The 121896-nt window shown below is 41.5% G+C and overlaps 7 protein-coding genes and 2 long non-coding RNA genes across 23 annotated transcripts; 5 read left to right on the top strand and 4 right to left on the bottom strand.

Moving 5' to 3' along the window:
- Positions 1-488: 488 nt before the first annotated feature.
- Positions 489-39353, top strand: adarb1a (adenosine deaminase RNA specific B1a). Of its 4 annotated transcripts, NM_001032752.1 has the most exon segments (11): positions 489-663; positions 25191-25235; positions 25716-25793; positions 30026-30960; positions 32890-33004; positions 33533-33701; positions 34208-34362; positions 34589-34757; positions 35623-35804; positions 36000-36178; positions 37282-37557. In NM_001032752.1, coding segments are annotated over 9 exon segments (2085 nt in total). In that variant the 5' UTR covers positions 489-663; positions 25191-25235; positions 25716-25789; the 3' UTR covers positions 37459-37557.
- On the bottom strand, positions 39150-44010 carry LOC115250702 (uncharacterized). The gene is made up of 3 exons (XR_003889274.1): positions 43887-44010; positions 39875-40099; positions 39150-39286 (listed from the first exon to the last, which is right to left on the bottom strand). It is a non-coding gene; the product is annotated as an uncharacterized lncRNA (long non-coding RNA).
- Positions 42887-49210, top strand: cep70 (centrosomal protein 70). 2 transcript variants are annotated; one of them, XM_003966404.3, is made up of 16 exons: positions 42887-43381; positions 43982-44081; positions 44223-44346; positions 45113-45293; positions 45381-45556; positions 45936-45995; positions 46498-46588; positions 46671-46759; positions 46844-46921; positions 47235-47313; positions 47420-47572; positions 47638-47790; positions 47907-48075; positions 48158-48266; positions 48369-48448; positions 49073-49210. In XM_003966404.3, the coding sequence occupies exons 1-16, from the start codon at positions 43355-43357 to the stop codon at positions 49144-49146; spliced, it is 1743 nt and encodes a 580-aa protein (XP_003966453.3). In that variant the 5' UTR covers positions 42887-43354; the 3' UTR covers positions 49147-49210. The 2 variants fall into 2 exon arrangements, with proteins under 2 accessions (XP_003966453.3, XP_029696287.1); XM_029840427.1 differs by lacking the exon at positions 42887-43381 and having other exon boundaries at positions 43973-44081.
- A 1239-nt stretch (positions 49211-50449) lies between these two features.
- sowahcb (sosondowah ankyrin repeat domain family Cb) lies at positions 50450-53325 on the top strand. Of its 2 annotated transcripts, none has more exons than XM_011606041.2 (2): positions 50450-50957; positions 51607-53325. In XM_011606041.2, the coding sequence occupies exons 1-2, from the start codon at positions 50607-50609 to the stop codon at positions 52486-52488; spliced, it is 1233 nt and encodes a 410-aa protein (XP_011604343.1). In that variant the 5' UTR covers positions 50450-50606; the 3' UTR covers positions 52489-53325. The 2 variants fall into 2 exon arrangements, with proteins under 2 accessions (XP_011604343.1, XP_011604344.2); XM_011606042.2 differs by lacking the exon at positions 50450-50957 and adding an exon at positions 50964-51241.
- Positions 53326-53985: 660 nt separating this feature from the next.
- On the bottom strand, positions 53986-62736 carry dhrsx (dehydrogenase/reductase (SDR family) X-linked). 4 transcript variants are annotated; one of them, XM_003966398.3, is made up of 7 exons: positions 62589-62736; positions 56996-57103; positions 56624-56692; positions 56131-56232; positions 55854-56061; positions 55551-55758; positions 53986-55122 (listed from the first exon to the last, which is right to left on the bottom strand). In XM_003966398.3, exons 1-7 carry the CDS (start codon positions 62686-62688, stop codon positions 54946-54948), a joined length of 972 nt encoding a protein of 323 aa, XP_003966447.1. In that variant the 5' UTR covers positions 62689-62736; the 3' UTR covers positions 53986-54945. The 4 variants fall into 4 exon arrangements, 2 of the variants coding, with proteins under 2 accessions (XP_003966447.1, XP_029696877.1); XM_029841017.1 differs by lacking the exon at positions 62589-62736 and adding an exon at positions 59436-59599; XR_003889396.1 differs by lacking the exons at positions 53986-55122; positions 55551-55758; positions 55854-56061 and adding an exon at positions 59436-61475 and having other exon boundaries at positions 56152-56232; positions 62589-62718.
- Positions 62737-69004: 6268 nt separating this feature from the next.
- Positions 69005-70177, bottom strand: LOC115250817 (uncharacterized). Its single transcript, XR_003889395.1, has 2 exons — positions 70072-70177; positions 69005-69115 (listed from the first exon to the last, which is right to left on the bottom strand). It is a non-coding gene; the product is annotated as an uncharacterized lncRNA (long non-coding RNA).
- Positions 70178-70604: 427 nt separating this feature from the next.
- Positions 70605-79741, top strand: cd99 (CD99 molecule). Of its 3 annotated transcripts, XM_003966403.3 has the most exons (13): positions 70613-70853; positions 71835-71867; positions 72203-72247; positions 72517-72558; positions 72662-72709; positions 73404-73442; positions 73546-73593; positions 74652-74717; positions 75353-75394; positions 75592-75612; positions 77970-78086; positions 78167-78217; positions 78436-79741. In XM_003966403.3, exons 1-13 carry the CDS (start codon positions 70793-70795, stop codon positions 78462-78464), a joined length of 642 nt encoding a protein of 213 aa, XP_003966452.2. In that variant the 5' UTR covers positions 70613-70792; the 3' UTR covers positions 78465-79741. The 3 variants fall into 3 exon arrangements, with proteins under 3 accessions (XP_011604340.2, XP_029696875.1, XP_003966452.2); XM_011606038.2 differs by lacking the exons at positions 77970-78086; positions 78167-78217; positions 78436-79741 and adding an exon at positions 75926-76758 and having other exon boundaries at positions 70605-70853; XM_029841015.1 differs by lacking the exons at positions 73404-73442; positions 73546-73593 and having other exon boundaries at positions 70612-70853.
- Positions 79742-80360: 619 nt separating this feature from the next.
- gyg2 (glycogenin 2) lies at positions 80361-86412 on the top strand. Of its 4 annotated transcripts, none has more exons than XM_011606035.2 (9): positions 80361-80613; positions 81531-81669; positions 81739-81913; positions 82463-82625; positions 83141-83267; positions 83770-83962; positions 84539-84655; positions 85300-85446; positions 85523-86342. In XM_011606035.2, exons 1-9 carry the CDS (start codon positions 80607-80609, stop codon positions 85649-85651), a joined length of 1197 nt encoding a protein of 398 aa, XP_011604337.2. In that variant the 5' UTR covers positions 80361-80606; the 3' UTR covers positions 85652-86342. The 4 variants fall into 4 exon arrangements, with proteins under 4 accessions (XP_011604337.2, XP_029696874.1, XP_029696873.1 ...); XM_029841014.1 differs by lacking the exon at positions 80361-80613 and adding an exon at positions 80629-81397 and having other exon boundaries at positions 81495-81669; positions 85526-86412; XM_029841013.1 differs by lacking the exon at positions 80361-80613 and adding an exon at positions 80631-81397 and having other exon boundaries at positions 81498-81669; positions 85523-86412.
- Positions 86413-92700: 6288 nt separating this feature from the next.
- On the bottom strand, positions 92701-109096 carry mxra5a (matrix-remodelling associated 5a). Of its 2 annotated transcripts, XM_029840451.1 has the most exons (9): positions 108621-109096; positions 107786-107992; positions 107516-107645; positions 106924-107314; positions 102361-106032; positions 100688-101606; positions 100140-100466; positions 99809-99929; positions 92701-93680 (listed from the first exon to the last, which is right to left on the bottom strand). In XM_029840451.1, the coding sequence occupies exons 2-9, from the start codon at positions 107956-107958 to the stop codon at positions 93621-93623; spliced, it is 5793 nt and encodes a 1930-aa protein (XP_029696311.1). In that variant the 5' UTR covers positions 107959-107992; positions 108621-109096; the 3' UTR covers positions 92701-93620. The 2 variants fall into 2 exon arrangements, with proteins under 2 accessions (XP_029696311.1, XP_011604336.2); XM_011606034.2 differs by lacking the exon at positions 92701-93680 and having other exon boundaries at positions 97136-99929.
- Positions 109097-121896: the final 12800 nt, after the last annotated feature.

Genomic DNA, 121896 nt, shown 5'->3' with positions numbered 1-121896 from the left:
ACTTCATTGTCTAATCTGCTTCCAGAAAAGAGCAGGGAAGATAAATGCATAAGAGTTTACTGGACAAAATGACGTATTTGATGTATGTATTTCATTATACAAATAAAAAAACAGTTCCCTGAAACAAACAAAATGATATGTTAGGGGGCAAAAAACACACACACAAACATATTAATATACAGGCAAACGAAACTTACTTTTTGGCAACTTAACAACAGGTATGATGATATGAAACCCGAGTGACGTACATATCTGGCGCCTAAAAATACCCGCACGCAGAACCCTTTTACCAGTCAGACCGTAAAAATCCCACACCGTAATAAACCCGTCTTTATGTCAATATACATTATATGCGGCGCGTCCAATCACTGTGCCTGGCGGTGCGTAAATACGCCAATATGGCCTCATTTTCCTGCGCCCACCTCTTTGCTGCTGTCCAATAAGAAAAGCCTGTTTTTGGAGCAGCCAGGAAAGACCTTGCCTGGTTGATTTTGCACAGTGTGTGGTGTGCGCGCGTGCACGCGCGCGTGTTGTAGAGTATCCCCCCCCCCACCTCCCTCAGCCAGCAGAGCTACTCCTGTATTTTAGCGTGTCCTCCTGTGCGCCGTGGAGTTCGGACGCTGCAGCATCACCTGCGCCGCAGAGGAGACAGAGAGGACCGCTGTGAGTTTCTGATCACACACACACACGCACACGCACACGCACTTTCATGAATTACCAACACATGTCTTCCGGCCTCATTTCTCTTGGTGAGAACAGCTTTTCAAAAACAAACGCGCGGCTGCGTGTCGCCTGCGCTCGGCGTCAAAGTCGCGGGACAGCGCGAAAACGCGCAGGCGACATGTGTGCCTGGAAGCAGGAAAGCAGCTGTTGTTGAGGCTTTTTTCCCCCCCACGACTGTCACGCCGGCGCCGCTCGCCAGCGCGGTCCCGGAGATTCTGGCTGAAGAGGTTCGACGACAACAGGCGGAGCGGACGCGTTTCGGAGTCTCCGCTGCCGAATTAGAGGTGGAATAAGAGGGATGAATTAGAAAGGCTCCTCAACTTAATCCACGAATTCAATTAGAAAGTTGTTCACTGACGTTTGGGCTTCCACTTAATGCACAGAAACGCAAAGAAAACACACGAATAATAGAGTTGGACGCATATTAAAACTTAATTTTTCAAAGACTATTAGAGTGGAAGTTTATATTAATGACTAATCATATTAATGACACTTGCATTTAAAATATCCTTGTTGTTGTTATTGTTAATATTATTCCAAACAGAAACCAATAATGCTCTTTATAGTTTAGGGTGAAGATCCTTGTACATCCTAGTTATTGAACTGCGGCTCTCTTCTGCATCAAATACCAAACACACATCAGATGATACCAGCAAAATCTTTGTGGATTTTCAGCTTAGCTATTGGCGATGAACCTTCTGGTGCTTTTCCTGAGCAAAAATAGTGCATTTCCATCAATAATATACATAAAATATACTGAATTTGGTTCAGTGTGGGATAACTGTGAGTCGGGGCTTCATTTCTTAGTGGCTTGTGGTTCAAATGTTTGTTGTTTTTCTTCCTGACTTTCTGTAGAAATGCTCTTTTATTCCTGGTATAAATTGAAACGCACTTTGCGAGTGTCGGCCCGGCGTCACACCGAACAGACACTGAGTGTTGGATTCGCCCTCAGAAACAATAAATCTACAGTATCTGCAGTAATTTGTGGATTTATGTGTCCTGAGTGCTTTTCAGAAAGCTGTTGCCAAAGGAAAGACATTTAATTTAGTTTTAACTGTCCCACAAAGTGATATAATATGTAGAAGAAGGTTGATTATGGGCTTGACTTTAAGAAAGGCCTGATTATATAGAAAAGCCAAAGAAGTTTCCAGTTTAAAGCAGATATGCACGTTGTGAGAAACGTTGCCGTGGGCTATAGCAGGATGCCCGTTTGGCAGGCTCATTTGTGCTGCCTTACATGTGGCCTCTGCTTGGCTTTCCTCGACTCGCTGCAGGCTTTTTCTTTTCTTTTTTTCATTGCTTCTGTCTTCCACTTAGCCTACATGCGCCAAAATAGAAGGCCGATGACAGCGTGCATGTTCACTGCCATGCATGTGGCTTAGGTGTGACTCAGTGGACATCATTAGCAACGCTGGACTCATTCTGTTGTGTTGACTGAGCATCATTTGGGCAGAGACGCATGAGTGAAGAGGATTTGACGTTTGTGGTTTCTACAGCGTCAGGATGGCGATAGAATTGTGAGATGTATTTTCTTTTTTACGTTTCATATTGAGTTTTTTACACACTAAATGTTAAACCTTATAGAACAAAAAAAAATTGCTAACATTAGTGATATTTCCACTGCTGTACTAGAATATTTCAACCTGAAGAAGAACCCTTCTTTAGTGGTCATTCACCAGCTTGTGCTACCAGCACGCGTATTTCTTGTGTGCTGATGTTTTAGTTTCAAAAACACAGAAATTGACAAGACTGGTTTACTAAACCCAGACTCAAAATCAGAATCTCAAGGCACAGAAATGTATCACTTTCTAAGAACACAAAAAAAACACTAGGTGCAAACTATAATACTTAATACTAATACTAATGCTATAATACCAATACTTAATTTTACATTTAAACTATACTTTGAATAAAGAGTTTGAATTACTGGTATGCTAATTTGTAGCAAGACAAGGCAACCTGCCACAAGACCAGGGAAGACATTGATTAGTTAAAGACTAGGTAGGGCTACACAAGTAGAGCTAATCAGGAGTGAGTTGGACAGTCACCACGGATACACACCAGGGCAGGACCTAAAGGTGTCTGAAATGGGAGGAGAGGTTTGTTTTCAAAATAAAGCAGGAAGTGATATACGAGACACAAGTGCTGTAAGCTAAACCCCAAGGTGCACCAGTAAGGGAAACACAACCTGTCCTAACTAACTCAGGCCTGGACTAACAGCTATGATGAGGAATAACAGACATGTTTTTTGTTCTTCTTCCATTTTCTATTCATTGAAACTGAAAGACATTGCAATAAAGGAATTTCCCCTGCAGTGATTAGAGGTGGCACCTAGAAGTGGTAAATGATACCGTCTCCTGATCCACACAGGGAAACATCAAACATACAGGTTGACAGATTCCTGGATGGTCTAAGCTATTTTTATTGTTGTCCATATAGACTTAATATACAATCTATGGCTAGCTCACACAGACATACCCATTAGCGTAGCTACACAGTTACCTCCTCAACCCTTCCTTTGTACGTTTTAAGCAAGCTGGAGACTAGGCTGGTGAAGGTGCACATTGTGTCATGGAGCCGGTTGCAGATCGGCTAATTATATGTGTACAACCGGAATACTGGAAGAGCTGTGAAAACGGTCGCACAGAAACTGTTTGACACTTTTGTTTGAATCATGACCCGTCCAGAGCTTAGAGAAGAATGTAAGACACCCAAGAATATCCACCCCCTAAATCCCCTCGAGATATAAAAGGTGTAGATTTTTCCCCCCCCGAACTCATCCACTTTCACATATCCTAGACCTACTTAGTCGTAGTGGCTCTGGTATCTTGGACTAATTCCCAGACGAAGTGGCGGGATGCTGCGAGGCTCCACTCTGGGATTAGCGTGGCAGAGTGGGTGGCCGGACAGTTCTGTAGTCTGCTCAATCCTCTTTAGGACAATTTATGTGTCTTCGGCTTAACCCTGCGTCATATTTGCTGATGTCAGGGGGTTTTTTTTCATTCACATTCCGACAGTTGTGTAACTGTATTTATGGATGGAGTTTGTTTTTATAGACAATTTCAAGTCATGCAGTGTTAACTGATAGTTCCCAAATGGTAACCTGCAGAACAAATTTGGCCCGGAGACGTATTTCTTTAGGCATCACGCACATGATTGTCAATCTAAAAGAAAAAAAACATCCAAAAAGTGCACGTGACATTGAGCTGGGTCTTCGCTAACCGTGGTGAAAGTGACGGCTTTTAAAGACATTGTGCCTGCAGGGTTCTTTTTTCATTCCATTTTCTCATTTCGTCTTCAATTTTTCAGCAAGTGATGAGCTGAATAAGGTGTGGTGACGCGGTTATTTCGACCTGCCATTGATCACGCCGGCAGCAGGATTGCTTTCTCCTCTAATGTCTCCAACAGCTCTGCCGTCCTGAATCCGGACTATCTCTTTCCCCGCTGGAACAACCGCACCTTTGGAAATTGACACTGCGGAAGACTGAGGTGCTCGGAGAGCTCTTATCCTATCGCTAGAGGCTTGTTCGGGGACGGAGGGTAAACACAGAGGACGTGTTCGTACCTCGGAGAGCAGCAGATACGAGAGGCTGATCAGATCAGCCTTTGATCCCTACGGAGTTACAAGATCAAAGTGCGGCGAGGTCGCTGTGTTCAGCGTGATGAAAGGAAAGAGGAATAATGGTTGCGTTCGCTTGTCTTTCACTCTCAACCTCCGCCTCCGTCAGTCTAGACATTATTTTGTCTGACCGTAAATGAATATGAGTCAATCTTAATCACGGATCTTAGTCAGTCAGCGGAAGCCGCTCTCTGATGGAGCAGATACCTAAACCAGGCTTTAAAAATCACAGGTGGGAACATTCTCAGCAGTGTTGATTCAGAGTGAGGTGATACATCGCCAGCACCGTAGCAGATGCTCGTGTGATGTAAGCACGGGCGATGGGGCGTGCGTTTTTCTTTTATTTTACAATCTGTTCGACTTGTAAACGTGTTGCCTTTATAGCCACCTTGATTAATCCAGGCTGTAGGAATTTTCACTTTAACTTTAACAGACCAACAAGCACAAGTTGCTATAAAGTACAAAGTGAATCCAGAAAAGGCCTGGGCCTTTTCGCAATGCTTGTTAAACGACATGAGTCGCTAGGCGCCCTTCCAAGTCTCGGCCAGCAGCATCAGCAGCAACACTGGAAAGAATGTACTTCCAAGCAAGGACAAGCAAGTATGAACTCCAAAAGTTCAGGAGTCAGTGGTGATGCGTAGACAGTTTAGAAGCAGGCTAGCTGGAATACATCGGCAGTGACAGCACAAAATTAAATCCACTATTTACCTAAATAAATGGCCAGCAAATGACTTCAAACGAGCGACAAGCTTATAAGCAGTAATGTGTAGTCCAGTAGATAGAAACATATAGTTGTGCAACAACAGCTTTGGCATGTTTGTATGTACATAATATGTACAAAAATAAACGTGATCATGAATGCTAATGATTCTGAGTAACTTGCCAGTCAAAACCATAATTCATATTTGCACTTACAGGAGAAAAAAAAAGAGGTCAATACAATACTGTCTTGCGCAGTTTCTGGACCCACCTCCTCTCAAGTGCTGCCAGAACCAAATCCTCCAATCAGGAAGTCGGATTCGACTCTTGGAATTCAAACAAATCTAATATTTGTCTGGGATGCGAAAATATCTGCAGGAGTCCAAAAAAACCCCAAAACCACAGGATCTTCTGCTGGCTGGGGCTGACAGCGGAGAGAAAGTGAGGAAAGTCTGTGACCACAAATATTTGATGGTCTCACAAAACCCTTCACCGGGGAGTCCCGAACCACTCCAAACAGCATTGTTTATTCCTCTTTAAAGGGACCCTCAAAACATTAAATTTCCTCTTTCCCTTTTCTCCTCATTAAACAGATAATAAAGGAAGAACATGTGATTTTTATATAAATGCGTCATGTTGCCAAAGTGGCGGTAGTTGGGTCTGTAGGGGACTGGGCTGAGACTGGGCTTCTCAGTTCAGGTGCCAGGACACTTTCAGAAACACTGCCGCAGTGCCCTTGAGCAAGCTACCGAACGCACGAATGCTCATTCAGGGGTGTAACCTGCCTTCACCCATATGCAGCTGGGATAGGCTCCAACACCTTTCCCGTGACTCTGAGCGGGGTAAAGTGGTCAAGATTAAGGGGAACGCTGATCTTCTCAGGTGATACATACATAATGTACGATGGTATTCTTGTACGGTGACAATGAGGAAACATTTAATTATAAAGAAATTAAGACTGCCTCCGCTCCCATCTTGATTTACATCAGTTGTATAATGAATAACACGAGTAATGATGTTTTTATGGCAGGTCTCGCCCAGCCCTGCACAGCTGGGATGCCATCAACCTGACTTTAATATTTCATCCACCGTCACTTTGATGAAGCGGAGCGAACTCTGTCCCTCATTAATGGGAGTCATGCTATCAGTACTTAGATGCCAGAGGTGCTAAATCATTTATCATTTGGATTTTTTTTCACCCACCTCACCTTCTCTTTGATGTATTAAATCTTGCTGCAGGAGTACTGAAAAAGTTGCACCTTGTGGAAGGATCATATATGGATCCATATGTTTTGGCATATGGGTGTGTGCATGAGGGTTCACAAACACTTGCATGGAACGGCCAACTGTGAAATAGTAAATATAATAAAACTCCGAAACCCTAATTTGTACCACAAATAGACTGTAAACCAAACTAGGCCTCTTACGGAGTGTAAGTTTAGAACATTTACGGACAAAACCATATACGTTAGAACTTAAAACCCAGAAAGCACCACTCATAATAGCAGGTTTTGATTAAAAAAGGTTAATTGGATGTAAGTCTGTTTTTTAAATTACCGGTACTTCAACCCTCCGTTCAGTACGTAGGGATCTACTTTGGGTTAATCGCTTTTCTCACCCCCCTTCCCGACTCCTGCTATTTGTTTCTATATCTTGACTCTTACTTGCAAAATGGTTCCTCGTTGCTTCATTGTGACATTGAATTAATTTGTTCTGACATATCGGAAGCCGCTTTTGATTCCCTGGACTGAGAGGAAGTGATGATCATACAAGTAAATGGTAAACTTCACTTTCATTGGTAGAGCAAAGGTTACCAGGACTGGGCCCACTCACTACCAACATCAGCTTCCGTCTCAAAAAGAGGCAAATCAAGACAGAAATCTGAGATATGTAATTGTATATACAAAGACCATGTGGGCATTTTAATGTTCACTGATCAAAGTGGCTCTGGACTAATTGAAAGAGTGATTTAGAATGACTTATTTACCTAAAAGTGCACACATTTAATCCAAGGTTTAATCAAGGCTATGACACTACAGGGACAGTCCATAGCAGCGTTAGCATCTCTAATGCTGTGGGCCACCAGGGGCCTTCATGGTCATTAGCATGGAGACATGAGAGCTCAAGATAAATTAAGCCATTATGTGTTTATCACCTTCTGGTGGGGTTTTGCCTTTCGGTGTTTCTTCGGTTCGGGCAGCACAGCGATTTGTATCAATCATCTCTCACAACCTCGGATGCTGTTAAGAGCCCGGTGGGTTTTGACCTTGTTCTCCAGGTGGCTGCTTATGTATTTTCATGTTTACTCGAGGCTGTGGGACGTCAAACTGGGGGGGAGGGACGGCAGAGTTAACTTTGATTGCTTACTTGCTCCAGTTTTTTTGAACACGTGGCGGGTGTTTTAGCCTGGAGAGCGATGTTTTGGGGCAGCACGTGCTGGATTTGAAAACAGCAGCAAAGTCAAGGTTAATCCGGGACACGACCACACGGCGCTTGCACAAACAACTGCAGTGTGAATCCAGGTTTTTGTTACTGAAAAGACCAAAAATACGCATGCTTTGGGAATCTTGAATGACGTACATTGAGGGATCCATTGAAGTGTGGTGAGCATTTGGGATTAGAGCAACTGGCTCTTCAAGGATTACCGAAACACATTGATTCATAGTTGTGGTGCTGGTTACCCATTTAAAAGGCAGATTCAGGGTGGGGTTTTATAACGGATTTGACAGAGGAACTGGACTGGGTTTACTGGATTGTCATTTTCTGAGCTAGCCCCAAAACAAAGGCGGTTTTCTGCGTCGATGTAACCTCAGATACAAGAAGTTTTACTAAATTAGATTTGCACTGACAACAAGGAATCTAAAATCTCATTATGCGTCCTATTTCTATGGAACCGTGTCAGGCAGGATCATGTCAGAGCAGCTGATGCAGGGCTGTCGCTTGTTCTCGGGGGACAGGGACAAATGGTGGCGTGTTCTGTTTCAGGACATCAGATAGGGGCCGGCAGGGGCCACGCTGTGGAGAGGAGCAAGGGTGTGGGCCCCCCTGTGGCTCCTACCGCTGCAGCAGTCAAGGTGACTTTATCTTTACAATGCAGAAAAACATAATGGCTCATTTGGAAATCATTTCGTCACACCTATGCCCCATTAAAGAAATGTTTAAGTAGGCAAATGCACACAAAAAAATGGAACTATGGAACTGTAACACTTTGGAGGCCAATGCCATCTTCAGACTTGTCTTAAAGCCTTAATACTGGGTGTGTCTGTCACCATGCAACATGTTTGGCTGATACCCGGACAAGCTGTGGCTGCTTCTTCCCTCCTCCTCCTCTTCCTCCTCCTCCTCCTCCTCCTCCTCCTCCTTATGCAGATGACATGATCATTCAGACACCAAGCAGATATGCCAGCGACCACATCTATTCTGTCTACAGCCAGAAGCAGAAGGGCAGCATGTGATGGCTGCAAGGCCTGGTATTGAAGCTACTGTATGTGTGCTGTCTATGGATTTTAGATAAGATTTCAGAATCATGTCATAAAAAGTTACCAAAAAATCGCCGATATTTTCCGATATTGATCTTTAGACGCTCACATGCAGATAACACATCCTGGATAAACAACAGTACAGAGACTCTCTGAGACTCGGCCGGACATTGTTGAATGTCATGTCCATCCATCCAAGGTTTAATGTGAAAACAATAGACCACCGCACACTTCAGCGCTGCAGAACTTGACTTTTTGCAGTAGCGTCCTCAAATTCTTTGGGCAGAAGGGAGTAATGGGGTTCAAGGAACGCTGTAGAAGGAGACTGTGTGCAGAGAGACTTTTTTGGAGAGGGAGACACCTGAGGCAGACACTTGGACAGCTGTTTCAAGGTTGACACGGGCAAGACGTGCCTTCTTTGGGGCTCGGCCTCACGCACTAACTAATGAGCTCACAGTTTTTTCAATGGAGTTAAGAAGAAGTAAGGACTGAGTAAAACATGGAGGGTGTTTTCAGTCACTTAAATGGGACTCCTAAGGTTATCTGCTGTGTAGTTAATAGTTTGCACTGCTAGAAGCAACATCGTTCATGATTCCTTTGCGCTAATCGCCCCAGACAGCTCTCTTCAAGAGGTTTGTCGCAGCCAAACGGTGATATCTTCAGATGATAAAGTCTTGCAAGAGTGTGATTGCAGGGAAGCCACAGAAAGAGAGAGGAAAGACTTCTTCTTCTTCTTTTAAAGTCAGTCTGATTCCTGATGTGCTGCTAATTAGATGAACAAAGCTGCAATAATGCAGATCTTGACTGGATTCACATATTGGGTTACATGTGTAAGACAGGACAGGAAACGCTGATACAAGCTTGTACGGTTTTGCTGTGGAGCTTAAGGTCATAGGTGTGTGACCCTGTGCTGTGTTCCCCGAGGCGCCGCGTGCATATCTTCTTATCTCAGTGGACAGTAACTGGACATGCAGCCCTCGGCTGCTCGTGGCTGTGTGTGCGTGTGTGTTTCCACTGCTTCCATCAAGACAGACATTTTACACTACAGCAAGAGACAGCCAATCGAACGGCCTCTGTAATTCAACAACACTCAGGGGACTCATTGAGCAAAGTGGCTGAATAGATAAAAGCTCCCTACACGAAGAAGAGATAAATCAGAGGAGGGGCTCCGTAGCGATACCTTTAAATTATAATAAATAATGGCTGCCAGTCAAAGCTGGAGATAATTAAAATACAAGCTTTATTTATTACCAGGAAATCCAAAGTTCGATAGTGCTAAATTGTTCATTATTTGTATATTTATAATGTTAAGTAAATACATATGCCATTTTATCTGGCTTAGCAACACAAGCCTCACGTTTAAGTTGAGGCTTTTAATTACCATTCATCCATCCATAATCCATCCATCCATCCATCCATCCATCCATCCATCCCTCCATCCATCCATCCATCCATCCATCCATCCATCCATCCATCCATCCATCCATCCATCCATCCATCCATCCATTCAGCCTGTAATGATTGTCCATTTATCTGATACTATGGTTATATAAGGAAGTAAATGTGTTTCAGTTTCAGTCAGATTATTTTACCTGCACCTGCAAGTTGTGATGAGTTCAAGGTGCATCAATACACGTCTAACTTGTGCAGAAAACTGCTGCTCTATTGAGGAAACCGTAACAGAGGGTGAGATTCAAATTTTGGGTGCATGTAAGGCAAGGTGCTTTTCGAAGGCAGAAGCCTGAAATCTCCATAAAAACCCCAAAAAACTAGCCATCCAAACACTTGATTGCTGTCAAAACAGACAACAGTGCCACTGGGACGAGATCAAATCAGCTCTTCCTGGTGTAAAAATAATGCGGCTGACAGCTTTGCCTCACAACTCAGGAGGGGGAACTGGGGGATTCTCTGGGGCTACGTAAGGAAGAGATGACTCATGGTGGAATTGATCGTTTTAGTTGACTGTTGCTAACTTCAAGGACAAATCTCAAGTTGAGTTTTGCGCTTAGTTCTCTAGTTTCAGAGCGAACATTTGAATTTGCAGCATCGTAATTGCCTTTGTAAATGAGATGAGACGTGATGAGACCTGTCATTTTGTGGGAATTTAGACTGGGGATGTGAAGTGCTGCTGAGATGCTGCTCATTATTTGTTGTGCTGTCATTTCTAGTCTCCCTCCGTTCCACAAGTCCCGTCTTTGCAGTGAAAAAACGCCGAGTGTCTCTTTCACTAAGGTTAAACACCGACTTTCCATTGTGGCGGAAAAGGTTATAAAGTTACAGAGGTGATGCTGGAATGCCGAAGCAGGAACATGCACTACTGCAAGGTCTGAATAACAATAAGTTCCAAGACCTTCAAGATTTCGACAACGTGTGTGTGTGTGTGTGTGTGTGTGGGGGGGGGGGGGTTGGTGTGTATTTCTGTGGACATATCTCCCATAAACATCAGATTAGATGCAGGATGCAGGCCCCGCCCCCTGCAGCTCCTTCTGTTTGAAAGATGGATGGGCTTCATTGTCCTCCTGATCAATGGATATTTCGCTGAAATCCAAATGCTGTTCGCAATACTGGCAGTCCAAATATTTAAAATAGTAATAATAATTATTATTCTGTCATTGTCAAAATGCTGATTTTAGCACCACTGTCATGTTCTTGCCAGGTCCCATCCCCCCCTCCATCCCATCACCCTCTCTGAAACTGCTTCTTTCCCTCTCTGAAAATATGCAAATGCGCGAAAGTAGGCTACAGCCATCCCCCGTGCGCGCTCTTCAGTCTTCTGTGCTGCAGGATTCAGGGGGGAAAAGGAAGCAGGATGCATCCCTCTCCAGCCCTTTGACTCGCTGCGCAAGAGACGTGCGTTGCAGCGTTTTCTATTTTCAGCGCTTGTTGAGGACAGTCACCGTCACCGTCGTTCCAGGCAGTGCTGGGATGCGTGACATTTGCACCTCACTTGACGCTGCAAAGTGCCATTCTCCAGTTAGCATTGTTGTAATGACTGCAGAAAAGGACACTTACAAGGTGAAGTGAGTGAGATAGCTTCAGTCTAATGTGCAGGGAAAATGACGGAGGTATGATACCTCATTTCAGAAGGTTACCGGCTCGTTATTACTCTGCCCAGATGTGTCATTATGATGGAAGATACAGCCAACTTGACTCTGATGGATGAATCAAGTTTGCCTATGAAGCAAAATAATCTCACAAGTCATTTATTTATCTTTCTAAGATAAATTGCTTTATATAATATCTTTTCATTCATTATGATACCAAGAATCACTGCAAAGATCATACAATAATTGTCCACTATGTGTATATTTGTAGATATAAAACTGCAAGTTTGCCACAAGACAACAGGGGGCGCTGCTTGATTTTGTGTGTTTCTGTTTTAGTGCAAGCAACAAACACGTGCAGCAAGAAGAAAGCTTATGCAAAGTGGGAAATATATGGATCCCTAAGCCGAGGTCTTATTTTTACAGGCCATCTGCTGGTTGGCTTCAATAAACAGCCGCTTCACTTTGACAAATAGTTTGTTTCTACATTTCCAAGCAGTTTCCAACTAAGGAAAATTCAAGTGGAGGAATGTGGGATGTCTGTTTGGTGCCTCAGACCTGGATAAACACAAGAACTTATAGCCTGGGAAATGGAGGAATCTACTGATAAATTTGTTTCAGAGACGACTCGCTGTCATCCTTAATCCAAACTACAGAAATTATCCCTAACTTTCAAAAATGTAAATATGCCACACGTACAGAGAACATCAGCATTAAGATCAGCAATAGCATAGTATACATAGTGTCATATACATTGGACTTTTAACCCAGTACCATAATATATAGAAAAAGGAAATAAATGTAAAAAATAATTACATGCAACTAAGAGGATGTTTTTTTTTAAACGTACTAACTACATTATTTTGATTTGTGTCATTTTTTAATAAAGAATTCTACTCCTATTTCACATATAGAGCCTTGTATTTTAATTGCCAAAAACGTACACGTTGGTGATGAAAGATTCATATTCACATGCATGTTTCTTTTGTGATGTTTGGAGTAGTGATTAAGCTCATTTTGTCTCACCCCAGAGACCACAATCAGGAGTTGGGAGCTAATATAGAGCATTAAGGCTAGCTTTGGCTGACAAGTTAAGGGAAAACAAACCATTCTTCCGGACATTTGTAGTTATTTAGTGAGCTAGTTGTTTACCTTCAACTGTCAACATGTTGAGTAGCGTTTGTGAAGTGGAGGCATTTGGTGTTTCGTGACGGTGGTGGTCAGTCCGGTGTGGACAGCTCCTGGTACTGAAATTAAACACAGTGTTTGATATATAAAGGAAGAGAAGAGGCTGAGCTTTCTGATTGAAGCACAGACAGAGACTTTCCCTTTGCAAAGTGCGACCTTAGCTCCTGCCGCTGTCCTCCATCTTCCCGTTCAAGCAGATATCGGCTCACTGGAGATGTTTTCTCTGATTAAAATTGAAGTCTTGCCTTAATCACAAGCCCTGACGGTGATTGTTATCTTTAATTTAAGCAACTCCGATTATATTGCCATGCAGTGCCGCGTGCAGGTCAGCTGCGGTTAGACTTGGATACAGCTGGGGTTGTGTTTTTGCAGGTTGTGTACAGAGAAGCCGTCCAATCGTCCAAAGCAGTGTTTCTTTTTAAAACCCTGCTGTGTGGGTTTATGATCAGGGTCTGCTATCAGGGCAGCTAAAGATGATTTAATACAGGCCCTGAGAGGAATAGAGAGAGAAAAACAAACAAAATGATAAAAATAGATTCATACAATCCAACAGAGAATTCATGTGCATATAATGTGCAGATCATCTTTGAATATGCTAAATAATTTAGATATGAACTGCTGCTACTGATATTTTTATTGATTTATTTTATGTCTGTTTCTTTTGTTAACTGGTATGACCTTGCAGAAGTATTTTCCATTGATTTAGACAGAAAACATGATAAATTTGGGTAAAACTTTGGCTGTTGGATGATGCATGCAGCAGTTATCGGTGAGGATTTTTGGTGACCTGGTTTTTAACACTTTTGCATTCCCATTTTGAGATTTTTAAAGCTTCTTTGTCATACATGAATGTGCCAAGAGGAGCGGGAGGGCGGGCAACAGTGCGGGGTTATCACATGGGGCTCAGGATGGTTTTGCAGCCTGGAGATGTGAAGCACGGCGGCGCCGCCTACAGGCGAACTACCGCAAATTCAAAGCCCATTATATACTAAATATTTAAGGCTGTTGTATCTACTGCTGCTGGAACGTCTGCATTAGATCCATGATAGACATCGTGGATAGAAACAATGTTATTATATATTATTGTAAAAATAATATCAATATGTCTCTTCTTACACCCTTAATTATTAGTGTAACATGAGTGTTTTATTTTTTCCTTCGTTTAAACACATGGAGTTAGTGACGTCCTTGAACATACAAAGCACGTTGGTCTGCTGTTCCTAGTTTTGAGGAATAGTAGACGACACAGTCATGACAAACATAAACATTTGGGACATGGATTCAAATCACTGCATAAAATGCCATTTTTTAATTTATTAATGTATGTATTTATTTATTTATTTTGATTGGATGATCTCCATGACTGCAGATCTTTTCCATGCCATGAAAGCTCAGGTGTGACTAATGACATTAATTATGAGTGTTGTGCACGGTACACAGATTAAGTAAATGCTGCCGCTATTAATGTCATTAGTTCCACTTGTGCCGCGGTTCCAAACGTGTGCTCTAGGGATGTTCTGCTCCTTCAAGAGGATCATTATAGTTTAATTTGAATTTCTAGAGTCATAATTATCAACCTAACAAGTGGTTGGAAGTGTTGTTTGGTCGTGTTGTGTTGTTGCAGATTGGGACACTAGGGGGCAGCGTTGGGTCTTCACTCAAAGCGGAATGTGCGTTTTCTCTGGAACGATGTTCTGTGGACTGGAGAAGGTCGAGTGGATGTCTGCTTATTGTGCTAGCATTTTATTTTGCAGTCTAGTCTAGATTATAAGGTTTCCAGTTGTGTCATGACATGTCTGTTTGTGCAAAGATTGCAACGAGAGAGAAGAACCAAAATAATGGAGCATTCCTTTTACTGTCTTTTTTTGTGTTGTAGCTTGAACCTTTGATCCAGTTAAGGATTCTTAAAACTGCTTTTGTGATATACATTTTTGATGACATTTCTATGGAGGTTCCTCTTTGTGTTTAGTTCATTTTGATAAATGACGAAATATTTTACTTGCTGGTAGAGAGCATGTGCTGGGTCCAGATGTAACCTTTAAGACACACAGAGCTCCTGGAGTAGACTGTAAGTGGATAAGTCTCAGGTAACTGGGCTGTTTGCAGGTTTTATTCTAATCAGATTTTAACTCAGTTCTATGTAAAACTTGTTCAACAATTTTGAAGTGGTGCATGATCATTAGGGTGGATAACAAAGGTTTAATAAAAAAAGTCTGAATCCTTAACCACTGGCTCATTAACACCCCCCCACCACCACCGTGCACACACACACACACACAGACACACAAACATTTTTCTGTTGACTTGAGGGGCAAAATACACAAACGTTAATGTTACCATGATGATGATGGTGGTGGTAGTGGTTGTGTTAGGAGGAATCTGCTGAAACCAGCATGGAATCTGCTCCCATGTTCCGTCCCAGTGAGTTTACGAGGTGATTGGAATTTAAATCGAAAGGTTCTTCACATCATATGTCACAAATGAGTGCTCGGATTTGACATCTTTGGCATGCAGCCAGTCACCACAGCCAGTCAGTGTGCCAGCCGCTCCTCGTGGCCGACCGATTGCTCCTCCTCCTGCCTCCCCCTCCTCTGCTGCCTCCCCCTCCTCTCCTGCCTAAAGTTGTGCAGACTCTCTCAGTGTCTGTTCCTGGCTTTGGGAACACGGTGGAGCCTGCAGGGTAACTGAGGGGGCCGGAAAGCTCGGTGTTGCTAAGCCGGGGTCATGGCTCTGCTGCTGGGCAGCTGCAACGATGCAGGAGCCTACTACTGCCTGCTCCGCCGCCGGGTCAGGAGGAGGAGGAAGAAACGCTCCGAGCGCAAAGGTGAATCCTCAACCGTGCGGGAAGAGGATGGTTTTTCCAGACGCTCTTTGCCGAACTGATTGGTCTGTTTCCTGAGCTGCTTGTTTTGACTCTGTAACAGGTTGGAAAAGCTGCTCTGCAGGAGTTCGTCTTGCCTTGTGTGCTCCGCTTTTGCTTTTTTGTGAACTTTAATCATGTTTTAGTTGCAAAATATGCTGCTGTTTTCTTCAGCTGCATGCTGGCGTGGACGGAATAAGATTTAAGTGCTAGAATTCTCATTTTTAGTTGGTTTCTTTTGTCTAAGATGCAGGGGGTTTTCTGCACAACAGAGTAGATTTGATGTTATTTTGTAAAGTTGATGCATGCTTTCTGGTCTGAAATGAATAAAAATAGACACAACAATAATAATAATTGTAAGTAATTGAAAGAAGTAGTAATAGCTTTGTGTAGCTTTGGTTGTGAAACTAAACATGTTCAGGTTTTTAGGTTGAGTTTAACTTTAAACCACCCTTAAATGTCATTAATTAGAATTTTTAGAACAAGAATAATTAATAATTAATAGAATAATTAATTTATCTTGATTTAGATTGATTAGAAACAGTGCTGAAGCAGTTGCTGTCCTACTGGAAAACAAAGTTGCATCCGCAGCAGAAGCTTCAGTCACTGTTCCAGGATCGAGTGGCAGCCATATTATTATTATTTTCAATATCCTTTGCTGGTAGGCTGCAGTAGTCATAACCCTTCCTCATAGACAGGTGTATTCTGGGTTTTCTGTATGAACACAAGTGTCTTTTTGCCTGATAGCCTTTGTCACTTAGCAGATTTAATGTCATTTCTTTCCTGCAGCCTGAATAGAATAAAAAAACATGATAAATTTGGGTAAAACTTTTGGCTGTTGGATGATGCAAAAATCTAATTGCATCAAAATAAAGAATTGTATTTGTTCTCAATCTACAGATGCTGTAATATGCATCATATATGGGTGCACCATCGCCAAGTAGATTAATAATGAGTGAACTCATACTGTCTGCAAAGTTGTGGTCTAAAAACTTTTCAGGAAATAACTCTAATTTAAACCTCTAGAACTAAGTTAAACTTCATTTGCACATTCCTCTCTTTATTCCTCTTTATTCACTTTGGCCAGATGGATCAATAAGGTTTGATGAAGACACACACTTACATTAACAGGAAACTCCGTCAGACTGAAGAGTGCACATTTACATGACATGCCAGCATCTCCGGATGTGTCCCTGATAGATGTGAGCCTCTTCTGTCAGGCTCTCTTCCATTAGAAAAGCACTCCACTAGTAGAATGAAACTGGGTCAATTGTTGAGTGTGGATCTTTTGGGTTGGCTGCCTCGGCTGCTGTCATCCAGATTGTTTTTTGTCCGATCTCTCATTGTGATATTCATGCGCTCACGGGACCAGTGGTCATAGTAAACGTCGGACACATGCAGTATGGTCCCATTGTTGCCGCGTCCCTCCTCCAGGGCGACTCATTTTCTGTTCAATCCTGCTCCATTGACTCATTTATGATTGCAAATGCCTGCTAATATTTTCACCGGCTGCTAACCTCAAGTGCACTCGGTCCTCACATTAATTCAGATTCGAAGCTACTGTCTCGACGGGCCCGGGCAGCAGATGTGCTGTGATTTTTCATCTTTTTATCCTCCTCAGGAATCATCACTTTAGCCTAACAGTTATTCATGAAGAGTGCGGTAAACGGTATTAATGCGCACGCCCCAAAAAAGCACTACTATTGTACGTTACTTTGCATGCAGGGCGCGTGAGGAGCCCATCATTTCCGTGTCTCTGCTTAGCGGGGTGTTGTGAGATGAACTGAAGTGTGAGTTTAATCTACTGGGAGCAAAAGTGAATTTCAGACGAGGTATAAGCCGATGTGCTCCGTGAGGCGTGTACGCCACGCTGCCGCTGAGGGATGTGTTGGTCGGCCCGCAGCCACAGATCTCTGTCTGGCAACCAGCCACAGCTCTGTGATGTGGAGGCATTGATACACATTCCCTTTGCCCCCACCCCACCTGGCCCTAACATCGCTCCTCGCTCTGCCTGCAGCTGGTGCTTTGCCTGAAGCTCCGCTGATAACCTCGACTCTCCTCTGCAACCATCCCCACCGCCCTGACTGTCCATCAAATGCTAACATCAGACAGATAGAGCAGGAGGCAGCAGCCTACATTAAGGCTGGCCCCGGGTCTCAGGTGTGCCAATATTGGCTTTTAATTAAATCCAGATTTAAGACAAGGTTTGTGTTGAAGATACACTCTTCTTTTTGACCAATGTTCACTAATCCACCACTAATAGAGACAAGCCCTGTTTGCCCAACTTTGATACTCCTGTCAGCTGTCACATGTCAGATCAGTTGAAAAGATCAGAGGGTGATAAGAGGCTATACGGGTAAATAAAGTAGTGTAACGCTCCAGCTTTAATTAAACATTCATTGTTGGCTGATAGAGGATGTGATAATACATCTGCTGTCACATATGGGGGAGACAAACTGAAAAACTGCTCTATTCCTTTAGCCTAAGCTAAGTCTTGATGATAAATAGAAGCTAATAGAAATGTGTTTACCCACAGGCAATTTGACCACTGAAGTTTAGCAAGATCTCACCTTCATATCAAATCATATGATAACATCTCATCGTACATCAGTTCATGGGGCAGCAGATTAGACAATAACACCAACTGGTTAGCAAACTAGTTCTGGATGCAGAGGAATACTTTAAATCACAGCGAATGTCTGCACTGTCTAAAAAAGTTGACGCAGGTTGTTACAATACGAATCAAAGCAGGGAAAAGTTTAAAAAGAAGAAATAAAGGGAAGCCCCTTGCATGGGGAATGAATCAAACCTAATTACTATTACTTCCAAAAATAAATTTTCTTAAATACTGCACAGAATGCATGCTATTGCTGCTCTATGTGATCATGCAACCAAAGTGTTCTGTGCAAATCAAACTGTGTTTGCTTTACCTATGTGTGACGTTATTAAAATATGACCTGTCACTGAAACGACCTTAAACTAATTACGCTAACCTTCCTCGTCGTTATAGCTGACTGGGCTAAACTGGCTGTCTGACAGGATGATCAGTGCCCTCGCTTCTTTAGTTAATTTGATTCATGGGGACATTTCTGACTGGAAACCCCTCCTGGGGCAGGTCCGCTTGTGAAAGTGCAATTATAGACTAATCCACAATTTGATAAAAGCTTAAAAACACAATCAAACCTCTCTGCTACTGCACTGTTGTGCACTTAAATGCCTCATTTTAACCTTTACAATAATAAACAGCACCTACACTTCATGTTTGATGAGGCTACTGATCTATTCCTACAGTGTTTATGAGTAAGCTAAATAAAGGGCAGCTTCAGTGCAGCGTGTAGGGAAAGTGCAAAAAAGCAAACTGTCTTCCATCAAGTGAGATGTACTATAAGACTCAAGTCTTTTGGGTTTCTTTATCCTTAGATCCTTAGAAGTAAGTGGATTTGCCTGAAGCCTGTTGCTGAGTCACAAAGAAAGTGACAAACAAGAAATTCAATTGCACAAACGTTTCCATGGCATGTTTTTGAATACGAATATTTCAGACGCTCCGTGATTACAGATCAGATGAGCCAAACGTCGACTTGAACAGCTGCTAGTGCAGGCAAAAGGAGTTCATCCAACATGCTGTCAAAGTTGAACCAGGCTGAAAGCCTGGACGGTAAACATACGGAACCATTTCCTGCTTGTTAGGCATCAGTAGACAGCATCCCCCCCCCCCCCCCCCCCCCCCCCACCTGCTGTCCATCAGCTCCAGGGCTCGCTAATCCTGAGGCCGTGGGCTGTGAAATTTAACATCAGCCCAAGCAGTCTGTCCTTCCGCCCATCCTCTATTGCCCCCTCTTCCTTTCGGTCTCTTTGGGGAGAGAGCGGAGAAGCTGGGACATGGAGGAGAACAGCGATAGCCATCTGTTGTGCTGGGTTGGACCAGTGATGCAGACAGGATGAGTCCGGGAGAAGCTCACTTTGGTGCAAACTGCAAAGCAGGAAGTCCAATTCAGTTTGATTTGGAGTAATACTCTTTCAATATGATGCAAATAGAACAAGGTTGACATTATTATAACAATACATTATCAAATGGATTTCCCAACTCTTAACAGATCTTTAATGTGTTGTAATTTGTTGTTTTCTAGTAAATGCTAGCAGTCCGAATGACCTGGTACGCTGGTGATCCATGATGAAGATAATTCAGCAGTGCCAGTAGCCTGGGACGATTTAGATTTTAGCTTATCACGTTTGCTGTATACTCAGTTGCCTACAGGCTTCCTCTCCTCAGAAATAGGGAAAACCAGCCCCTCTGGCGATTCTGTGCTGAAGCGGATTCATCTTGTTCATGTCCCCTGCTCTAGCTGTCTGATATTATTGCGCAATCTACGGCGTTGGAGTGTGTAGGGTGGTTAAATATCTAATTCTTTGTCTTGGTTGACTAAAACTAAAGCAATCATTTTTACAGACATATTTTTGTTGATTGGCTGATAATTCACTCCAACACAATAACTTTGTGTATGTAATTTACTGGTATTATCTCAGTGAAAACATCTTGGACTCACAGTTATCTGCTTATTGATTCATTTCGGATGTTAATTCTATCTATAAAGAGTCAAACAAATCCCTGCAAGAGTCACACAATCAGGAGAAAAGGAAGTACTTTAACGATAAAATAAAACTGCTTTTAATGGGTTCACGTAAATAACAACGATCTTTGATATTTTCCCAAAAGCAGTAGAACACCCAAAGACAAAAACCTTTTTTTTTATACTTTTCAAACTTAGAACCATGGTCGTAAAACTCACCGGGTTCTTGAGAATGTATTCTTCTGGGAAAACATTCTCGCGCTGTTGGCCCCCGCGCATGAATATTTCAGCGCCCAGTTTGTCGCCACAAACAGCTTTCACCAGCAAAAGTCAGCAGCAATTGTGAGCTACCTGTGTCGGTTTTAAATGGAAAAGCGAGCGTGCGTGCTCCAAGCTCTGTGGGTGGGGGGGTGAGGGCGTAATCTGACAAATATAGACAACAGGGATTCACAGTTTATCTCCAGCTGCTATATAAAGTTTATTGACCATAGCATGTAAACACTTAAGACAAATGCAGAGTGTAAATCTACTTTACATTGATTTTATTTCCCTGAATCTTGTTTTGTGTGAGGGGCTTTTAGGTCATCAGTAAGGCTCCGTTATGGTTTTATCATTACCTTTATGCATTAAGTGAACTTATATAAGAAAATAGACCCAATTATGGTAACTAACAAATGAGGCTTCGCAGCTATGTTCTTAATAGTTCTCTACAACTCAGCAAAAAGAGGGTGAGAATATTTAACATGTTCCATAATCACATTTTAAGAAACTGAATGGTTTTTCTCTCCATTGAAGACAGCCGTGCTGTGTTTCCATGGGTGGTGTTGCTGCCAGAAGCCAATCAGAACTCTTCCTGGAGTGCTTATCAATGTTTTTTTCATCAATTTCATCAGTTAATGAAGCTGTGGTCCTTAACAGTGCACGTCTCATTAAGCGCTGATCCTGAGAGTTGATATCAGAGGAAGCCCAGTTATAAAATGATGGATATTATATGTTAGAATTTTGCTTGCTTCAGGTGACCTTGAGTTGAGCACACCAGGTGACTCCTGCCGTTCGTTTGGCTTCAGGCTTCATTTCCAGTGTGCTATCCAAGCTTCCCCTCTGTCTGGAAGTGGATAATCCACTTAAATGCCTCACCTTTGGGAAGGCTGCCACTTGCCCACGGCCTCTTGTGGAGAGGCCACAGCAGAGGATCTGAAGAGTCTGCTGTCAGCAGCACGATTGTATGGAGGAGAAAGCTGTGTGTGCGTGTGTGTGTGTGTGTGTGTGTGTGTGTGTGTGTGTGGAAGCCCTGTCGGTCACATGGGCGTGTGGAATTGATACAGCCTTCGCCGCGGGCCCGCCGGGCTCCTGCCGGGGCTGCAAAACAAATTAAAAGCACCATGAAGATTTCACGGAGTCGCCGTGAAAATGGTAGAAAGATGGTTGATCGCCTGTGGGTGTCCCTGAGGACTGTTTCTGTAGTTTGTAATGCGAGGATTGTAGAAAAAAATAAACAGCAAATGATCGAAAGCCCTGTTTGCAGAAGATTAGTATAACTTTTAAAATTCCCATGATTTTAATAAATATAGTTTAAGGACATATTTTCTGGATTATCTGCCTCTACTGCTTCGGTGTGGAGTTTCCATGTTCTTCCCATATTTGAAATCTCGATGGAAGTTGACTTCTATAATCTCTCCTCCTCTGGTAATGGCCCAGTGAAATTGTTTATAGGCATAAATGATGACAAATTGGCAGAGAAGTAGTGTAAATTGGCAATTTATAATACTTTTAGCATGGTGGATAGTCTGATGGTTCTCAAATTCCCCGTTAGGATGTTCCTCCCAATAACTGCACACCTTCCATTTACGTCTAAAATGACTTGAGGAGTTGTTATTTCCTTGTGGTAGTCTTCAGGCACACCGCTCCCTGACATTTTTCAGACCATTGTTTTGCTTCTACAGTTATATTTTGTGTATGTGCGTGCGTGTGTGAACGAACATGACAGCTCTCCTCTCACATTAGACAGATTCTGTTGTTCCCTGCCTCGCCGGCAATCTGCTGCAAATGTCACATTTCCATCCAGATCCAGAAGCCTGTGAAAAGTTAAGTGAATTTAAAACAGAAACTTCCACAGCGGTGTAGGTTAATAAGCTTCCTGTTAAGCTGAAAAGGTCAGGCATTTATCTCCATTTAAGCTACAAAGCGTATTAAAATGTCCTTGATTCTTTAAAATATTTTGTTTTGTCTCATTCACTGTTACTTTACAATGAATACAAGTTATGCTTCATGCAGATGCTGTTAAATGATAATCTCCACACCATAATCTCAGACGTGGAGCGGTGTTTTAACCTGAGATTAAATTAAGTACATTTTCTCGACCAGATACAATGTTTCCATTACTTCTGCCAAACCTATCAATGTTTCACACCCAGATTTGCCAGCGTCCAATTTAAGCACGTCCCAAAATGTCATTTCACGGGGAGGAAAGTTTGTGTGTTAGAAAATCACACCGCTGCCGGCGATGTCGAAGGAAGTTTTTTTTCCCCCCCTGTCCGCGTCACATGTTCTTCCTCTCTTTGCTGTCTGCTCCTCGTCACCCTCGATCCATCTGCATTAGGCCACTGAAAGAGTTCTGTGAGGGCTGTTTGCTGTTGTTTTCTCTTTGGGGCCCTGATTGTAGGGAGCCCCAAGCAGCAGAAAAAGACTCCAGAAGCCATTTATCACTGTCAGCTCGGTTGCTGGTTCCTGATGATGGCTGCTTTTTGCTGATGGGGTTTCCTGTTGGCTGATGTAGGGTAATGATCCCAGATACCATGTGTCCGACACGTCTGTATATATGTATGGTGCATCATTAATGTCAGTGAACAAGCCATGAGATAAACACAAGCAAATATTGATCTGTCTGTCTGTCTGTCTGTCTGTCTGTCTGTCTGTCTGTCTGTCTGTCTGTCTGTCTGCCTGCCTGCCTGCCTGCCTGCCTGCCTGTCTGTCTGTCTGTCTGTCTGTCTGTCATCCATCCATCTGGAACCTCCCTTGTTCTCTGGATATTTGTAAGCTATTCCCTAGATTCCAGGATATGCACTCGTTCACTACTCTAATCACTGCGTAGACCCATTTATGAAGAAAGATGGATGTGCCTATCGTGGCAACAGAAGTATGGCACCTCGTGGAGGCTTGTCAGTTGGCGCCTGTACATTTTCTTTTTTTTTTACAGTGGCTTTATTTAATGTACACAAACACAGAAGGCATAAAATCAGGACTGTGCCGGTCCAGCAACATTTCCCCTTGTTTATTAGCCACTCTGCTGTTTATCAAAATTAACTGCATTAATTTAGTGTCTCAGCTTTGCAAGGTTTTCTGATTATTTTGATCCTGCTTCCTCTTCTGTTTTAACAGTGGGGGGTACACTGGGGGCAGCACTTCCATTGCCACAATGTGCATGCAGCTTTTTGACGATGTAGGCTGTAAATGACTCTATAGGGAGCAGGGTGGAGGGGACTTCTTGGTAAACTCACTGATACACTAAAATTTAGCTTTTGGAGACTAGACCGTCATGCATTAACAACATTTTGTCATATAGCGAATATGTACCAGATGGTTAAGTAATTTTAATATAACATGCTTAGTGGTTGAATTTCTAGCTTAGGAAGCAGTAGTTAGTTGTGCACTACTTTTCAGAATGTATCCTGGGATTCATTGAGTGCACTAAATAGGCTACAGCGATCCTTAATTAGCATGGATGGCTCTACAAAAAAGACTGGACAGAGTCCAAGTTAAGGTAATCTTTTGTTGTTTAGTTAAGTATTAACTCTTCTTATTTCCAATACTTTAAAGCTATAGTGCAATCATTACTCTACTTGAGTACCTGAGCTACATGAACAAATTATGTATATACTAAAATAATTCTTTTTAAAAAATATATCTGTTTTTACTTAAAGGGTCACTAATTTCAGTGTATTCTCTCTCTCTCATCTCATTTTCTGCTAACCTTATTTATACATGCACAGCGCCCCCTTCTCTGTTCAGTCATTATGGTTATTGCGCATAGAAGAAGAAAGCAGCATAGAAAGCATAAAATATTTTATTTATTTGTCTGATCAACAGATTCTCTTCACGACATGGATGAGAGGCCACGGGCTCTTTCTATATACGTGCCACTTTCCATTTCTGCTGGCTGTTTATCGCCCACAATCTCATTTTCTTTCCAATTTGTAAATGGCGTTTTGTATTACAGCAAATCCATTCTTGGGGATGTATTTGTGAATCTAGAAGGCACTCGGCAACAGATGAACTGGGTCCCATAGCTATTGGTAACCATGACCCTAACTTTTATGGCGTCCACTGTTCTATAATGAAGTAAGCAAGGTTTCTCCTCTTAACATAGTACAGTTTTCAAAGTCAGAGAAGTTACTGTTTCCCTGACAACCCTCTTTGATAGCAACATCTGTTGACATTTTTCATCCTGAGTTAATTTTCTACTCACATTATCTTGAGAAAAGCAACCTAAGCCTGTTGTCCTTCCACTCGCTTCACACACACACACAAAAAAAGGCCAGAGGAGCCTGATAACATTGTCATTTCTTATGTTCGGAGCCACATGGCTGAGCGGCAGCAGGGCACGAGGCCATATCTGCTGACAGAGGAGCGATTAGACACAACCGAGTGTGGAGCCTTTCCTGTCAATCCCGTCGGCTTTGAGTTTTGGTCTGTTCTCCTCCCAGAGCAAAGCTGATTAGCCGTTTTGTCTAATTGAGGTCTTCACACTTGTAGCTGAGGATAGCAACATTTATGAAGCAACAAATTCTCTTATTGGATTTCCTCCTGAGACAAAGAACTACCTGTGGACAGAAAGAAATGTGATGATATTTTGAAGAAATCATTTACAAAAAAAGATAGAATAACAAAATTAATATTGAGATTTGAAGACTTCGTGGACATAACAGGTTTCTAAATATCATGCAGTATTTATAATGGGGCGGTCAAAATTAAATGTTGCTTTTTTTAATGTAGCACTTGTTTATCCCTCAGAACCATTGTTGCAGCTGATAAGCATTTGAGCATGGAGAGGATTAGGTAATTGGATACATTGGTCATTTTATAAAAAATACCAATGCTTATATATTTATACATGTATCATTTATTCAGAGTTCTTCTGTTTTTATTTTTATACTGTATTTATATTTATACTTTTGTAAATATTGTATGTAACATTATTGGCTATTGTCATTATTACTGTTTGCACTGAGACATTGCATCGTAATTTCATTTTGATGCAAATCTTAATGACAAATAAAGTCTGTCTATGTCTAGTTCTCTAATTCCTGGTACTGAAAAAAATAGAGCAATCAAATATATGAAAATGTGTAAATGTGTAATTTTCACGGTGGAGAGGGGATGCAGGTTAATGAGAAGCAAGGTTTACAATTACTGGTCTGCTCGAGTGCTTCAGGTTTTTTTTCTAGTAATTTTCATTTGTTTTCACAAACAGGCTATTATTTAACTTAACATATAAATAATAACCTTTTTCTCCACCACATTTTCTCTTTCCACCAGGTCGCGTGAGAGCTCGGCTACTTCGAACCCAGCAACAGAGGCAGCCGACTACAGAGGCTGACGAAGTGGAAAGCATGAGTGAGTCCAAGTCAACCGAGCAATGCTTCTCAGTCTATAACCAACAACAGCAAAAAAATGTGCCCTTCTCTGATGCTTGCATATGTCAAGTAATTAAGAGGTAGTAGTAGGCTGTCATATCTACTATGTAGGCCACCAGAAAAGAAAATAAAAGAAGTACAAATCTGAAGTTATACACCTGCCATATCAATTTAGACTAGCAATTCCAAAATAGACAATTTATACAAATAAGATCTTAGTTCTGAGCTCACAAAGCAGATCAATCAATCAATCAATCAATCAATCAATCAATCTGGACCCCGACAGCCTATAGGCCTATAGCAGCATAACTAAGATGTTAACCTAATAATTAGACAACCCCCTAAGTATGATAATTATGTCTAGGATAGTAACTGGAACTATGGAATTAGTGATGATAAGCTTTTTCAAAGAGGAAGGTTTTAAGTCGAATCTTAAAAGTACAGATGTAGTCAGCCTCCCGTACCTGGACAGGGAGCTGGTTCCATAGCAGGGGGGGCTGGTAGCTAAATGCTCGGCCCCCCATTCTACTCCTAGAGACTCTGGGGACCACAAATAGACCAGCATTCTGAGAGTGGAGTGGTCTATTGGGATGATGAGGTGTCTCTAGCTCCTCCAGGTAGGATGGAGCTAGGCCTCTGAGGACCTTGTAGGTCAGAAGAAGAATTTTAAAAATTATTCTAAATTTAACGGGCAGCCAATGAAGAGACACCAGTACAGGAGTTATGTGATCTCTTTTGTCAATACCTGTCAGAACTCTGTCTGCAGCATTTTGGATCAGCTGGAGGCTTCTTAAAGAGTTGTTTGGACACCCTGATAATAAAGAATTACAGTAGTCCAGCCTGGAAGTAACAAAAACATGAATGAACTTTTCAGCATCATGCCGTGTCAGTAGCTTCCTGATCTTTGTGATGTTCCTCAGATGAAAAAAAGCACTTCTAGAGACTATTTTAATGTGTGAGTTAACGGACATATTTTGGTCAAAAGTTACTCCTAGATTCCTCACAGAGAGACTAGATGTTAATGAGATACCATCTAGAGTGATCATATGATCTAATCTATCCCTGAGAGGTTCACCATGACCTCAGTTTTTCCTGGGTTAAGGAGGAGGAAATTTGAAGACATCCAGGACTTTATGTCTTTAAGACAGGTCTGAAGCTTCACTAACTTCTCTGCCTCCTCTGGTTTCATGGATAAATAGAGCTGAGTGTCATCAGCATAACAATGAAAATTTATCCCATGCTGCCGAATAATGTTCCCTAAGGGAAGCATGTACAATATGAAGAGGATTGGTCCAAGTACAGAACCTTGTGGAACTCCATGGCTAACCCTACTGTATGAGGAGGGAACACCATGGACATGAGCAAACTGGTATCTCTCTGATAAATATGAGATTCCATTAATGGAAGTCCCACTTACATTACCATTTACTCTTTGACCATCTTCTGCTTCCATTCAGATGTTTTGTTTTGTTTTTTGCCATCTCTGATTGTTTTCTTGGTTAGAAATATTTTAGAACCTTAATTTGTTACTTTACACTCTGGGAAGTGGTTTCCTTGTGTTCATATTGGCAACTATTTACAGCCCCTGTACGCCCGACCACCTTTACAATGTTAAGTGATAATGTTGCAGTCATATCTTTAGGTTTTAGTGTAATATAGATGTGTATCAATGATTGTGGGCCCAAATTATGTTACAAATATTCAATTATAAAGGCAAGGAATCAATGTAATCCTGAGTTCATTCCTCAATGCAGGTTTGACTTTTAATTTTTCCTAAATAGCCCTTGAAAAGGTTTTGACAATTCCATAATGGGGTAGTATCAGAGATTAATTTTAAGGACAACTTATATCTACAGAAAGAGTTCAGTCCAGTCTGATGGTGGATTCTAAGCCCTAAACTAATAAGCTACAGAGAGGCATATGGATTTGGAATTTAGGCCGACTCCAATGCTACAACTCACAATAAGACCATGGATGATTTATGAGAAAAGAGTACAGTAAGTTTAGAGTGAATTTAATATAAAGTGAAGTTCAACAAGCTTTACTGTGGATTGTCCCTGTGCTTCTGAAATGGTGTATACTCAAGGAAAGGAGGTTGGCTCGAAGAAGGCAATTTATCAGAAAAAATATATATAAACCATCAACTTTCAGGCTGCCGTGGCGTTCCACTTTAAAGAGTTAGCAAATCTTTCTGCCACTGAAGACTGGAATGAGAAAGAGTGCTCGAAAAGGCAAACCAGGTAGAGAATTTTACCCTATGAATATGCTGACTGACGCCGTGCCTCCATCCTAACTGATGTGGCCACTTTAAATACTTTTTTCATTTGTGCTCTTGCAGACGCCAGTAATCCTGTCCCTGTTCCGAGCAAGTCAAAGCAAAACCATTTGGGAAAACATTCGAATTATGCCAGACATTTTAGACTCAAGCTGATGGTTGAGGTGGCGAAGGTTGTTCAAGGGCTTTTTGTTGACATTACATCTCAGACAGGCAAGCATATAAAATAGTTACAAAACACTTGTAATGCAGCAATTCACGTTTCCACCATTGGATTTGTGACCTTGCAGAATGCCCCAAATATGTAAATAATGACACTTTCTGTCCCGAATGAGGCAAAGCGCCAACTGTAACAATCACAACACTTTGCCTCTTCCCCTGCAGACCTATAATCACAACACTGTCTTGTTGCTCAGGGCTTTAGCTGCCATTGGCTCCTCTCTGTATGCTTCTGCCTGCTCATTTTCACTAGCCAGCTGTAGTCAACTGGCATGAAGTGAGCAAGCAAATAAGAGTATATGAGGCAAAATTCACAAACATCAGTCAGGTAAAATGCCTGCTAACATATTTACTCTTTAATTTGTAGGTCTTCACTTTATTTTTTCCATGTTAATCCACTTTAGATTTGTTTAAATGTTGACATTTTTATTTCATTGTCAAATCATATTTGCAGCACAAAGACAGTTAAAGTAAGTTTTTAATGACTCAATAATGTTGTGCATTCCTCTGATCAATGATCTAATGTCATCATGTACTATCCTAGGCATTTTTATCATTAGTATCAACCATTCAGCAAGGTTTAATCTACATTATCCCACAAAGCATCAGGATCAATTTATTTAACTTGTTTAAATGTTTCAGTGTATTTATCTATTTACACGGTTAACTGACTGTCACCACAGCGAACAAACATGCTCAGAATTTTGGCCTCTCATTGGCATCCTTGGTTCTTTTGAGGACCCAGGAAAAAAATGCAGATTAAATATTTCAGATGGAGCATTTATTTTTCAGTTAAATGAACAACACATTATAACCAAAAATTCAAAATGGCATCTTGATTCATTTGGTTTATGAAAGCACTATGCGAACCGTACTAGGTGTGAACAGTTTAACCTTTGGTCTCAGGATCTGGCTAATGCAGATATTCAGATTTTAGCTAAATGTCACAGCAATCAAGCAAATGTTTTTTTCATTGTAGGGGGATCTTGATCATTGATTGACTTTTCAAAACCTGCTAGAAGGAGTAGTACTGAGATGTAAAAGAGAAACAAAAGGGAGAATTTTAATTATCAGCTATTTGCTAAACTAATCCCGACTATACAGCCAGTCATTGTGGTGATTCTTGCAGTAATCTACTAATTACTTCTGTTTCTGTGCTCAATCATGCTGGTTTGTGTCTAAAAGTGAAAATGTTCAATCTGTTCTGGTATTTTTCTTCAGGCTAAGAATTTGCTCAGGATAAGTCGATCCCCCTTGTTTGCGCTCATCTCTCTCTCTTTCTCTAAACCTGCATATTACTGGATTGATTTCTGTCCTGAGCACCGAAAGGAGTAACCTATCGAGCTTTTGCTGGAGGATGTTATAAATGAAAATTTACTTTAAGTTCAATCAGCTTTGTTAACAGGGCAGGGTGGTTTGTGTTCCTAAACCCAGAAGCTAAAAGGACTGAAGAAAAATTTCTTTATTTTGCATTATTTCAGTTTTGGTCTTAAAACCCCAAATTTTCTTTGGTTGCGGTCTGGCTGATAGCTAATAAAGCAATATGTGTGTCGACAATATAATTTGCTACCAATATTTTCACATATTGTCACCACAAATGTATTGAGGAGCACACATCACTTGTTCAGTTGCAAAGTGAGATTAAGGAATCTCTAAATTTTGCATTTACAAGATCCTGCAACGAAGGCATTGTAAGTTACTCTTTCTGGGCACCGCAGGTTCATGCAGCACAGATGTTAAGGAAAATCGGAACTTCGACAACCTCTTCTCCAAAGAGGGGATTGCAGCCGAGGCTGCTCAACTCCCCAATGGGAGTGCTGGGGGTGGGAGGAAACGTCCCTTAGAGGAGGGCAATAATGGGCACACACATTCCAAGTACAAGCCCAAGAAGCGGAAGAAAATTCCTGGGCCCATTTTGCCCAAAAATGCTCTCATGCAGCTGAACGAGATCAAGCCTGGCCTGCAGTACAAGCTGCTCTCTCAGACCGGGCCTGTCCACGCCCCGGTATTTGTCATGAGCGTAGAGGTCAACGGGCAGCTCTTCGAGGGTTCAGGTCCCACAAAGAAGAAAGCCAAACTGAATGCAGCAGAGAAGGCCTTGCGGTCCTTTGTCCAGTTTCCCAATGCATCTGAGGCCCATATGGCGATGGGTCGGACACTGTCGGTTCACACGGACTTCACCTCAGACCAGGCCGACTTTCCAGACATGCTCTTTAACGCCTTTGAAACGTCTACTCCTGTCGATGACTCATTTTACCTCGCATCCAACAGCAACGGTTCCTTTTGCTCGCTGGGGATCGAGTATCCGTTGCTCCCCTCCCCTGTCCCAAACTTTGTCCAAGCGCCATTACCTCCAGCCCCCTCCACCTACATCTCCCCCACGAGCGGAAAGAATCCAGTCATGATCCTCAATGAGTTACGGCCTGGACTGAAGTACGACTTTGTGTCGGAAAGCGGGGAGAGCCACGCCAAAAACTTTGTCATGTCAGTGATGGTAGATGCTCAGAATTTCCAGGGTTCCGGACGAAACAAGAAACTGGCCAAGGCCCGGGCTGCCCAAGCGGCTCTGTCGGCTCTCTTTAACATGCAGCTGGATCAGGCTCCGTCAAGACAACCCATACCCAGGGAGGGACTGCAGCTTCACCTGCCACAGGTAAGATGTAATTAGCATGCCGCTGCATTTTAATTGTTTTTGCACCCCACGGTGAAAATGCAACCCAGTTCCATTAAGGTGTACTGTTATTATCAATAGAACAGAAGTGCCCTGCTCAGTGGGAATGGAGTTTTAATATTCTGCTCAAGTTACTGCAAGGTCATCAAATACTGCATTTTGATTAGTTGTTGGTGATCCTCCAGTGTCAATATCTGATAAGGTGCTGAAAGCGCTTTTCACCAGTTATTTCCTAATTGTATTTATTTATTTGTCACCTCTGATCTTTGTCTAATTAAACATCACCCTCTGGCCACACTGTGTGTCAGTCCTGGCAGCCTTTAAAGTGCTTTTGCTCTTACATTAGATTAAAGGAATTGCATGGTGTCATATTGCTTTTCAGTTTTCTTCAAGCAATCCAGATAATGTGGCTTTTACAGCTGTATTCCAACAGTGTGCTATGAGAAACTGGACAACTGATGTCCCAATTTAATTTAAATGCACTTTTATGAATGCTTTGGAAATATATACCAGGAATGTGCACCTGCATAAACTGTGATGGATTGAAGTTGAGTTGGTTTTGGATACATTATGACCACAAACTGTATACAAAAGATGGAATTAATCTTCTGCTCTGAAAAGTGAAATCAAAGAGGACATTTCTTTTAATGCAATGGCACAGAGATCCACTGGAGGCTAGCTCCAAAACTCCAGGCTCCAATCCACTCGCATTTATCATAAAATACTCTTTAAATAAAAGCCACAAGTCATAACAGCTAAATTTCATCATCCTAAAATATGATGTGGTGGTCCATCTGAAACTATTTCCTGGATTTATTAGATTTTAATCCCTTAAAACTGGGGTGTGTCTATTTGATTGACGTGACTAACATACAATACAGTCTGTGGGAGAGCTGCATAGACCGAGCTCAAAAGTTACAGCCGTCCATTCTTCCTCCTGCAACCCCACCTGCTTATCCAAATGTAGTCACTCCCGTCTCCAAGAACTCAAGATGCCGAGTGCTACTGCCAAGTGTAAAAAGGAAGTCGTAAAAGATGAGCAAGTTAATTCCAAATCAGCAACTTCATGTGGGCGACTAAGAAAGGCTTCATTTTTTGACCCTTTGTAACATAAGCAACTTGAATGAGATTCAGCTGCTGCACAGAATCATCACTCTTTCAATGAATTTTTCGACTAAAAAGTGTACCTGAAATGGCTACAATAAACAAAGTTCTCTTGCTAACTTGGTTTAGCAGATCAAACAAAGGGTTAGCAGTAAGGCAGCATATCCTGTGCTGTATTTCACATCTCCAAATTCAACGTGAAGAGGCAGCACACCTCTGTTATTCCACGCAGGGTCCATCAAATTACAAAGCCTCAGCTGGAAACCAAACTGTAGAATACACCTCCTTGTTAGATCTCCCTTGTGTATCGAAAAGACTCGTCCACAAATGTCACTGCTTGTGACTAATCTGACAAAGTCTGATTGAAGATGGAGACACATTCAGGCGAGTTCAATAGACCAGGAATTTGTTTACACATAAACTAATCCCTGTCTGTAATCCCTGCACACCGATAACAAAGCTGCTATCTTAATTAGCATCGCTCTCTGAGTGCTATTCAAACACCCCTGCTCATTACAGCAACCTTTCCAGTCACTCTTTTACTCAGCCAGCAGTCACTGAAGCAAACGATCCAACTGTTTAAGCTACTAAGATCTGTGCCATTCACACTGCACAATTGAAATATTCCAGAGAAGATAAGACAAGTTTGCTTTTCATCACGCTTTGAAATTGTTATGTCAGTGTTAACGGGGGGGATTTGCAAATTTCCTGTAAGATCTGATGTCCTCATCCCCAAGGCCTGTGTTGTCTGTCTTGCCTCGTTCGGTAAGAACTGCTGAAGAACCGTGTTTGCTTTCCTTTCCACAGGTCCTGGCAGATGCCGTGTCTCATCTGGTGGTCGATAAGTTCAGCGAACTGACAGACAACTTCACATCTCCGCACGCTCGGAGAAAAGTTTTGGCCGGCGTTGTCATGACGACAGGTGATTTTGTTGGTTTGTTCTTGGGCTCCAGTGAAAATACTTGATTTGGAATTTTTGCTGGATGTTCGTGAAAAAATCTTATTGTTATGTATTTCTACCTTTCCTTCAACATTGCAGGTTTTTGTTGCTGGATCATGATTACACATTTGAGCATTTTATTTGGAGTGAAATTGTTATTTTGCATGTATTTCCCCAATTATTTTGCCTGACTTATTAGCAAAGTTAACAACAACAGATACAATAGAATAAGGGGTCATGATAAGACATCAACAATGGGAATTTGAATTTGTTGCAGTATGTTTACATTGTAAGCTTGTTGATTTAGGATTTACAGCTAATTCATAGTTCTTAAGGTGTCTTCCATGAATTTTCGACACAGGAATCTTTAGTATATGTATAAAAATATATATTTAGAACATCCTAGTTAGCTTCTACTTCCCACACATGACCATTTTTTTCTTCCCTTTCTCTCTTTTTGAGAAATCTCCAAATAAAGGCATATATTTCATTCATATTCCTTTTGTACAGGCACTGATGTGAAGGAGGCTGAGGTCATCTGCGTGTCATCAGGGACAAAGTGCATTAATGGGGAATACATGAGTGATAGAGGCTTGGCCCTTAACGACTGCCATGCCGAAATTGTAGCTCGTCGCTCGCTCATCAGGTACCTTTACTCCCAGCTGGAGCACTTTCTCAGGTGAGTCAGGTGACGCCCCACGTTTTGCTAATGGACACAGAAATGTAAGAACAATGTAGAATTTTGACAGGGCTATGCCCTGTATTGAGGACTATCTTATTTCTAATTCAGAATAACCCTTAAATCATAAATCAGGAGACATTCAAGGGAAATTCCAGAGATTTTTGGAGAACTACTGCAAGATTTTAAACATATCAATACTTAGAGACTAGTAAACATTTTAAAATTGAATGATTATTCAAACAACTGCCACAGCTTTTGCAACAAATTATAGATGACCTTTCAGGATAGAGCAAACGCAGGAGCATTAATATAGTGCAGCCGTGGCAGCTGAAGCTAATCTACTACTGTTCTGCCCTTTCTACATGTGCTTCAGAAATGAGTTGGATGTATCGAAGCTGTGTCATCTGTATTGAGACAATCATATTGTTTTTTTCGAAGCAGTTTTCTTCCTTCTGCATGTCAACCTAGCAAATTGATTGCTAAAGCATACATTTGTGTTGCAGCAACCACGAAGAGGAGCACCACAAATCCATCTTCACCAGGTGTGAAAAGAAACAAGGTTTCAGACTGAAGGAGAACGTCCAGTTCCACCTGTACATTAGCACCTCACCCTGCGGAGATGCTCGCATCTTCTCTCCTCACGAGGCTGGAGTGGAAGGTGAGTGGATGAGTGATGACTTTAGCCTTATTTAATTTATATAGAAGCTTTCATACAAGGAATGTAACACAAAGTGCTTTAGAGGTTAAACGTTAAAATTGCCGACCCCCCTGGCCCACTCACCCACCTATCCATCCATCCACACAAACACACAACTACAAGCATAATAGCACAATGATGCACGTAGTCCTCAAAACAACTCCGTGCTTGTTTTCTGTCCTCTCAGATCAGGGAGACAGGCACCCTAACAGGAAAGCTCGTGGGCAGCTCCGCACCAAAATCGAGTCTGGGGAAGGCACCATCCCAGTTCGCTCCAGTAACACCATCCAGACTTGGGATGGGGTTCTTCAGGGTGAAAGGCTGCTCACCATGTCCTGCAGTGACAAAATCGCCAGGTACAATATATTTCAGAATGAATTTTGTATAATTTTTTATCAATATGGAGGATGGTAGCACCCAAGGTTATGACTTCTATTCACACTGATCACCAAATCAGAGCATGAATGATTAAGCTTGTTGGTCATGATACAGATTAGCATGCTAACAGAGCAGCAGCTTTAACCATATAGAGGAAGTGTTCATAGACAGTAAAGGTCAACATTTTGAGGTCAATCTAAATCACGGTAGCATCTGAGATATAGATTTGCTCTTCCTATCTTATGATAGCGATGCTATAGCTGAGGAAGGTTGTTTTGCTGTAACAGGGTTACAGCAAAAATCAAACTCCTGGAACTATTGACCAATTATGTTAAATATTAGACTTCTTTAGAACTCTTTCTTCAACCAAACATCTTTACACAATCACGACATGAGTGACTGAAACAGCTATTATTATAATTTCTTTCCCTAATATTCCTTTGCAATATTAACCCATCTGTAGAGCATCTTAAAGTGTTTTTTTTTTAAATCCCAGCAGCAGCAGGAATCCTGATGATTATGCGCATATGTAAAAAAGGCGAATTATAGCATCTTGGTGTCATGCTGCAATCACTCGAACTCCACAGTCTGTCAGTGACACTTTGATTAGGCTTCTTGACGAATCCCCAGGAGGTGACTCTGGAGTCTGCTGAGGCAGAATCAGAATCCAGAAAATTAGTGCCATCAACAGTGCTGAATTTCCTCTTTTATCACCGAGTTCGACATCTTCCACGGCCTTGGCTTCGATACTTCTCTTAACTATTGTGACCATTGTCTATAGATTTAGAGAGAATTTTACGGTTGTCTTCCTGAGTAAAACTATTTGTTTTTTCCCCACTTCAGGTGGAATGTGGTTGGATTCCAGGGCTCCCTGATGAGCTATTTCACAGAGCCCATCTACTTCTCCAGCGTCATCTTGGGCAGTCTGTACCACGCCGACCACCTCTCCAGAGCCATGTACCAGAGAATCACTGACATCGAGGACCTGCCACAGTCCTTCAGTTTGAACCGACCGCTGCTCAGCGGTGAGGATTAGAGGGCTCTTGAATAGGTTCCACTCAGCTGTCACATTTGCTGCATTTAAGCTGCAAATGTGACAGTTGAGTTTCAAGCATTCTTTTGGGCCTAAAGGGGGTGGGGTGGGGGTCAAAAATCATTAATCTGAAAATGACCTTCTGTTCTCTCTATAGTTGTATAAAACATGGTTTGCATTTTTACAGGAATAAGTAATGCAGAAGCTCGCCAGCCAGGAAAAGCACCCAACTTCAGTGTGAACTGGACGGTAGGAGACCAAGGCCTAGAGGTGATCAATGCCACCACAGGGAAAGACGACCTTGGCCGGCCATCGAGACTCTGTAAGCACGCTCTTTACGGCCGGTGGATGCGCCTGCACAGCAAGGTAATATGAATTAAAAGGAAGTACCAAGTATTTTGTTTCAGGAAAGAGAATATAGTGGTAGAATGTATGAGAATTGTTTTGTAACAACCTTTTTCCTTGCCACTATTGCTCGTTGGGGTTCCGACTCTGGGTGTCACTTTGGACACAGTTCTGATCAAAAAATGTTGCCTTTTTAATTGAAAGGGGACACTCAACATATTATGCTGGATTAAATCATATCAAAGAAGCAGTCTGAGCCAACAAAAGACACATTCTAGTGTGGGCTGGACAGCAATAAAGAACCAATAATGAGTTTCCATCCCTTCTCTCTAACTCAATGGGACATCAAGACAAACTACTCTGATATACACATCAGACTTAATAAATATGTAATAATTTACCTCCATTTCATTGTATACCGTGTAAAATTGTAACCTGAATTGCTAATGTTAACACAAACATTGTTTTTGCACTATAGCCGTGTCTTAAACTTTCTTTTTTGCTTCTGCAAAATAGCAAATTACACCATTGTGGCACAAATAAAGCATGTTCCTGTCTTGCTTTCTAAATTTATGGCCATTGCTGGCCATTGTCATACTGCCTTCTGCCTTTCAAAGTAGAAGTCAGAATAAAAGGCTCTGTAAAAGTTGTTTGCTTGTTAACATCAAAAACATTTTTAAACTCTTTTGTTTGTGGGGTGACTCGAGATATAATAGTGTGCAACAACTGTTGCCAGTTCCAGTCTCTGAGGTATATTGTGCAGCACAAAAACAACCAATTACAGAGTCCAGCAGAGTTGTGGTTGGTAGAATAAATAGTCTGAACTGGAAAATGAGCAGAACATATCTTTGCATTTAAAACATAACAACTATAAAAGAAGTTTAGTTCTTACAGAGAGTGTTTTTTGAAAAAAGGATACAGACATAGTTTAAAAAATGTCAAAACAAATTGTACAACAGAGTATCATCTGCATAGAAGTTCATAAATTTTTTAAAAATTCATTCTTATAACCTCACAACAGACCAAAAGACAAAGCTCTGCCCACCCCCATGTTTTGCTGTGTCACTACGGAGTTTTATCTTTTTATGGCCTTTGTAAGACACACTGTCGTTTGTCTCCAAAAGTTGTCGCCGTCCCTGCGGATCCGCACTGTAAGGCCCAGCAGTTACCATGAGGCGAAGCAAGCAGCGGTGGACTACCACAGCGCCAAGCAGACACTTTTCAAGGCCTTCCAGAAATCTGGTCTGGGGGCCTGGGTGAAGAAACCTATAGAGCAGGACCAGTTTTCTGTCACCACCTGAGTCAGCACCAGTGACCACATTCAACTTTATTTTGAGCAGTTGAAAAAATAATTCCCTTCTTGATTTTGGGGGGAAAGTGGATGTCAGGAACTGTGGATTTAACATTCCTCCATTGTTTTATAGCCTCGTGCTTGCCCCTTCAGCCAGCGTGAGACAATAAAATCATTGAGTTAGTTATGCAACTTTATATAGAGGTCTAATGTAAAGCCGGACACTGTAAACAGCAGAATTAAACATGGCACTTGTTTATATAACAGTAGTGAGATGTTCCATTTGCATGTATGACCAAGTTTGTAGAAGTCCACAGTATTTCATGTTGAGTGTTGTGATCTTTGATATCTGTGTGTAAAAACTTGAGAATGTCCTCTTGCCTTTGGTAAAACCGTCCACTCTTATTTAAGGGAACAAGAATATATTTTTTATTTTTGAATATATACAGTATTTCAATGATCTGAATTTCATCTTTACATCTCATTTCAAAGCTATTGGTGAAGTACTTTTTCCAGTAAAACAAAATTCCAAGACTTCCAACCAGAAAATTCCAACCTTCTGATATGGTGCTGTTTGAATCCCAGTTTTGGTTTTCCTTTATTTAAAATTTCAGACAATATATATCTCCTATAAGAGGACATATTGAATTAAATTGGACTTTAAGTGTTTTAAAAATACAAAGTACATTTTATTTATTAATCATAAATTTTATCTGAATTTCAACACATTAGAGCATCTTTGTTATATATTTTTGCAATCCTTAGGTGGAAAAATCTGTTGTTCATTCAAGTATTTAGAATAATTGTTCAGATTTCAGGATATATTATATTTTGTGAGGTGAACATTTAGTACTCCTGTCATTCTTAAATTTAAGCTTGTTAAATGAAAATACTGACCGTGGATTCAGATTAATGTAAGAATATCAAAGCAGTGTCAGAAAAAAGGAGATTGGAATGAATGATGTTAATCGAGAAAATAATCAAAATGCTGAAACTAATCTGAGTAAAATTCTGAGCAATTAAATGTAGAATTCAGGCTTCACTTTGGAAAAAAGTTACTCTTCTGCTTTTTTTTGGGTCACGATTGGACATTTTCATGAATCATTCACTAAAATGTCAGAGATTTTCAATTGAAAGCAACAACCTCACATTTTAATTCAGTCATGGCTGATCACTTGATTGGAGTACACATTTTTGTTCATATTTAAGCACACAAATACTGGATAAGCTGAGCCTGTTTGCGGGATGTCTTATGCAATGAAACTGTTCAAACACTGCGAGTCACATGCCATATGCATCATAGACAAAAAAAAAAACCCAGATCATTGAAAACTCACCAAAGATAACATCGGTCAAATGTTTAAAAACTGTTCTTTTCCTATTAGTTCCCACAGATTAGCATCTCATTCAAATACAACTTTAAGCTGGAAACATTCCTGTGTTTTATGTCTTTCAAACCAAAAAACAGAAACAATGCTAACTGTCCAGTATCATCAACAGCAAGTATATATTATTTTTTATTTTCAGATAGGTTTTTAGGTTTTTACACTGTGTCAAACACAAGACATGTTTATATATTTGAATGTATTTCTTCTCTTGATCAGATGGTGGTGTGGTGTGTGCGTGTGTGTGTGTGTGTGTATGTGTGTGTTCGTGTGTGAACGTCACTCCAGGCTCAGACCCTCAGGGTTTTTTTTAGCAGCCACAGCTAATTATGTTTTTTCCAGGAAAACCACTTTTCCACAGAGGTCGGGGTGTGATCAGTCAACCATGCACTACATTCTTGATTTACACCATGGATGATAGCAAGATTGGGGCTTCTTTTGCATGAGCTCTACCTGTAAAGCATGAGAACTATAAAATATCCTGTCATGTCACTGATTTAATAAAATGATATTACATGTAGGTTTGGTAATCTTTGCTCCCAACATTCACCATTTCATACACACTTTGTGGATGTGACGGATACCAAAACCAAAAGCCAGCCTTTCTGTTCTTGCTGTGAGGCCACAGTGCAACCCACTCCACCACCTTGATGCAGTTTATCAAAATAATTCCATTAATTTTCCTTTTTTACTGTAATTTCTTCTGATTTCTGGCCATTAATTCCAAAAGTGTGGGTTAAATTCTGGTCTGACTTGGATGGTAAATAATACATGTACAGAAAAATGCAGCCTTTTCTTTTTCTTAAATGTGACAGTGAAGGCTAAGTGAAGGTTACCCACCATTCCCCCAAAATCAATGCACACTTAATAAACTGAAATACATTTTTTTCATTTACAAATGTTGATGGTGGCATCATGCTTTCAGTCCTGCAAATCCAATTTATTTACTTTACAATAACATAGACTGTGGCAAACATTTCAGTTTCTTACTGCGAATTAATGTCTCTAAGTGTAACATTAAATGGACAGGAAATAACATACCAATTTCTTTTGTTGTTGGAGTGATAGTCCAAAAATAAAGCTTCTTTTGGTGGTGATGGTGTGATGCAAATATATGTGCCATCACTGAAAGTGGCTGAATTACTTCTGTTGTTGCTGACATCTCACTTGGCAGGTGCTATTTATCAGCCGCCATCTAAAGCCTCCCCGTCTTCCATTGCCACGTGTTGGAGGCCTATTACTGCGTGTCATATCAGCCAGCAGCACCTGCAAAACATGAGACAGCCCGATTATCTACCTGTCCGCTCTGCAGAGGGACAGCCGCAGTTCTTAAAGAAGCAGAACTTCCGGCAGGGGGATTGAAGCCGATAGTGGCTGGAAAAGGGAGGAAAGTCACACAGTGCCAAGGTGAGGTGGGATTAGTGGAAATAGCTCTTAACCTTCTTTAATTTATCTGCAAATTATTCTGCCCAGTTGAGGCTGCGACAAGCTATGCGAGGCAGGCAGGCCTCTCGTAAGTCTTCCCCTAAACCACTCATGGATAGTCATTTCTCAGCCATTTTGTATTTTATCCCATGGATAAGGATTACAACCGCTGCCAGTTCTCTGCTTCTTCATGAATTGCAAAAATTAAAATTAAAGCAGTGCCGAAGACATGGCCCATTTTAATGAACAGTTGGAAGTTGGAAAGGTTCTTGACAAGGATGGCATGATATGATTTATCTTTTTTTTTTCTGATGTAGTGATGATGTACTGTAGCTACCTGTCTACCAATGAAGATGTATTAGTTAATTATTTTCTTATTTTATTGTAAACAAAGTAGAAAAATGCCTTTATTTTAACAGATGAGGAAAAAAATACTGCTGACAATGCAGATTTAAAGTATCTTGACAGCCTCTCATCGGGCCTTCCTGCTCTGTGTCCTCCCTTAGCACTCATTTAATGAAATTAATGTAGTATATATAGTATAGCAGCAATAGGCAGATTGTCCAAACAGTGCCAGAGTTTATTCTTTCTCCAAACTGTTAAGTCAGATAAATTGTGGATATAATGCTTTAGGCTAACTCCAGCTTTCATTCCAGGACTTCCTGGACCTTTTACCAGGGCAAAAATATTATAGATTTGCATTGCTTTTCATCCACTGTGGCGATATTGACACAAATCCAATAAAGATCCTGGATTTAAGTTTATGTTGTGCATGCAGTAAATTAAAAGTCCATAAAAATGGTAAATTACATGTTGGAGTGTAGGAGTGATATTGAATATTATGAGTCAGAGCTCAGTGGTTCAGGTACCACTGAAGTGATATAAATCACACAGCACAGGTCAATGGGACCCTGGACTCTGTTCAAGGCTTAAATTTCCATTTTAATTTTCTGCTCACTGGAGCTGTGAGGGGACACAGTGAGTAAGTAGGCTCTTCACTCTTCCTCTTAATAAATGGTGACCTTTACTTTCTGGACCCATGAAGACCTTATTATTGCACAGGAAGGTGGAAAAGGGAGGCAAGAGTAATACAGATCAGACAGCAAGAAACACAAGCCTCTACAAGAGCCTGTTTATGGCATTTACCCTTTCTCAGGCTTATTGGAAGCACAACTCTGGTCTCTTATGAATTATTGACCAGGATTTTACTTTCATATGCATTGTCACTTGAGAATTTTTATACATGACAAAATATATTGAAAGAGAGCTATTTTCTAGTCCAGATATACTCCAAACCAGTCTTTATGTTGAAAACAAATAATAATAAGTTAAAAAAATCTGTAAATGTGCATTTTTGACCTTTGCACTGAAGCATTATTGTATCAGAGCTGCATGACAAAGTCATATGCTAATGGAATATTTAGTGTAGCCTGCAGTGTCCTGCTGGAGCTGATGTACTGTGGAGGTGCGACATTATGCAGAAATTAGGAGCGAAGCACCTTTTTTAAGGACATGTTCTCATTTTGATTTATATATCTGTGTAAGATTCTAGTCTAAATTCTAAAATACAACATCAAGAGTTTATGTCTTAAGAAAATTAATTAAATATTTGGAGTGGCTTGGTTCACTTGGTGTTGATGCCAAGTCAAAGATGTGGCACATACTTATGAAATTTTATGCAGCCTTCAGCTTCATGAGACAACTTTTTCTTTATAAATTTACCGCAGTATATGTGAATGCTGAGGGGAATATTTCCGTAAAACATGAATTGAAATATGAATTAAAGTCTAAACCTCTACTATAGACTATCACTGAGAGCTGTTGTGTAGAATAAACCAGCTGTTGTGGCCTACCATAATATTTAAAATTAAAATTTCTCTATTTCGCTTTAGTAATTTGGTTTTAGGTCAAGTTAGTTGTCAATGTTAAATGAACATGATCCGCAATTAATCAATCACTGGGTAAATACCAATTATTATACTCTAAAATTAGTCTTGTGATGTGTTTGGTATTGTGTAAGTGCATTAACACCAGGCTTATTCTTTCTAATTGTAAATTGCACAGTTTCATCTCTACAAAAGAGCAATAACAGAAAGATATTTGTGTATTTTAAAGATATCAACTTGAAAGGAGGATGGTAGTTTGCACAATAGTCTTTTGGCACAGAAAAAGTGGAAGCAAGCACATGAGACAACAAAAGTGAATTTCATTTACTCCAGAATCTAATCCATGAATTGTTATGATTATGCCGTTGCAGAGCCTCGGCATAGACAACGGACAACGGACCATGTTGTCCATGAAAGAAGACAAAAAGAATATCGTGATGACTGTCGATGTTGAGGGCAGGGACACTGGTCGGGAGAACTCGTGGGATTATTTTTCTCCATTACCGCCATCTTGCGGTTGGTAAACTGCGGTGCAGCTACGCAACTTCCGATGGGGTCCATGGTGACGTTCATGTAGTTCAATACATATTCGATATTTTATTGTTGACATTCCTGTAATAAACTACCATATATTCAATTTTCATAGAGTAATATGTGCGAGCTGAACAATTTAAAATAAGTTGATAAAAAATAAAAGACACACAAACCGATTCTATTAGTGTACCGTGATTACGTCACGGCGCACTTGTTTGAAACACCGGAAGAAGACGCGATCGTATCCGTCTGTTGTCAGAAGGCTTTGTACAGTAGTTTTAAGAGAAATTACAACGAAAACGGCAACAAATTAAAGAACTTAAAGGTCAAATACATCTCGCTTTACGAGCTAATGTAAAGTTTTCTGAAGGGTACACGGAAATGCTAAGCCTTGCGTTGTAAGTCGTACATTGGATAACTGACTCTAAAGTCAGAATAGTCGGGAATATAGGGTATAAATAGCATCTTTTTAGTAGTATACCACCATTTATAGAGAAGCTCTGGCGACTCGAATAAGCTAGTTTTTTTTTTTTTATGTAAATTTTGAAAGACACTTGAAACTATCAGTGCAGCAGTAGTGGTTATTTAAAAACGTTGGGTTAAATCATTTGTGTAGGATTTCCACTTGGGGTTATTGCCGTTAAATAGGGACTTTTGGACGGTGTGTGGATATTAAATGCGCAACTTCGGCCCGATGGAAGAGGTAGGTTATTATGGACAGAATCAGACCCAAAGAATACAGGCTGTTCACCAAACTACCCAATAAACTTTAAATTTCCCTTCTTGTAGAGTTTATATAAAGAGCGAAGCTATCACTAATTTTAAAATAAAAAATGGTTTTGTTTTGTAGATCAGTTCGATTACGATCAAACTGGGAATGAAATTGACCATAAATGTGTTTGTTTTTTCCCAAATGATTTTATCAATATGTGGTATTTACAAGCAGCAAACCAAGAGTCAGCATTTTTAAGGTTACTTTTCCCTTTATTGCTTAATCAGAAAGTGACTCCAGTGTCATCTTACAGCATTGTGCCAAATGGTAGCTGAAGAAACCTGATCACTTTTTGACTGAAAAAGCTCAGGCATTCCCATCCTGAAGCCATCAGAGTGATCTTCCTGCTCTGCTGGGCTCAGGGATGGACGCCAACAGCAGGCCAGGAAATAATTTCCCCTCCAGAAATGAGACTTATGTTTATTTGTGGACTTACAAGCAGTTCCAGGTGCAGCTTGGATGTCTTGACCTGGTTCGTGTTACTCAAAGGTATTTGGTTTGGACTCCAGTTGACGTGTGTCTATGTTGCAGGAAGAACAGGTCGACTGGGACGAGGTGAACAAACTCTTGCAGCATCATGGCTTTAAACCAGTGAAGTTTGCAGACCCAGTAGAGAACAAAAACCTTTCAGGTACAGGACAATGATGTGCACATATATATGCATATCAGCATGCTAATTAATGAAACTTTCCGAGTTCCCTACAGTTGTGTCTTCTTTGTTTAAAAAGGTTGAGATTTTTTTGGGCTGTTGAGGTAATATCTATGTTCCTAGATTTGGTTCTGCTCGACAAGAAGTCAGCTGCTGAAATAAGAATGACCCTCAAGACAATGCTGATGGACTCCGAAAGGAGACAGGCTCTCATCCAGGAGATCATCAAGACTAACAACCACCTCAAGTGAGCCACATGATGGAGCATTCTTTCGTTCATATTTGATCTAGATATTTTCCTAATCTAGTTCTTATCCACAGATTTTTGACACAATGTTGATCTGAAAATTTTAAATATGTAAAAAAAAAAAATTTTTCCTCTTTTTACAAAATGTGTTAATGTTTGGGTTATTTCATTGGCCACATGGTTTACTCTCTTCATCTGAGTAGTTACAAAATGCAGTTCTGACTTTGTTATTGCTTATTTTAGATTACAGTATAACTGGCCACGCTTGACACAATTGAAACTTTTGCCAGGGAATTTCCAGCGACCTAGATAATTTTTCAGGGACTACATCATGTTTGGGGGAAAGTATTTTAGAGAAAAATGAGAGAAAAATAGAGACTCACATTGTTTGTGTGTAGTAGACTCGAGGACTCCTTCAGTGAATCATCAGAGTTGGAGTTTTTTTTTTTTTTTAATTGCATCTTTACCTGCTGTCTGTACACTGATGGTTGTAATTGTATCTGTTCAATTATGTATGTGCTATGTGTTGACCACCTGCCATCTTATAAGCATCAGATTACTGTCTACATACTGTCATAGATGCGCCCTCTACATCCTGGAGATTCTATAGAAGAAAGTGTTAGTTCACTTCTCATTTCATTTTAAACCATAGCAGCATCAATAGATGTCGGCCATTAAAGTGGGCAGAATGGAAATATGTGTGTGTTTGTGTGTGTGTGTATATATAACACCAGGAATATTGAACCTTTCCCATCCTGGTCTGCAGAGAGGAGGTTCGTGAGCACATGAGTCGAGCTGCTCAGCACTCACAGAGGGCTACAGAGCTTGAGGGCCTTCTTGCCACTGTGAAGACCAGAGTACAGGACCTGGAAGACTGCTGTCTCGGCAAGGCTGTCCAACAGCTCAGCCACACTCACCAACTGCAGCAGGAAAACCGAGATGCGCGGGTAGGTAAACTCGGAATTATTTCTGTGATGTTTCTTAACTTGTAGCGCTTAACATGTTGATCACAATCAGTGCAAATGGTTTCACAGATACGGTGTCAGGCTCTGGAGCAGAAGCTGTCAAAACAGATGGAAGAAGCAGCGCAGCTTCAGAAGAAACTATATTTCTCCGTTAAAGAAGAAGAGCTGCGAGTATCTCGGCAAAGACGGGCTTTTCAGGACATCTGCAACAAAGTCTGCCAGCAGAATTCCCCCACAGACCAGCAGTAATCTTCCTTTTGTTCTAAAATAACCATGAGTCTGCTTTGTCTCTTCCCGCTCTTGGCCTGAGCAGGTTTAGCATTAACTAGGCTTAGCATTGATGATGCCTTTCTAAAATATTGTGGCACAATGTATAACTTTAACTTTGTCCTTGAGATGTGCAAGAAGTTTTGACATTTTGTCTTTTTTTATTCGGTCTTGTTCCAGTGATTAGATATGAGGTGCATGACTTTCCAAAGACAACATTGTTTTCTTTGATTATTTGATGCAGCTCAAGGTCCACTTGTCTGCATGTTGCCAAGCTTTCTGTTGCATCTTGTGACCTCTCTGGAACAGGAAAAGCAATGTGAAGAGTTGACTCTTTGGTGTCTCATGACTCTGCAGGGTGCTGGAAGTGATTGATTTCTATGAAACTGAAATGTCCCAGATGCTGGATAAACTCAGGTAACACAAACCTCTACAGTTTGGACCTAAATTATGACTGTACAATGGGCAATTACACCATCTGACTTCGTACTTGAATCACGTACATGTTCATAACATGTTCATGTGGTGTAAAATGTATCATCTGTTGTATACGGAGGCTTAACGCATAGAGGATAAAGGCAGAATCAGGATATTTTAAGTTAATCTATGATATGGATAAAGGTTGTGTCCCTCAGTCGTTATTTTACAGATCCTGGACTGAAACTGTAACTGTTGAGACAAAACCTCAACAAATCACGATGAATTTCAGTGAAAGATTTAAAACTCAAGTCCATGCAGAGTTTTACCATGTGCATGCAAGTATCTAATTATTTCTATAGGGGCAGGAATCACTTATTTATAAAAGTACTAGGAATATATGATTTTATTTTTTATACAATAGCCAAATCCTAAAGACCTTGCATGTACTGTTTAATTTACAGTCAGTTGCCTTTTCTACTATATATTTAATTTTTCTCAGATCAGTCAAAGGACAACCAGAAACAGCTCATTGGGAAAAAACCAAGAAGGAAACCAGAAATGTGACTCCATCTTTGAAGACACTCCTTAAGGTAGGCAAATAAATAAATGAGTTTTCTGAAAGTGATTTTTTTTTTTCTTGAAGAAAAAAAATTTGTTTTATTTTTAATTTAGGCATACCAGGAGCAGCAACAGGAAAGCAAAGTTCAAATAGAGGAGTTGAAGAAGGAGGTTAAAGAGCTGAAGCAAGAGGTGGAAACAAGGTGTGTAATTGTGTTTGTATGTGTAGTTGTGTATACATACATCATTGCAGGTTTTGTATTACGGTATTTCTTTCCTCTGTGTAGGCCAACAGTCAAGGAAGTGAAGTTCTACAAGCACAAGCTCCGTCGATTGGAGGCTCTAGATAAACACAGTAACATAAGGTAGGAACTCATGATTGGTGCTGTGTGCCTCAGAAGCCTCTAAAAGGACCGTAAAATTGTACAAATGTAAAGTAAATGGTATAGACATCATACACTACAATTCAGAAATAAGACCAATATATTAATGCAAAACCTTAACACTTAATTCCATTGCTGTCTGTAGAGAAGCAAAGTTTAAATAAAATACAGGGCAAATGTTATAAACATTAACTTTGAAAAAGGAAGACTGTATTCCTGATTACCCTGTCTTTTATGAGCAATCAACAGGCCAGATTGTTGATCTCTTAACACGCAGTTCCAACTGGTTTTACAGATTGCCACAAGATGTGGAGATGACCGAGAACGCGAATGATGGGACTGTCAAGGCTGATCTCTGTGACTATTATCATAATGTGAGTCTTTCTTTTGTTTAGCCTCAGGTCTGGTCATTTAAAAACGTTTTTTTTTCTTTAAAGCTTTTTCACTACTTTCTAAAATTACAACTCTGCTGTCTCCCAGCTGTTAAAGGAGATCAGCTCTATTGCGTCGGATCACAAAGCTCCTTTACGACTATATAGGCAAAACCCGTCTTCAGTTGATGCGAGGCGGGAAGAGTTCCAAACCCTGCTTCCTACCCTTGAGGCATGGGCCCAGCAACTTCACCTGCTGAAGGTAAACACAATTCACCCATATGGGTGGGTGTTATCGGATTTGTCTTCACCTGATGTGCTTGGCAGGACCTGCAGAAGGGCTTAAACAAATTGTGTGGCAGACTGATGCCCTGTCTGACAACTGATGATGGCCACAGTGCTGCAGAAGCAGTGAAGGTGGAAGACATGATGTTATTGGTAGATACCATTCTGGAAAACAGTGCAGCAGATGATGACAAGGTAGAACTTTGCGCTATTCTAAGATACTCAAGAAACATTATCACTGTTGTTTTTTGAAAACCGACAAAGGTCCTGTTAAAAACTCTTGCTGAAAAGTATCATTGTCTTATTTTCAGGTGTTCAGGAGCCCCACTAAATACACTCTGAGCTCCATGGTGTCACACTTCCAGAAGCTGTTTGATGTGACCTCGCTCAGTGGGGTGTACCCTCGTATGAATGAGGTCTACACCAGACTTGGAGAGATGACCAACATGATGAGGAACCTCCGAGATGTATTGGAACTAGGTGACCTTCGGCTAAAATTGCATTAGGGCTTTGTGCACCAGAATGTAAATAAATGATAAAAAAAATATGGTTGTGGTTCCAGACAGCAAAGTTTCTCCTCCTGAGCTCGTCAACCATGTAGCCCGACTGGTGTCTTCCACAGAACACACAGTCACATTCCAGACCCTCCTGAGAGATGATGATATTGACAGGTTGACACTTTGCCACACAACACTCTACATCTCAGTCGATCTTAAATGAACAGGGGTTCAGAAATTTCAGCACATTATTGCTTATTTGTTTTGTCTTCACAGTATTCTTGTCAAACTGAAGCAACACGAGGAGTTCTTCCCTGCTTTCCATGCCCTCACTGTGGACATTTTACAAACTCTAGGTAAAATGCTAAGAATTTAAATGCACTGGATATTTTGACATTTCTGTATTGACAGTTATATTCAAAAGTTATTACTCCTTTTTCTTTTATCTGGGTTGAGGTCTTGACTTTCAATTGGCCATTCAAAATCTTTGATCTTGTCATGTTTCCAGTATTCTTATAACAGTTGTTTATTTCTGTGTACTTTTGAAGCCTCTCCAAAATTTCACATAATGATAAACTTTCAAATATAATTCACTTTTTATCTATAATCCACTAAATGTTGTTTGGTTTTCACTAGTTTTTAAGACCAAACATCTTTAATTTGGACACATCTACAGCGGCAAATCCGCTGTCATGATATTAATATTTCAAGTGAGTCCTTTGGGCTCGGTGATACGGCTTTTTATTTTTGTGTATTTTACCACAGTTGGACCTTGCTTTAAATTTTGTAAAACATTTACTCGCCAGGGATTGTGAAACATGTTCATCTGAATTTCTAGTTGTTTTAAATTATTACACCTATGATCTTTTATGGATATAAATATAGAATCACAAGAGGGGGTATTATCTTTTGAACATAATCACGCATGTGTAATACAAGATACGTCTGTAAGAGCGTAAAGTTTTTACTGTGTGTTTCAGGAGTGGGCCACTTGGATGATATTCTTCCAGCTCTGAGGAGTTTGAGACAAGCTGCAAACTCATATGTTGCTTGAACTGAATACGTTTTTTTAGTTAGGTGATTGTGAAATGTTTTTGTTAATAAAATGTCGAACTGTGTCTGTGTCGTTATCATTTTTACATGGGGGAGGGGAACAAGGTGAGACTTGTATGATAAATGGTTGTAAATAATTAGTCAATCCTGTGCGGACTCATGGACTGAGGACAAGTCCAAGTATGAACAAAATACTATACACAATGTAGGTTGGATTTGAACCATGAAAACATGTGAAAACTTGCAGTGATGATTATTTACATGAATGAGCTATTAAACGGTACTTTTTACATTGATTATGTTCACTCCTGCTGCTTTACAACAGGATGAACCAGGTTAAATGTGTCGTGTTTGTTTAAGATAAACCAGCAGTTTCAGTCATGTCCACTTGCCAGAGCAGCAACTCTACATTCCTGAGATAATTCTGTTGATAAAGCTTTGGACTCTAGGTCAATGTTCCAGACTGTCCGTACCATGCAAACACAAATCCTCCTGGAGAAGTATCAAATAGAACAATATTAAATGGTTTTCAGTCAGCAAAAATTATAATTTTGGTCTCATCTTGTAACTGCAAACCATGTAAGAGATACTGGATGTATTTTGGTTTTCTTCAAAACTAGGGGGGGAAGGGGGGGTAGATTTATTTTGCCCATTCGTTTTCTGCAATAATAACAATATTACATTTTGTAAAAATATTACACGAGTACTTTATGTTGACTGTTCTATGTCTGTGTCGTATACATTTAAAGCAGTTTATTGGTTGTTACTAGGCTGACTTGGTTCAACTTTGTGGCGGAACATGTTTAGATAGAAGGGGGAGGAAGTTATTTTCAGAGGAAATGCGTGTCTATTGTTAATATATTGATATTATTTTTCTTGCTTCATTCCTTTCGGGGTCGGCGGGGCTGGACCCTATCCCAGCTGCATATGGGTGAAAGCAGGGTGCACCCCTGAATGACTGCCCAGCTCATCACAGGGCCCTATGTGAACATTAGGGGGTTCAGTATCTTGCTCAAGGGCACCTTGGCAGTGCTGTAAAGGTGTCCTGGCACCTCCCGCTGCCAGAAGTTTTGCCTCCACCGGGGGTTGAACCGAAGCTTCTCAGCCCAGTCACCTACAGACTGAACTACCGTCATTGTTCATAATAAACCGAACAAATAATTGTATAAGAATTAATAACATGCTAAATTAAAAATATCTAACCAGCGCAGAGTTAAGACAAACAACAACAACAAAACACAGGCACACGCAATTGTAGTTTGATTCATTACGCTACCTCCCCCACGGACTAGATGGTACGGTCTGCCAGCTCTCTGGTTGCTAGGAAGCGAGGAACGCCATCGCTATAGGGACAATCCCCGGGCAGTGAAGCGGTTTTAATTGTGGGTGGCAATGCTTCAACTTTGTGTGTTTCCATGCTTAACGAACGCATTGCTTCCGTGAAGCAGTCTTGAGGTCGTCATGGATGCAGAAAGCAGCTCTATCACCGTGGAGCAAATTTTGAACTTTCTGAAGGAGACCGGAGGCAAGGTGACAAATGCGGACTTGATTGAGCGCTTTCGGACGGCTATCCCAGAGGAACCGGAGAAGAAGGCGGCCGCCCGTCTCCAGTTTAAAACCTGCGTGAATAACGTCGCTTTTGTCAGGCTCGAAGACGGAGTGAAATATGTGTGCCTCCGGAGAAAGTTCGCGAAGGAGGATGGAAACAGCAGTGACATGTTAGCGGACGTGGGCCGCTACTCCGCGGGGGTTTGTTCCACTGACGCGGGGGACGGAGGCGCACCTGGCTCGGGTTACGGAAGTGACAACCAGGTAAGATTTCCGCATTTTTCTAACGCCTTAATGAAGGCAAGGAGAGTCGAGGGTGATTCTGTGTAACCGAGGACAACATGGGAAACAGATCAAGTTTACGAAAAGAAGAGAAGACGGTTCAAGAAACACCGACAGTACCGAAAATCACCGTGATTGGAGCGTCGCCGCTTCCAGCGGAGGGTGCCGTGTTCACCCTCCCCAGCCCGGTACACACAGATCCACCCAGGCAGGGAGACAGTCTTTCACCAGCGGAATGCCAACAGATTTCACCTAATAGGTCCCAGGTGCAGTGATAGAATATTCTTGTATTCGCCTAAGTAAAAAAATAAGTTTTCATTGATTTAACCCGGGGGAAAAACGTTCCCCCCATGTATAGAGATTGAGTTGTGTTAATACTTTATCCTATTGTACAAAAATACAGTGGAGCCTTCTCAGGCATTGGTGCTGACATTTCTGTTGATTCCCTCTGCAAGCACATTAACAAGACAACGATGTTGACCTTTATGTCTTTAAGCTCAGTATAAAGTTGCTGCTGCTCCACATCACTGTAGGCTTTCAAACCAATGAAAACTAGCAACTGGCGTGTCTTATTATTGCACATAAATTGATTATTAAAACGGTTTTTCACACCAGTTCTGGGTTCTTGCAGGAGAAACTTAAACAGCCAGATGAAGTGGATGCTGATGGGCAGAGTTTGTCCGGCAGCGAGGGAGGCGTCTCCCCAAAAAGCAGCCGTCGTCACTTCCTGCAGTCAATGATGAGCAGCTCCCCGCATGTAAGACACAGTCTGGTGCTCCGCAGCGACGGCGACTCCACGTCCCTGGATGATGACAGACCTGCCGTCACCCTGGATCCACTGGAGCACGAGTGGATGCTTTGCGCGTCCGACGGCGAGTGGTCCACTCTTCAGCGTCTGCTGAGCGCTGAACCCAGCCTCATTTTGAGGAAGGACTTCATTACCGGCTTTACCTGCCTTCACTGGGCTGCAAAGCAAGGAAAACCGGAGCTTCTGGCACTCGTCATCAACTTTGCCAAGCAGAACAACCTTTCGTTGAGTGTCGACGTTCGCTCCAATGCCGGGTACACGCCGCTGCACGTGGCTGCCATGCAAAACCACCTGGAGGTGCTGAAGCTGCTGGTGGGTGCCTACAATGCCGATGTGGAGATCAGAGACTACAGCGGCCGGAAGGCCTGCCAGTACCTCGCTGAAGGTGTCAGCGTGGACATTCGGGAGATCCTGGGAGCATGTCCAGATAGGACGCACCATATAGACAGAAGCAGACCCAGTTTCTCCAAGGTTTTCCACGCTAACCTGAGGATCCTCAGTGACCCCGTGGATGTGGAAGTCCGGGCATGGGAAAAGCCTCTCCGGAGAAAGTCATCGTTCACCAAGATGAAGCCGAAACTGGAGAAATTACGCAGGAGGGCATCGCAGCTCATCCACAGCACCACCTTTCATGAAGAGGAGGTGGAGGAAGGTCCTGTCCAAAGTTTCTTTCACTTAAGACCCAAGACACACGAGTTCGGATGAGACCAGGACTTTCGAGAAGGCCGGAGATGTTTGGAAAAGACCAAACTGTAGCACTTGACTTTTATGAACTCTTGTAAGAGTCATAGTGCAAAAGCTTTGCTTTGTACTTTACCTGAAATTCTTCAGCTCTACACATTTAAATTCCAGCCTCTTTGGTTGAGTTTAGCTGTTTTATTCTGCTGCAAATGTAGTATTAAAAACTGTTTTGCGTTTCCGGAACCAGCATTCCATAGGAAAACCTAACCAAAGAAACTGTTTAGTGACTGCACACTTCAAGAAAATACTTAACAAGTGATAATAATTAATAATAATTTTGCGAGACAACGAACAAACCAGACCAGAAGATAATCTAATCAGAGCAACATGAAAGGAGAACTCTTGAACACCTTGTTATGGAATTCATGTAATCAGTGTTAAATCACATGTTCATTTAATCTACCACAAGCTGCTTCCTTCCAGACCTGCCTCGGGAGATTTAGTGTCAAGATGGATTAAGGATTTTAAGCAGAGGTCTGTGAAGTTCAAGACTTGTGGAACACACGATCATTGACAAATTCTTGTGATCTCTAATGATAACACGTCTTTTTTCAAACCTTTCTCTTTACATTGATTCAGCTTCTCCTGACCTCTGCAGTGTTTCCAGCTTGTTTCATACCAGTTTTAGGGTTGCAGCAATAATGGTTGTGACTTTTTTATGAATAGGTTCGGGCATACAGAAACCAGCCTCTGTCAGCTGCATTTATCTTCTCCGTGTTGTTGTCCATCTGCTGTGGGAAATCAATAATGCTTGCAGTTTTTTTTCTTATTTTTGCAAATGATAAATTTACAAAAGACCATTATAGTGTTGGGTGGTGATTTTAATCCAACTGAAAACCGAGTTAAGATTTTTACTCACTGTTGCGTGATTATTGTGCTAAGGCTAATAGGATTAGTTACATCAGCTAGTTTCCTCTGGATAGTATTCCACTGAGTCACCTGCAGTGAAGGAGCTTCCCAGCGGGTCATCATCATGTGATGAGAAAAACAAGATCAAATCTCATCTGGGAGGAATTACATCACGTTACCAGCCAACATTGCATAATGATGGAAACACACTGATCCGGAGGACAAAAAAGTCTTTGTTTCTATAAGAAAAAGCTGCCTTGGGCTTCCAGATTAGGCACAAAGAATTCTGTTACTTTTGGGTCAAAGTTTTGTTTTTAAACTTGTGTTTGTGTCCCACACACTATTTCTACTATCTTACTTTTCTTAACTGACTTAACCGAAGTCCAAAAACAAAAGTGCACGTTAATAAAATACGAACACAATAACCTACAAATTATTGATTTGAATCAGGTTATTAAATGTAATTTACGGTATTAGTGCGGAACAGTGGAGAACAAAGTGAAACAGGTTGGTTTACCAAAATACTGCAACAGAATTGTGCTTACTGCAATTAACTTCATGATTCAGTGCCAAATCTGTGTATATATACATTCCAAACTAAAACATAAAGCAAAATGTATAGGTGATTTTATTTTTTTTAATGGTGGCTCAGAAATTAGATTTACAGGCACTTTGATTTACATTCATAATTTGAAATAAATCATATTTAACAGATAAGCAGTCTTTTCTCAACTACAGTATACCCAAAATGACATGGCACATTTTGAATTTTCACACAATATATAGTATAGTATATAGTAACAAACAACACGTGGTAAACAAGCTTCTGTTGATAGGCTAACAAAGGCACCATTAAGCATTTAGGTTGCTCAACAAGCCACTTTATGAACACGCCTAACTATGGAACGTCTTTAAACAAAGCTCACAATTTCTGCCCTCACTAAATTAACGTTGCATGATTCATTTTAGTGTAGAAGGCACATTTATTGGCAGCAGTTTACTGTGAAGCCATGGTCTCGGCTCCTTTAATGCACAGGCCACAATTTAATTTCAAGTTGGACGCCCTACTAAAATAACCCATTAACAATGAGACCTCTAATTGAATCCTTTATACATTTAAAAAAATTTCTTATTTAATTTTCGACCCGTGGGGCAGAACACAACTCGGGCCAGACTAAATGGCCTGGCGGGCTTGTTCTAAGTAGAAGTATGACAACCCTTCTATAAACCATCTATTAAAAGCCAGGGCTTTACTTCTTTCACTGTTATGGGACAGAAAACAAATGGTTTATTATGATCAGTGATTAAATAACCTTAAATACTGATAATAAATTAAACAGGTTAAATTGAAGGCTCCAGTGTCGGTGCCACAGAGTGCCTGTGGAGCAGCAATTCCCCTTCCTCTAGGCTGTTAGTTTGATCTCTTTGTAGTTTAAATGTGTTGTGCTGGAGTACATTTAACCAGTGGACTCGTCCAATTGTTAACGTTCATTTAAGTTGTACTTCTGAAGTCATACAATCATCATACAATCCTTCATTAGGATGGAGATCTTTGTAGGACACATCTTCAGACTACTTCAGGCCCACGAGCTGGCAGCTCTTCTCCCACAGCTCAGCTTGTAGTTCAGAGTCATAGGAAACGTCTGCTGAGCGTCTCTTCTCACCGTTGTACAGGTAGCAGCTGCCCACGCCCTCCATCTCTGCCGCGGCGGCAGCGTAGATGGTTACAGCGGCGCCTTCTGCTGGCGTCTGAGGAAAGGGGCCACAGATGAGTTCAGCTTCCCAGGAACCTCAGTGGCACTCACAAAATAGATTCTTTCTTTGACTGGAAAAGAGGTTTAATCACATGCTTTGGAAGCAGTCAGACGAAGATTAAAAAGAACCCAATTGTAAACCGAGAGGAATTGGGGCCTTTTAGGAGGGTGTAATTTAATTTCTATGTTCACACACCACCATGGTTTGGGTCTTTTTATTTTATTTTTATAAATTTAAATTCAAGTAATTATTTTTTGCTAAATTCACAGAAAAATATTTTGGAGACACCGCAGCAGGGAAATGATTAATGACAACAGAAATGCAGGTTGGAGGCAACTGGATGTGGCTGATACTGTAGATTAAAAGCAAAAACAAACTAAAAAAGCCAAAACCAACAAATAGTTTCGGTGGATAAACGTTACCCTGAACAGTATCTTGGCCACGGGCTTCTTTGCCGCCTGCGCGAGGCTCCACAGGTTGTCGTACAGCGCTGTGTCGACCATGCCGGGGTCTACGGCGTTGACGGTCACTGGGAACCCACCAGCAGTCATCTGCTCCTGCAGGTAGTAGGTGAAGAGAACCAGCGCCAGTTTGCTCTGAGCGTATGCACCATGGGAACTGTAACACTTCCTGCGGACGAGGGACAGCAGATCATCGCACATTAGTTTGATCTGAGTGATTTTACTGGGGGTCAGCGAACAAGCTGTTCCTCCTGAAGGTTGTACCTCCTGTTTAAGTCGTTCATTAGCATGATTCCTGAGTAGTGCGTCGCGGAGGACATGTTGACAATCCTGGAGCATTGGCCGTGTTTACCCGACTTCTTCAGGATGTCCAGCAGTAGGTTGGTCAACAGGAAGTGGCCGAGGTAGTTGAGGCAAAAGTGGAACTCGAACCCATCTTCCGTTTGTCTCTCGGGGACCAGCATGGTTCCAGCTGCGCGGGGGAGCACAGAGGAACGTTTAGATGGGGAATAAACGTAAAGCCAGTACGAAGGCAGCATACCGTTGTTGACCAGAACGTGAAGGGAGAGCCCTCTGCTTCTGAACGTGTGGGCAAACTGTCGCACTGATTTCAGAGAGGTCAGATCCACATAGACAAACTCGGCTGTTGACACAAAAACAAATAAAAGTGTTTACATTTACACACTGTTCACCACAGATGGCATTTGGAGTGTTTTTCTGATTCGATTCATCTCTGCTGTGAGGTTTTTCTTTTTTTCCTGACATTTTCATTGGAAAGAAAAGTACTTTTGGAGTTAGGTCTCCTGCTGTTAGCACGGATTCCTGACAGAGCTAATCCTGTAAAGCCACCCTGACTAGGTTTCAGAACTGTGCGTAATGACCTTATACTGCATTACAAGATAAATATGCTATCATGAATCAATGATGTTAATTACAAATTTGAATTTTTGTTAAAGTTGATCCAACTGCATCGATAATAAGCATGACTAGAAGTGATGCAGGTGCAGCAAAATACTAACAGACATGTTTATTACCTTTACCCGCGTTCTTATCTTCTTGGATCATCCTGACAGCTGCTCTTCCTTCTTCTTTTTCAATCCCCACTGGTGTTGATGAAGATCAGAGAGGGTTGGTAGATCTTCATAACTCAATAATAAGACTTATCATACACTAAACCATAGCTCCTGTCACCTTTTTCACAGGTAATTAATATACTTGCCGCCTAAAATTGACCACCGGGGCTCCATTAGTCAATCATAACATATTAATGGCACATTTCAAACTGCAGTAAGTTGAAATTGTTACACAGTGTAGCTCAGTAGGCCCCTTTGCTGCTAGACATGCTTAAAGGATGATGTAAGTTCCATGTGGACCACAGGTCATGTTTGTCCTGGACAGAAGCCTACCTATGATAACATGCATGCCCAGGCTTGCCAGGTGTCTTGCCGTCTCTAAACCCATTCCTCTGGTACCCCCCGTCACAATGGCAACCCTTCCATTTTGCTTGGGCAAGACTGTGTAAGAGGGAAAAGGACCACATGAGAACATTATCCATCTTTGGGATTTGCTTTGATAGCAAATATAGACTCAGATAGGAAACACAGTTTAAATCATTCCAGGGTCAAAGTCCAAAGTGGCAAACAAAACTTTTTGATGTGTGGCAAAAGCAGAAAAACAATCAGAGTAACCACAGATTTTTCTCGCTAAATATTGATCTGTTTCAGTGACACTAAATCTATATCCTCACACTGCTGTTATTTGCAGATTGGTTTTGATCCACAGTCCCACTCAGTACAAGCTTTCTTTCTCAATGTCTCAGAGAAGGGCTGAAAAGCAGCAATCCCTCTGCTGGGACCTTCTCATCTGGCCAATTGTTCCCTTCGGGCCCAGATAAAACATTAAGATTGATCGTGGATTTGTAAAAGCTTGAGTAGCTACTAAAAACCTGCAACAGGGATGCAATTAAAAAAGGAGAAAAAAGGATTTAAAGTTAAAAAATAAATGCTTTTACTTCGACATCATACATTCATCATCATTAGTGTTGCAATATGAATATACAGATTATTTCTTCTTAAAATAAATGACGTTTGAAGACACGTTTGCCAGTTCTGTAGGTTCAATAGTTGCTGAGACCTTTTCTGTATAAATGCTGGCTTATTAGATGGAAAGTAGTGATCATGGTCATTATAACATTCTAATCTATCTGTATTTATTTTTTTCTGTCTCTTTACTCTGCATTCGCTGCTACTATAATTCAATTTCCCCACGGGGATGAATAAAGTCCATCTTAATCTTAATCTTAATCTTAATCATCAAGTCGTCCTTTGAGTGGCTTCAAACTTGAAAAGGTCTCAACCCATTTTCACAACTGATTTCACTTTCAGGAAAACATTTAAAAAACAAACAAAAAAACACCATTATTAAAATGTATTTTATCAATTTCATAAATGCTGTCAGAAGTCCAGCAGTATTGCCCCAAACCCATCCATGGCCTTGAATTTCAGCAGTTTTTTGCCACACTTCCACTGACTGTATCAGCTCTAGTCTACTTTACTCGCATTTCCACTGAGAAAATGGACCCGGTACCACTTTTCTCGGTACCTGAACCTTCTGGGTTCCAAAAAAAAAAAGCAGCCGGGTTCTTTTCAGATTCCAGAAAATGATGTTGACACATTGCAGACACAGTAATGCTGGTTGTCCAGGGGGGCTGACATCACTGGCGAGTCACATGCGCGGCAGGTTTCAGAAAACTCAAACCCACCATTTTTAAAACACCGCATCAGCAATGTGTGCGTTTCTTAATTTTAAAATATGGGAGGGAGAGTTGCATCAACCGTCATGGGGTTGCAGGAAACTACACAGAGCCTTGGAATTTTGTGACATTTAGCATTTTTTACGGTAGTTATTCCACGAGTTCACTTTTAAACAAACAACTATATTTAGAAAGCAACGTTGTTGCAAATGAACTAGCGAGTTATCCACCAGTGCCAACTCTGTCCGGCAACAATTGATGAACGAAACGAATATTAGTTTTGCTTAATAAGTTGTCTTTGTGTTGCAGTTGTATTCTGTTTGCGTACTCGAGTTGTGCATGTATTTAAGTGTTGGACTTTGCACTTTGCAATGTGTCTGGATTTTGACTCTGTAATAAATAAAATGTGTCATGATTTTGATCTCTTCTGTTATGACTGGCAATACAACAGCAAGTGCAAAGCTAATATTTAACAGAGTTGAACAACACGCGTACAGCAATGGGAGCCCTGCGTGGCAGGAGCAAACAAGTGTGTGTGTCACAGCAGTTAAGCGCGGAACTCTTTTGGAGTGGAAACATTCCTCAAAGACAGTTGCGGCTAACAAAATCAAGTAACGCTGAGCCGATACTGACAGTGGAAATGCAGCATTAAAGTTGCTCATGTGAGAACAGACTGTTTCTCTGCCTGCACCTTTAAATGCGAAGTATCTCCATCGGTCAACGCCTGCCTTGCCACTACCTGTCAGGCCAGGAGCTGAATCAGAACAGCCTGTAGGAGCCCTGTTTTCCAGGACGCCTTTGCTTTCCATATTCTGTAACTTGGTAGGCTTATATATGAACAGATCAGAAAAACACATTTTTCATAACATGGAACCTTTAACTTCAACACATGCTACACCTACACAGTAGAAGCTAAAGACCTTTTAATCAAGACGACTTGATAAAATAACCAAGACCTCTACAGAACCTTGTTTCTACCCCTCATTAGTGCATTTTGGTATTAAAAAATCTGATATTTTAAAATCTGTTAGTTTTAAAACTTCCAATTCAAAGATAAAATCATTCAAGTGGCATTCCCAGACAAGTTCCCTTACGAAATGCTGTTGGAATCATCCTCGCAGAGTTCTGGCTCGTGGTAGCTTCGCATGTTCTCGTACACGAAGACCTGTTGATCGACTAAAGCTGGAGCGATGCGGTTTCTTTTCCCGCACAGAACGGCTCCAGAGGAGCTAAACAGCCTGTGACAAGGCACACTCGTAGCAGGGATGCACCAGTATTTCTGCAGCACCTTGGGGAGGGTGGGGAATAAGTGCGCGTGACTTGACCACCACAGTAAAGGATCTTCGTTCAAACCGAGAACACGTTGTGATTTGTAGTTGCTTAGTTCTTCTACCACCTGCATGTGTAGCTCCTCCTGACTGTGATCTGAACCGGGCTGACAAAATATCGCAGCCAGAGGGTTTTCTTGGACCGCACTGGTGGGCGCTTGGTCTCTAAGAGGTGTGAGCTTTTTGATTGGTGGCTCATCAGATACCGAGGCAGAATCATCGAGGCATGGCCGCGCTGCAATTTGCTTCTCCAGAATTGCCTTTGCCTCTTCAATGACATCGCTCTCAACTTTGGAGCGGTCCTGGATAGTTAGAAAAGGCAGTTTTTTGTAGCGAGGATCCAGGAAGGTAGAGATGTCCAGGAATGTTGAAAATTCAGGTGATGACTGTGAATATGTGCTCGACAGCACTTTTGAAATAACCTCTTTTGTCATGCTTATTTCTTTCGGATCCCCTTCCTTGACCTTGAGGGTTGTGTTGAGCAGCATGTGAAGCACAGGTCGCACCATGCTAATAACCGGATACTGACAAGACAATATCATGTTGGCCACAACTTTAAAAGGCTGAAGGACTTCAATCAAGCCTTCCAATAGCACCCAGTCAGGGCCATTGCAGCTAAAATTTGGGCTGCTAGAAACTTCTCTCAGTGCTGCGGTCACTGCAGCTTGTTGCTCTTTGAGTCTTCGTAGCATTGCTAACGTGGCTAACCATGACCCCCCGCGGTCTGTGATAAGAACGCACTGAGCAAGGTTGTACTGCCTCTGTTTTTCTTCCAGAACATGCATCATCGTGCCTCTGAAATAATCAATGAGTTTGCGGCAACATCCAAGAGCACCGTCGACTCTCGGCAGTTGAAACGCTTCATCCATCGCGCGATTGATGGTGTGCCCAAGGCAAGGCATTTCCACGGAAAGCTCCAGAAGTGAACAAGCTTTGACGATGTCTACTGAACCATTTGTGGTGGCCCCGGTAATTTTGTGAGTTATTCCCCAATCAACAAAGGTTTCATACATGGCTCGGGTGATGTTCTCAGCCGTGTTGTCCTCCTGAACTTCAAAGGTTTTAAGACACCTGTTGATCACTGAGAAGCCACTTGTGTTGGCGTAATTAACTGAATGTAGGTAAAGGGAAATGTATGTTCTATTCTGAGTTTGACTTTGCCAAAGGTCCGTAGCAATGCCGCAGTACGCCACACTGGCAAGTTCACCAAGGACCACGTCCCGGGTGCGGCTGTACATCTGAGGAAGCATTTTAACCAACAGGTCACTTTTACATGGTGGAGAATAGCCTGGATCAATTGTAGTCATTAAGGTCTTGAAGGATGGTTCTTCAACAAGAGAAACGGGGTACAAGCCCTCACAAATGAAGGTGACGATGGCCGCTGTCAGATCACCGTGACGTCTGTTTTCATAGTCCAAGCTTTGACGTAAATTGCTTTCTTGGGTCAAGTGTTGAAGATTGGGGACTGAAGGCTCGGTCTTTGTTCTAGAGAATACGGTGCCGAACACCTCACGTGCCTGATCGGAATTGCTCTTCACGAACTCGCTGAACTCGACAGGATGGTACTTTTCAAGGTGGTATGAAAGGTTGGAGGTGTTACCAGAGTAGGCTATTTGATTCATGCATACGCGACAATATATCCGTTTCCAGTGCAATATGCAGCCATCTGCATCTGTGTCAAATCCAAAGTATTTCCAAACTTTACTTTTTGCTCGCGGATGTGCGACCAGATTAAGGCCAGAGCATGAAGGTCCTAAACTTTTACCCTCCATGGGTTCCTTCAGGATGCCGTCACCTATTGAGAACCTAACAGGGATAGTGAGATAAACACTTCAGGATGGTGACAAAAACATTGAAACAATTGTTAAAGCCATGCTTGAATGGGACAATTAATTATTTCATTGCTTACATGTAGTTAAGAGGGTGGTTATTTTCTTGTACTCACTAAATCTTTCCTCAAACTACCATCTTTCTTCCTTCATCACCCACTGCTGTTCAAGGTTCAGCACATTTTAATGCTTGATGTAAAATTCAAAGCCTATTGTGAACCTTCTTGGCACCAAGACATACAATACATAGCTATTTAGGTAAATCCATGTAAATCGCCTTGAGTGAGTCACGATCTTATCTTAATCATATGCTTTGAATTATTATTAGCCTGCATTCTTTTTGAGATTACAAGAACAAAAGCTTCAGGCTCACCAGTGAAAATGGCCTTTCGTCCTGCTGTTGGGCGGTGAAAACCTCCAATTTAATTAACCAAAAAACAGCCACACAATGCTAAAGTCTGGGTTGTGGACTACATTATTTTCATTAGTGACAATTTCCATGATATTCTGTCCAAGAGATCCAAGCCAGAAAAAAACAGGATACTAACATGACGTGACTACATCACCTGTTTATTTATCTGTATATTTCTGAAGAATATTCAGAGATTCTCCTTGATTCCTCAACATGTATGATGCACAGATTTTTTATGTTTTGGGTTGGTTTGAATGTAATTACACTGTTATTGTTTTTTTCTTTCTGGAATTTGATTGATAAAATTTCTCTAGACTTTTCCACAGTGGTCTTTTCATGGCACATGACACATACTGTGCAAAATAATCGCACCTGGAAATGGAGACATACTTCTTTCTTTATTGTGATATATTGTACAATTTTTAAGTCGCAATAATCAAAACACTCAAAGTCGACAGGACTTCATTCTTGCTAAAATAGCATAATGAACACCGAGGTCAGCAATGTTTGCATGTAGAAATAAATATAAAATCTACCAGAGAACTGCTGATCGACTTACTAATGATTCAAAATGAAACACTGAAAATCAGTTTATTTAATTAGGCACACCAACAAAGGTGTCAGGTTCTTTCTCCAAAGCTACATTTACAATAAATTAAAATATAAAAATGACCAGACCTGGCAGCGTGAAGGACCTGTTAAACATCTGATAGACCAGCACTTTGATTCCACAGAGATAGAGCCTGAGAAGAGGCAGCAACACCGAGTGCAGCCACATTCCTCCGGTTCCGACAGAATTCCGCCCGACTGGTCTTCGTCTGTTTGTGCGTCCAATAAATAGGTCCGTGTCGGAGCCTGCGCGGGGGAAACTACTTGGTTCCGCCCACCAAAACTACGTTATACAATAGTATGGGAACAGTGCAGAGGGTTTAGCGTGACCAGAAGTCACAATTTGAGTTTATGTACAAACTACTCTGTGTTTTCCCCGACATAATGTCACTAAACGCGTTTCTTATTCCCTAAGGAATCTCTCTGAAATATTTTTTCCCCCAGCAAGGTGCACAGACAACTCACCTTTTCTCACGTGGTTTGGGATAACACACACCTTTTTATCAAATCCATTTTCCTGTTAAAAGGGAGTTTTTCCTTGCCACTGTTGCTTGTTGGGGGGTCAGGCCCTGGGATTCTGGAAAGCACCTAGAAACAATTTTGATTGCAACAGATGATATATATGGAAAATAAAGATTGCTTGATTTTGTAGCGTGCGATCACAAGATTTCAGATCAAGCAATGTCAAAAGGGGAATTTTCACATGACACTATTTCAGACACGCACATTAGAATGTGACAGGGTCAGGCTTTGTCTACACAACAGAATACAGATATCTTGAATGGAATCTTTTTTTAATGTCAGCCCCAAAATCATGAGTTTTTATATGATGGTATTTCAACTTGCTTGGAGATGAAAAGTTGTTACTAAGACAGCAGTTGTCCATACTATCCCGAGTTCACTGGACCTCTCTGTGATATGGAGCAATGCTATTGAATATTGTCGATGAATTTTGTCAGGTATCCAGGTTGAAGAGATTTCTTGGCTTCACAAAAGTCAACTGGGCTTCCTTTATGTTTTTTTTGAAGATGCTTCACCTCTTGTCTGAGAGTCTTCTTTAGTTCTAATTTAACTGGCCCACATTTATATATACTGTGTAGTTTACTTAGTGCTGTCATTATTGGTCATTGGTCCTAATTTGTATTATTAAAGGGGCGTTAATCATCCTGGTCATCATGTAATGTTAGATGTGAACGATGTTTCTGGGGAGGGATTCCAGGACAGGACTGTAGGTGGCTGCAACCATGTCGAAAGCCTCCTCCTTTGGTCAGTGAAGGGGTTTCCAGTTTAACTTAGATGGCCTTTTATAGTTTTCTTTCAAACCAGCTTTCTTCTCTGGCCAAATCATGAGCGTTGCTGTTTTGAAATGAGTGTCTTTTATCTTTTTAATGTAGATGGACAGCTGAATCCTGTCCTGAAGGGTTGGCAGTCCTGTGTTGGGCCATGCATCTGTGCAGTGGCTGTTTAGTCACAGCAATGTACAAATCTGAACATTATTCTCTGGATTGGACAGCAAAAATCATGTTAGTTTATTCATATCTAGGTATTTTATCCATAGGTTGGACCAGTCTCTGAGTGTGTTGCTAGGTGTAAAATGTAGAGGGATGTCTTGTTTCTTGGAACTCCTTCGGAGTTTTTTCCTAATGCCATGTATGGTATTAGAGTGCTGTTGCTTTGCTTTTGTTTGCTTTGTTCTTGTACTTCGCTGTGGGTTTAAGAAATGCCCAACAGGATAACCAGACCTTTTCAGAGATTTCCTGACATTGTTCCCCTCCTTCCCGCCGTCCCTCAAAGGTGCCATTTGTGCCCAGTGGTTTGTATAACACCCAGCTTAAGTTGTAGAGGTTTAAGGGAGTACAATAGAAGATACTGGTCTATGTGCATGCTCTTTCTGTACACTTCCATTTTGAGGCTTCTGTCAGCCTCATTGTGTAGTGAACAGTCCAGGAAGGCAAAAACATTGTCCCTGACATCTTTATGACTGAACATGATTTTATGAGCCACTGCTTTGATGTGGACAGTAAAGGCTTTCACTTCTTTTGTCTTAAGTTCAACCCAAGTGTCAACCACACACCTAAGCCAATGACTAGGGGTAGTTTAGAGAAAGAGGTCAGTGCCTTGGGTTCCACGTCTTCTATATCGATGTTGGCCACTATTGGACACCAGTGAGCTTATGGTGCAGCCATGGTTCTGTCTGAGGCTGAGCAGAGGGCAAATGTGGTCTCGAGATGGTTGAGGTCTGTCAGTGTTGTCCTGTGTCTAATTAGACGGTCATTATCTTGTTAACATGGTGTTCAGTTTCCCCGACCAGCAGAATGAGGATGGAGGCCTCAGGTACAAAGACTTGCATGGATTTCATACTGAATCATGGCGTACGCTCAAATCCGGGAAAGTACGTACGCTACAAAAAGTTTATGAAACTGTGCAAACCATGCACACTTGCTTCGTACATTCCAATCACATGGAACTGAGCACACATGTTGGAGTACCAGTCTTCTCCTCACCATGCCCTAAAGATGACATAAACAGAGTGGGATTCCACTCTCTGCAAGATCAATCGCAAAAGGAGAGAAGAGGAACTTGTCACGGAAGTCAACACAGGAAAAACATGTTGTTTGTAACACAGTTCGTCCTTTGGTATTAATAATAAATGCGAGACAATTTAGATTCTGTACAAAATTAAATCAGTTGACATTTGGGGATTCGACACTCCACCAACATGGTTTGAATACTTTAAACATGAAGACAATAAGGGGCTTGTTTTGGTGGCTTGCATGGCAGCAAGCAGCAACAAGCCATTAACTTTAAGCCATTAATGCACAATAATGCTGAAACTAGGGTTATATCAGTGCCTCTCGGGGGATTTCTTTTATCAAGTGATTTATTTATCAAAAAGGCACGCCATGCCAGCTTGTAGCCTGTTGCTAATCATGCTCATCAGAATGACTTCATCTTATGTTGATCCAGGACACCTCGCAACAAGGTTGGTTCATTCTATTTGTGCTCCACAGCCCATTTGTACATTGGCAAAACTAAAATGCTTCCTGTTTCCATACACAGATTCATCTTTTAATGGTGCCTTCATACCAACGTGTGTGCAGTTGATAGCTCCATGGCTGAAATTTAGATGGTTCCATCCGACACTGTTGACTGGCTCAGTCCCGATCGGTCAGCCAGCTCTCGCTGAAATGACCAATAACTTGGATGCCCCGTGTGGTCAGAACCTGTATGGGCACAGGTAGGACATGGTTTCAGGGCGTGTCACACCCAAAATATGGCCACAGCTCTGTGTGCAGTTCCATGAAGACTTTTCTGGGGGACTTAAAACGGCTGTTGAGCCAGTCCCTCAATTTCTCTGTTCTCTGTGCCAGTGCCAATATGTTCCTACAGCACCAATTATGCCGATGTTCTCACCAGTTTTCATGCACACTTTTATCTCCACTCGTGTAATTGCACACATAGTCTTGGCACTCAATTTCAAAATGAATGGTTTATTTTATGCACTTAGTTGCTGTCGGTCCATCATAAGCAGCATTAATCATTTATTTTACATATCCCTGCATTACTGTCAGATTGGTATCTTTGACTGTGTCGCTTCAAAATATGATGTGTGATTTCTTCTGAGACATTCAGAGATGATGAGTGTTCTCCAGATCAGCATCATAGCATGTTGCTTAGCTTCAGGTGAGCTTTAAGCATGCATACGTTCATTCTCACTGAGGGTTCGAAGATAGAAAACTGGAAACACCAACACTGATTTTGATTGAGGCATTATTGTCAGCAGGTCTTTGAAATATCTGGAAATTCTGCGAAGGTCATCAGAGAAGTTGTTATGTGATAACAACTCTAATTAATTGTGAATTGCACAATGGGAGACTTGTTTTTCCCAGGCTGCTTGACAATATTTTCCTATGATAGACATGTAGCTTTTGCAACCAGCAGCCGCACCCTGTCTCCTCTTTAAAAGGTTAGCTGTCAGCACAGTTGCACACCTTTTCATCGCTCTCCCTGCAGTATCACTGGCTCTCGAGGCTACGGAATCATCATGAAGTTCTCTCTGATGCTCATGTTCCTGCTGTGTGGTACGGTCACAGTAAGAGGTAACCTTACTTAAAGAATAGTATAGAATGAACCTTACTTAAACCTCACTTAAAGAATAGTGGTTTAGGGCATGTAGCTTTATTAGATTCAGTTTTAATATATTAGGATACGCGCCATTCGTTCTTTGGCAAATAGATTATTCGCATCTGTTTGCAATTTGTAATGTAATTATTGCTTGACAGGGACATTATATAAATGTATGTACATACCTGTATATGATAGTCAACAACAGTTTGTTTCTTTCTTTGTCATTTAGGATTGGCATCATCTGATGACGGTGAGTACGAAATTTATTTCTTTATTTGGAGATTGATGTGAAAGATTTCACCTCTTACTGAATGCACTAAGAAACAAAAAATAAAAGAATAATTGAAAAAGACATTAACTGTAGAAGTCAAAAATGACAGGATCAGCAGCACTGCATGTTTTTACACGTCCAACCAGCAGGCATGAACTTGACTATATTTACAGTCACTGGGAGACCTGCGGGATTAAACAGAGCAGGTTTGATCAGGGAATAAACTTGTTGATTGATGACTAATCTACACAATGTCAACAAAAGGATTTCCTCCTTATGGTTCAGGGACTGTGGGGATTCCAACTGTAACACCCACCAAACCATATTTGTTGCCACCCAGTAATTAAACCTATGGTGTAACTAACCACAACTCATCCCCTGTCATCACATTTTCAGTTTGTTATGCAGCTCATCTGGTGTTATTTTAGGACCATGACACATATCAATTATGACAGGACAGATCTTTATCCCATAAAAACCAATCCTGAAAGACTCGGACCAGAGCCGGCAAGCTTCTGCTGCAGACTACTGACAAATCTGTTTGCCTATACTTAAAAATCTATTGTGCAGATAGAGGTTTTACAGGGCATTTTTTAGCTGGCTTGGTTGATATTTACATAAAGGAGTTGCAGTACACAACAGAAGACTTGTAGTTTAGCCAGTAAAATCTTGTGCCTGATAACCAATATTTGATAATTTTTCATTACCCCTAAAAACTACCCAGATACTGTTGGAATTTTGAGCTTTGCTCACTAAAACACATGTCCACAAATGGTTTTATTTACTATAACTTTAATATTGTATTCACTAAACAATATTACATTTCTCTTTACTGTTCAACTTAACTCATTAATTGTATCTAATATCTTGAAGTTAAAAATTTTGTCCTGTTATGCAGAAACTAAGACAGGAAAATAGTTGCGTGTTGATTAACTCATGCAGCAACATGAGCACAGTGTTGTTTTTGCCCGTGTGCAGGCTTAAAGTTCCGACCCAATTTCTGTCAATTTCTCTGCCCTTACAGATGACGAAGCTGCTCGCTCTCGACCTGAGCGAGGTGAGGGATTTTTTTTGTGTTTAATACGTATTAGCTGCGCATTTTGGCTCTTAGTTAGGGTTATACATGAAAAAATAAAAATGCAGCGAAGAAACAAAACTATTCACAAGAATCTGGGAATTTTTGTGCCCATTGGCATAATTGACATGCTTAAAACTAGACACATCTGGAATTTCCCAATAGAAACCACAACTCAAATTAGAGCTGATGTTTTGCCATGCTCATGTTTTGAATGGACACTTAACTGTGTTTATTTTCTTTTGAAAGGATTAAAGATCATTGATCTGCTTCGGAAAGGTGTGTATACAGTCTGCAACTTTAAGAGCTCAATCATGCTAAAAACAGAAATGTTACATTACAGAAACATTCTCATGAATTCTGTTTTTCCATTTTAGACACCACAACCAAATCTCCTAATGGCAGCGGCATCAGTAAGCTTACCATAGCAACACAATTTTGTTGCCACTTTTGAGAGAGATTCATAAAGTTTTAATGTTCCTTTCAGAAGACAATGGCTTCAATTTGGAAGATGCTCTTGGCCCAGGTAAAAGCCACCCATCACAGAGAAAAGCAACTCATGAGCAGCAGACACAGCTATTGTATCACTTAACTCCTCCAATCAATTTTTGATTTTGTTGTGACCTGAAAACAAATTTTCATTCCCCCCCCAAACAGAGCCTGTAAACCCCGAACCCCCAAAGAGAGGTGAGGCACCCAAATGCTGAACAAACTTTTCTTTTGCTTCAGATTTACATGCATGTAATGAAAGGTGGTTTCAAATAATTATTATTTTATTGATAACATTTGCCAAGCAGAGAATAACATATATATACACAATAATCTCTTCTTTATTAGGTGGTTTTGGTTTAAATGAGGAGGATGCTCTCAATCCAGGTTTTTATGCTTTATTCGTTAAATGATGTGTGTTTTAGAATATTGCACATTATTGAAAACATTTCTTTTTTGTCAATACAGCATCTTTCATATGAAAATGTCTCTTTTGTCTGAGGTCACATGAACTTTTTTTCCCCCCCAACTACACCCTGAAGGTTGCCAGAGCAACATGATCCAGAAGCTGGGCGAAGTGATTAAAAATCAACATCAGCAGATCGACATGCTGACAAAGGTCCTGGCCCGTGTCTATAAAAATTAGCAAAACATTGTGAGTACATCTCAAATATTTCCCCACTTTAAAAATGGTCATTAATATTTTTTAGAAAACATTTCATTTTTCTGAACACTAATTGAACCCTTTTTGTTTTGTTTTAGACTGTGATGGTCTGACATCATGAGCATGTCTCAGCTTCTTTGATAAAGGATGTGTCATTTACGCATTCAATAGAAGTCTATTATTACATGCAATGTTTGTAAAATATTACATATAAATGCATGCAAGAATTAGAATTCAAACTGACATTACAGGCTTGCGACCTAATAAAGACACTCATCAAAGATATCTGTTCCTGTCATTTTAAAAATATTATTTAACAGTATTTTACATGGGTTAAATGTATATAATTGTCAAATGTTTTTATAATCTGTCGAAATTACGTTTCTATTGTTACTAAAACCTTCAGTTTGAATACAAAGTGGTCGTCAATAGGGTCGCTACATTATATTATAAATACCGCCCTCTATTGGATAATACATGTAATGCGCGCTGAATTTGTTTTTCTTTATACGTCACACATCTTCTGCACTTTAGAGATAAAGAGGGACTATTATAAGTTAACTATTTACAAATGTACTGGGATATTTTATAAATATATGTAAATCCCTGGTTGACAGAATCTGTAAATCTGTGTCTGGTTGAAAATGGTTATATTAATTCTTACTAGCAAAATAACAAGGCCCGAGTGGAACCGCTTTCATCTAAATACCTATTGTATATAAACTGCTAATTAAATCAAACTTAACAGAACATCTAACTACAGCAGGTTTTAATTTAAGAGATTTTAATTGGCGTACCATTTCTTTTTCTCGAATGGTGGTTGTGTGTGAAAACTTGTGTGCAACAAACAATTCTTTACCCAGAAGACCAAAAGACAAAGGAAACTCAGAACAGCCACATCAGAGGTAGCGCACACTGAACATACCGCAGATGGAACATTTCTGTTACGTTTAGAGGAGCCGAGAAGTTTGCATCTGTGGAGCCTTTTGGTATCTAATATCTAGAAGTTTTTAAGGGTTGGACCGTCTGAGGGGGCGGGGCTTTGGATGGCGTACGTCGCTCTCATTGTGATGTCACTTACCCGCGCTCTCTATTTATTTAAGCGGTGCACATGTCTTGCAGCAGAGATATGCAAATATTAATGACTGCACCCTTTATTTAAGTTAATTAGCGACAGTTTTCGTGTTGTGTGCTTCTTTATGAATGAGGGATTGTGTTCCCTAGAACCCTAGTAACGAGCTGCTCTCATTAAACGGAACTTAAGAACACCCCGGTGTATTTGCGGGTGTGTTTTTAGATCTTGCTTGGACCCACACACATCCAAAAACCGTTACAAGTTGCTTGAGGGCATTACCTTTATGGTACACTAGATGGCGCTTTTCTGCGCAAACAGGACTCGAGCTAAATTGCCAGCCAGGACCGGTCCGTAAACGCCCCTCGACATGTCTGCCACACCCAATGTAACCTTCGGGTGCCAAGTTGACTCATTTTAGGCTGAAACAGGACACCGAGGCGGGCTCAGTCAGTGTCGCAGCCCGGCCGCCGGAGCACAAAGAAGCGTCGGTAAACATATATGGGAAAAAGTAGCGGGGACGCTTTGAAACGACTTTAAAAGTAGACGAGAATTTTGCAAAGCTGCAGCCAACATGAAGTTTCCTCTGGAGGTTCTTTCACTGCTTTTACTTGTCGCTGGGACATTAACGCAAGGTAGGTCTGTTCAGGAAAATAGCGTTGGTTTGAGGTTATGTCACGGTTGCATTATGGCTATATTAAGTTCTGACGGCTTTTGGAGAAGCTGCAGTACAGCTGAGGTCAAACTGCAGATCGCAAACCACTTATATATGTTACCTACGCTTATTTACAATTGATTTTAGACAGAAACGTCAAATGTGCAACTCCTTATCTTTAGCTTGTGTCAAAGTCTGTGGCATCTGCTGGGATTTGCATCCAGATATAAAGAAATTGATTTTAAAAAGAGACACTGTAAACGCGCATTTCTCAGGAGATCATTGATCAGCACCGTTGGCTCTACAGATGTAAAACCTTTTGTTCCATACTTATAGTTTAACCACCTGGTTGTCTAAAGTGGGTTTTGTAATATACTGTATATGACTATAACCTATTTTACTGAGTATTTATGAATAATTGGCTTTATGTCTCAAACAGAGAACTGTGCTGAGCTGAAGTTGTTTCAAGTATTTCAGCCATATTTTAGTTTTAATAGCTTATTGTAACAGGAAACCACAGGCATGATTAAATGGCATGATGTCTGTTGGGCTGGGATAGTAGGAAAATGTTTTTTTCCCCCTAGTCAGTCATCCTGTCAAAATGGAAAGAATTTTCACTGTTTATCTTAAAAATCTGCATAAGTGGAGATCTCAGAGCTGCTTTCATCCTGACGCTGAGATACACGGAAAGTGCAACTGTGGTTTTGTGCATCTAGGACAGCATAGCTTGCCATTTTCTTTTATGCGGGGGAAGTGATGTTTTAGTCATGACTGACATTTCAAAACTGTCATGGCAACGGCTAAACACAACCTGCACCCCATTGTAAAACCCCACAGACAGCTCACATCCACATCTGGATTGAGAGGAATTGCACGTGAGAGCCGTTGTTGCAGCTGGAATATGCTTCAGTGCTGTTCATACATGTTGATCTGTAATGTTCCTATTGTCATCCTTGTATAGATCTGGACTTGGCTGATTTTTTTGATAATGATGGTAAGTGATTGTCAATCCGTCACACACACACACACACACGCACATCCTCTTCCTCATTTGGATCACTTAATAATTTAAGCGCTGGTCATGTCTGATCAGTTTTACATCACTTATTTTCCATAAATGAATGTCAATAATGTTGATAACACGTTAGGTACTCACTGAAATCATAGACGCTTTATAGTATGGGGGATTCTATGGAAACTATTCACGAGTATAAAGCGATCGATTGGATTATTTTAACTTCTGGTCGGTCTTAATTTTTGGTTAAATTGCTGGCAAAATGATTCTGCCTCAGAAATGTTAACAGAACTATTGTCTTTTTTCCCCCATAGCACCAACTGAAAAGCCCAAGGTCACCCAGAAGCCCAAAACTGATGGTTTGGATCTCTTTATCTTATGTCTTGTAGTCTTTCAACTATAAACTCAATAGTTTGTCAGGGTCTGAGAATGGTCATAAGAGAAGTAGACAACTCCTCTTATTTTGTAGTGTAATCACTGCTCTATTTTCCTGTTGTCATCATCCGGTTGCTAGGTTACACTCAGTCATCTTGTGAGAAAGGGAACTAAACCCATGACTATAGTTCACACTTAAGGAGCTATTTGGGTATTTGATATTTCACATGTGTTTTTTTTTGGTCTTTTGTAGTAGATGACTTTGGTCTAAACTTGGAGGATGCTCTTGGTCCAGGTAAACTTTCTTTCAAGTATCTCAAAGTTATGTCTGGTATATCTCCAAAAATACAGTATGTTTTGGTTCTTTAAGCATTAACTTAGTATTTTCACACCACCAGACCCCAAACCCGACAAACCTCCTGTTGCCCCACCAAAACCAGGAGGAGGTGAGTTTTCATTTCATGTTTAAGTATTTGTTTTACAGACCTAAACCCGCTGTGTATCCTATTAATGCCGTCTGGGATTGTTTACTACAGGTGACTATGAGCTTGATTTATCAGACGCTCTTGGCCCAGTTAAGCCTATTAAGCCCCATTCACTCCAAAACTAGTGTGATTACAAACATTGGTAAACCCACAAATAATCGGTGATTGACTCCATTATCACTGACAACACGCCCGGAATCTTTCTCTTCAGCCATTATCACATTGGGGATATCAGAAACAGACCGGAAAACACAGTAATAAACCCCGGAAAGCAATGTAAAAGGCAGCATGGATGCTAACAGCAGCATTGCCATTTTATACTTGATTTTCCAGTCTGTCTTTGGAAGCATGCAAACTCAATGATGTTCAGTTGCTGCTTGAACGAAAACAGAGGAAGTGTTTTGCTTTTTTTTATCCATTGTTACCAGAGAAAGATCGCAAATTTCCCACAGTAGCCTTTGTACTTTTTCCGACTGAATTTTTGTAGTGTAATCACTGCTCTATTTTCCTGTTGGCATCATCCGGTTGCTAGGTTGCACTCAGTCATCTTGTGAGAAAAGGAATTAAACCCATGACTATAGTTCACACTTTAGGAGCTATTTGGATATTTGATATTTCACATGTGTTTTATTTATTTTTTGGTCTTTTGTCGTAGATGACTTTGATCTAAACTTGGAGGATGCTCTTAATCCAGGTAAACTTTCTTTAAAGTATCTCAAAGTTATGTCTGGTATATCTCCAAAAGTACAGTATGTTTTGGTTCTTTAAGCATTAACTTAGTATTTTCTCACCACCAGACCCCAAACCCGACAAACCTCCTGTTGCCCCACCAAAACCAGGAGGAGGTGAGTTTTCATATCATGTGTTTGTTTTACACACCTAAACCCACTGTGTATCCTATTAATGCCGTCTGGGATTGTTTACCAGAGAAAGATTGCAAATTTCCCACAGTAGCCTTTGTACTTTTTCCGACTGAAGCTAGAGCCGACTGTATGGCAGGGGAGTGACTGCCAGTCGTACTCATTCCCACCAGCCATGAAAGCCGGATATTAGCGGGTTTTTGGCCATTGGGGAAGAGGTACTATGAAGCATTCTGGGGGGTTAATGAGTGGTGCTTTACCCCTCATTTACCCTTCCCTTGTTCACGTGGAGAACTACCCCATTGTGGTGTTCCTGCCCTTAAACGTTACATGGTTTACATTCATGGAGACACGTTTGCACTGCGCATTTGCAATTTATTGATTACATTTTTATAAACATCTTATTTTTGCATTTGATTTACTTAACTTGTCCAGAGTTGGGATGGTCTGGCATCACGGCCGGGTGTTTAAAAGGTTGCGCAACACTACTAGCTAAAATATGAGAAGATCCTAGATGAAAGTATGAGCTCCAGTAATGCTTCACACTTTCTTAATTCTTTCAAACACAGCTGACAACAGCAGGACTGTGAAACATGACGCAGTTGTTTAGCCAGTTGTGTGACCCACCCTATTATGCTGATAACGTTAAAAGTTGTGTGATGGGCACCGTGCGCTGATGTGTTGGATTACTTATAAGTAGGTGCTGTGCTGCCAATATCATAGAAAATGAGATAAACTCACAGAAAAAGTCCTGGAGAGAAAAAGCTGAGTTAAGGAGACCAAGACAGGACAATTCAGGGTCCGGTTTGGCAGAATAATCGACCACAACAAAGACCAGGGGTGGATAATGTTGCACTCAGTTGTGCTTTCTGTATGAATTACAAAGTTACCTGTTTTTTAAAAGAAACACTTTTGACAAACCCAATTTTGGAGGCGGTGAGTCTTCAGCTTATTTCACGAGACGTCACACCAAGAGTTTTTTGAGTTCGCCTGTAATGTGCGAGAGTTCTTTTTTAATTAATTCTGTGGTTTATTCCCAAAAGCTGGTGGAACGTTCGATGACGCAGACCTGTTTGATGTGGGTAAAGGGGATTACAAACCTGAGGGAGGTAAGATGTCAGCACCAGTTCCTTTTATTCTTTTACTTCAAAGCTCAGTCACTTCGATCAAATGCTGCAACGGCCAGGCCTTCACGGAGAAATACACTTACCTACTTTAAGGATTAGTTATGAAAGATGAAAGATATTCAAACCTGAAAGTGCTATAAATACAATCTTTTTTCCATTAATGGTTGGTGTAGAAGGAGAGCCAAGCAGAGAGTTAGCATTTAAAACCCACTTAACAGAATGGTTGAAGTAGCCAATTTTACATTTCACTGACACTTTTATGTGTGTGTACCTGTAGTTTTAGTAACAGTGCTTGTGTTCTTGTCAGGTTTGTAAAGCATTGTGTTCTACTAAAACTGGACAAAGACAACAACCCCCCCCCCTAAATTTAAGAGCAAGTAGATTTAGAACATCTTTTCCCTGATTGTACATTCAAAGAAAGGGTTCTAAAACCCTTGGAAAGTTTGGTCTGTGTGCACTCTTCAGTCAGAGGATGGAAGGAATGAGCAACCAAAGACTGGGAAATGAATAAAAACCCACACAAGTCCTCCCATTGTAATTACAGCCACATGACTGCTGTTCAGATCTGCAGGGCACAACAATAACAGATATATAAACCCCGACCTTTTGTCTTTCAGGGCGATCAGGGGGTGCTGGGAATGCTGGGCACGATACTCAAGGTACGCGATTATTTTGACCTTAAAAATTGCAACAAACAAGAGTTTTTATTGTAGGTTCACACGGCACAGATTGTTAGACCCGAACTAGCATATTACTGTGGAAACATTTATTTACACAAGTCACCTGACAGTATTTTGCACCCTGGATTTATGTGGTGTGTTTGAGACTCCACTGATTAGCTCCTCTCTTATTCCAGGTGGTGCCGATCAACCTCAAGGTACGTTTGTTTGAGTGTTTTTGTTTCCTGTTGTTTTCCTGTGGAACCTCACGGCTTCTGCGCGCTCATCAATTGTTTCCTGCTTCCTGTCCTGCTGCAGTTGTTTGTTATTGAAGCAGCAGTTGTGCTCAATGGTGGTGTGTTATATTTCCACGGATGGCTCATCTGGATTTGCACAAGTTGTCATTTCCTCTCTGCTGGAGCGCTGATTAGTGTTTGAGGAATGAGCTGCTTCACTTTCCCACTTCATGTTAGCAGCCCTGGCTGTGGCTCCTTTGGCTAAAAACCTGCTACGATGTCTGTGTCGTTGCAGATCCCGACCTTCTGTGGGGCCAAATCCTGAAGATGCTAAATGCTAACATGCCAGAGGAGTTGTTTTTGTGGATTTCCAACTTAAAGCAAACCATTGAGCCATTGTTAGAAAGGGCCCTGCAACTCCTGCAGACTTTACCCTGAACCGGTTGGTCGGTCCTGAGGTTTACAAGCTTTAGTGTCACGTTGACGGAAAACAGGTGTTTGAGAACATCGGGAGGGAAGTCGTGGTGTATTTTAGATGATGTGAGGGATGTGGGCTTTCGTAACTGCGGTATTACCAGCATAAAGTTTCTCTGAATCTGGCAAATGGGTCAAACTAGGGTTGCAACAGTGGTTTTCGGAGGGAAATAAGTCTCAAATTTCAATGTCTGTTCAGAATGATTCCTTTATTATTTTACAGTTTTAACTGTTGTCAAGTTACTAGATTGAATTTTGGATTATTTAAAGGATATGGAGCGCATTTGTTTTAGGAAATAATGTGTTTGCACATGCGGAAAATCAAAGTCAGTCTATATTCTTTCTGTTGTCGGGACACGCCTGCTTTCTGCACCTCCATCCAGATCTGAACACATTCTTTACATAGCGCACATTTACAACACTGTTGTGAGACTCAAGGAGAGCTGGACCTTAGCAGCTTAATGCTTTTTTGTTAGAAGCTTCTCATCTTTCTGGGTTGATCAGCTGAGGACTTTCAATGCCGCTGTTGTTAGCGGGGGGAATATTTATTTCCTTGGGTGGGTTGTTTAAAGATGTAACTTGACGAGATGTAACGCTGGTGGGAGGATCACAGTGGAAGTTGTTTTAATGAATAAAACAGACCAGTAGAATAACTGGAATTTGTGTTCATTTGTACAAGGATGAATAGACGGAGAAGCTCAACACCAGGGTGTATTTTCTCACTTAAGTGGAAATGCATTGTTCTTGATTTATGGGAAATATTGTCACTGCATAACAATGAAATTCATTTTAAGTTATTTTTTTAAGTATTTAAGTAACAGCAAATACCTGGATTCAAAATACCTCAGTTGTCACATATATACACACAATTATGGTGATTGTGATGATTGCTACTGGACCTCAGATAAAGTTTTCTTCAACCCTCAATTGTAAAATCTGTTCAAATCACATTCTCATATTGGTCAGAATATAGTTAGCACTAGTGAAGTACATTAATAATTGATCCTTTTACAGATGACTGGCTATACAAGATGTTGTAATGCAACAAAATGTCAAGTTTACTACAAAAAATCAATATTCAATATTGATGTTTGTGTGAATTTTGAATATAGTGAAAATCATTATTATGAAAATAGTATATACTAACTTTTAAAATGAAAAGCAAAACACAAGTGCTGGTGCAGTATGACTTTTATAAACGGTCCATTAGATTGATGATGAACATCAACATTTTGAGCTTGATGTTGTTGAGGTGGTTAAAAACATCTTTCAAGCGCTTCTCTAATACGTCGTTCTTTATCAGTCGTCAGAGACCAAATCACTCCCGTTGTTCCAACGTTCTCAGGCACTAAATCGTGCTGCAGGCCCAGCTATGTTCTCTGTCTGTTTCATGTGCAGGCGACGCCCTAGTTTAGGACAACTCACCCTCAGGAGACACACCTCTCCCTCATGAGTCACTGAAATGTAATCCCACCCTCACTGGGTGTGTTCACTCTTTTAAACCACCACCATTCTTATTCAGCTTTTAAAACCTTTTATAATAAGCGTCCAGCTCTTTATCCTACTCTCAATCTCTAATTTGTTTATTTAACTGCTGTTACCATAACAGCAGTTATGAGTTTGAGTTCCCGCGCCATTCTGTAACCCCTGCAAAAAAAACCACACCTTCATTGTAGAGCTTTCAGCTGCTCCTCCCAGTGGTAGAAAACAAGGAGCTAAAACCTGTTTATGTGGAAAAAATATGCAAAAAAAAAAAAAAGGGATGAAACATGACTTGCTGCAAAATTGGACAACATCAGCCTCAGAGGATTACTAAAGTTTGACTCGTTGTGCTCTAATGTTACCTTTTGGTTCTCGTCCTACAGAAGCTTCAGCTGGACCTCTTGCTGGGATTATCAGCGCTATCGGAGTCGCTGTGGTCGGAGCAGCATCCAGTTACTTTGCTTACCAGAAGAAAAAGCTCTGCTTCAAGATACAGGGGGGTCAGTATGGATGGAAAACCCCATGTTCAATTTCATGTAACCCTGTTTAAAAATATACTGACGAATCGTGTTTTGTTCAGGGGAGGATCCGGAAAGAGGTAAAGAACAACAGGGACAGCCCGATCCCCAAGGTACATGTTTGTTTTTGTTTAATTTTTATGCAAATTGACAATTTAAATTAAATCCTGACCTAATCTAATTTTCATGATTATACAAATTACAACGAAATGTGTCTGACTTTTTTTACGCAACAATTGTATAGTGACACCTAGTGGCGAATAGTGGTAGTAAACCTGGCAGGAATTAGATTCACCGTTGACATTTAATTTTCTTTGTTTTACTCTTCCAGTGTACAGTAACCTGCTCAAGACATCCTAGACCTGTTCTGCACAAGGCAAAGCAACCTAATTCAACGTTAAGGTGTCCAAAGTGGCTCTCTCTCTCTCTTTTAAGAGTCTGCATTCATTGAAACTACAACTAAAGCCAAACTTGAAAACGTTGATTTTCTTTTCTCAAATAACTCCTGCATCATTAACCTGCTTTGATACATTCAATGAATGATGAACTGTCTTTACATGCTCTGTTGGTGTGTAACTACTGTACACTTTTTTCTCCTTTTCCTTGTTAAATGTTTAGTCTATCAGAAGAAGCATGTTTTCATTTCTTTGAGCTCTGTGAGAATAGAAATTATTTTCTTCACGCATAAACCTCAGAATGTTAGGTAAAAGTATTAAGGTTTAATTGCCTAGCCATTTTAATCAGATAAAATATTTCTGGTATCCATCACAGATGTTTGTTCAGCTGCCTAGAAACAAGCTTGATAAATAGACATTATATAAATAAAGCTGAACTGATATCAAGATTCTGACAACCCCAAAAACTGTGAAATGTCCAGAATTTTAGGAAAATTAAATGAATAACTCTTAATTGGGAAGTGTAAACCTATTTTCTACCTATTTTTTTTTCTATGTTTTCCCCACTTTTAACTATAATATCTTTTCCTTTTGAATAATCATTTGACTGGATATAAATCCAATGGAAGGATTCTGTTTTGGGTAATTCTGATGTGAGCACTATAGGCTATAGTTTAATGGGGCTATTGTGACTGTTCAGTACTCTGCGTGTGGGACTGTTGGTTCTAACTTTGTGCACTTCAACACTTGAGGATCCGTTAGTCATTGTTTTCTTAAAGCAGCACAAACAAGGCGGCACACATCGCTCACCTTTTCCAAGTGAGTTGAGTTGGTACAAAAGGGTTTTCTACAAACTCTTGACCTGAAAGATATTGACATTTACACGTTCATCAGGTATATTACAGACTAACAAGACTGTTTCCTTTTTATAGTTTGGAAACATCCACCAACATGCTGATGGATGCACTTGATCTGCAGTTATGATTATTACCTTTATCTATGCATAATATTGAATGTGGTGATTCCATCTTTTTGTGTGTGCATACCTTTATTGTAACTGATGAAAGGTTCTAGAGAGCTGTAAATACTCCAGAGCGAGCCTTCTGAACTTCCCTTTGGACTTTTATGCTGCTTTTCAGTGCCACGATTCTCACCATGAAGTTTATTTTTATAAATTCATCGGCTCAATGTAACGTTTGTGTTTGTTCAATTTAGCCCCCAATAAAATGGTGTTGTACAGTTTAAAGGACTCTTTTTTAAAATATTTAATACAAATCTAAATGAATTCCTTTATAGTTATTAAAGTTTTCATTTGTTTTGTGTTGAAGCAGTAAACACTAGTAGTAAATCATCCATTTGCATTCTTTAGGAATTCCCCACCTGACATGTTTTAATAATAATGAAAAATTTGGAAATTTTTCATCACGCAACAATAAGATTAATTCAACTGTAGTGCAGTAGTGACACTGGCGATCTAAGCACTGTATTTTGATCAGGAACATAAAGGTCAGACACTTTAGGGTGTCTGTAATACACATTCTAACCACTAGCCGTCAGCACTGCCTCACAAACAAGTCACTTTAGCAGAAATGGTTTTGACCTTCAATAACACATAAAGGTTACAGAAGCAGAGATAAATGAAGAGAATGAACATGATAGATCTTAGTCCGACAGTCTAGAGTCAGCTTGGCTGCTAAAAATAAAGCCAGTTGCAAATTATTTTGGCAAAACAGTAGTTGTATTTAAAATTATATGTTGAACCTAAGCCAGACATTTGAGGAATACTATTGGGTAAAATCTCATGGAATGGCTGTTCAAACACGTGGAAAGTGAGTCCCTAGGCAGCAGGCTGCATTGGTTGCGTCTGTTGCACAATGACCTGCGGCTGTTGAACGACGAGTTGTGCAAACACAGGCGCCAACACGGACGGACTGGACTCTGCAGACAGGAGAACCCCCCCCAAAACAAAACTGAATGTGGCTTCATGCTGAAGAGTGGAAACTATGATCCATCTCGATACTTTAAATAAGCTTCTGGTATCATGATTCGAAGGTGAAGCTGCCGCCTGTGTAAATCATTCAAGATTGGGCTTGCAGAAGGTTGCAGAATGTCAGGTATGTGATTTTGTTTCATCTAAATGTGCAACTAGTCTTTTAAAAAAAAAAATCCTTCAGGTCGGCTTGTCGACAAGGTTGGTTTAATAAACAAAAGGCAAACTGCCCAAATCTGCCAGTGTTGCTGCCGTGACCCTGGAAAACACAACTGCAAGCTTCTCTCAGCTCGCTGAATTATGCAGAACAACTCTGGAGTGACCCAGTTTGACTCGAAATCGGAGCTGGTTCTCTCGGCTCCTCCACACTTAAATCATTTTACAGCACAAAGCCCAAAGGTTGTTTTGGGGGAAAAAAGGAGGCAGGCCCTAAAACTGCCACCCGCACTCGACTCCGGATTTATCTTATTAACGATAACGCCTTCAAGATTGCCTTGATCACTGGGATGGCTCCTCGGGAAGAGTTAACCTCAAGGAAGACAGGACGTTCGGCACAGACTGACCAGCACGCTTGTCTGAGATACCGAGGAACTGAGTAGACTATGTACCTTCACCAACAGCCACCCCTATATCTGCCTCTTTGGTTTATTCCTTCTCCGCCCTGACAATAATCCACCAAGTAGTCTTTGGAAATTCCAACTATCTGACCAACCAACTCAACAAATGTCCAAATAAAATGACACGCAAGGAATCCACATCACGTCAACGACCTGTTGCAAAATAACCGTTTTAGTTACAATCACTATTGAAAATGGCTCCAGGTGTCTGCAGAGCACACAGACAGGGTCACCTCAATTCCAAAGTCATCAAAATCTGGAATCCCATTTTGGCGAAGGCCTTCCGTCCTGGTAAGATAGAAAACCTGGAGGCTGGATTTCGGTCCCTGTGGGACTGGGTTGCTGTCTCTGTGAGCCGCTCCAAGAGCTGACCTCACCTTTTTTCTAGCAGTAGCTAACTCCCAATTCCTGTCTGTTGGTGAAGCTGGCGAAGCCTTCGTCACTCTGGTCACGTCTGACTCTTACTGCATGGGAGCCGTGGTGGTGGCGAGGAGCTTGAGGCGCCACGGGACGACCCGCGGCGTCGTGGTCATGGTCACTCCAAACGTGTCAGAACAGTCCAGGTGAGCAACGCTTCTCTTCACCACTGTTACGCCGGATTAGCGAACCGGTGCGATCTTTTACACCACCAGGGGCGCCCTCCACAGCGTCTTTGATGAGGTCATCATGGTGGACAGGATCGAGAGCGGGGACAGGTTGCACCTGTCCTCTCTGGGACGTCCTGAGCTTGGCATCACCTTTACCAAGATTCACTGCTGGACCCTGACTCAGTACAGCAAATGCGTGTTCCTGGACGCCGACACGCTGGTAAGTTCACCATGGCAACCGCAGTAAGTGTAGTGAGGACTTCACACACTGGTATTGTTACATTTGAGACCTCATAAATGTCTTTAAATGTTAGATTTCTAATGGTATACAGCTAAGAACAGATCGTTAAAGAGAACGTTTTATTAGAACGTGCTTTTTCTTTTTTCCATCCCGTCGATGGGGGATCTGCTGCATTCATCCTCACCAGGCTGTATCCTTGATTAGTCCACACAAAGAACCCAGCAGACGACCTTTAGCAGGGTCATCCATACATTCCCTGAACTGCGAGTTGTTTTAGTGTTTAGTCAGGGCAAACATGTCACGTTAGCAGCGGAGCTGCTGTAGGCTCAGATCAGCAAACACAAGGGCTTAAGGTCACCCATAAATCCATTTCATCCATGGATATGATATATGGATATTATATGCGCAGTTTACCAGCAGGATATATGCACAGTTAAACCTCAGCAACGGGCGTTACGTAAAACATTAAAGCCAGATCTGCGGTTTTATCATCCAGATAAACTCAGTGATGGACCTGTTTCCTCTCAGGTTCTGGATAACGTGGACGAGCTTTTCCAGCGTGACGAGCTCTCAGCGGCTCCAGATCCGGGCTGGCCCGACTGCTTCAACTCTGGGGTGTTTGTTTTCCAACCCTCCCTTCAAACCCACGCCAGCCTCCGGGCTCACGCTCTGCAGCATGGCAGCTTTGATGGTAACTCACCTCCTCACCACCACCTCAAATATTCTTAGAATGTGCACGTTATTGTGTCACGGTGGGACACTGGGACTGTTCTGCTCTGCTTTTATTGTGCTCAAAATGTGAAACAGCGACTCCAGAGAGCAGGCTGCAAGACAGCCACGTCCATACAGCGGTTCGATAAGTGGTGTGTTTTTCTTCAAATAAAGTTGTTTCTCTTCCCTACAGTTGGATCACCGGAAATTGAGCCATTTTTCCGGCTTGCTGTGTTTAAGCACATTTCTGGATCATTAGCATTTTTCAATTACTGTTTTTCCGCTAGGTTGTTTTGTGTCAATACGTCCTGGCAATAAAACAGGATCACAAATTACTCTTTCTGTTGGCTTTATTGATCTCTGCTCATCACGCTGGGAGGGGATTTCTGTCAACGAGCTCCAATCAAGTTATTTACCATCTTTTTCTGTTGATTTTTGGGGATTAAAATCAATTGAGGGGAATTGAGCGCTGTGTGTTTATTGGTTGATTGTCAGGAGGGGACCAGGGCCTGCTGAACAGCTTCTTCAGTAGCTGGCCAGTGGCCGACATCACCAAACATCTGCCGTTTGTCTACAACCTGAGCAGCAGCTGTGTTTACAGCTACCTGCCTGCCTTCCAACAGTGAGTGTTGCTGCCCAGTTTCTGGAGCAGGCTGATTTTCCTGTATTGATTAGTTAAAGTGTCATTTATTTGTGTCATCTTTATCAGGCTCTAAAATTCGAAGTGTATTATTTAGGTCCTCAAAACAATTGAATGAACCCCCCCCCCTTCTTTTTTAAATTATTATTTTGATGAATTGGATTCAGTTGTTGAATTACTTGAACTTTATTGTGGTATCATGAATATAAATGAATTTTAAGTTAAAGTGAAAGGTTCTTTTCCAGCATGTACCCGTAACCTCCTGTGGGACTACAACATTTTAAACGTTCTTGTACTACTAAATGATGGTCTGTAAATATTTTTTGCTCTTCTATTTGCAAGGAACGTAACATTTGCTTCCCAAATAAACGACATTTAAATTGCAAAAAATGAAGGCTAAAAAAGTGAAATGCACTCATTTGTAATGAGCAGAAAGGAAATTCTGCAATGCACAAAAGTGTTTCTGCTGTTTTTCTAACTGCAGGTTTGGTCACAGTGCAAAAATTTTTCATTTCACCGGAGCAGTTAAACCCTGGAGCTCCAGCAGCTTTAAAAAGGAAGGTCAGCCACCCTGCATGGATCACTTCGTATCCCTGTGGTGGAAGGAATACCTCAGTCACACGACGTCACCTCCGCCAGAGAAAGACTTCCATCAGAATGTGGAGCCACCAAAACAGGTAGCAACATCTCAGAAAGCCACTTCCTTTTGCTTGTCAAATAAAAAGGGTCAATAGAAGGTGACTTATCATTAACTGATTATGTAATCAAAGGTCCTGAAAGGGTCATTATGGGAGATTTCTGCTGTTCAGATTAGACTTCTGTATTTAAAAGGAGCCCACTGACCTGGTCCAGGCTGAAATCATTTAGATGGTTATGGAGAACATAATATTCATCATATCTGATGGAGGAGAAGGAAATATAGGTGCAGTGAAGGGCTTCTGGCATTGGATGGATGGGCAGTTAAAAAGCAAAGATCTGCTGTGTAAAATGTGTGTTTATTGCCTCCCTTCTGTGAGCCGTGACCCTTTTTTTATCAACTTCTGAAGACTTTTCCTCCATATGTGCAGCTGCAAAAGTGGATATTCTGCTGCTGGATTATGCTGTCACGAAAATCAACAGTTACTTTGTGGTGAACCAGATCTGTCAATTTTGGACCGTGATTTAGTTCACCATGATATTACTGGACTGCCACTGCGGGAGTTTAAATAACAGCTTTCAGGTTCAACAGTATCCCTTGATTTATTTTTTTTCAGGTCCATGAACACAAATCTGAAACGGCTTTTACAGGAAGTTTGGACACCTCCAGCTCACTGCTTGCCCATTTCTCAAATACTTTCGAAAAGCTTTATTTACAGCCTGAACCAGACACGGTGAGATGAGAGGCACACATTTTTACATTTGTCTCATTTCTTGCTTTGTGCTGCTGCTGCTTATCAACCACGAATTCATTTATCTGCTGATTTCATATGTGGGATTCTTCAAATCTGTGACACGATGTGAAAACCTTCCTTCTGTTGGAATAGCAGAAATGCAAATTGTTAATGGAAAAATCCCGAAAAATCCAAGAACCCAAACTGAGATCAGTGAAATCAGATGAAAGAGACTTGATTTAAAGTCAAACGTATGCTGTGAAGCCAAATAAGAAGTTGTTAGGAATATTTGACAATCAATCAATTAATTAGCCTAATGAGTGCCTCTATAAGTACAGACTGTGTTTATAATACATCACTGTGGTTATTAGGCAGCTCAAGTGCCTCCTGTTAATTCCAGTTGAAGAGATTTTTAATTTATGGGTAGTTCTGCATGACTGTGTCGACTGGGGCAGAGAGAACATTGAACACAGGGCTCATTATCTGCCTCTGAGCTTTGTTGCTAAAATTCATTTCAGCATGATGCACTGAGTTAATACTTATAGTTTATGTGTTTAGCCTGGAAAGATACGCCCTCGGGAATTACAATGCCTGTGAACATCCATCATTGCTGCTCGGCAACAATGCTGCTAATTGTGCTTTAGCATGCAGAGTGCATTAATGAGAGAGCATTGATGACTGCGGCAACATATGATGCACCGGTGGAACAATCTGGGGGCGATGACCAGGAGCCGGAGGCCTTGGAGGACGGCACTCACCGCGTGGACACTGTGGACCCCACAGCAGAAGATGTAAAGCATCGCACCTTTCTGGAATGTAGCCTTTCCTGTGAACAAATCCCTTTGATGCTGGTTGTCTTCATTGCAGCAGGCGGTTACAGATAAAGAGGTCGACGAGCTGGAGCATCGTCGGCGCTGGGAGGCCGGGCAGGCTGACTACCTGGGCAAGGATGCCTTTCGAAACATCCAGAAGATGCTGGACCGTTTCCTGGATTAACCTGAAGTCAACACACTTCAGTCTGGAATGTGGACAGCACACAATTTTAGTTTGACAAACACATAACAAGATGAACAAATTCATATTTCTGTCTCAGATGAGGTAACACTGACAGTTGAACCAGAATGGGACAGTAGAAATATGAAACTCAGAGATAGCCTGGGCAAATAGGACGTTTACTTTTATGCTGCAGTAACATTTACTATCCATTTTCGTAGAATTACTTTTACCTACAAATGTACTTATATAATATGCTTATATAGACAGTCAGACTACAGGCCCAAATGTATTATTTCACTTGTACTTTTACTTGTGTCTTATTGCAACACAATCCACAATTTTTGTTCTCTGCATCTGTTTATTATTCTTTTCCTGTCCCATTCATCCTGTAAATATTCAGGAAAGGAAGTCCTTTAATTTAAAAGTATCACAGCTCAATAAGCTCCTTAAACAGATAATGAGCAGGATTTATGTGTGTGTATGTGTGTGTGTGTGTATTTGAAAAATACAGCTCTGCGACACTGAATCAAGGTAAAAAGATTACCAGACTTGTATGGAAAAGATCGGGTTACATGAAATAAACAGCATGCTTGCTAGGGACCTTTTGTAGTTCAAGAATCAAAGTTGGCTCAATATATATATATGTATATATATGATTATTGTAGGATAATAAATCAGATGTCTGTGCCTTCACATGGTTTATTCTGAACAAAAAAAATACCAGAATTCATATTGTACACATTAAAGAGGTTTTCCTTGTATTTTTAATGTCCCACTTTTACCACAATTATTTACAACTCGGTTAAGAGTTACTCTCTGGTTATTGCACGCATGATACCTGCAATATATATGAACATACAAAGAACGCATACACATGCATGCAAGGTGCAGTAAGTGTAAGTGAGTAAGCTGCCCTGGACAACCAAGCTGAGCGAGGTTGGTATCTTGCTTAAAGGCGCCTCGGCAGTACTCTTGAAAACAATTTCTAAATTTTGTGTAGGTATAGAATAGTTATTTCCAAATTGCAGCACGTTAGCATACAAAAACATGCGCAAGCAGTATGATTCTCCTCATTGTAGCACTGTCAGCAAGTACATGCTGGTTTAGTTCATCCACTAGGGGGCAATGTCGCTCCTCCATTAACACCCTCAGACCTTGTCGGACTGTCGGATGTCCCAGACTGCAGTTTCCACCAGTATGCGGCGTGATCTTCTTTCACTGGGCCCCTGCTGAATGTAATATTCACAGGAGTCCCTCCCTTAATGTGGTGACAGAGACATGGGAGGATAAAGGCAGTTGGGCAGCTGAGGGGCTGACATAGACGGATGATGATGCTGATGCTGATGATTGCTTAGAGAGGCAACCTGGCACGTTTGCTGCCCACCGCCGAGCGGCTCCTGCTCCTCTCTGATTCTCCAGATTAAAGGGCGAGTGCAGATCTGAGATAAATCCCCAGTTTCCCTTGGCTGCCTCATTCATTAAGGTCTGAAAAAGGAATGGGAGATCAAAGACGGGGTTATTCACGGCGAGAGGTAATGCCTGGGAAAGAGTCTGCTCCGTGTAAACCCTGCACCACAACGTCACAACCAGGACAACACATTCTCGTTTCTCATGGTTTTCACTAAGATTTGGGCAATAACGTCAGCATTGTTTGATCATAACAATTCCACCAAAATCTGTGATGGACTAGTCTCCTATCATATAAAAAATGCAGAAGGGTGACAAAATTAAATCACTATGCATACGAAAATAACATCCCCACACCATGTGGATATTAAATCGGCAAATCCTGGTACTAAGTCAAAGGCCCAGGGTTAGGATTATATGCACGCATGAGGAAAATAAATTTGTTACAAATAAAGGAAAAAAAGTGGAATTGAGAGTCCTTTTTCTGACAATAAATGCATGTATTTATAAAGAAATTAAGACAAAAATGAAATATTATTCGATTAAATTCAAATATGTCTATAGTGTCTGTTACATTTTACAATCTTATTGACAGAAAACAACCCCACCTAACAGGAACAAAGATATTACGCAATTAATAAGATGAAACGGAAACGGGCAGCTAAGATTAGTGGCAGCAAAAGACGATCTCAGAGGGTTTGAATCTGTCTGAATAAAGAGGAGAAGTCATCCTTCAGCCTCCGGTAGCATCGACTGTTGAATATCAACACCTTTGGAATCACGGTGAAAAAAATGAGCTGGGACATGGAACTGAAGCTGGCGTGTCCATTTGGACACAAGGATGAAGGAGTTACCTGGAGCCATATGCTTGTTTATTTACATGAATGATGCATTTGGGCCACCAGAAGAAGAAGGTTTATTGCCATTGTACATGTAATACACAGTATTACACAAACTAGGAATTTGTCGTGGTGTGCCGCTGCGACATTCAACATAACATTAGACATCAACACCACACTAGAATAAGATAAATAAAATAAAATAAGACTTATATACAGTATTTACATAAATAGTGAGTGGTGAGAAATAGTGCAGGTCCATGAGGAGTAGTGTATTGTTTATGAGTCCGGCTGGCTGCTGTACATGGTGCTTAAGTGATAAGTCACTTGGTGTTCAGCAGCCTGATGGCAGAGGGGAAGAAGCTGTTAGTGTAGCGGGAGGTTCTGGTCCGAATGGACCGTAGTCTCCTGCCTGAGGGGAGGGGGGAAAACAGTCCATGACCAGGGTGGGAAGGGTCGGCCGTGATCCGACCTGCACACCTCCGGGTCCTGGAGATATACAGGTCCTGGATGGATGGGAGCCTGCAGCCGATCACCTTCTCGGCAGCGCGCACGACACGCTGCAGCCTCAGTCTGTCCCTGACGGTGGCACCAGCAAACCACACGGTGATGGAGGAGGTGAGGATGGACTCGATGATGGCCGTATAAAACTGCGCCAACATCCTGGGAGGCAGATTGAGCTTCCTCAGCTTCCGTAGGAAGAACATCCTTTGCTGGGCCTTCTTGATGAGGGAGCTGATGGTTGGCTCCCACTTAAGGTCCCGGGTGATGGTGGTGCCCAGGAAGCGGAAGGAGTCCGTGATGGTGACGGGGGAGTCCATAAGGGCAAGGGGGGGCAAAGGGGCTGTAACTTTCCTGAAGTCCACAATCATCTCCACTGTCTTCTGAGCGTTCAGCTGCAGGTTGTTGTGTCCGCACCAGGACACCAGTCGAGCCACCTCCCTCCTGTAGGCAGTCTCATCGCCATTGGAGATGAGACCGATGAGGGTGGTGTCATCCGCAAACTTGATCAGTTTGACAGACTGGTGGCTTGAGGTGCAGCAGTTTGTGTACAGGGAGAAGAGGAGGGGGGAAAGTACACAGCCCTGGGGTGATCCGGTGCTGATGGTGACGGAGTCGGAGACAGTCTTCCCCAGCCGCACATACTGCCTCCGATCCGTCAGGAAGTGAGTGATCCACCTGCAGAGGGAGTCAGGCACACTAAGCTGGGACAGCTTGTCCTGTAGCAGAGCGGGGCGGATGGTGTTGAACGCAGAGCTGAAGTCCACGAACAGGATCCTCGCGTAGGTTCCCGGGGAGTCCAGATGCTGCAGGGTGGAGTGAAGGGCCAGGTTGACCGCGTCGTCCACAGATCTGTTGGCTCTGTAGGCGAACTGCAGTGGATCCAGGAGGGGGGTGGTGATGGACTTGAGGTGTGGCAGGATCAGGCGCTCTAAGGACTTCATGACTACAGAGGTGAGCGCCACAGGTCTGTAGTCGTTAAGCCCAGTGATCCGTGGCTTCTTGGGGACAGGGACGATGGTTGAGGTTTTGAGGCAGGCTGGCACCTGGCACGACTCCAGGGAGGAGTTGAAGATGTCTTTACCGTGTTTAGGGTTGCTTATTCAAACTGTTGTGCTTAAATAAAGCCGTCATCTCGTGGTTCCATGAACTCTTGAGGTAGAAATATTGGTTTATATTCAAAGGCAGATGCTAAAAAAGGAAAACAAACTGACAGATGAATGAAGCGTTCAGTGACTAATGAGACAGCAATTATGGCTGCAGTATAACAATGATGGGTGATTATTGTTATTATTCAGTGCCAAAGGTCTGTGACTGAAAAGTATGATACCAAATCATGTCGTCTCTATAGCGTATATCTTTACGAAATGTAAACTGGTCACTGACAAACAGTATGTCCGTCTGCAGCCATGTTGTGATCAAGAGATAACAAATGTAGAAATTTGTAGAAATGAAAAACTGTCAGTCTTCGGTTTATACAACCGACACCAGATTGACCCCTGCCAGGAATCTGTGCGGAGTGAAAACCTCTGTTTGCTCTGACGCTGCTGGAGTGACACCCACAAGTGCTTCCAAGAAATTCCTGCTTTGACACATGAATGCAAATCTCCAGACGGATGATACGGAATGTCCCACTTGGCCAAACAACCAGCAGCTTGGTTGGCTCTATGTCGGTGAGACACCTGCGATATCCTTCTACGTGCGTTAAGCGCTTGATGGATCTTTGTAATTCAGGGATTATTTGGAGATAGAATTACATGTGTGAGTTGCAGAAAATAGCAGGAGAATTTTTTTGTATCCATGTGTGATCCATATGCCAACGGACTGTGTTGGGGAGACATTTTAGATTCAAGATTCAAGATTCAAGATGTACTTTATTCATCCCCATAGGGAAATTGAGTTGTAGTAGCTGCCTAACGTGGATTAATATAACTGTAGACTAGGTTTTGTATTTACAAAGTATAGAGAGGTATAACCATTGACAATCCCAAGCTCCATGTGTTGTTTGGTTAATGTGTGGTAGACAACTCAAACTAGTCCCACTAATTATTGTGCAGCAATTTAGATTGTAATGACCCTCAATCCCCATGATTGGGAAGTGTAATGGCAGTCAGCTGTGGCTGGACAGAGAGGCTAGGAGAGGTTTTCTCCTTCACTGATTTCCTCTTTACCCACAGTGTTGGGTCACCTCTTAACTTTATGAGATATGTAGCAAAAGTGTGTATTCTTTACATCATGTAGCGTATTATTAACCTAAATAGGCAGAACGTTCCAGGTTAATGTCTACTGTGGAACCAAATTCTCCTTAAAGTCAGGTACCATTTATTCTAATGCTGTTTTTCCCAGCAAAATGTTAGCATTGCTAAGAAGAAAAAGCTAGACATATATTTGAGTCCTCAGAGTATTTGCACAGCCACAGAATGAATCAACTTACTCGGTTTTAATAATCGGGGTACTCCATATTCATTCAGCTTTCAGTAAAGGAAGTGTCTAAAATTGTCTCACCAAAGGGGTTCCACACCAGTAGAACAGTGTCTGACGATTCCTCGAAGGTGAAATATCACCTCACAGTGACAAAAAGTGACAAACGGGCCCACATCGAATGAGATTGTTTGAAGATTTGGTGTTGAACATTGCTACATAAAGTGGAGAATATCAGCCAGAGTCCAAGGGCTTTTTTGTGTGGCATTAGCTTTTTCCTCCTGTGTCTGTGTGGGGTTCCCTCCAGGTAGTTTGACTTCTACCCCCAGTCCAAAGGCATGAATTTGGGAGGGGTATGTGAATTGGCAACTCTAAAAATGAGCCTCAGTGTGAATATGAGTCTGAATTGTTTGGGGTAGCCCTCAATCAATCAATCAATCAATCAATCTTTATTTATATAGCGTCTTATACAATCAAAATTGTTTCAAGGCGCTTTCCAGAATCCCAGGGCCTGACCCCAGACAAGCAACAGTGGCAAGGAAAAACTCAGGAAGAAACCTTGAGCAGGACCAGGCTCATGTAGGGGGACCCTCCTGCTGATGGCCGGCTGGGTAAAGAGAGAGGAGAAGGGGGGAGGACAGGTAGAGGATAGGATAGGTAGGAGAGGAGAGGAGAGGGAGAGGAAAAGGAGAAGGAGGGGGAGAGCCCTGGAGTGACGTGTACCCCACCTCTGGCAGCTAAGATAGACTCCGCCATCAGCAGATTTCCAGGTGCATCCCCGAATCTCTACAGTCAGCAAAATGTTCTTTGGTAAGTGCACTTATGTAGCTGTAAATGTGCAGACAAATATGTGATATACTTCTAAATTTGGTACGTCTAAATTGCCATTAAAGGTTAATTACAATTCTCTTTCTTGTATTTTCAGACATTAACTGCATAAATTCTAGTCAGAAAATATGAAGCAAGGTTCATCAGCATGTTGACCAACATTTTTTCATATCAGCACATAGATTTTGACCAGTTCCCTGTATGGGTGTCATTCCAAAATTCCAGACTGGAGCACAGCAGCTGCGACTGGATGGAATCCTGAGGGCTCATATGTGTAACACATTTAGAAAATGTACTGAAATACACTGTGAATATTAACGTTCAAGATGCAAGAAGTTTAAGGCTCAAGTATGTAAGAAATAGCAAACATAGAAAACCCTACAATATTATATGATACAAAAAAGCACGAGACAGATTGGTTTACAGTAAGCCAAATGGCCTGGGTAGTTGTTGGAAGGTTGTAAACTGCTCATTAGCCATTGGAAAACCACAAAAAGGAGGTCAGGAAGAGCAAGGAAATACAAGAATACAGAGGACAAAGGTAGAAATCCAGGTAGAACTAGTCAACATGGTGAACACTACTCTGAGGGCCTAAACTCCTGCTTCTAAACAACATTTCAGCTCGTGGGAAGTGGACTCACAGTGTTGGATGAGTGGTTGAAACCACATACTAATTTGAAAAAAAAACCCACCCAAGATTACCATTAAAGATCAAATGGGTGGTTAGTTGAGTCGATTGCCCTGTTGCTGTCTTTCTTGAGAACATCAGGATTTAACACAAACCCTAGAGCAAGTCTTGAGCCTGCATGTGATAGCAGAACCCCGTGATGTTGTGATGCTGTGAATATTCACGCCTCTGTTCTGTGTTCTATTCCTCTCTCTCAGTACTTCCATCTTTCTCTCAGGCCTCCCAGTATCAATAATGGAATATTTGCTTCTGGGGATGGACTGCTACTCGCAGATGCCTGAAAGCTTCACAGTATGGATCCTTGATGACAAGGCGTATTAAGAAAGAGTGGTCAAATAGAACAAATGAAGCTGCTGTCATGGTTACATTGGTGTAGGTTTTAATTTTCAGTTAAAATCACTCCCGCTAGCAATAGTAGGTCTGTTGTCAAGGTTGTGCATTACAGTAAAAGAAAACATATTTCTGTTAAACTCTGGCCCTCTTATTATAGTACAGCCACCCATCTTCATCTATTTCCCTAAACTCTGCCTATTCTCTCCTCTACCTGTCCTCCCCCCTTCTTCTCCTACCCTCAGCAGGAGGATCCCAGAACAACACAGAATAAACGATCATGCCCACTTTTATTCACACCAAAGGTCAAATTAGAGTCACTAGTTCACTTATTCCCAAATGCATCTTTGGACTGTGCTAGACTGAAGTATGAGAAATAATTCATTTTGATATTACAAATCTTGGTCGGGCAATTTCTCTACTGTAAATGTAAACGTGCAGTCGTGGAGTGTAGACACTGATTAAACAAAACCCCCGACACACACACACACACACACACACACACACACACAGACACACACACACAGACACACACACACACACACGAATCGATGAAGCATTCCCATGATGATCGTGATGATTTCCAATACTTTCATGATGCCAGCTGGATCTCACCACGCGACACATCATTTCATGACGCCTGATCAAAATGTAGTCAACATCACAGTCATAGACAGAGAGCGGGGTTAGCGCAGTGCCGCTCATCCACATTATCCCATCTTAGATCTGGCATCTTTTCATGGAGCCGCCGTTTCAACTTCAAGCTCAGACATGGAAGCCCTTGATGTTCACAAGTTGTGTTGCCAGAAGACACAGCCAGAGCTCCATCACACCAGCTTTGATTTGTCAATCAGCGCCAGCGACATGTGAAGTTCTCCAGTCACTGACGATCATAAAAGGTTGTCTCTCTTTGTTCTGCTGCATCCAAGCGGGAGAGGATATGCTTCCATTCAAGTTAATCCCCTCCAGAGTGACGTCTGCTTCTTTGCTGAGTATTTTGTAGTGTCAAGGCCATCTGAAGGGAGAGGAGATAAGCACATGTGCATAAGAGCACTGTAAACACACGGAAAATGTAGCTTCGACTGATAAGAGCTAACAAGTCGGCACAAGATGTGAGCCATTCCAAGCTGCATTCAAGTGAATGTGGGGGACAAAGTGGAGCGCTGTAAGCAATTCACCTCAGCTGTCTTATTTCGCCACAGAGAATAAAAAAAAAGCAGTCATTTCAGCATTTGAAAGTGGAAAAAGCTGCTTTCACCAGAGAGAGAACATTTTACACAAGCACCCACAAAGCTGTGGAAATAGAAAAGAAAATAGAAACAGAATGTGAACATTTGCAGAACCCCAAAATGACTGAAGTGGAAAATACTAGTGTAGAAAGCTAAGAGCAATCATTATTAATATGAACAATATTTGGATTTATGGCAGTTTATAACAGCACAGATGTCAGGTAATCGAGAAAAATGTTACTCCATGCTTCCATTGTAGGATGACTCTACGACCAAAACAGAGCTACATGGATCATATGAAACATGATGGGGAGATGAGAAGAGAGGAGAGGAGAAAAGAGGAGAGGAGAGGAGAGGAGAGGAGAAGAGAAGAGAAGAGAGGAGAGGAGAGGAGAGGAGAGGAGAGGAGAGGAGAGGAGAGGAGAGGAGAGGAGAGAGGAGAGGAGAGGAGGGGAGGGGGGAGGGGAGGGGAAAGGAGAGAAGAGGGGAGGGGAGGGGGGGCGAAAGAGGAGAGGAGAGGAGAGGAGAGAAGAGAAGAGAAGAGAAGAGAAGAGAAGAGAAGAGAAGAGAAGAGAAGAGAAGAGAAGAGAGGAGAGAAGAGGAGGGGAGGGGGGAGGGGAGAGGAGAGGAGAGAAGAGGAGAGGGGAGGGGAGAGGGGGGGCGAAAGAGGAGAGGAGAGGAGAGGAGAGGAGAGAGGAGAGGAGAGGAGGGGAGGGGGGAGGGGAGGGGAGAGAAGAGAAGAGGAGAGGGGAGGGGGGGGCGAAAAGAGGAGAGGAGAGGAGAGAGGAGAGGAGAGGAGGGGAGGGGGGAGGGGAGAGGAGAGAAGGGGGGGGGCAAAAGAGGAGAGGAGAGGAGAGGAGAGGAGAGGAGAGGAGAGAAGAGAAGAGAAGAGAAGAGAGGAGAGGAGGGGAGAGGAGAGGAGAGGAGAGGAGGGGAGGGGGGAGGGGAGAGGAGAGGAGAGAAGAGGAGAGGGGAGGGGAGGGGAGAGGGGGGGCGAAAGAGGAGAGGAGAGGAGAGGAGAGGAGAGGAGAGGAGAGGAGGGGAGGGGGGCGAAAGAGGAGAGGAGAGGAGAGGAGAGAGGAGGGGAGAGGAGAGGAGAGGAGGGGGGGGGAGGGGAGGGGAGAAGAGAGGAGAGAAGAGGAGAGGGGAGGGGAGGGGAGGGGGGGGCAAAAGAGGAGAGGAGAGGAGAGGAGAGGAGAGGAGAGGAGAGGAGAGGAGAGGAGAGGAGATACAACCACATGAAACTGTCAGTGAATCATGTTTTGGTACCCAAAAATTCTAGGAGCTACCAATAAATTAGCGCTCTGAGAGGAAAACAGTCTGGTCCTTGTAGGTGAAAGGGAAGTATTTTACAGTCTATTCTGGATTTTATGGGCAGCCAGTTGTCCTTCCTGTTAAAAAGGTATGCAGATTAAAGATAGCTGATATGCATGATTTACAATTATGTTGGCCTAATCACACAAGTTCCTTCAAAATCTATTTTTTAAGGTTGGACCACAAGAAAGAGAGACAGTCGCAATTGGTGCACGTTTAAAAGGTGAGGACTGATGGGATACATGGGTTCTTTTTCTAATTGCACTGCTGATTTCTTCACAGGTTTGTGTGATTGCATTTTCGATTTAAATGGAAAGTAAATGCATTGAGCTTACCTGTAACTCTTGTTTCACTGCTGCGTTTATGCCTTTTCAGTTCAACATTTTACAGAACTGTGTCTTATATTGCAAACGGATTTTCTGGGTAAATAAAGCTTTCATTGTCAGAGGTGCCCACACTTTTTCAGCATGTGAGCTACTTTTCAAATGACCAAGTCAAGAAGATCTACCTACTATAAATTTGCAAAACATACATTTATTCATAAATATATAGAGAATTCTTTATATGATCCATATATGTTGGTGTACCTCGCATAACTACATGAATCCATATTGCTCAATACAAATCTGTGCATTTTTTCAGCATGCAAGCTACTTACAAAATGACCAGGTCAAAATGATCTACCCACCACAAAAATGCAAAACATCTAATTATTTTCAAATGTATTGAGGATTCTTTGTCTGTACAATGTATGTTGATGTAGCTTGCATAATCGAATGAGCCAATATTGCAAAACACACATAATAATTAACTAATTGGCTTAAAATCAGAGGTAATTCGCTGAATAGTTTAGCGCCGTTGTTTGCACATGAGCGGAGACCTAAAGGTCAACATTCAGTTGTCACCTAACTGGCTGCCCTGTATGTCAATCAAGTGACGGGATGAATGATAGGCTGATATTTTTTAATGTCACGCCGCAACGTAATGAGCACCCCTGGTTTAAATCAATAAGAGATTGTCTTTACATTATGCCGATATTGTGACAATTGGCTCTGGATTTGTCTTCTGATCTGACCAGGCACTCATTGACAATGTTTACCATGATATGATTAAATAAAAATCTAAAAACACATCAGTGTTAAACATCAATGCAATAGAACAAGTCAAGCATTTGATCTCAGATCATGAACATTTGTAGTGTTAATAAAAGAAAAATAAATACAATATTGTGGAGTGCTACACATCATTATGTGACACTTTTTTGGAAAAAAATCATTTTAAACACCTTCATTAAAAAAAAGCAACTGTCAATTTTAATCAATTTTTATTTAATACTTCATTTTCAATCCACTCAAGACTCACAGTTTTCTACAGGCATCCGCATGTACTGGAATTTGTCAAAATGTGACTCTTTTAGGCCAAGTCTACTAAACTAATTTCCTCACGGCTCCAGATGTTTCTTCTCTCTGGAAGAGATCTAGTGGAACTCCCAAGAGCAATAATGACCTACTTCCTCGATGAAAAGTGAAACGTTGTGCATTTTCTCGGATTTCTCTGCATGTTTAGGTCTTAAAGGCCAGCTGCAGAACATTGCATTGAACTCAGTAATGGAATTACAGGCATAGTTTAAAAAGTCACAAAGGTCCAAAGGGAGTTCTTAAACTTTTCCTTTTCTTTTATTCTGTTATTTGAAGAAAATGCCATTTATGGTGCAGTGTATCATTTGTTTGTTTGCTCAAATTATTGTTCTCATTCTGTTTTCTTAAAGCATACATTTCTGCCAAATTTGTCAAATCTTAATATAAGTTGGACCAATGTATGTATTTTACATTTGGTCATAAATTGTCAATAAAAATACTTTTCGTTACTGAAACTATTAAATTTACAAGATTAATAAAAAGTGCTTTGACTTTTACATCCGCAGCTCTTCACATAACAAAGAAGTCTTTTATTATGCATCAAAGCTTTCCAGATTATTTACATATGAGGGCAGAAAAAGAAAAATCACCATCCGTATTTATAGACACAAATAACAATGGTGGAGTAAAAATCGAATCGGACTGCTACCAAACAACCAAAGTATGCAACATTATTTTCCGTCATTTTGATAATAAAGTCAAAATAATGTTAGAAAAGCTTGACATAGACTGCCATTGTCGATTATGTTCAATGGAAAGTGACATGGATGCTTGAGGACGCTGCAGAATGAGCGTGATGATTGAAACGTTGAAACACCCCAAACACCCCACACACGCACACAAAAATAATGACATTTTTGTAAAGGAATGTATGTGGATCCCTAAGAACAGGGTTCCTAAAACTAAATATGATTGATTGCACAAAATACCTTTAACAAACTTGTCATGTGACACTCTTTACTTAAAGTACTTAAAAAACAATAACTTGGTGTTGATGATGAAAATCACTCTGCCTCGGTACTGTGCATATCTGGCCATTAATGTTTGCCTGAACAAGAAAGCTACCAAACACAGGGACTACTTAGATTTTCATATATAGTGCAAACTACAAAAGAACAGAAAATGTACACGGTAATTCTGCTGTATGAGTAATAACTAAACATTCTGAAGAGATCGTATGAAATCAATTACTATGATCATTTCTTTAGGGGGGGGGGAAAGGAAACATATGTTTTTTCTTGAAATGGTACAGTACATCTTTTGATAACAAGATATGTTTTTAACTAGAAAGCGGCTAAAGTGGAAGGGTACTTAGGGCACTAAACCCCTCCTAGTCCGAAAAACCAAACTTTTTCCTCTTTTCTTGGTATCTGCATCACCCTGGTGTATGTTCATGTCATTTTTCTGGTTATTTCAATTTTAGTAAACTATATCATTCCATACAAACTGGGTGAAACAAGAGTGAAAGAATTAGACTAATAACCATACAGGATCTGTGAAAACTCAATACCTATAATAGGTTACATAATATCCGTCTTTGTTCGTATCAATGCCCCAAAAAAGACTCAAAGCACCATTGCAGATTTTAATCATCATATTAAAAATGATCCTTTTTAACAGCAGGTTTTGATCATTAAAAACATTGGCTGTTTTTAACAAGGCAGTTCCTTGGGCATACAGTATGGAAATGGACTCAATGACTGATTAATTCCTCAGAAAACGTTGAGGATTGTACTTTTAGAGTCCATGCCAATAGTATTTCTGGCTGTGCATCGATATTTGCCAGCGTCCCCTTGCGTCGGACTCTGGATGATGAGGGAACCTTGCGGATGGAGGTACTTGTTTCCCAAAAGGCGCGGCTGTGCACCAACGACCAAGCGTGTTTTATCGGGTGTTTCCCATGCTATGTCCACACTTGGGATCCCAGTTGCTATGCAGTTTAGCTGGATCGCTACTCCACGTTTGGCATATGTTACAGAGGGGAGGCTGCTGGTGATTTTAGGTGGGTATGCAATCACAGTTACTGATGCAGAGAGTAAAGAACTGCCATACTCGTTCGCAACACGGCAAACGTATGATCCCTGATCATAGGTGGAGACTTGGTGAATGGCAAGTGTTCCATTGCTCAGTACATTGTACCGTCCAGCTCTCTGTGGACTGTTTAGTATGACCCCACTTGGCAATGTCCAAGTCAGCCTGAGGGGCTCTATATTTGGCAGACAATGCAGCAACAGTCTTTCCCCAATCATGGTGCTCACCGGAGAGTTGTATCTATTAGTGATTTCAGGCTTCCTACCAGGGGAAAGTGTAATTATGTGCTCCACAAGCCCCTGAAAATCACGCCCCAGACAGCGATACATACCAGCTTCAGAAACAGATGGGTTGGTTATGATCAAAGAGCCATCTGGGCGATGAAAAAACTTGGATGAATGTGCACCGCTGCTCAAAGGGGTACCATTAGGTAAGATCCAAGTGACACGAGGTAGTTGTACATCTTTAGAGGAGCAGTTTAAAGTCATGGTCTTCCCAATGGTGAGTGATAGACTCTCTGTTTTTGGACCACCAATCTGTGACCTCTCAGCAGCTTCATTTACATTAAGATTTACCACCAGCCGGACTTCCCCTCCTTCATTACGAGCAATACAAGAGAGCTTCCCTGAATCTGTTCTCTTGAGGGACCTGATTTCCAAGGTACCATTCTGGTGCACTGTCATTCTGTTGCTATTGTATGGTGCAGGAAGAATGACATTTCCAGGCAAGAGCCACATAACACGGGGGGTTGGAGTTCCTTTAGCCACACAGTCCAGGAACTTTTTCTCATCCTGGTCTGCAGTCACAGTGATGGTGTTGGAAGTTCCATTCATGCCATTTATGACAGGAGATGTTACCAGCACCTCTAGTCTGGTGACTTTGAAATCCTGCCCTGCATTATTTCGGGCTATGCAGCTGTAGTTGCCTCCATCAAAACGTTGGACCTTCTGGATTATTAGGGTCCCATCATTCATTACTTCATATTTTTCCAAAGCAGGTGTGACAACTCTGTTTGTTGGCGATATCCACGTAATGAGAGGTAAGGGTTCCCCTTTGGCATTACATGTCAGAACAACGGTATCTCCATAAAAAGCTTTTACCGAATTTTGCTTTTTATCCTGTATTTTTGGTGGGTGAGTTGCTACTTTCACCTTTATGGTTACTTTCATCTCATCTTTGCCTAGTTTGTTCTCAGCATAGCAGGTGTAGTCGCCTTCTTCTGGCATGCCGACATCATTGAAGTACAGGGTTCCGTTGTCAAACACCACATATCTGCGCATAAATAGAATCAAACAGATATCAAAATGGCATAGTAAATATAAATTGGATGGCTGATAGTATAAATATAAAATATTTGTTGATACAGTTACTCCTTTAATTCTACTAATATCAATAAATCAAACCACATAACAACACTTCCTGTTTAAAATAATTGTCATGACAACGTTATATAAGATAATTTGATAAGATTACAGCTCATACCTACGACTGCGCCCTCCACTGGATCGTTCTCTGGCTTTAATTGGATTGACCATGGTGCCATCCGGCAGAGCCCAGCTGATTTCAGGATTGGGGAGGCCGGATGCCACACAGTCCACCTTCAGGTCTCCGCCGTATATCACCTCCTGACTGGTGTGCAGTTGCTTCTGCTTGATCGTGGCTGGCCTTGTCATGACATTGACCCTCAAAAGGACGTAGTCGTCACCTATCTTGTTACGTGCCACACACAGGTAGTCGCCACTGTCCTTCTCTGTCACTGAATGGATAGCTATGGTTCCATTGGTTAGCACCATTATCCTAGAGTCAAAACTTAAAAGAGAATGAAAAGTTAATTGCAAAAAAGGGCCACATTTAGAATTTATTTGTGTTTTAAAAAGCACCTGAAACATTTATGTGTGTAAAGTATATGCTGAGATCTCCCTTGCACATTTTTCTTTGTTTTAGTCTCTAAATAGTGTTTTTCCTTTAGTACAAGCACCTCATATTTATTCTTAAGTATGACACTTGAGATATTTAATCATGGTTTTTACCTGTACTGAGCATCCACTAACTTCTTAGAAGGTGTTCTCCAAATGATGCGGGGCGTTGGCTCGCCTGTGGCCACACAGTCCAGCAGCAGGCTCTCTCCATAAATCACATCTGTCCTCTGAGGTGATGATGACACGATACGGGCCTTGGCAGAGGACATACTCCTTTTAAGACTCAACATCACCACTCTTCTACTGGACACCACTGCGCTGGTAGCCAGACACTCATATCTCCCAGTATTTCTCACGCCCAGTCCACGTATGTGTAGGGTCCCATTGGGGAAGACAACGAGTTTGTGTCCGGCGCTAAACTGGGAGGTACTTAGCTGTGTACCGTCAGGTATAATCCAGCGGATTGCGGGTTGAAGGGCCCCTGAGATGTTACAATGGATGTAGGCATCACTGCCCTCAGCCAGTGTGATGTTCTCATGTTGTGTTTGCTGGACAACAGCTAGGATCCCTGAGACATGAACCCGGACCAAGACTGCGTCAGATCCAGCTGTGCTGCTTCCAATACACTTATAAATTCCTCTGTCTGCGAAAGTAGCCTCACTGATGTAAAGGGTTCCATTACTCAAAACAGACACTCGCTGCTGAGTGGGGGCGCCATGAGGGACTGGAGCCACATGGATTCGGTTTGGGAGTACCCATGTAACTCTAGGCGTAGGGTGACCCTCCACTGCACAGTCCAAATGAACTTTCCAACCCAAATTCACTGTGACATCTCTTTGTCGAGGTTGCAGGATCAGCGGTGGTTGAGACAGGATCACAAGGTTGGTCACCATTGTGTCTGTGCCATGCTGATTGAGGACTATGCACCGGTACTCGCCTCCGTCCATGGGCTGTGTGTTGCGGATGTTTAATGAACCATTGGGATGGACCTCAAACCTTTGGACCCTGGTGTTCTGAGTAATAACTGCCCCTGCAAGAATAAACAAGAAAGCCTAAATTGTGTTTTCTTAACTTCTCAAAAACAATTCTTCTCTATAGTTTCTAAATGTTAGCACATTGAAATATACTTTTGTTTAAATCAATATCATTCTTACAATGAAGGGACAAAGTATTAGAAAAATCTGTAAAAAAAAAAGTCAAGTAAATACAAAATACAAATTGTTTTCACAGAAGATGTGGGAGTTCGTTAAAATCTATTAGCCAGGGCAAATCTACCTAGGGCAAGATGGTCAAGGGGTAAATATATTAATAAATATTTTATAGGGTTAATTGCAGTGTTTAAATTGGAATATTCTGTCATTATATAGACACCATTATATGGGCAAGGACATTTTAGTTAGATACACAGTAGAGTTAGTTAGACAATGTATTCATAACTGGACATTTTGACATTTCACTTTAGGCCTTTTATTACACTCAGCAGCTGACTTTGCCAATGTTTGATGGAAATGTGGGAGCATTTAAGCTGTGAAACCACAAATCACATATTTGTATAAAGTTGTCTGACTTTGTCTAATTAATTGTGCTAACAAAACATAGAAAGGTAGTACATTAAATTAAATTAATTAATCACGTTCATCATTTTCGGAGATGTTTGTTGATGAGATTTGTATGTATATGTACACACACACACACACACACACACACACACATACATACATACATACATACGATTACACTGACCTATATACTGTATGTGAAAAATGAGGTTAAGTCATACATACCACTCGCCACTTTTGTCCATGACAAAAAGGGCTTTGGCTCCCCATCAGCCTGACATGGAAGCTGAACATCTGTTTCAGCTTTCACGGTGAAAGTCTGGAAACTGCTCTTTGTTATCCTCGGCTTCCCTCTTGGAATAGAACCTTGTCCAGGTTGTCTCTGCTTTCCGGACACTTCCCGAGTGCTTGCTAGCTGTCCATCTGGGAATGGACCAGTTGTCATTGTGGTAGACTGCATTGTAATTAATTCTGCAGCTGCCGTAGTTGAATTAGGGAGCAGTCTGTGGTTGATTGTCTGAGACGTGAGATAAAATTCAGATGTTCTCTGAGGCTCTGAGGTGGTGCTGGTATGAATTTCTAGGTCTTGACTGTTCGGTTGTGTGATGGTCTTAAATGAGGGCCCCTCTGTGGCTCCTGGTGAGGGCGTTGTAGATAGTGGGACATATGGCGCCACTGTGGAAGGAAAAACATTGCTTGGATCTATAGTAACATTTGGATGTCTTATTTTAATTCCTACATTTGTGGCTTCTTTATGACCTTCCCAATTGCTATTTGTGGCATTAAAAGGGCTTGAACTGTGATTTGATAATTCTACAGTTGGTTCCAGTGTGGTTGCCTGTGTTATGTCCACATAAGCATCAAATTGCATACCTGGCCTGGTAATTAAACCTCTGGAGGTGTATTCAGTGGTTGTTTTGTGTTCCAGCTCACTTAAGAAACCACTTAAATGCAACTGCTGTGGCAGTGAAAAAGGCAGATGAGTATCATTAAAAATGTTCTCTTCCGTGGTTATGTGTGGAAGGTCTGATTGATTTTGTACATCAGTTGCAACAGGATGCAGCTCAAGCTCCTCTGTAACAGTTTTGCTCTCAATCCCTCCCAAAGGTTTAACTGTTGAGGATGTACTGCCAGCGAAACTCTGCATAGGATTGGAGGTGGGGATTTCAAAGTGATCTCTGGGAAGCTCAGAGTTTTCCAAGACTGTTTGAGAACTCATCCTTCCAACTGTTGGAGAGACTGCTGGTAATGATGGTGGAGCTGATGTGCCTTTAACTGGTGGTTTGGCAAGAGACAAAATGCTGCCGTTTGTTTCATATAGAGGACGAGAGGGTTCGGTGGTGCTCTGTTCATGGTATAGAGTGCCCAATGAAGCTGGTTGGCTACTTCTGAATGAAACAGTGGCTTTGACACTGGACGATTTAAGAGTGGATTGTTCTATTTTTAGCTGGGAGGAGGCAGTAGTCCTAACCGTTGCTTGGGGAACATTAACAGGAATGGTTGCAATAAACTGGGTGTGTTTGTTCGGTTTTTGTTTCCGTCTGTTTGGCCTCTGTTTGCGATTCTTTCTCCTCGAGTTCGAATTTCCTTTGGACTCTCTCCTAGCACTGGTGGATACAGTTGTAGTTGATGGATACACTGTGGTGAGCAATACTTTAGAATTCAAGTCATCAAATGTGATTTCCGGTACTTGAGCCTGTGGGTCCAATGTTGCTGTAGTTGCACCAACATATTTTCCGCTTTCCTCAGATTTTATTTGTGAATGATGTGGGCTGACGGAAGGGAACGTTTCATTTCCTTTTGAAGAGCGTTCTACATAATTACTATCGCTTTTCTCACTCCCGTCTCTTGTAGTCCACCAATCCGCTGCTTCTGTTTCATCAGCATCTGTATTTCTGCTGCTTGGAGTGTTTGTGTTAGCCTGCCAGAAAGTGACAGCATCTGGGGGAACAGATGTGGTCTGTGGGAGGAAAAAGTCTGCATTTGAAGTTGTATGTTGATCCAACGTCCTATCAGGGCTCATGTATTTTACATGATATGATGTCTGTGTTGTGTGTGGCTGAGTGTTTGATGTCTCACCATGTTTATCTAATGCTGTATAGGCATTGGATGTCAAAAATGAAACAACAGGCATGTCCGGCGTTGTAAAGTAACTGCTTACACCTTTAAATGATTCATGATCAGTTTTTTGTAATTCTGTTGTTGTTGTTAACATCCTTGCTGTTGAATGCTGAACTGGAGTTGGTGTCACAGTATTCTGAGCCTTTCTGTCCCGAATCTTGGCCAAAATGTGAGCCCATTTTTCTGGGTCTATTTTAGCCTTTGACACATTTATTTTTCTTCTGTTCCCTAAATGGTTTTTCTTTTCTTCTGCGTGTGATCCTGCTGTTTTCCGAAGCTTGGTTGGCTTGTGCCACGTGTTCCTTGATGGATTTGTACCCTTTTTGTTTGTGGCTTTAACTGGGATTCGTCTCCTCGATGGATCAAAGCGACTCACAGGGGCCGACTCCACATCTCCTGATGCCTCCTCATTATCATTTGTGGGGACTTTAATCTGCGTGTTGATCCCTGAGGCTGATTGGGGTCTCACTGGGAACCTCTTCAAATGCATAATCGGCCCATTTTGCTGTATTAGAGTGGTTTTAGTAACGAGGGTATCCACACCATGTTGATTAATGGCAATGCATTTATAATGACCACTGTCTGATAATTGAGTTTGTGGGATATGCAGAGTTCCATTTAATAAGACCTGAGCTCTGGAGGAGTTTGCATGTACACTTACTATTTTGCTACTCGGTAAAATCCAGTAAACCTCAGCGTCAGGCGAACCAGATGTTATACAAGGCAGGGAAATGGACTTCCCTGTAAATCCCTGAATAAGTGAGACATCTTCTCCTGGAGAAGGGCTGGAGGATTCCTGTACTGTCAGGTGGAACGGCAGCACAGAAAGGTCACCATCAACCTTGGCTATGCAGTAGTAAATTCCTGTTTCTGAGTGACTGACCTCTTTTAGGACAAGCTGACCTTCATTAGACACAGACAGTCTGTTGTCAGGACTACTATATGGAGCTTCTACCTTGGAGCCATCTGGTAGCATCCACTGAATTACTGGCTGGCCAGAACTGTGGACATTGCAATTGAACTCACTCTGGCTTCCCAGGAGGGCACTCAACACCTTGTGAGTTGTGTTTTTTGACTCAATCATGACCCATGTCCTCCTCTGTCTCTGTGCCTGCTCTACCTCCACCGCCTCTGAGAAGTCTGTTCTCAGGATCAACTTTACAGTCTTTGCTGATGACTGAAGTCTGTTCAGCTGAAGCTCTACAGATGTTTGCATCAGCCAAGCTGGCTGGGCCATGATTTTAACTTTAACTCCTGTGTAGTACAGGGCATCTTTCTCAGAATCCTGTCTATACATGTAGGTTGGGTGAGGCTCCTTACTAAGCATGACCCCCCGTTGTAAGTGTGCTGGCACGTTGCTATAGTATGCAATTAACCTCCACAGTCTTTCATATTCCCCCCGATCAACGGGGCATTCAATGTCCACTGATAAAGTTATGTTAGAGGCTAGCTGGAGTGGGTTCACCTGCTCCCAGTTTATCTTTGTAGACTCCTTATGATCAGCAAGACCACACTCCAGATCCACCTCATTGCCATGCTCATCGGACAAGCTGAGGGAGATGTTTCCAAATGTTTCACTGAAGTCCTTTGTTGTCAGGACTTCACTCTCAACATCATCAGGTGTGGAAGTCCTCTGAGTGGAACTGATGATGGGGCTGCTGCACAGCATGCTTGAAACAGCCTGGAGCTCCTCCTTTTGGAGGGGACGAGGAGATGAGCACATAGGACATACCTGGCCACCAGGGAGTGCTTTGTCTTTCTTACACTTCAAGACACCTTAAAATGACAAAAACAAGAATTTGTTACTCTACTGGTATTGCTCATTTGGGTGAAAATCAAGGAAAATGTAAAAGATCCTCGAAACATGTCAGACACTGAATAACTTTAACACCCTAAAATGTGGTATTAGTCTTTTCATCATTCTCAATAAAATCCTTAAACAGAACTTGCCTGTGCTGCTGAAAGTCTTCTTGAATAAATCAAGAAAAACATTACAACTGCAACACAGTTTACAACTGTCCTGTGCCCCACAGCATTGGATATCATCAGTCAGCTGCAGCACTCCAGAGCAAACACTTTAAATAGTTGCAACCAACCACACAGATGGCCCAGAATCAATTTGGAACATGCTGGAGATGAAATAATGGTAGCATATGTGACCTATTGCAAAGCGTGTAATCAGGATGTTTTGAATGTGTGTGCCAGTTAGCTTCTCTTCCTTCTTTTCACTCTTTTAATATTTGCATAAAGCTCTTTTAACCCTTTCATCTACAGTGGTCAATATAGTGTATAGCTATACAAAAGCTGTTCTTTTGTGTGAGCCAGTTGTTTTGCAGGAAACATCTTGGCTAAAGTTCTCATAATTCATGCATGTAATTTAAAAAAAACCTGTAAAAAACCTTCCTTTTGAGATAAAATAGAAAAGTTTTTTTTTATATGATGTAACTGAGGTTTTTCTAGTCAATAGCCAATTGTTTTCTCTTTTTGAATATAAAAAAGAGTAATATAAGAAGAGAATTCCTCCTTGCAAAGCAAGATGATTAAACCATAAAACCTTTGAGCAGTTTGATTTAATATTACCCCAAGGTTTCATGGAAGTAAACCTCTGCTACAACCATTAGCTGCAATGAAAATTTGTAGAAAATCTATATAAAAGTATGAAATAACCTGGAAAGTTTTTATCCCAGTCATGGAGCCACCTCATGTTGCAGTCACATGTCCAGGGGTTCCCGTGGAGGTACAGAGTCTCCAGCTGAGGCATGGTGGCCACCAGGTCAGAGGGTAGTGACCTCAGCTCATTGTCTGACAGGTAGAGATGCCTCAAAGTGGACACTTGGAAGTGACCCATCAGAGTGAAGGTGGCAAAGGTGGCTGGGTGGAGCTGCTGGAGCTGGTTGCCTTCCAGCTGCAGTAGCCGCAGGGAGGTGAGGCCCTGGAAGGCATCTGGGTGGAGGAACTCCAGTTGGTTGTGGTCCAAATGCAACCTGGCTAAGGACCACAAGCCCTGTAGAGTGTGTCTGCTGATTTTTGTCAGCTTGTTGTAGCTCATCTTCAACATCTAAACCATTGGACAAAAAGAGCAAAAGTCAACATAGCTTCTTTCTTTCCTGCATATTGGGAGAAAATGTTACTTTTAAGTTAGATCCTTTTAAAAAAAAATACTCTCTCAGAAAAAAAATAAAATAGAAGATTAAGACAGGCTGGCTGACAGGCTTGAGACTTGGATTATTTACATGCAACACTGATCCTTGGTATGTACCTGTAGGGATTGAAGGTCCTTGAACACACCATCAGGTAGAGTGTGGATGTCATTTCCATGCATCAACAAAAGTTCCAGCTTCCTTAAATCAGCCAGTGATTTGGTTGACATTCTATGAATCCTGTTGAACCTGAAAATATACAAATGCAACCATTGTGCAGTATCATAAACACTGAATTCAAAATACAGAAATGCACAAAAATGGTCAAATGCTTGAAGTCTAAATACTGTATAAAAAGTGTATGCCTTGTGCCGAAATTGATTACTAACCCCAAGTTCATGCGCTTGACATGTTTTGGTACAGCTGGTGGAACGATGACGAGGGAGCGGAAGGTGCAGTGGACTTCGGTGGGCTGGGGGCAGGAGCAGGCCCGAGGACAAGGGGCCGAGACACCAGGAGACACCAGGATCAGCAGTACCAACACAGTCCGTAAGAGAAACATCTTCAGGCTTAGGAGTCACAGCTGCCTGATAACTCTATTATAATACAAACAAGTTGTTTAGAAAGAAAAAAACTTGTTTAGACACATAAGGATTTTAGAGGAGGACATTTTAAGAGAAATCTATCTTGAATTAAACTCTTAAAACTAAATTAAAGATTTTTACATTTTCTGCCATTTTCTATTTTCAAAATCTCATTGTCTGAGATTGTGTTCACTAGAATAAAAGATGCAGAGTTCAGTGAAACATAAGCAGCGACTTTGCAGATCTCCAGATCTTTTTATTTTAATTATTCTTTAAAAAAATCAACTAAATAAACAACACTCCAGATCCAATGCTTGATATTAAACCATCCTGTTGATATATTTCTTAAAAATCAGTTACATCAGTTATTGGATTTATTTAAAAATAAATTCAAGATGATATGACGTGTTGCTATTGTATATATTTTTATGAAGCACATTAAATGGCAACAAAGACTGTTAAAAAGATAATGATCAATGATTGGTGATTGGGCACAGATATAATAGGTCACTCTCCGCCTCCGTCGACGCACGAATGTGAAAGTCTGATAACTTAGCACGGCCAGCTACAAAAAGAGCTTCTAAAACATTTCCAATCTTCACCCAAAACCTTTTACTGAATGAAATATAGATACTCTTACCTCAGAATCGATGCAGTTTTACTCTGATAAACTCCTCATAATCCATTTAAACATCTGACGCAGCAAAAGACAGGATCCATACAGTATATTTTAAAAAAAAAAAGACAGCCAAGGAAGTTTGTTTTGCGAGATTCTGCCAAGAGTTGAACGATAATAGATATGTACTTTCTAAGAATAGAGAATAACTTTCTGCAACTCCGTGACGTTCATGCGCTCTGGAAATCTGGTGCGCTGCGAATGAAGGAGCGGCTCCGTGTGCGCGCAGCGGAGGAGCAACAGGAGGAGCCACAAGGAGACGCAGGACGACTTTGAGGACTAACTCTTGACTCAGAATATGATACTGCTCCACAGACAACAGCTCGCTGGTGTTGCTGGGATGTATTCGATGAGTCATATTGGAAATATGAGATTAACCTCAAACGGTTCCAACTACAACTTGGATGAGAGTTGCATCTGACAGGGGCGGAACAGCCGCTCTGGAACAATAAACATAAATGAAAAGCAGCGATGTGATTGAATATTATTGACGACACTTTGCAGGTGACTGCATTTGAACTGACCTTATTCTAGTCCTCCTGACCCTTTGCTTACACAATGAAAAGCAGTTGAAAATGATGTGGCAGGAAATGGGAGTTCAGTATTCAATATTGGGGTACAGGGATGTAAAGGATGTAGGCTTTTCAGTGAACTGGAACTGTCCGATTGCAGATGTGGGGGTTGCAGGTAAATGTTGGTCTGGCTTCATTAGCACTGAGTCACACTGGCAAGTCTAGACACACAGACAGTGGAAACAAAGAGAGGCACATGTACAAACACAGAACAATGGACCACACATAAAAGTAGCCCTAAAAAAATGCTGTAATGTATAATTTTATATCTGTCGCTCACCTGAGAACTGATCAAAAAGCAAAATTCCTGCTTCAAATATCATCACCCAACCCCCCCCCACCCCCCCCCCCCCCCCCCCCCCCCCCACCCCCCTCTGTTAGAGCTGCTGTTTGGTGACTCCGTGGTCATGTGAAGGTGTTAAACTTGCAGGAAAATGGAGGTCAGAGGTGACCCGTGTGAGGGTCGGTGACGGGTCTCACGTTCCAGCTACCAGACTGAGAGCCTCCATCTATCATGTTGTCACTGAGCAAACCGGCATCAAACATTCAGAGATGTGAGGTCACTGACATTCTGCATCCTGCAGCTGCACCTGAATAGCACCTCTATGAATCATGGCAGAGAGCAATAAATGTTTTATCGACCCCCAGTGTAATCTCTGCATACTGCAGCTGTGAAGGTTCCGCCAATGCACGTTGATCTTTTGGATTTTGGAAATCTTGCATTGAACAATTTGGTCCGTATTGGCTTTTATTAAGAGCTTTGTCTCAGACCTAACAGGAAACCATAAAGGTTTCTTTCAATGATTTATTTATTCCAGGGTTTTGTAGGATTAAATCAATAACAAACAATCACATGTAAACCAAGACTTTGTGGTAACAAAAATCCCCTGAAATAAGCAAATCTAAGTACCACAACCATTTTTGGGCCTGGGAATTTTTTAAGATGGACTGAAGTGTGCTTCTCTGATGAGTCAAAATTCTTTTTCTGTGAGTCTTCATTCTCACAAAAAAAAACAACTGAATAAGTGTCTGATGGAATGGTAACACATTAAAGTGCCCAAAGTGGTTTTTTTTAGCATCTAATTCTACAGCATATCTCCATGAAGGAGGTCAAACTCAAAACTTTCATGGTAGCAGGTGATTTGTCACCGGCAGAAAAATGGTGCATTATGAAATGGGTAAAAGAGGAAACTATGAGCTTCCAAAAACCTCGATGAATCTTACATGAGCCTGTCACATGGACTGGAACATTCATCTTTCTAGGGTACCAACTTTTACAAAAGGGGCCTGTTCACATATGGACAACTTGTCTGCGATGGCAAATGCAGCAAAGGCGAATGAAGAATCCCATTTGATTGTAAAAAATCTGTGAAAAATGCGATGTGAGATGGTCAGGCTGAAAAAATAAAGGTCCCTAAGCCCGGAAAAAAATATTTGTAGTTAGCTTCCTTTAAAAATGTTCCGAGTATTGAAGGAGTTTGGCAAAGCGTGAGACCGGGGCGATAGGTCTGAATGTGTGAAGCAAAGTGGACCCAGCGAGGTAGAACATTGCTGTGTGCGTACACAGAGAAATGCTTCTGGCAGAGCGGCTGCCCATAATCCTGAGTTGTCTGGCCTTGACATTCCTGCCTCAGAGTGCCGAACAAAGACACATTAATAAAGTTTCACACTTAAGAGCTCTGAAGTCTGACTGCACACAAATGTGCAATTTCCTAACATTATGTCTTGTTTCCTGCAAGCGTGAATTCAGTTGCTGCTCAAATGAAGGTCAACATGCGGTATCTGCGAGGGGCCTGGAAACGTAATGTTTGCTGAAACTACGTGAGCTTTTATTTCTTAGAATTCCAACATTTGGCATTTTCCAAATTTATGATTTTGCAGTTTTAAGACCTGTCAGAAAAAAGTTGTCAGGGGGAAGGATTAAACGTGCTCATCAGACAATTATATTCACAGGATGTTCCCATGGCAACAAGTAATGCAGGCACAGGAGGTCTTAGGAAATATGATGGTGGAACCTTTATCACCTATAGGGGGGAGGCTTGGGTGAGGGTTATTTGGAAGCAGCATTTATCTAACACCCACTTTTGGATTTGTGAAACTGGTAAGCTATTTGTAAAAATGCAAAAATGCAAATGCACATTATCCAAAAAGGCTAAATTTTTCACACTGGTAAGAGATACAAAAACAGTCACTCAGCACGATGGATATAATTTCCCTTAACTTTTCCCTTAATTGTCAATTAGGAAGCCACGGATCGAAACTTTAACATCTACAACCATTGCATGGGAGCGCTTCTACAAAATAACTATACTTTGGACTCTGGTATTAGCAACAAATGAATACTTTCTCTTTTCGCTCACAAACACAGTTATCAGTATTAGGACTAACATGCCAAGAGTTAACTTTAGGAGAAAGTGGTGAAAGCACAATGCTGAAGTTAACTGAATAGCTTCCTATTAAGGGGGAAGTTAAGGGGAAATAAATCCATGAAGTCCTATTTTCATGTAAAACAGTTTAGACTTTATCACTTTTTTGTTTCCACCATTTTTCTACTTTATATATTGACTTTGTTCTCGACATTTTGACTTTTTTCCTCAGAATGTATGATGAAAAATAAATTCTACCTCCAATTTTTTTTCTCATGGGTGGCCTTAATACTCTTGGAGAGGGGGAGGGGATGTGCACTAATTGGAATTAGGATGAAGTTCTGTGAGGACTGATGGGGACAGTTTCTTACGAGATTGTTTGATTGATATGCCTGAGTGGCTCCCATACGAGCCTCTGAAGGTAATGAGAATGTATTAAATTCACATTTCCCATCCTGAGGTGACATCACAGGCGAATTGCGAAGGCGTCGGTGCTATAAATTGCCGAGATGATGTACAGTGACACCCTGTTTAGCACCCCAGTCTGTTAACTTTTATTATATGAGTTGTGTGAAATGCTAAGTATTAGTAGTTGTCAGAAAAGTGCAAAGTTTAAAAAAAAAAACAGTATCAGAGCATCAGTGGTTCATAATTCACATTAACATCTGGAAAAAGAGAAAGAAGTGCAACAGTTTGAATGACTTAATCTACAAATAAATGCTGCACTATAATGCACTATAAGGTCAATTAAATAATATTGAAAAGCTCATTTTGCATTTTATAGTAATTTCAAAGACAAAATATTGTAAATTCCACTATTTTTTGTCATAGAGCATTTATCTATCCAGCACTTCTGGGCTTCTCTGCTGTGGTAGCAAGAATCTCAGAAATCTGTGCTGATCTGGGCCAAGAAATAAGTACATCATCTAGCTTCACATAAACTGTTATTTCTTCCCCATCTGCCTGTGGATTTATGCTAAGATAAACACAACATGACCCTATTTTAGCATTCAAGGAACTTGAGAGAAAGTTTTTTTGTCTGTATCCACCACAAAACCTGGGAACACACACAATCTAATGGCAATTTAACAGGCTTGAACTTAAAAGACAAAAAAAAACATTCAACTTTTTCAAGCTTCTCTTTCAAGCAAACCGTAATGAGCTTTGCTAATTTTAGCCACGTATAATGGCTCCAATAACTATCTAAAACCAGAAGACAGTTAAACAAATAAAAATTGGCTCCAAGAAAAGCCACAACTGAGGGATGATCATAAAACAAATGAACGTAAAGTGCATTCCACCATCAGTAAAAAACTGCCTCTAAACATGCAGTGGAGACATTTGAAATGCTAAAGCAGCTTCTCCATTTCTCTCTTCGTCTATGCATCAAATGATAAAAAAAAGGGAGGTTGGAGCTCAGTACTTTGTATTATAATCCAAATGATAATTATAATTTTCCAAAATCACATGGTTATGGACAAAATTGCTACTAGAAATTATGGGTCCAGCATTTTGTGCTGTGGCTGAATATCCAAGAGGAACAAATGTCAGAATGATGTTTTAGGGGATTTTGGTGCAACATTCATGGAGTGAATGAAATCAACTGACGTATCCTGTGAACCTGCTGTGCCAGAAAAACTGATGATGATAGGGAGGAAGTGAATAAAAGAGAGAGGAAGTTCACAAGTCACTGAATCGCTTAGTAGTGCCCAAGTTTGGATGTGATACTCAACAATGGCGCCAACAAAGAGTTCAAACAAAGGTGTGAGGCCAGTCCAAAAATCTATTGTTGTACATGAACAGAAGTTAGTTGGCAAAGCCAGAAAATGGTTTCGCCGCTGTGGACCAACGATGGTGGCCGGCAGTAGCTGACGGAGATGTGTAGCACATCGAGGAAACAACAGGAAATGGATCTGCACCACCCAAAAAACTGTGACTGTGCAAAAACATTGTTGCCTGCATTTTATTTCTGCCATATTATTGATAGAATTTATCGCATTTGGTTGGATTTATTTTTATAGAAGGCCTAAGATGTCAGAGAGAAACACGGAAAAGGGGAATAAAAGAGGCCTTGAAACAGGGCACGGATTATGTAAAGAGAAACTGGGTGAGTGTTTCTCTTTGTGCACGCTGTAAATCCTGGCGGTCAGACATATGGTGCTCATATGTGCTCAGAATAACTTGTGTGTGATCTGATGATGATTTGCTTGGAAAACAGCCCGCGGATTCCCAGACCAGTGCTCGGACACAACCTGGACATTACGTAAGCGCCAAGGGAAGCCTAATGCCCGGAAAGTTTGAATGCAAAATCCCTGACATCTGCGGAAGCATCCCGGTGCCGCGCCGTCTGAGGCCGACAAGTCAGCAGAAGGTAAAGGGATTACCTCTTCATCCATCTTTGCTCAAAACTGTTTTCAGTGAAAGGGGCGAAGCTGAATCCCTGAAGATTTATTCACACGCCCACGCCATTTCGGCTTCGGGGAGTCAAGGCAGAAATTGGGAATATGGAACAAAGCTTGCATAAATCTGAAGTCGGTACAGGGAAAAAAAAGGCAGCTTTACAACCTGAGGAGAGGAAAAGTTGACTCATTGCTGATGGAAAAACCCTTAAGGACTCTGCCACCTCTGGACATGTCTCAAGAGTTAGCTTTTACAACAAAACCATGCCTGCTTGTCTACCCACAGCTAATTCATTCAATTCATTTTTTCCGTTAAAAGAGCAGAAGTTTAGTTGTTGTATCCAACCTTTAAAGCCTCAGGGTAGTCAATATTAAAAGTTTACCAATCTGTGGTTTTAAAATAATTTGCCCAATTTAGAAAGCTACACTAGCAACTTGTAAAATACTGTGGTAAATTCCACCAATCAGCATTAAGATACTATATCATGTGACTTAGCTTAGCCTCTGGCCTATGGAGTCAAATATCCAAAAGAACTTTGGTCTGTACCAAAGTACAAACAATTGGATCCTTATGCACCATTTTGGGTGTATAAATGTGTGGAAAGTTCATGCTACATTAGAATCTTAATCTTAATCTTAACATGTAACACTAAATTCCCTTTGGTCATTTGTCCAACAAAGATTCAGTTACGTCCTTGCAGGTTCAGGGCCGACGACCTAGATATCCAACATTTGGGCTTTTTTCTTCATTTGATCTATTTCTCTTTTATAAAACATAAAAACTCTAAAATCAGCACACTAATGATGTAGCATGTCCGTATAAGTAGAATGCTTTCAGTATCTGCATGGAGCTCTAATGCCGAATTATCAAAATATATTTATATTCCTTCACATAAACTGAGATTCTGTAAATCATTACGCTGGCAAAAACTTTATAAATCACACCCGGCTGGTTGTTGTTATCCAGCTCTGTGCTCCTCTTATTCCATGAGGATCTTCAGTAAACCTTTGAAATTAAGATGTGAGTTCTGGTCAAACCCCTCTGTGATTTAGGAAGTCAAGCCTGAGGATGTGGTGGCAAAGGTGATGACCTTTTGACCCCTATCTGTGCCTGATGCTCAGGAGTCCCAGAGCTCAGGTCATCTACCCTAACCTGATAGCTTTACTGCATGTTTGAGAGCACCATTGGGTGCCATTCCTACAAACACACCTGTGCTTTAATAAAGCACCCATGGCACATTATCTTCAAACTCATCGGGAGGGCTAAACATCCTCAGAATAAAGAGCTTCATGTCACAATTAAAGAAACAGCAAAATGACCTTGAAAAAACCAAAACAAAATAGGCCAGCAGATGTCAATCAGCCGCTCAGAGGAAAGCAGGCAGAGAGTTTTCCTCCTCCGTGTACTCACTTTTATGGTCTGTTGGCCTGCAGCCTCACATCAGAGAGTTAACAGACTCCCCCCGACCCCCACCCGCAACATGGTAGCTGCGCTCAGAGCAGATGCCGTATGCCGGCTGGCTCCTGGACAGAAACAAATGGACTCGCTATGCACAGCATCATAAAGCAGACAGAGCGGCCCTGGCTGCCAGGTGTCGCCATCATTAAACTCACAGTACACGCTACTTACATGCACTTTAAGGGCTTGGAACACATTAAGCTAACACTTGCGTGCCAACAGGCATGGAGACGCTAGCACATCAACACACACGATGACACGTAGCTTCTCCTGTCCTGGGAAGCACTTCAATACAATTCAAATCAATTAAAAGGTACAAGCAGAATAACCCTATGTTGTTTTATTGGATTTGATTTCTCCACCGTGATCATGAGCACCATTTAGGCTAAAGCTTTACGAACAACTATTAAAAACCAGACTCCTGAGGATTAAAAGTAGTGACTCATAGAGACAAAACTGCATCTGTCATGTGAAGTTTTGTAAATACTGGCCTATGCCGATGGATTATACAGGGTTTTACTTGTCACTGAAAATTATTAGATGTGCAATGGAGAAAACACTCTGAGGAAAAGCAGCACTGAAACTGAAAATGGTGCGTGTGATAGCTGTATTTGACCTGCATGGGCCGAGCTGGTTTGAGGCTACATCTAAATTATCATCGACAGGACCAGTTTCGTTATATATCGATTGAGGATTTAGTATGTAGTTCATCCGTCTTGGCTCAATATTTGGCCTAATTTTTCTCCCCATTCCTACAAAAGGCCAAATATGAGCTAAGGCACTGAGGTTTCTTCTAAACAATTTGGAGATGGAAAACGATCCAAAAGTAAAAGAATAAAAGCAGAGCTTGGATCAGAGGAAGCCCAACACATGTATTGCAGAGGCTTCCTCGTGAAGTTTTTCCACAATTAAGGAAACAAGACTTTGGCCGTAAATGAGTCCCTTGTGAAACATTTCCAGTACGCAGCAGCGGGAGGCTGGAGGGGGGATAACGAATTACGCCTTTACTGGAGAACAAAACCGTTTGGTAACCACCTGCTCTGGAACATGATATTTTATGCATTCTGCACTGTTTGGCTGTTTTATTTTTTATCCCAGTTGACAATTTGAGAGCACACTTAGGGATTATTTTCCTTGTTGTCGTGGAGAAATTGACCTTGTGCCTGCCTGCATTAGTCCTGCAGCCGGAGAAGAGCAGGTCTCCCTGATCATATTCCTCAGGAGAGCTCCTGGGTATTGCTGAGCATAATTTCCAACATAAAGCATGTCTGCTCATTCGGTAAATCTCCTCTTCGTCAAGCGTCTCGCTCACGGTCAAGTCAACTCCCCTGGGCATGAGCCAGCCTCTGTTTCCTCAGCTGTGGACGGAGAATCCAGCCAGGCCCATTTGTCTCCATCAGCACAGAGATCTGCTCTGAGAGAAGAATGTTCTGTGATCCGGAACAGCTCGGAGTTCTCAAAATAACAGTCTTTTGCGATGCTGCTAGCTGATTTAAAATGTGTTTAAAATGTGCCGTGGCACACGTTGATACCCCCGTGTTTGGATCAATTACTGTAGAGGTGAAGGATTGAGGGTCTGCTGAAAAGCAACACTTTGAGGTCGGTGAGCTTTGGCGTTAAAGTGATGTGTCAGTTTGCCAATATCAGCTTTAAAAAAAGAAAACTGACATCAGCCAGTGAGCCAGTATAATGGAAGTGATGATGAAGTGCAAACTGACAGTTCCTGTCAATTCCTGGGGGCGGAGGAGCTCCTTCCAACCATTGATCCAGTTTGTCAGTGTGAGATCCAGCCTTTCCCCTGTTCGCTCTGATTTAAAGCCTGGAAGGATGGAGAAGATCTCCTTCCACACCAGCAAACCCTCCAGCAGGGTTTAGGGTTTAGGCCTGACTTACAGAGCTGCTGACTCACCTGTTGTTCTACCTTACTGATCTGGTCTTGGAAGATCCCTCAGTGATGTTGAAGGATTTTCCCCTCCAGAGTGAGATGTTTTCACCAGCGGAGTGCTTCTCATTCACAGGAACCTGAATGTGCTCCTCTCAGCCAGTTCACCAGCAGCTTGGCGATGACATGCCAGCAACGTGGCTGTTTCACTGTAAGCTGATTTAACCAGCATGTCCGGAATCCCAGTTTTCACATGATCTTCCATGTCTTCCCTTCAGAAAGCCTTGCTTGGCAGATCCGCGGGCAATAAAAATGCCTGGATGTGAACCAAGACTTTTATAAGACTTCTTGTGTACTCTGGCTCTTCTTTCTTTCCAATTTTCTTCTGCCACGACTGCGTTTTAGTGACCTCTAAACATCGAAAAAAAAAGGAGGGAAAAAAAGGCGAGGTCAGTAAATCCGACCGCGTTGCACAATTGTATCAAGAAATTACCTTCCACCAGTAACGTTCAACTAGTCGATGCATAGAAGAAGCCTGGAATGAGAGAGACACTCCTGAAGAGAAAAAAAACATGTTCAGGAGCTGATCGAAACCATCTGTTCACATCCCGCTGTGACGTACAACTTATCCAAGGACGGCCTGGCAGCAGGACGCCAGCAGAACAAGGAGAAGCCTGGAAAGAGAGCTGGGGATGGTTTTTCTATACAGAAAAGATGTGCAGATGTGTTTTATTTGACAAAACAGTTAATGACAAAAAACAGACATTTGAGACAGATCTGTCCCCACAGCAGCGTCTCTGGGCCTAACAACAGCACTCTGTATGTGTTATCAATATTATATTTATTAGATATATTATCTTCCATGTCATACTCAGTACATATATGCCAGTGCTACTCAGCCTAAAGACCATCAGGTCATCTGAGGACATTCACTGATTTACCAACAGATCACCAACCCTTCAACTGAACCAACGCTGAGTGGACCACGCTACCACCCGATGAACATTAAAGGGATATTCAGTCATTTTAAAGGTTATTTTAATAAAATGGCTTAAAATGATCAGTGAATCAGGCTAGCCCACCAGGTCCTGATGACAATGTGGTACATTTATGCCGACACGTTAAATAAAAGTTAGCCATATCGCAAATCATGTCAAAGCTGTTTACCAAGATGAGATTGAAGCAGATGGCACATTTGTGCCATTCTATCAGATGAATGTATGTGGTGACATGATGAATCCCTGATTGATGCAGTTGCTTAACAGTGCTGGGATCATACAACACAAGAATCTAAGTAATGCTGCGTGGCTGGATGGGAATATATTAACCAGCTGGTCACAAAATCCTTGCTTCTTTAGGTCACTATATCTTTTTGGGGTTTTTTTGTTCGTGTTGTTTGATCAATGCTGAACTCAACCCCCAATTGAGACAAATCCTGAGCAGCTCCCTATGAATCAACCATAGCCGACTATTCGCTCAGCGGCCATTTCAGGCTCTGCAAACCGAGACAGATGGAGGAAAACGTGCAGTTTGGGGAAAAAAAGAAACCCCAAACAAAACAATGATTCCTTCATCACTCCTTCGTCCCAGGTGAAACACGAGATTACCCACAGCACACGGCGCTGCAAATCATCCGGCGATGCAGGCGGGGCATCAGAGATGAGCTGCGCTGTGGGAGGCAGATGGAGCAGCAGGCCTGCGAGTGTCAGTGCTGCTCTGCAAAGCAGAAACACATGGACAGACTTGTGAACAATGGAGCCCAGGACGGCTGAGCATATGGAGCGTCTGAGGGTCACTCAGAGCAGAGCAGATGGACCAGAGTAGGAGGAAAATGGTCCAACATCTGAGCGAAACTGCCTTTAGCTTTAAGCTCTTAGTTTTATAGGCGCAGGTACAGGTGCGTGTCATGGTGGAGTGGCACAGTCACGTCCTCTGTGATCCGTCCTCCGCCAGGAACAAACGTACGTGGTCGTCAACAGACACTGGAGGATGGATGTAACGAGGGATCGGACGAGAACGTCAGAGACAAGGTACATGGTAGATGTTTTGGAGAGGCCGGACTCTGATGGTTTTAACACCAAGGGAGAGCAGACGGATGCTGAGCGATGGAGGAGGAGCACTGGCTGTGGCAGAAAGTCGAAAGAAGCGTGGGAGGATGTAGGAGGAGGAAAAGACGGCAGCTTTAAAACTGGACACAGACTCTACTTACATCCCGCAGACATTTGTAAAAAGTTTGAAAAGTCAATATCTTCTTTTTGAAAGCAGTGTAAACTGCAAAGGTGTTAATTTAAAGCTGAAGGATAATATCCTTGAAAAATGGCATTTTAAATATCAAAAAAGCAATTCCTTCATAATCTGATGTGTGTATATTATAATTATAACAACAATAACAACAACAACAATAATAATAATTATTATTATTATTATGGGGGGGGCAGGAAGATTGGGACTGGGTTATTTCGGGGGGAGGTTTGAATCTTAATCTGGCTGCTCAGATCCAAACCAGATTTCCTTTCCAAGTCCAGTGTGAGAAAATGAAGAAAATTTGACACTTTAGTCCAGATTAGCATATTCTGTCCAGCATTAACCCGGAAAAAGTCCTCATTTTACAAATTGTTCTTTAAGTAAAATGTTGTGATTTCTGACCAGCTGAAGATGGAGCTGGACAGGAAGGACCGAGGGAGGGGTGGTAAAGCCATGTGTGACTGAAGGGTGTCGGCGGTGATTACTTGCCTGCCCACGTTCCGTGAGGCACACTTTGTTGAAACGCCTCTTCCCCTCAGATTAAAGGGATTCGTTTAGGCCCATCAGGGGGTCCTTGCGTGTTTCAAAGATGCTTACAGCCACTATTTAGCAGGGCACTAAAAAGCATTCCAACCCACTCAGTGAAATTAAGGCTAAATTCCACGACAGCTTCTATCGGACTGGATTCAAGACCAGCCGAAGCAAGAGAAGGTCCTGAGGAAACTGTTTAAGCTTTAAATAAAGCCAGGGTTTTATAATTCGGCGTATTTGGGGATTTTACTCGCTTACTCTCGTAAATTGGGTGACCTGCAATGACCTCGGTGCTGACCTGTTATTAGTCACATCACAGGGAACATTGACCCGAACACCCTGCCGTTTAGCCAGGTGGGGGTTCCCCTGGATGACAACACAAAAGACACTTTGGAGCAACATGGAAGCTAATGTATTGTTTACGCTATCAAAAGGAACGCTCACAGGGAAACAAGTTTGTTTAGCACTCTGGCACTGGAATACTTTAAATCCTGGATTAAATGCTGTCTCAGACACAGATGAACACCGTCAACACAGAAGAGTTAGCCCCGCTTTGACAGAGGCGGCGACATAAAACGACATCAGTTACGTCACAATCAATACCCCGAGGATTCCAACTGCTAATATGTAAATAACAATCAAGCAAGGGTTACCTTTTCAGAAGCTAAAAAGAAGAACACGGTACACAAGACTTTTGTTGAGTGGCGTTTTTAAAAGGAGCCCTTTTTAAAAGCAAAGCAAAAAAATAGCTTCAGGACACACGGAAACCTGTAAACCAGAAATTCTGAAAGAAAACAGTTCTTTTGTTTTTGGAGTTACATTATCAATGTTGTTCTCTTGTCTTTGCATTGATGCAAAAGGGGATTGATTGTTTTTCTTTTTTGAACTTAGGGCCTCACACACACGCACCCACACACACACACACACGCACACACACACACAGAGCTCTGATTTAAGCCTTTGGTTGAAATTGATTCTAAATGCACGTACAAATATTGTTTCGGAGCCTTGAATTGATGTTTACCTATAATTTTGTTTTGAAGCTTCAGGGCTCCATATTCTTCTCAGGCACCTTGTCAGGGGAACATTCTGCCTAAGAACAGCCTGTCAGCTTTTGTTGATGAATAAATGTGGTTGTAATATGAATAAAGCTAAAGACACAACCCCAAATGGAGGGCCCTGAAAGCAGCTGGCTATTCTTCAAAGGTGTACCCTGCTTTCTCCATGATGCTAGAAGGGGTCTAGCAGTCAAGAAAAATAAAAGTTAAACTGTCCAGAGATGTCAGAGAATGTCTTCTCTGCTGTACCTCCACACATCCACTTTTAGCGAAGCAGCATTTATTCTTACCAGGGTCGCCAGGTGAGAGGCTGGGATACAACCAGGTGAAACGCACACATGAAGAGGCACTAAAGAGTTTTCAGTCAACCTAAAGTGGATGTTTTAGTCAGTGGATAAGATGAAAACACACAAAGAAAGGTGAAATTGAATCCAGAACCTTCCTGGGCTAACCCAGGTACCACTGTGCCACCCAGACAAATCGCCAAATGTTTCAAATTAAACTTTACACACTTTAAAATACTTAAAACCATAAAACCTCATTATTAAGGCAGAATGAAAATGCTTCCTAGGATTGGCCTTTTGGTGTCGTTTGAACGTTTCCTGCCTGCAGGCCTTCTGGGAAACATCTTCAAGCATCGCCGCCGCCTCTGCTGTCACGCCGCCAAATTCACCTTGAGAGCCTCTCATAAGGCTTTCATTAGGGCTCTGCAGCTCCGCTGATCCGACT

This window comes from Takifugu rubripes, chromosome 8 (assembly GCF_901000725.2).
Source record: "Takifugu rubripes chromosome 8, fTakRub1.2, whole genome shotgun sequence".
Lineage (NCBI taxonomy): Eukaryota > Metazoa > Chordata > Actinopteri > Tetraodontiformes > Tetraodontidae > Takifugu > Takifugu rubripes.
The sequence above is the reverse complement of the archived record's forward strand: the minus strand, read 5'-3'. Positions and strand labels throughout refer to the sequence as shown.

Bases quoted from the DNA above. Each gene is read 5' to 3' on its own strand.
- adarb1a (XM_029839522.1), top strand. From the start codon at position 15,477: ATGGCTCTGCTGCTGGGCAGCTGCAACGATGCAGGAGCCTACTACTGC. The intron at 33,005-33,532 runs GTGATTTTGTTG...CCTTTTGTACAG, and splicing joins CGGCGTTGTCATGACGACAG to GCACTGATGTGAAGGAGGCT. The intron at 36,179-37,281 runs GTAATATGAATT...TGTCTCCAAAAG, and splicing joins GGATGCGCCTGCACAGCAAG to TTGTCGCCGTCCCTGCGGAT.
- gyg2 (XM_029841012.1), top strand. From the start codon at position 81,301: ATGGCTCCAGGTGTCTGCAGAGCACACAGACAGGGTCACCTCAATTCC. The intron at 81,670-81,738 runs GTGAGCAACGCT...TTACACCACCAG, and splicing joins AACGTGTCAGAACAGTCCAG to GGGCGCCCTCCACAGCGTCT. The intron at 81,914-82,462 runs GTAAGTTCACCA...GTTTCCTCTCAG, and splicing joins TCCTGGACGCCGACACGCTG to GTTCTGGATAACGTGGACGA.
- cep70 (XM_003966404.3), top strand. From the start codon at position 43,355: ATGCGCAACTTCGGCCCGATGGAAGAG. The intron at 43,382-43,981 runs GTAGGTTATTAT...TCTATGTTGCAG, and splicing joins ACTTCGGCCCGATGGAAGAG to GAAGAACAGGTCGACTGGGA. The intron at 44,082-44,222 runs GTACAGGACAAT...CTATGTTCCTAG, and splicing joins AGAGAACAAAAACCTTTCAG to ATTTGGTTCTGCTCGACAAG.
- cd99 (XM_003966403.3), top strand. From the start codon at position 70,793: ATGAAGTTTCCTCTGGAGGTTCTTTCACTGCTTTTACTTGTCGCTGGG. The intron at 72,559-72,661 runs GTAAACTTTCTT...TCACACCACCAG, and splicing joins GGAGGATGCTCTTGGTCCAG to ACCCCAAACCCGACAAACCT. The intron at 75,395-75,591 runs GTACGCGATTAT...CTCTTATTCCAG, and splicing joins TGCTGGGCACGATACTCAAG to GTGGTGCCGATCAACCTCAA.
- sowahcb (XM_011606041.2), top strand. From the start codon at position 50,607: ATGGATGCAGAAAGCAGCTCTATCACCGTGGAGCAAATTTTGAACTTT. The intron at 50,958-51,606 runs GTAAGATTTCCG...GGGTTCTTGCAG, and splicing joins GTTACGGAAGTGACAACCAG to GAGAAACTTAAACAGCCAGA.
- mxra5a (XM_011606034.2), bottom strand. From the start codon at position 107,958: ATGTTTCTCTTACGGACTGTGTTGGTACTGCTGATCCTGGTGTCTCCT. The intron at 107,315-107,515 runs GTACATACCAAG...CCAATGGTTTAG, and splicing joins AGGACCTTCAATCCCTACAG to ATGTTGAAGATGAGCTACAA. The intron at 99,930-100,139 runs GTATGAGCTGTA...ATTTATGCGCAG, and splicing joins AGTGGAGGGCGCAGTCGTAG to ATATGTGGTGTTTGACAACG.
- dhrsx (XM_003966398.3), bottom strand. From the start codon at position 62,688: ATGTGGCTGCACTCGGTGTTGCTGCCTCTTCTCAGGCTCTATCTCTGT. The intron at 56,693-56,995 runs GTAGGCTTCTGT...CATCAACACCAG, and splicing joins GGGCATGCATGTTATCATAG to TGGGGATTGAAAAAGAAGAA. The intron at 56,062-56,130 runs GTATGCTGCCTT...TCCCCCGCGCAG, and splicing joins TCACGTTCTGGTCAACAACG to CTGGAACCATGCTGGTCCCC.